At 43.7% G+C, this 144,179-nt stretch overlaps 2 protein-coding genes across 4 annotated transcripts in view; one reads left to right on the forward strand and one right to left on the reverse strand.

Annotated features, from left to right (window-relative positions):
* Positions 1-6,843: 6,843 nt before the first annotated feature.
* On the reverse strand, positions 6,844-120,984 carry septin12 (septin 12). Of its 3 annotated transcripts, XM_061711871.1 has the most exons (11): positions 120,767-120,984; positions 80,620-82,062; positions 53,731-54,123; positions 46,677-46,805; positions 43,052-43,133; positions 39,380-39,517; positions 20,979-21,096; positions 17,083-17,178; positions 16,336-16,432; positions 15,067-15,118; positions 6,844-8,161 (listed from the first exon to the last, which is right to left on the reverse strand). In XM_061711871.1, the coding sequence occupies exons 1-11, from the start codon at positions 120,819-120,821 to the stop codon at positions 7,999-8,001; spliced, it is 2,766 nt and encodes a 921-aa protein (XP_061567855.1). In that variant the 5' UTR covers positions 120,822-120,984; the 3' UTR covers positions 6,844-7,998. The 3 variants fall into 3 exon arrangements, with proteins under 3 accessions (XP_061567855.1, XP_061567857.1, XP_061567856.1); XM_061711873.1 differs by lacking the exons at positions 80,620-82,062; positions 120,767-120,984 and adding an exon at positions 68,129-68,234 and having other exon boundaries at positions 6,848-8,161; XM_061711872.1 differs by lacking the exons at positions 80,620-82,062; positions 120,767-120,984 and adding an exon at positions 64,975-65,206 and having other exon boundaries at positions 6,848-8,161.
* Positions 120,985-135,020: 14,036 nt separating this feature from the next.
* The window catches only part of pdxdc1 (pyridoxal-dependent decarboxylase domain containing 1), a 68,959-nt gene continuing 59,800 nt past the window's right edge, over positions 135,021-144,179 (forward strand). The window contains exons 1-5 of the mRNA XM_061711876.1: positions 135,021-135,240; positions 139,751-139,845; positions 140,110-140,178; positions 140,490-140,570; positions 141,005-141,154. Coding sequence (XP_061567860.1) covers positions 139,772-139,845; positions 140,110-140,178; positions 140,490-140,570; positions 141,005-141,154 — 374 coding nt within the window. The 5' untranslated portion in view covers positions 135,021-135,240; positions 139,751-139,771. The remainder of the gene's footprint in view (positions 135,241-139,750; positions 139,846-140,109; positions 140,179-140,489; positions 140,571-141,004; positions 141,155-144,179) is intronic.

The raw sequence follows: 144,179 nt of genomic DNA on the forward strand, positions 1-144,179 counted from the left end.
AATCCTCTGGTCCTCTGACCAATCTGTGCCATTCGGAGCGCAAAAAACAGATTGGTCAGAGTTTTTACAGGATTAAAGCTGTCAGAGAGGTCGGATTTTTTTCTTTCCTTTTTCTGAACACATTATTCACTGGCTACTCTCAGGATGGAAGGACCATTTCACCCAGTATAACAATAAATGTTCTTGAATACGATTACAGACTATACTTTTAAGCATAAACCTTAACATCAATTACTGTCCATTTTCTCTGAAACCTGTTTATATTTATTTTTAATGAGGATCTAACTGCAAAAGCATTACTGGCACATCTTCCCTTCAGACAGGGTGCAATGTCACTGTGGTGGTGGGGTGCGTCTCGGCTCGGCTGGGGAAGCTCTTATGAACAGCTGGTGCCACTCAGCTCATCATCATCTCACATGTGAGAAAAGTGACATTTGGGACCAGGGGGTGGATACTGATGAGAACTGCAGGAATGAAACGTCTTCTCTGTAGAGACCTCAGAACTCCTTCAAATCATAACAAATTAACATTTTTAGTGATATTTTACGCTCAGTCTTCCTGGGTTGATGCAGAACATGCAACTCTGGTGGATGATGTGACTTAAAATGACTTAAAACCTTTCTGTTTAGTAAAGCCTATAGTTAGTGTTTAGTAAACCTCTAGCTGGTGTTAGTAAACATCTAGTTAGTGTTTAGTAAATCTCTAGGTAGTGTAAACTCTAGTGTGTTAGAGTCAGTAGTCATATCTGCAGCTATAGAACAAGACTATAATAGTTAGTCTCCAATATAGCTTGGTGGTAGATATGCTGCTATAGGCCTACGCTGCAGGGGGGCACCGACATGATCCACTGGGCGGTGCCTCTCACCCTTCTTCTCCTCTCCTCTTCCCTTCCTCTCTTCTCCTTTTCCATTTTTATTATAAGTATCTCATAGCTATCATTTTTGTCCATCGTATTTGTAGTTTCTTGTGCTGGCCCCCTTTCTTGTGCATGTTTGCAGGCCGGAGCTTCAGGAGTTGCATGCTGGCCTGCGCCCCCCCCCCCCCCGGTCATCCCGCTGCTGCTTCCACCTGCCTGCCTCCTGCCCCCCCGGTCATCCCGCTGCTGCTTCCACCTGCCTGCCTCCTGCCCCCCCGGTCATCCCGCTGCTGCTTCCACCTGCCTGCTGTGTGCTGCTGATGTCCCCGACCCCCCAGTCTGGCCTTCGGCAGGAGGGTCCCCCCTTATGATCCAGGTCCTGGTCCAGGTTTCTTCCCCCCTTATGATCCAGGTCCTGGTCCAGGTTTCTTCCCTCCTAAAGGGGAGTTTTCTTGCCACTGTTTGGCTTAAGGCTTTTCTCCCACTAAGGGAGTTTTTACCTGCCATTGTTTATGTAATAATTGCTTGGGGGTTTATGTTCATGTTCTGGATCTCTGGAAAACGTCTACAGACAACATCTGTTGTATTAGACGCTACACAAAGAAAATTTAATTGAATTGAATTGATGATGTAAGAAGCACAGGCCATTATTATTGTGATCACGCTTGGATTGACATGTCCTCACCACTGCTGTTAAGTCATTGACTTTACAAGTTGAATTATGTTGGAGTTTAGTCCAGTTTGGCCACGTCGGCAGACTTTAACAATGTTTTGGAAAGATGTCTTTGAATCACGTTAATATGAACACACAATTGAATCTAACACAAAAAAATGACTATTTGGTGATTAAATTCCTCTCAGTGCACCAAAATACTTACATTTAGATGTTTTTGCATGCCGCTGTGGACAATGTTTAGACAAAGCCCTCCATCTGCAGTAAGGTCCCAGATCTTCTTCTGAAGGGCTCTGTGGACTTGGCTCCTACCTTACTTCTCCATCCAACCCTACACTTACACATGACTGTGCAAAACAGAGGGTAAGGGGTATACGAGGAGGGTAAAGGGCAGAACTGGGATGGCGCCTAACCAGTAGCGGAGCAGGCGGGGGGGCAGGGGGGGCGGCCGCCCCGGGCCCACTCCGAAGGGGGGGCCCACTCCGAAGGGGAAAAAAAAAAAAAAGAAGAAAAAAAAAAAGTGTGCTGAATAAAATAAGGAACACTTTCATTCATAAAGATACAGTTGTTTAAAAAATAAAAATGAAATAAATAGCCCCTTCTCCCCTTGTGTGTCTGCCTGTCATGCACGGGTACGTGCGTGCGCATGTTGCCTGTTTACTAGTCGACGTTGTCGCATCAGACGTGTAGCGTTAAAGCAGGTTTGCAAAAATGGGTAAGCACAAGTCGGGAGCGCAAAAAAGAAAAGATCAGGAGCAGAGGAAGAATGTGGTGGCCTCGTGTGTCCCCCTGACAAACTTCTTTCGATCCACACCAGTTCAACCATCCAACTCAACGACACTCAGCCAGTCTGCAGCGACCACCCACGCAGCTAGCTTAATTGATGAGAGGGGAGGGGAGGTAGCTGACAGCGGCGAGGATGAGCTTGAGGAGACAGCTCAACCCTCCACCTCCACAACCATTCTCACCTCCAGCCTGAATGAGAGAGAGGTGGAGGCTGGCAGTGGGGATGAAGTGTGGATGACGATGATGAAGCAACTGCAGCTGCAGATCTGACGGCGCAAACCCCCCTTCAGTCTAATCAGTCATATGTTGATTTAAAACTCCACACCGAAGAACAGTACCCGACTGATCCATTCCTTTAGGAGAAGCCTCTCACACCTGAGCTGATCAGAGCTCTGATGGAGCATGGCCCCTGCCAGCCAGGGCTTAAGGACAGCCACACATTCCCATTTGATGAAGATAAAAGACGCTTCAATCCAGTGTGGTATAAGCGCACCATTGGTCAGACATGCACAGTGGACAGGCAGTGGTTGATTTATTCACCAAAATGTAATCGCCTCTTTTGCTATTGTTGCTGGCTGTTTGGAGGTAAAAGCGACGGACCAGGAAGGCAGTGGTCAGACCCTAGACTCGGAATGTCCAATTTTAAAAAGGGGATAGAAAAAATTGAACAACATGAGAAATCGAGTGCTCATAGACAGGCAGAAAAAACCTATTTGATGACTAAATTTCGCATCAGTCAGGACAGCACAGTTGTTGGTGAATTACTCAAAGCTGAGAGGGAGCAGGTTGAGAGAAACCGGAAAATATTAATGAGACTAATTGACAGCACCCTGTTTTTAGCTCGCCAGGGTTTGGCATTTCGGGGCCACAGGAAGAACGCAGGACTAGGTGCTCCTTCTTCTAACGAGGGAAATTTCCTGGAGCTACTGAAGCTGCTGGCCCGGTATGATGCTCTCCTGGAAGAGCACATGAGAAGCCCAGCGGGCGGGCGTGTTTCATATCTGAGCCACCAGTCACAGAATGAGATAATTGCAGCGCTCGCCAGCGAGACCATCAGCCTTTATCAGAGGTTAAATCAGCAACATTTTATTCTGTTATTGTTGACTCCACCATCGACATAACACAAATCGATCAGTTCTCTCTGTCCCTCAGATACGTAAGTGAAGATGGCAAAAGTATCGAGCGCTTCATTCAGTTTGATGAACTTCCGAATAGCAACGCTGATACATTTTATGACCTACTCGTGAATCCACTGAGTGCATTAGGACTGGATGTAAAACTCATCAGGGGGCAGGCATATGATGGAGCAAGAACAATGTCTGGTCACTTATCAGGGCTGCAGGCAAGGGTCAAACAACAGTGCTCTCAAAAAGCATTTTATGTGCACTGCTGTGTGCACAATTTAAATCTCATCCTCTTGGATGCAGCATGTTCCTCGTGCAGCGCAAAACTGTTTTTCGGCACACTGAAATCCCTCTACTGTTTCCTCACTTCCAGCCTCCCACGATTTAAGATACTGGAGGAAGAACAGGCCAACATGCAACTAGAGGAAACAATACTAACATTAAAAAAATTATCTAATACAAGATGGGCATCCAGGAAGCAGGCCACCGAAGCGGTAATGCGCAGTTTACCTGCTATAATTGCGGCATTAGAACGGATTAAAGATCATAACCACACTTCACCAAAGACGGCCTCTGAAGCAGATGGACTCCTTCACAAAATAAGCACATTTGAATTCAATATTATGCTGTGCTTTTGGAACGCGATACTGGGGAAGACATATACATTGTCCAACTACCTCCAAAAGGAATCTCTGGACATTAACACCGCTGTTCAGCTGATTGACAGCTGCATGGGACAGATCAAGGAAATGCGCACAGATGTTTCGTTTGAAGAAGCACTTAAAACGGGGACTGACATGGCCATGAGGTGCAACTCTTCCACAGAGTTCAGAGACGTCAGAGGCCGCAGACGTAAACGCTTCCATGACGACATGACGGAATATGAGGTGATCCAGGATCCAAAAACGCGCTTCAAAGTGGAATTTTATTTCCATGTCCTAGACATTATTTTACAGCAGTTTGAGAAACGCTTCACAGATTTTCGCCAAATGGCTAAACTTTTTTTCATTTTAAATCCCAAAAACTTCAGCACAGAAGACGCAGCCATAAAAATCCAGGATCTAGCCAACTTCTATGCTGGAGACGTGTCCACAGCTGAGCGCGTCTTGGATGAATTCAACTCGTTCCATACTGTGTGCAGCGACATCGATATCAGGCTCAAGATGACAGATGCTGTTCTGCCATTCCTGATCAGCAGTGACATGGAAAGGGCTTTCCCCAACGTCAGCATTTTGTACAGGATTTACCAGACTTTACCAGTCACCAGCGCAAATGCCGAGCGGAGTTTCAGCAGGCTGAAGTTAATTAAAAACTATCTCAGGGCATGCATGGATGAGGCTAGACTATCAAACCTCACCTTGCTCTCCATCGAGAGGGACATCCCCATAGATAAGACCAAGGTGATTGAAAGATTTGCGGCGATGAAGAACCGGCTGATGGCGTTATGATAAGGCCACACACATAGGCTACTGTAAATAGTTTGTATTTGAAAACGTTTTAAAATGAAAGTTTTTGCATTTTGGATCGTTCAATGTGTACTTTTTTTATTTTTATCTCTATACTTATGTTCCTGTCAGAGCTCTCCGTTCTCAGAGTGCAGGTTTACTTGTAGTTCCTAGAGTATCTAAATGTAGATTTGGAGGGCGGGCGTTCTGCTATCAGGCACCATTACTATGGAACCAACTTCCAATCTGGGTTAAGGAGGCTGACACCACCTCCACCTTTAAAACTAAACTTAAAACATTTCTGTTTAGTAAAGCCTATAGTTAGTGTTTAGTAAACCTCTAGCTGGTGTTGGTAAATCTCTAGGTAGTGTAAACTTTAGTGTGTCAGAGTCGCTCCTGTGGTTTCTTGTGCTGGCCCCCCCTTCTCCTCCCTTTTCTCTCTTTTGTCCATGTTGCAGCATCCTTTGCTGGACACCGGAACCTGCAGGTGGTCGTGGGTGGCTTGTAGCTTGCATTACGGAGCACAAGTCTTTCCCCGACCCTGCACCCCAACCTGGGACTTGCTGATTGGGCCGGAGCTTCGGGAGCTGCGTGCTGGCCTGCGGTCCCCACCCCTGGTCATCCCGTTGCTGCCCCCCCCTTCTCCTCCCTTTTCTCTCTTTTGTCCTGCAGGTGGCCATGGGTGGCTTGTAGCTTGCATTACGGAGCACAAGTCTTTTCCGGACCCTGCACCCCAACCTGGGACTTGCTGATTGGGCCGGAGCTTCGGGAGCTGTGTGCTGGCCTGCGGTCCCCACCCCCGGTCATCCCGTTGCTGCTTCCACCTGCCTGCTGTGCTGTTGCCGTCCCTGACCCACCAGTCTGGCCCTCGGCAGGAGGGTCCCCCCTGATGAGCCTGGTCCTGCTCAAGGTTTCTTCCCTCCTAAAGGGGAGTTTTTCCTTGCCACTGTTTGGCTTAAGGTTTTTCACCCACTAGGGGAGTTTTTACCTGCCATTGTTTATGTAATAACTGCTCGGGGGTCAAGTTCTGGGTATGGGTCTCTGTAAAGCGTCTAGAGACAACTCTGTTGTATTAGACGCTATATAAATAAAATTGAATTGAATTGAATTGAATACTTATATCTTAAAGTTTAGGATATAGTCAAGAGAGACTGCTTTTCTCAGTGCAGTTTGAGGGACGAGAGAGAGAGAGAGAAAAATGCATATGCATAATTTCATTTTATTGCTGTATTTTATTTAATCTATTTGTAGGAAGTACTTGCCTTTTTTTTGTTTTTACTTTTCATTTGATGGAATGTTCATTAAGTTGAAAGATTACACTACACATTACACTAATTCAGGAGATGCTTTCCTTTTTCATTTCAAACAAAAAGAAGACTTGCTTTATTTTGTGTAGAAATATGCAGAAACATAAGTTAACAGAAGAAAGGTATGTTTTATTTTATTTTTATGTTGGAATTTGCAGAGGTCTACGTTAAAATTAATACTTGCTTTGTTTTATTATAATATGGTAGAATGTGAAGATAAATAGGTTTAAGTGTTCAACAATTTAGTTCAAGTCAGAGAGAGCTTTTTTATTAACTTTTGCCTGACGCAATGTGCATAAATTTAAGACTGAAAATAATAAAAGCAAGTTTAAAAATAGACTGTTTCATTTACTTATTGTCATTTCATTTTTTATGGTGGAATATGCACAAAGAATAGAATTAAGCTGAAAGGTCTATTGTTTTATATTGTTCCAGTAAAGTGTATTCAGGTTGTGCATCACGTTTTTGAAAAGTAACTAAGTAAAGTAACTAGTAATGTAACCAATTACTTCTGAAAATAAGTAATCAGTAAAGTAACAGAATTACTTTTTTGGTGAAGTAATCAGTAACTAATTACTTTTTCCAAGTAACTTGACCAACACTGTTGATAAATGATTGTTTTTGAACAGTGAAGTTTTATTTGTTCACAATTCCACAAGTTTGTTTTCATGTTCATGTAATTCCTTTACATTTCTTCTCGACTTGCTTGACAAAGTTTCTGTATGTTGATGTTTTTGAAGCCGTCTTGTTGTGGGTTTGTCCTTCTGTCCCGCTGTAGAATAATACCTATATGTTTGGCTTAAATCCTAACCAGCACCAAAATACCTGCTGGTTACCGGTGTTCACCCAGCAGAATCATGTCTCACTGAGTGGGGACCTGAAAAATACTTTAGCTTTCTTCTATAAATACTCAAATATTTCAAATGGAAATGGAGAAAATGAAGAGGGTTTTTTTCCGGCACTTTGTTTATTTTCAGTTTTTGAAAAAAGAATCTTTGACACTGTTTGTGGGTCAAACATCTTGAACACATCAACTGGATGAATTCTCATTTCTATCCAATGTGTACACGTGAGCTCCTGCAAATGTAATCAATGCTGACATGCAACAAAAAAATGTTGGCCCAAGAAATCCTACTATCAGACCTACAGTCAGTTACATCCATCCTTAGATTTAGATCTTATTAGGAAAATAATGGCAACCCAAGAATGCAAACTACAGTGCATCTGTGCATAATGCACACAACCAGATCTAACAGACATCATCCACTCACGTGTTGTAGGTTGAAGAAAGATTACCAGCTGAGACAGGTTGCACAGACAAAGAGTCAAATGTTCAGTAGTTGTGGTTGGCACAGGAGGAGCTTTACAGTTGCGCTGGTAGGTAATGCGCCTGCTTTTACATGCAGTAACATTCAACCCAGGTGTAATTAAGCCAACTTGTCTGTGGACATCGTATGCAGTCACTTAAACATTGAAATGGTATATGGTAAACAAGAGACTCCGTTATATTAGTCTCAATTTTCCACTGCACCCATTCATCAATGACCTCCAACAATGTATGTGGTCTTACTTTCAAATAAATCAATTTTCCAGTACATTTCTTTTATCATATGTATAAACTTGCATAAAATTTCTCAATGCCCCAAAATCCACTACTTGGTCACAGATAAAAAAAATGAAAATGTTTGATCAATTTCATTCTTTATTACAGAAAAGAAATCTATGGTTGCAGTCATCCGCCATCACAACTGCAGGGACGCATCAGCACATCCGTGGGGACGCGAGCCAGGTGGGGACAATGGAGAGATCAGAGCTGGCTCTCAGTCTCGCATTTGTCAGCTCCATTTTCTAGTTGCCAGGTGGACAGAACGAGTTCACTGAAGTTCATATTGCTCGCATTGAGTCGTTGCACTCGGTAGGTCTCGTAATGGATGTTGTGCGTCACATCTTTCAGGTCCTGCAAGTGAGACCTTTTGAAAAGAACACAAACAGAAAGATTCATAACTTTACATGCATTTCCTTACGCCTTCCAGAACAGGGGATTCAAGCAAATAAATCCTTCATAATTCCTCTCTGAGAGGATGCTGACACACACCAGGTGTACTTTATAAAGCGGTGGGTGAGTGTAGATTCCAGTCAAGTTACAAAGGCCATATACCTACAGTCAGTACTCGAGTTGTAAAAATAAATCAGTGGGGATGGTGGATTTTATCATATGGGGACAGATAATTCGTGCTGATTACAAATAATATAATATATTACAAATAATAGCAGTGACCAAAACACCTGCAGAAATACTGCAGGAATGACATAGCAGCAGTTAAATGCAGCCTTCTGTAAGCTTTAAATATCCACTGGGCTTACATCAAATACATCAAAACACAACAATAAAAAACACTTTTCTGAACTTATCAATATGACTCTGTCCTTCACAGGATAAGTAACATGGATCACTGCAAAAACTCACAATCTTAACAAGAATATTTGTCTTATTTCTAGTTAAAATGTCTCATTTTAGTAAGAAAATCTCATTACACTTAAAACAAGACTCATCACTGGGAAAAACAACAATTTTCACCTGTTTCAAGTAGATTTTCCCTTAAAATAAGTGGAAAAATCTGCCAGTGGAACAAGATTTTTTTGCTTGTAATGAGAACATAAATCTTGTCCCACTGGCAGATTTTACTACTTATTTCAAGTGAAAATTTACTTGAAACAGGTGAAAATTGTCAAATAAGTTATTTTTCTGGTGATGACTCTAAATGTTGAAATAGCAGTAAAACCACATTCATTGATGAAATGACATAAGGGATGGAAAGGAGGGATGGCAGTTTTACAGGAGGGATAATTTTGACCGTTTTTATTTCAGGGGGGTGATTTGGACCGTTTTTATTTCAGGGGGGGGGTGCCATCCCCCCTCGTCCCCCCTCAACTCCAGTATTGCCTACAGTATATGTGTGAGTGCATATAGAATGGGCTGTGGACTGCAACATCCAAGTGACCCTTGGTCAAGGCTGTTTGATTCTTCAAAAACATTTGACTGAAAAAACTGAGAAAACTGCATGAGTGAAACAACTAACAAGACAAGATATGACACTTAAAAGAGGGGAAAATAAGTTTGATGAAGGTGAGAATGAGGGAATCAAAATGCATCCCTACATGGGTGTGCACTCACTGGACAGGAGCTGAAAGCACAAAGGATTCACAACCGGTGCTTCAGAGTCTCCAGAGCTGCTCGTGGCAGTATTCTGTCCAGGTCCACTTCACGTCTCACTCGTGATCCCGGGCTGACGTCTTGACTTTCATGTTATGGCATATTGCAGCTTGAGGTTACTTAAGAATCTTTTGGCCCACGGAATACCATTGAGGCTACGTTCATACTAGCCCATGATTATTCCAAATTACCTTTTCAAAATGAAACCAATCACACAATGATGTTCCAGCTCTGGGTTGGAAAATATATCAATCCACATTACACTACTATTAACACACAGCCACCCATGTTGAGTGGGTATGCACATAGATGTGAAAAATAGCTAATAACTCAGCTGGAATAACCTTTGTTGTAGATTGCTCTGCTGATGGCTTCCTTTCCTGTTCAGTTGGCAACTGCAGTACTACAAGTACACACTGGGTGCATAACAGCTGATATATTTATGGAAACATAAGAAATGCATCCGGCTCCTCTGCACAACCTGCTCTAGGGTATGGGGGGTCACAATCTGGTCTTTCTCTCCTCCACCTCCTCCAAACCCATCATCCAGAGGAAACCACAGAGGAGGTGGTCACAGGAAGCTGGAGAAACCCTGCAGAGGTGCTTTGTGGTTACAGACTGGGATGTTCTCTGTGATCCTGGAGATGACATCAATGCCATGGCTGAGTTGATTGACTATATCTTCTATATAACTTCTGTGTGAACATCAACCTCCCAACAACAGTGACGAGCTTCCCCAATAATAAACCTTGGATCATCAGCGACATATAAGAGCCCCTCAACAAGAACTAAAGACCCTTTAGGGAGGGAGACGGAATTATTGAGGTCAGTACGAGAAGAACTGAAAGTCGAGATCAGAGATAACAAGGCAGTGTCCAGGAGGAAACTGGAGAACAAGCTCCAGCAGAACAACGCAAGAGACGTGTGGTCAGGGATGGAAATTAAAGGCTTCGGCAGAAGGAGGACATGGATGGAAGTCTGGACACAACCAATGACCTGAACACATTCTTCTACAGGTTCAGTTCAGAAACAATCCCAGCATGGGACTGACCTCCTCCCCTGACCCACGGCCTCCCTGTCACACCTCAGCTGTCCCGTCTTCCATCTCAGTCATGGATCTTGCTGCTGCGCCATCGTTGTCTCCAGCATCCTTCAACCTCAGCCTGAGCCAGGACAAGGTTCCAGTGGTGTGGAGGAAGTCCTGCCTTCTTCCAGCACCAAAAATATCTCATCCATCTAATGACCATACACCTTGAGCCCCTAACATCTCACATCATGAAGGTCCTGGAGAGACTTTTATTGGTCCATTTGTGTTAGGAAACAAGCACGTTCCAGGATCCACTGCAGTTTATCATCGTGGGGTTGGAGCTTCAACAAACACACCTGGACAAAGCAGCAGGACAGTGATGTTCTCTGATTTTACCATCCAGCCTGCAGTTCTACGTAAGAACCTCCAGAAGACACAGGTGGACGCCTGGATTACTGACTACCTGACAAACAGACTGGAGGGTTGTAGGTGTGACCAGGTGGTCAGCAGCACAGGAGCACCCCAGGGGACTGTACTCTCACCACTCCTCTTTACTGTACACCTCAGACCTCCAGTACAAGTGGGAGTCCTGTCATCTGCAGAAATACTCAGATTACTCTGCAGTCGTGGGTGTATCAGTGATGGACCAGAGACTGAGGACAGAACTGGTGTACCGTTTTGTGGCATGGTGTGGGAGCAATCATTTCATCTTGAATGTGAAGAGGACAAAGGAGATGATTGTGGATTTAAGGTAAGCCAGGACTAAGCTGAATAGTTTTTTCCATGATGGGAGAAGAAATAGAGGTGGTGGAGTACAAATACCTCAGTGTTCACCTCGGCCTCATGTACAAAGAGTGCATTGTGAATCCTTGTGTGGAAATATTGAGTATGCAAAAAGAATTCTGATGTTCAAAACTGTGCGCACGCGCAAATTCACTTGAAGTTTCATTTGAACAACACAACCAATGTGAAATTGAACATGGACGCGGGAGCACGACACTCCTCCCTGTCTTCTCCCTGTCTTCTCCCTGTCTTCTCCCTGTCTCCTCCCTGTCTCCTCCCTGTCTTCTCCCTGTCTTCTCCCTGTCTTCTCCCTGTCTCCTCCCTGTCTTCTCCCTGTCTTCTCCCCATCTCCTCCCTCAATCAGATTCATTTGTATATGAAGATGAGGATACATATCCATGAAAAACCGCTCATCTTAACAAGGAACTTACATTTAGGATCTTTTGGTCTCCTTCTCTTTGTCAGGCAGGTCGTATTTAAGTGATTTCTTGATTGAGAACAGATGAGGCAGGAATCAGGCCTGGGTGTGGCTGGAGAAATTAAACTCAGCTTTCCAAAGATGTGATGAACCAAAGTTAATTTATGTTTTAACAGGGGTGGGGGGGGCAAATCCTTTTTCACACAGGGCCATGTAGGTTTGGATTTTTCTTTCCCCTTAATAATAAAAACCTTCATTTAAAAACTGCATTTTGTGTTTACTTGTGTTATCTTTGTCTAATATTTAAATTTGTTTGATGATCTGAAACATTTAGGTGCGACAAACATACAAAAAATTAAGAAATCAGGAAGGGGGCAAACACTTTTTCATACAACTGTATATGCCTATGAATCCCAATAGCACTTCTTTAAGTGTTATGACAACATTAAGTCGTGATAATTGCAATTAAGTCAAAGGAATTGAATTCAGTTCAATTCAATTTGATAATATCATTCCATGAGGGAATGATATTTTATCAATCCCAAAAGAGAACTACCATATTTCAGTTACAGTCAGTTCATGGTATGGTCCCTTTGAAAGTCTTTTTCTCGTCCCTTAGTGGCCCATCCTGTAATTCAGGGGTGTCCAAGTCGGTCCTGGATCTATCCTCTATCCTGCACTGTTTCCACACACCTGATTCTAATTAATGCTCATCAGCTTGTCTTCAAGGTCTGCACAACTCAGTTAATGGCACAGCCATGTCTGTCAGGGTGAATTAAAGAAGGCAAACATCTAAAACCTGCTGGACACAGGCCCTCCAAGACCAACTTTGGACACCCCTGCTGTAAGTGGATATAAAGAGGCCTTTGACTGAAGACACTGACTACGTTTACATGCAGTCAAAATTGGGGTTATTGCTAATATTCCGGTTACTGAAACATTGGGAATATTCCGTTTACATGGTAATTAATCATTCAGGATATCTGGATCAAACCAGCGACGCACGGAGAACATCATGACGCAATTACCGTCATTTCCTCTTCTTCTTCCTGTATGCAGGATATGCGCAACTTTTCTCTCTCCTTCTTGTAAATCTTCTATCCCGGTACTTTCTACTGTCTACAAATGCAGAAATGTTCATATCCTTCATTCCATTTATGAAGTGATTAGTCTCCTCCTGGTCTTGTGTTTCTCCGTGTTTATAAGAACTTCCTGGACTCAAAAGACCAGGATTCCTTGTGAACAGAGCATGTGCAGAAAACAGATTCCTGTTCCGTTTGATGAGGATATTCTGTTTGGCGTTTCCATGACCCAATATTCAGGTTTTAAAAGGAGTAACCCAGGGCTCATATTGGGGTTTTTAAAAACTGGAATATGAGCAAATTCAGGTTATTCAAAGGGGTTATTGGTGTTTACATGGCCGTGCAAATTTGGGTTATTGCCAATATTTGGGTTTTAAAAGGGTTATTGATGCATGGAAACACAGTAACTGTTGCTGAGTCACTGTGTTGTGAAGAGGATGCTTAGAGCTGTCCATGATATTCATTTTGTGAAGTATCATATTTTTCTGATTAAAACGGGACAGAACCAAGAGAAAATAATCGCTATTTATTTATCTATTTATCTGTTTGAAATCTGCTTCTACCTACTTCTATCTACTAAAGAAGAAGTAGCGTGTTCTTCTTTGCATTTATTTTGTCTAAGTTTTGATTCTAATTCCGGTTTGCGCTCCCCCTAGCGGTGGAAGAAAAATCCACAGAATAGCTGCACCTTTGTATAAGCCGCATGGTTGAAAACCTATGAAAAAGTAGCGTCTTATAGTCTAGAAAATACGGTATTCTCCTCCACACAAATCAGCTCCAGATGCTCCAGAACAGAGCCAGCTTTCTTTCTCAGTTTTTTTCAGTTTCAAGTCCCTGACGCTGATGCTGCCTTCTTAAAGGGAAAGTTCGGTTTTTTACAACCTGGACCTTATTTCTGGCATTTTTTATGGTCGTATACTCACCCAGGCAAGTTTGGTGTCATTTGGAGTCCTTGGGAAGATATTAGGAGTTTTGTGCGAGCCTCTTCTCCATATAACGGTAGTGAACGGGGCACAGCGGGACACAGACGATGCAGCGTCTAAATAACACATGATTGCCGCGAAACTCTTCATTTCTTTTATGAATCACTAGATCTGCTTCCAGGACCTGTTGTCTACATCCGGGGCTGTGTGTGTAACAAATAAATCAGTTTTTAAACAAGACCTCTGAACTCATGGTGTCATCTCTCTGGAGAAGCGGCTGGCAAAAAACCCCCTAATATCTTCCGAAGGACTTCAAATGACACCAAACTTGCCTGGGTGAGTATATGACCATAAGAAATGCCAGAAATAAGGTCCAGGTTGTAAAAAACCGAACTTTCCCTTTAACAGAAATGATTTCACTCACTGCAAGATGTTCAACATCTTGCTGCAAAGGCTTGAAATGGTGTTAGACCTACAGTCTTAACAGATTCAGCTCTTTGCACGGTACATGTAGGCGGCCGCTAAGGGCGCCATCTGCTGGAGGGGCTTCACTGCAAGCTCTCAAAAAAACAAAAACCAGTAATCATTTCCCCCCATACTGGAACCCTTTTCCTGTGCTCTGTCTTAAAAATAAAAAATTAACAGATAAAATAAATGGAGGAGGAAGTGGACCAATAACCTGCTTCTTCCACCAAGCAGTAAAGGACAGTCATACAGGCACTTGGACTCTCCCCCACCCACCCCGTCCTGATGCAGCTCCGTTAACAGAGAGATGTGATGAGTTATCGGTGTTCATCTAAGGTAGCAGTTCCCACAAACACAATTCAACAAGTCACAGTATTCATATTGATATTGTCACCATGGGCCCTCGGGTTGGTGGGACAGTTGAAACATTGTAAGTGTAGAAGAACGGGAGGAGTGGTTAAAATCTAGGATATTGATACCAGTGCATTGGGCTGTTCATTGGGGTGTTGTGTCTGTACCTTAACAGCAGCTGAGTCAATAATCTAAGACGTACAATCAGTGCCAGCTGATGCCGGGATGCTACGACTGCTGCTAAGATAACACGAGTGAACCCCCTTGGTAGATACTTTCAGATAGCAGTTCCGCGTCCGGGCTGCAGAGACAAGCTTCCTCTTTCTCTCTATCCACTTTGCTCTTACTCTAAGTCAGAGCACATCAGGGTTTAGGGATGCAGTTTCTCAGTTTGAAAATAACTGCTGAATAAATGTTGATGTCATGTATCATTGTCATTCTAAGGTCGTATTTGGTACATTTTAAGACCTGTTATGAATGATAAGCCAATCATTATATCCCTGAAGACTGCCGAAGGGTTTACTTTAATGTCTACTTTAAAGTTTATGTTGATGTTCAAATGTATGTATTTCAAAAAGCACTGCACCAGAGTAATAGCACATTCAAACTCACCTTATAAGTAGATCTCTCAGGTTGGCAAACTCACAGTGCTCCACATTTTCAACTGTGGGGGGAAAAAAAACTATTTTTATTATTCATGTATATTTTTCACGTTGATATAGAGGACTAGTGAGGGCACAGACCCCTTTATTACATGAAGAAAGAAAGAAAGAAAGAAAGAAAGAAAGAAAGAAAGAAAGAAAGAAAGAAAGAAAGAAAGAAAGAAAGAAAGAAAGAAAGAAAGAAAGAAAGAAAGAAAGAAAGAAAGAACTACACAATTAAGAAACAAAAGCAACATTTGGTGCTGAAAAAAACTGGATTTAAAGAAAAAAAAAACAAAGGCAAAAGCCTGCATTAAAAGGGCAGACTGTATAAACTGCATTTTCAGAAAAACAAATAAAGTATGACATACATTGCACAAAACTGTTAACATTTTCGAAAGTATAAACTGTAAAAAAAGAAAAAAAAAGAAAAAAAAAGCATTGCTTAAAGACAGCATTTACACCACCTGGTGGCCGTAAACATGTACCGATTTCTCTATTAATGAGAAACATATTCATTAAAAACCAGAATGTTTTAGAAAGTATAAGGTTTGATGATGAAATAGCGCAAAGATGCGAGACACAGGATGACAACAGGCGTGAATGCTGACTTAGCATTCACAGGAACTGAACAAATGTATGTTTCTGTTCTGTATCCTCACATTCATAAAGAATTCAACGCCTCAACAGAGCACCTATAAGAAAGAAGATGGTAACTCTTACAGTAAGTGTGTAATTACCACATTAAGAGAGGTCGATGAGCAGTCTTAGTTCATGTCATTAAGAAGACATTCGTACAGACACGAGTACTTTGTCTCTTAAAGTGTTTAACATCAGCAACAAGCAACAGCGCTTAAACCAACCCTATCAAGAAGGAGTCAAAAATTAAATCATGAAAGTAAAAAAACGTAATTATATTCTACAATTTTTTTAACGCAAAGTTAGAAACAGGGGAATACCTAATGCACCCAAAGAAAGAAAGAAAAACCTTGGTTATTTTTTTCTCAAGTTTTTCAAAAAGCAAAAACAATTGGTTTGTTTTTTTCTGTTTTCCAAAAGGCTTGAGAAGAATATGACGGAGGATAATATGTCAGGAGAGTGACGAGGGTTTTGGGTATGTATCGGTGTAGCTATTGAGGTCTTTGCTGCACCTTTTCATCTCCTTTTAAAATCTAAACACACCAAGAAAGACCACTGCAAGAGCTGGCTACTAAACACAGACATGAAATTCAAACCGTACCTTCAATGATTCCCCACTTTGTTTTACGACCAAGCACACTGTTTCCATTCACTTGGTGCTCCCTGTTGGCCCCCACCACAGCAAAGGGAATACTTTCCTGGACACAAAATGAATGAATGAATGAATGAATGAATGAATGAATGAATGAATGAATTAATTAATGAATTAATTAATTAATTAATTAATTAATTAATTAATGAGACTTTGAATGAAACTTTGGGAAAAGACTTTGCTCACCACTGCAAAGTCAAAATGAACATGAACTCTGAAAGCAATGTTGATTTGAAAAATACTACTTCAATTTAATTAAGTCATTACATTTCCCCGGAGAGCCCTTCTGAGTAATTATGACATCTATAAGAGCTCCCCATTGTGTATTAATGTATGTAACTGGGTGTGATTGTATAGTATTGTACAGACACATCTGTTGACCACTTCTTAATGACTGCATTAGCCTATGCCTGAAAATATCCAGCTGATTACTAGGCTGGCATATGTAGACCAAGGCATGTGCTGTTAATGAAGGCACTTTTAACTACTGGTAACAATTGTTTCATATTTAAACTAATTTTCTATGTCTAAACTGTCGTATTAGTGTAGAGGAAAAAATAAAATCAGCCCGACATATTTCCCAAAGAAAAAGATTCCTAAAGATCTGCTGGTTAGAAGAATCCATATTAGTCAACATTTATGATGTACATTCACAAGACAACACATGGTCAAATGTTTCAGAAGTGGAGTCTCTACCCTGATGCGGTCATTGAGGATGCGCTCTTCGGGATCTTCGTCATACTCCCTCTGGGGGTAAACACAAATTCCATTGGCTAGCAAATCTTGTCTGATCTGTAAAAAGGGAAAAGTTAGACACAAGCCCAAAGGTGAGATGCACTGGTTCATACTGAATATGCTGATTATGTCATGAAAGGAAATTAATTAATTAATTAATTAATTAAGATGTCCCAGCACGCATTTTCCATCTGTGTGCCAGACATTTTTAAGATGGTTCACAGGCCTCGTCGATAAACGGAAAATACACATTATCTACAATTGTCAACCAGCTATATAGCAACTGGATTAGAGATGAGAAAAACAGTAAACAAATAACTTCTGCACAAAGCAACCACTCACAAAACCACTTAAGAAAAAACAGCCACGAATATACGTATGTAGGCCTGTATAGAGAAGTCACACCTAGCTCTTACTCATCAGGGTAAGACTTGGCTACGGGCCTCCAAAATGTAAAAATGTCGACATTATGTAAGGGCCAGTTTGTATCTATGCTGTTTCAAACTTTCGCCTTGAAAGTTTGAAACAGCATAGATACGCCCCCCTACGATAAGCCTAACGATGCCAATGGGGTATAGAATTGTATAAACTGAACAAGATTGGCCCTAGCACTGAACCCTGTGGGACACCGTAGCAGAACTGTGCAGAACAAACTGGAATCTGTCAGATTTAAACCAGCTGAGGGCTGTCCCTTTAATCCCAACAGCATGCTCAAACGCAGGGTTGTCCAAAGTCTGGTTTTAGATGTTTCTTTCATTCAATACACCCTGATACATTATCGGACTTGTGCAGTCTTGGATAAACTGATGAATAATGGTCACATCAGAGGCAACGCTAACAAATAGTCCGGTTCTATGTCGTAGGCGAGGACGAAATGGAGGGTGATATTCAAATCATACGTCGGTCCATTTACTTTTTGTGAGATGCCCATCAGTTCTAAAATAGAATTAAAAGCTACCTTTAGGCTATCACACTGTCAAAATCCATATGAGACAACATTTGTTGTATTAGACGCTATATAAATAAAATTGAATTGAATTGAATGAATGTTAAAGTCACCCTCTATGATGATTTTGTCAGTGCTGAAAAACCAAATAGTAAATCTAAAAAAAAACTCAGACAGAGGCTCCACATTAGCACCAGTAGGGCCCGGTACACTACCACTAACAAAACAGTTAGTTTAATCAAACTGTTGTTTTTCGTCAATAAAAACCAACAACTGAGACTGACTCCAGGTGAAATCATCATGTCCTTTGATGTTACTTTACTTTTCACTGGCATATCTAGACGTGAGGCAGTGGAGACTGTCAGGAAAAGACTGGAGCAAGATGGGACCTCAAAAGACAGGATCAGTTGTACTCGAGAGCAGATCAGTAGCCTGCTGGGCCTCTGCCTCTCCCCCATATGTTTCAAGTACAATGACCAGCTTTACAGACAGAAACACTGCCCTGGGTTCTTCAGTGTCACCAAACTTTTGCTAGTATCGACATGGAGGTTGTGGGAAGCATAGCAGTCGACTCTCAAAAGGGAACAACACCAAGACACTGGTTCAGACACCTAGATCACACCTGGGTCAAAATCCAAACACGAGAAGTAGTGGCCTTCACTGAACACATCAACTTAGTGAATAGTAACATCCATTTCACCAGGGAGGATACAGAAAACACCAATATATCAATTTTGGGCTGTGCTGTGCACGTTGAGGATGAAAGTGTGAACACTGAAACCACGCACAAAACCAAAACACTTCAAGTAGGCACCAACGCCCGTAGGAAGGACCATGACAGGCTGGTGAAATGTGGTCTGGGTAGCAGTCGTGGCGGGGCCTCGACGACCCAATCCCTGGACCAAAACCCTCACAGTGGGGACATGGAATGTCACCTCGCTGGGGGGGAAGGAGCCGGAGCTTGTGTGTGAGGTTGAGAGATACCGGCTAGAGATAGTCGGGCTCACCTCCACACATAACTTGGGCTCTGGAACCCAACTCCTTGAAAGGGGCTGGACCCTCCACTACTCGGCGGCGAGCTGGTGTGGGCTTGTTTATAGCCCCTCAGCTCAGCCGCAATGTGTTGGAGTTTACCCCAGTCAACAAGAGGGTCGTTTCCCTGCGCCTTCGGGTCAGGAAAAGGTCTCTCACTGTTGTTTGTGCCTATGGGCCGAACAGCAGTGCGGTGCGTAGTGATACCTGCAGGGGGGTGATTGGGAGGAACGGCCTCTCGATCTGAACCCGTGAGGTACTCTGTTATTAGACTTCTGTGCTGGTCACAGTTTGTCCATAATGCATACCATGTTCAAGCATAAGGTTGTTCAAGTCCATCAGTATACGTGGCACCAGGAGATCCTCGGCTGGAGGTCAATGATCGACTTTGTTGTCGTTTCATCTGATCTTCGGCTGTATCTCTTGGACACTCTGGTAAAGAGAGGGACGGAGGTGGGGATGTTCTGGATTTGACCAGGGACATTGTTGGACGGGGGAAGAAATATTTCCGAGGATCTCCTCAATCCGACTGACATGCCTTCCATTGAGGAAGCAGAGAGTGGGGACTCTGGGGCGTGCTCATCCATCACCCAAGCTGAGGTCACTGAGGTGGTTCATAAGCTCCTCAGTGGCACCGGGGGTGGATGAGATTCACCCTGAGTACCTCAAGTCTCTGGATGTCGTAGGGCTGTCTTGGTTGACACGCCTCTGCGACATTGCATGGAGGAGGGGGACAGTACCGCTGGAGTGGCAAACCGGGGTGGTGCTCCCTCTGTTTAAAAAGGGGGAACGGAGAGTGTGTTCTAACTATAGGGGGATCACACTTCTCAGCCTCCCCGGGAAAGTCTTCCCTCCTGCCATTCTGTGGGGGGTGCTATGGGTTCCGGGCCCTCTGCTAAGGGCTGTTCAGTCTCTGTATGATCGGAGCAGGAGTTTGGTTTGCATTGCCGACAGTAAGTCAGACTTGTGATTGACAGATGGACTAGTGCAGCGTCTGCAGTTATGCGGTCGGTGTGCCGGACCGTCGTGGCGAAGAAGGAGCTGAGTCGAAACGCAAGGCTCTCAATTTACCGGTCAATCTACGCTCCCATCTTCACCTATGGTCATGAACTTTGGGTAATGACCGAAAGGATAAGATCACGGATACAAGCGGCTGAGATGAGTTTCCTCCACAGAGTGACTGGACTTAAAGATAGGGTGAGAAGCCCGGTCAAGACTCCACACCACTCTATTCCAGCAGAGGAGGAAGGGACCATATTTGCTTAATTTTAGTGCGTTTTCTTGGTTCATTGTTGTGGCCAACAACTCGGCCGCTCAGCTCCCTCTTCCCTTCCCTCTAGAAGAGAACGACAAACATGACAAGATCGTATTTACTCTAGACTGAGGACTATCACAGCTCCAGATCTGACCCTGTAGCTAACCAGAAACCACACCCCATCACCACAATTGTAATATCCAGAATTAAATTTAAAAAAGATTCTACTCAAATATCATTCCACATAATTCCAACAAAGCACTTGGAGCTCAGACTGCAAACTTGCTTGTGGTTCTTGTAGTTTCAAAAAACAAACTGGGAGGCTGAGTTTTCTGGACTCCTTATTCATGGAACCCATGGTAGCTCATCTTTGTCTCAGAAATGTTGCATTTTAAATGTATCGTTCTCGTTATATCTAAAATTCCAGCAGCTAAACAGCAGAGGCAGATTTCATAGCATGCTGTCTCTCTGAAACAAGTACAGCGCAACCCTACAAAGGCAACACTGCTGCTTTGTGAAAGGGTTACAAACAGCAAGGTTAAAATAGATCAATGTAAAATCTTACAGAAAAACAAGAAAAAAAACCCACAAAAATGAGTGATATGTTGGTGTATGTTTCCTTACCTTTTCTTTGAACTCCTGTCTTTCCTCAACAGTTAGTGTGTCAGCTTTAGCAATGACAGGGACGATGCTCACAATCTTCCCCAACCTCTTCATGAACTCAACATCAATAGGGCGCAACCTTGGAAAAAAGACAGTTCCCCATCAGTTGGACAGCAGAAAAACCTATTCACATGTCTGAAATTGTTAAGAAGTGTGAATAAGAAGGTACCACTTCTCTATATAAATGTCTCTGTTGGGTATCTACTGACATCTTGACCTGTGGTCCCAACCTCTGAACACCTCAGTGTCTGCTGTCTACTCCTGTGTATTCATGGGCATCAGTCAGGTGACTTTGTTGTTGCGGGCGCCGTCTTTAAGACCGTCACATAGTCTGTCCTCGGTCAGAGTGCGTTTTGTGACACCCTACAAAGGCACACCTAACTGTTGATGTATTCCAAGAAGACTGATAGATCAGGATTTGATCCATATTTGCTGTCAGGCGAACTGCTGAGCCCTCTAAAGTTTAGTAAAACACTGCCTCATTTTACATTTGGGGGTATTTACTTTTACCTCATCCACAGTCTTTCTCCATACACCAGTGAAGCCCTCAAGATGTTCAAAAGCACCGAAGCCTACTGCTATTTTGCCTCAGGATGGGTTAATGATCCCAAAATGTATCATTATGAGGCAAAGAAGATGTTGTTGATCACAGGAAGATTGGGTAGCAGTCTGTCAAACAAGCGATATTAAAGTTAGATAATAGCGTTGGCCATATTTACATTGGCAACATCAGTTTGTGGGTTCCCATCAAACTGTGTTTTTCAAATCAGCGTAATTCTCGTAACTCTCCGAATCTCGTCCTGCGAGACTTCTCTTCAAAATACAAAAATATCTTTAGTCTTTGATAAATTATTGTGATTGCTGCTACCGCTGTCACCACATTCACATGAAAAAGATTATTCAGAGCTAAAGCCCTGATATAACGCAGTAATGCATAATGATTAGTAGTGTTTTAGCACAACTACATGGAATCAATGAGGCCAAAAACAGCTGGAAACTAGATTTAGATTACTTAAGATTGACCGGCTACATCACATGCAGCGCTGCCAGATACGTGCAAACGTGCAAAAAGTGTTTTCCATGATGCTTTCATGGGGTGGTTTTTAGGTAATTCAATAATTTAATTTAGTCACCTGAAAAACCACCTTATAAAAGCATAAAAAGGCTTTTGCAATATTTGGGTCAAGTGATTCCTCCTGATGGCAGCAATCCATTTCTGATTTCACCAGCCACCTATACTACACAGCAGCACTGATGTGTTGTGTATAGCACCATTAGCATCTGATAGCACATGCTACCCACTCCAGAACAGTGCTGGCGCTCTGCCCATGTGGATCACGACTGTGCATAGGACATCAAGTACATGAAATCATGAAAAATGACATATTTAAAATAAATAAATAAAGCATGTTAATAGATACAAGCAATAAAACAGTATCCTATTTTCTTGAGAAAAAGATGATAGCCTGTGTGGCCCTCTCTCTCATCTCCCAGTGGTCTGTTGTTGTGTTTGGACGTGGCCTCAAAAAGGCATCAAGAATTGTGTCGGGAAAGAGGAAAAACAAGAGACTGATGCTCTCACGTTGCTTGCAGGTAGGTGGATATTTGAGGTTAATTGTCAAACTTGGGGGACTTGGTAACATTTAGCCCTTTATAACGTGAGCCCCTACATGTTCAGACTTTAGTGCTATGTTGCAAATAATTGATGCTGGGTAGCTAGTTATTTGATGTTGTGAATATGGATTATTATGGACACAAGGATGATTTTATTTAGCAATTGATGCATAACACTAGCAATCCTTCAGTGTCGCCCAAAAAGCAACTAGCAACTTTATTAGGTCTCATTGGAGACTTTTAGTGGCTCTAATGTGGAGGAGGGTATCATTTTCACTCATTTCTCAGCGAGCAGTAGGTGCATCCGTGGGCCGCTCCCACGTACCGAAGCGCTCTCAAGGCGTCCCAGTTGTCACGCGCAGCGCCTGCCTGCTCCAGTCAGAGCCAAGAGCCAACCATGTCGCTTCCAGACTGAGTCTTATGCAGAACTAAGACTCGTTGCAGTTTCCTGACCGGTTGCTAGAGTCTGGCTTCAAAAGAGTCCATCTCCACTGACCTCCACGTTAAAATGTCCAAATTTAGAGTCACGTGCCAATCCTTTACTTTTAGGCTTACATAAATGATACATTTTTTTTAGCATGTTCGAAATAAAGTTTTTCATTCATTCATTCATTCATAAATCTACAATTAATGTATGCAATATTTGTTGCACAGTAGAATCCCTGAGTATTATGTTTTGTTTTCCTGAATCAACACAAGCCAGTGTAGAGATATGTACAAAGAGGGGCTCAAGGCCAACCATCCAGCAGCATTTCATGCACACATCAACACGGCTAAAGAAAGGCACGGCAATAGACCGACAAGAGTTAACGTTACTGAAGGGAGAATGTTTTCAAAGGCTTAATCTCAATCACCCTCGCACTGACTATTAGCACTTTTACACTAGTACACCTACACCTACTCAGCCCGACTCGACTCATCACGCCTCGCCTTGCCCTCGTTTGTTTTCTATACCCAGATCAGAAGTAGACGGGTTGGACAGAAGCTGCTGTGACGTATTTGATTGTGTATCTAAATGAAGAAGACAACAACACTAAAGATGTAGAACCTGGAGGAGATGATAGATGTGCTGCTGGGTCTGTGGCTTGTGTTTGATATCAAGTTAAAAAATGAGAGTGAGAGAAGCTTCAAGCGGTGACACTTATTTTTTTTGTTAGTTTGTCTCTGTGCTGCTGAAAAGTCAGCTGGAGCCGTGAGCAGCTATGAAGAGACAGAGCTCCTGGTAGATCTGGTCGTTCCTCATCTCTAGATCCTTTTTTAATTCTCTCCTCAGCACCAGGTTTATGAACATCTGCACCTCAGAGTTGGATCATGAAACAGATTTTTGCGCTGCACTGCCATGACGTCTGACGGCCTCGCCCCCAGACCAATCGGTGGCCTGTAATGTGATGATGTCAGATACAGCCGACTCAGCCGCTTAGAACCTCAGCAGAGTAGATACAGAAAAAGTATCAACTCTGCACGCCTCCACCCGCCTCCACCCGCCTCCACCCCTAGTGGAGAAGTGCAAAACCAGGGTGAGGCGAATCGGGCTAGGTAGGTGCTAGTGTGAAAACACCATATGAGTCAGACAATGGCAACTTCTTGAAGGACATGGAGCTTAAGGCAACTCTGTAATGGAGAATCACTTGGCAAAAATAGAAGATGAATGTTCCCAGACATACGACCTCAACCATGAGAGACAGCTAATACAGATCATGTCCTCAGAAACATTACGTACTATTGTGAGACAAATCTAAGAAATAAAATATTTGTCCCTCATTCTTGATTGTACTCCAAGATGTAAGTCACAAGGAACAGATGTCACAGTGCACATTGTCTGTTTCCAGCCACAACCTTACATCAAATAAAACTATTTGATTTACTGATGTGGAGCAAACTACTGGCCTTAATCTGTACAGTGTTTTCTGAGACAAGCTGAAGGAGCTTGGCATTGCATTTAATTATTATTATAATAATAATTACAACCTTCATTTCAACAGGTATGTCCCATTGAGATTATGAGGTCTCTTTTTCAAGGGAGCCCTGGCCAAGAGGACAGCAGTCCAAATTCCACTGCAGACAACAATAATCACAACCAATAAAACAACCACTCAAAAACATACAATATAAAACATACAGTATAAAAAAATATCATTCTAAAAGGGAAAAATAAAAGTTAATGCGATGCTAGCTGGACAAGCAGTTACAGGCACCTATTAGAGTCAGTCTCCAATTCTTTAACACACCTTTTAAAGCTCTAACCAGGACCAGCTCCTGCATTTTTAAATTAGTCTGTAATTAGTAATTAGCGCCTTACACATAAACGTACAGTATATTCCCTTGCCTAGCCAAAGTGCTACAGGTAAATCCAAGAGCATTGTTTGTTCCTTGTGGAGCCCACACCAGGAATCTTGTCATAGCTTTATTTAGGTTATTTTAATTGTTTTAGGATATACATCTTTATACCTTGTCTTACTTTTCATGTTTATTTGTATAAACCGTTGAGCGTGTGTGTGTTTTGCTGCCGCACAATTGTATTTCTCCTCTGGGAGATCAATAAAGTCTATTCTATTCTATTCTATTCTATTCTAGCCGATGCTGCCAACTCCATGCAAGATACCACCGGTTACTTTGGGTGTGTGCAGAAGCTAATCAGTTTCTTCTCAGCGATGGGGGATTCTGACAAAGCATGTCAAACTGACATTGGAGTGAAGTTAGGTGGGACAGCAGTCTTCAGAGTATATCAGCTGTCCGGAACAAACTAAAGAAGTGAGAGATGCTCTCCTGCAAGTGACCGATTGGTGGCAAACATGGAGGCTCAAGCTCTTGGCATAACAAACCATGAACAAGCTACTTAAATCCAGTTCTATGCAGTTTGACATTGCAGACAGGCCCATTGACCATGCCAAAATCAGCCTTTCCAAATACAAACAGTCTGAGTTAGATGAGCCAGCTGCTGAGGAACTCTTAGAGGACCTGAACATAATACTAGAGCTTCAATTCAATTTTATTTATATAGTGTCTATTACAACAGAAGTTGTCTCTAGGTGCTTTCCAGAGACCCAGAACATAAACCCCCAAGCAAATATTACATAAACAATGGCAGGTTAAAAACTCCCCTAGTGGGAGAAAAACCTTAAGCCAAACTTCAGGAGAAAAGGCTCAGGATCACAACAAGGCAGTTTGCATATGAAGCTGCTGATGAGCCCTTAAAAAGTTTAAGGTCACATCTTTCAATATTGTTATGCTTTAATGTCATTATAGATAGAGGTCTGAGACATGAATCAAGTCAAAGACAAATATGCAAAGTGCACAGAATGTCAAAGGAGGACTTAAAAAAACACTGCAATGAAGTACAGAAGTCATTACTGACTAAAGGGAACAGCTGACACTGACGGACCTCGGGTGACGCAGGGGATTGTCAACCTTCCTTAATTACCACCACCGACAACTGCCTTGGAAATCCTGACATTTCTGCATGACAATCAGCTACCAGAGGTATATCCTGTGGGTTGCCCTTTGAAATGCTCCGACTCTCCCTGTCACAGTTGCCTCCGTGAGCAAAGCTTTCAAAATGCAAACTCATTGAAACATACGTGCGTTCATCAGAGGGGCAGTAACGTTTAAATGGTCTGGTTGTCATCAGTATCAGTGCTCAGGTTGGTGCTCAGGTCAAACTGTCAAATGATGACTTTTGCTGCCAGGAAATGCAGACGTGCACACCACCCATCAGTGTTTGAACCAAATTGGACTAAGTGGGAGATAACTAAGTGAGACCCCACTTTTGAAAGCAAACCATTGAAAGAAGCAAGTCTGGAATTTGTCAAACTCCATATTGACAAGACAAAGCTTCTGGGAAAACACCCTTTGGACATATAAGACAAAAAACTTCAACTTTTTGACAGCTCATTTCAGCTCTATGTTCACATTCTGGGGGTGCTTTACTGGGCCTGGCACAGCGCAGTGAATCTGTGCAGGTACCAGAACGTATGAGGACCAGAACACCTGTCCACAGGTAGAGAGATGTATGAGGACCAGAACACCTGTCCACAGGTGGAGAGATGTATGAGGACCAGAACACCTGTCCACAGGTAGAGAGATGTATGAGGACCAGAACACCTGTCCACATGTGGAGAGATGTATGAGGACCAGAACACCTGTCCACATGTAGAGAGATGTATGAGGACCAGAACACCTGTCCACATGTAGAGATGTATGAGGACCAGAACACCTGTCCACATGTAGAGATGTATGAGGACCAGAACACCTGTCCACATGTAGAGAGATGTATGAGGACCAGAACACCTGTCCACAGGTAGAGAGATGTATGAGGACCAGAACACCTGTCCACAGGTAGAGAGATGTATGAGGACCAGAACACCTGTCCACAGGTAGAGATGTATGAGGACCAGAACACCTGTCCACAGGTAGAGATGTATGAGGACCAGAACACCTGTCCACATGTAGAGAGATGTATGAGGACTAGAACACCTGTCCACATGTGGAGAGATGTATGAGGACCAGAAAACCTGTCCACATGTGGAGAGATGTATGAGGACCAGAACACCTTTCCACATGTGGAGAGATGTATGAGGACCAGAACACCTGTCGACATGTAGAGAGATGTATGAGGAGCAAAACACCTGTCCACAGGTGGAGAGATGTATGAGGACCAGAACACCTGTCCACAGGTAGAGAGATGTATGAAGACCAGAACACCTGTCCACAGGTAGAGATGTATGAGGACCAGAACACCTGTACACAGGTAGAGAGATGTATGAGGACCAGAACACCTGTCCACAGGTAGAGATGTATGAGGACCAGAACACCTGTCCACAGGTAGATAGATGTATGAGGACCAGAGCACCTGTCCACAGGTGGAGAGATGTATGAGGACCAGAACACCTGTCCACAGGTGGAGAGATGTATGAGGACCAGAACACCTGTCCACAGGTAGAGATGTATGAGGACCAGAACACCTGTCCACAGGTAGAGATGTATGAGGACAATAACACCTGTCCACATGTAGAGAGATGTATGAGGACTAGAACACCTGTCCACATGTGGAGAGATGTATGAGGACCAGAAAACCTGTCCACATGTGGAGAGATGTATGAGGAGCAGAACACCTGTCCACAGGTAGAGATGTATGAGGACAATAACACCTGTCCACATGTAGAGAGATGTATGAAGACCAGAACACCTGTCCACATGTGGAGAGATGTATGAGGAGCAGAACACCTGTCCACAGGTGGAGAGATGTATGAGGACCAGAACACCTGTCCACAGGTAGAGAGATGTATGAGGACCAGAACACCTGTCCACAGGTAGAGATGTATGAGGACCAGAACACCTGTCGACATGTAGAGAGATGTATGAGGAGCAGAACACCTGTCCACAGGTGGAGAGATGTATGAGGACCAGAACACCTGTCCACAGGTGGAGAGATGTATGAGGACCAGAACACCTGTCCACATGTAGAGAGATGTATGAGGACCAGAACACCTGTCCACAGGTAGAGATGTATGAGGACCAGAACACCTGTCCACAGGTAGAGATGTATGAGGACAATAACACCTGTCCACATGTAGAGAGATGTATGAGGACTAGAACACCTGTCCACATGTGGAGAGATGTATGAGGACCAGAAAACCTGTCCACATGTGGAGAGATGTATGAAGACCAGAACACCTGTCCACATGTGGAGAGATGTATGAGGAGCAGAACACCTGTCCACAGGTGGAGAGATGTATGAGGACCAGAACACCTGTCCACAGGTAGAGAGATGTATGAGGACCAGAACACCTGTCCACAGGTAGAGATGTATGAGGACCAGAACACCTGTCGACATGTAGAGAGATGTATGAGGAGCAGAACACCTGTCCACAGGTGGAGAGATGTATGAGGACCAGAACACCTGTCCACAGGTGGAGAGATGTATGAGGACCAGAACACCTGTCCACATGTAGAGAGATGTATGAGGACCAGAACACCTGTCCACATGTAGAGATGTATGAGGACCAGAACACCTGTCCACATGTAGAGATGTATGAGGACCAGAACACCTGTCCACAGGTAGAGAGATGTATGAGGACCAGAACACCTGTCCACAGGTAGAGATGTATGAGGACCAGAACGCCTGTCCACAGGTAGAGATGTATGAGGACAAGAACACCTGTCCACAGGTAGAGATGTATGAGGACCAGAAAACCTGTCCACATGTGGAAAGATGTATGAAGACCAGAACACCTGTCCACATGTGGAGAGATGTATGAGGACCAGAACACCTGTCGACATGTAGAGAGATGTATGAGGACCAGAACACCTGTCCACAGGTGGAGAGATGTATGAGGACCAGAACACCGGTCCATATGTAGAGAGATATATGAGGACCAGAACACCTGTCCACAGGTAGAGAGATGTATGACGATCAGAACACCTGTCCATAGGGAGAGAGATGTGTGAGGATCAGAACACCTGTCCACATGTAGAGATGTATGAGGACCAGAACACCTGTCCACAGGTAGAGAGATGTATGAGGACCAGAACACCTGTCCACAGGTAGAGAGATGTATGAGGACCAGAACACCTGTCCACATGTAGAGAGATGTATGAGGACCAGAACACCTGTCCACATGTAGAGAGATGTATGAGGACCAGAACACCTGTCCACAGGTAGAGAGATGTATGAGGACCAGAACACCTGTCCACAGGTAGAGAGATGTATGAGGACCAGAACACCTGTCCACAGGTAGAGATGTATGAGGACCAGAACACCTGTCCACAGGTAGATAGATGTATGAGGACCAGAGCACCTGTCCACAGGTGGAGAGATGTATGAGGACCAGAACACCTGTCCACAGGTGGAGAGATGTATGAGGACCAGAACACCTGTCCACAGGTAGAGATGTATGAGGACCAGAACACCTGTCCACAGGTAGAGATGTATGAGGACAATAACACCTGTCCACATGTAGAGAGATGTATGAGGACTAGAACACCTGTCCACATGTGGAGAGATGTATGAGGACCAGAAAACCTGTCCACATGTGGAGAGATGTATGAAGACCAGAACACCTGTCCACATGTGGAGAGATGTATGAGGAGCAGAACACCTGTCCACAGGTGGAGAGATGTATGAGGACCAGAACACCTGTCCACAGGTAGAGAGATGTATGAGGACCAGAACACCTGTCCACAGGTAGAGATGTATGAGGACCAGAACACCTGTCGACATGTAGAGAGATGTATGAGGAGCAGAACACCTGTCCACAGGTGGAGAGATGTATGAGGACCAGAACACCTGTCCACAGGTGGAGAGATGTATGAGGACCAGAACACCTGTCCACATGTAGAGAGATGTATGAGGACCAGAACACCTGTCCACATGTAGAGATGTATGAGGACCAGAACACCTGTCCACATGTAGAGATGTATGAGGACCAGAACACCTGTCCACAGGTAGAGAGATGTATGAGGACCAGAACACCTGTCCACAGGTAGAGATGTATGAGGACCAGAACGCCTGTCCACAGGTAGAGATGTATGAGGACAAGAACACCTGTCCACAGGTAGAGATGTATGAGGACCAGAAAACCTGTCCACATGTGGAAAGATGTATGAAGACCAGAACACCTGTCCACATGTGGAGAGATGTATGAGGACCAGAACACCTGTCGACATGTAGAGAGATGTATGAGGACCAGAACACCTGTCCACAGGTGGAGAGATGTATGAGGACCAGAACACCGGTCCATATGTAGAGAGATATATGAGGACCAGAACACCTGTCCACAGGTAGAGAGATGTATGAGGATCAGAACACCTGTCCACAGGGAGAGAGATGTGTGAGGATCAGAACACCTGTCCACATGTAGAGATGTATGAGGACCAGAACACCTGTCCACAGGTAGAGAGATGTATGAGGACCAGAACACCTGTCCACAGGTAGAGAGATGTATGAGGACCAGAACACCTGTCCACATGTAGAGAGATGTATGAGGACCAGAACACCTGTCCACATGTAGAGAGATGTATGAGGACCAGAACACCTGTCCACAGGTAGAGAGATGTATGAGGACCAGAACACCTGTCCACAGGTAGAGAGATGTATGAGGACCAGAACACCTGTCCACATGTAGAGAGATGTGGGAGGATCAGAACACCTGTCCACAGGTGGAGAGATGTATGAGGACCAGAACACCTGTCCACAGGTAGAGAGATGTGGGAGGATCAGAACACCTGTCCACAGGTGGAGAGATGTATGAGGACCAGAACACCTGTCCACAGGTGGAGAGATGTATGAGGACCAGAACACCGGTCCATATGTAGAGAGATATATGAGGACCAGAACACCTGTCCACAGATAGAGAGATGTATGAGGATCAGAACAGCTGTCCACAGGGAGAGAGATGTGTGAGGATCAGAACACCTGTCCACATGTAGAGATGTATGAGGACCAGAACACCTGTCCACAGGTAGAGAGATGTATGAGGACCAGAACACCTGTCCACAGGTAGAGAGATGTATGAGGACCAGAACACCTGTCCACATGTAGAGAGATGTATGAGGACCAGAACACCTGTCCACATGTAGAGAGATGTATGAGGACCAGAACACCTGTCCACCTGTAGAGATGTATGAGGACCAGAACACCTGTCCACATGTAGAGAGATGTATGAGGACCAGAACACCTGTCCACAGGTAGAGAGATGTATGAGGACCAGAACACCTGTCCACAGGTAGAAATGTATGAGGACCAGAACACCTGTCCACATGTAGAGAGATGTATGAGGACCAGAACACCTGTCCACATGTAGAGATGTATGAGGACCAGAACACCTGTCCACAGGTAGAGAGATGTGTGAGGATCAGAACACCTGTCCACATGTACAGATGTATGAGGACCAGAACACCTGTCCACAGGTAGAGAGATGTACGAGGACCAGAACACCTGTCCACAGGTAGAGAGATGTATGAGGACCAGAACACTTGTCCACAGGTGGAGAGATGTATGAGGGCCAGAAGTGGGAGCAGCATCTTATACCAGTGGCTGCCACAATCGGAGCAAGTCCCTGATGACAACTACAGCGAAATAATGCAAAGTTATCCAGAGGAAACTGAAAAATCCAAGGGCAACAGAAAGTATAGCACAGACTATGCATACCCACATTGTTGGGTCTGGGACAACAAGAGACTGATACACAGCAGTTTTGTGACCTTAAAGGGGACCTATTATGAAAACAGGTTTTCTCTTGCTTTAACATATATAAAGTGGTCTCCCCTCAGCCTGCCAACTCAGAGAAGGAGGAAAGCAACCAAATTCTGCAGTGTCTGTACTGCCGCCCGGACGAGCCGTCCAGTGTCATGTGGATCTACGAGCCAATAAGATTCTGCTCCTGTCGTGACGTTGGCCTCCGATGCCTGAAACCATGCCCACAACTATAAAACCGTGTAACTGCATGCGAGCGTCCAACTATCACATAGCATTGCGTGACATTGGACGCTCTCTGTCCATCTCCCTCCAGCAGCTGCATCTTTATTGAGGTTTTTGTAGTGAAATGACGAGGAGTCATAGAGATAACTTCTCATTTCAATTAACTGGATCAGCCGTTCCCCATCCGTCACTGTTTCCTACAGCGCTTTGAACCGGCTTTCAACGCGAGCGACAGGAAGAAAATAGAAGCAGGGCGTCCGACAAATGTTCAGCACATAACGGCGCGCTGCGTCGCGCTGCGTCGCGCTGCGTCGCGCTGCGTCGCGCTGGGTCGCGCTGGGTCGCGCTGGGTCGCGCTGCGTCGCGCTGCGTCGCGCTGAGCTTCTCCCAGCTGAACGTTGTTCAGCTGGGAGAAGCTGAACAACGTATTTCGGACATGGAGGATATACAAGCAGGGATGGAGAAAAACATTGAGAAGTGTGATGAAAGACTGGAGACACTGTGGACACGTGTGGAGGACCTCGAAAATCGAAGCCAGAGGAACAATGTCAGGATGGTGGAACTGGCAGAAGGTAAAGAGGAGACGGGCAAAGTAGCGGAATATGTGGAAAAGATCTTCTCTGAGGGGCTCGGTCTCACGGGCGCTGGCTTCGAGATAAAACGCGCGCATCGGTCCCTCGCCCCCATGCCTGACCCAGACCGACCACCGCGGACCATCATGATGCGTTTCCTACGTTCATCGGCGTGGGACAAAGTGCTACAGGTGGCAAGGGAGAAACGTGGAATCGAATGGGAAAACTGCAAGCTGTCTTTCTTTGAAGACCTGACGAAGGAGCTCGCGGATAAAAGAAAAGCTTTCAATACGGTGAAGAAACGCCTGCGCGAATTAATGTGAGACACCTGCTGGTGTACCCTGCAACACTCATCTTTACATGGAAGGGAGAGAAAAAGGCGTTCCGAGACAGCAAGGAAGCAGAGAGGTTTATGCGGAACCCAAAATAGAGGACCACGACACTTTAATGAGAGCACGAGGGGTGTGTGTGAATTCATGGAAATAAGGTAACTTTTTTTTTGATGATGGTTTGTCGGGGCTGAGTCGGGTTGCCTAGGAAACCGCGCCCCACGGACCAAGTCAGGTTTTTTTTTTGTTTTTTTTTGTTTTGTTTTTGTTTTCCCCCCTTGAGTTCAGTTTGGTTCAGTCCATGCTCAGCCAGGACGGGAGGGGGCTGCTTAGCAACCGTGAGTTCCGAGTTGCTTTGTGTGAGGGTTTGTTGTTGTTTGTGTTTGTTTTATGGGCTAAGACAGTGTGTTGCCCTAGTAATGCTCAAATCAGTTTAAAGATGTGTTTTGTGAAAACCACAACCAAGATAGATAAATGGCAGTCACAGTCCTACTATTACAAACCTAAAAATGACTACTAACAGGTATATTAATATCATATCATGGAATATAAATGGCGGTGGGAGTTACATTAAAAGAAAAAAGGTTCTGACATATTTAAAATCCAAAAATACAGATATAGCGTTTATTCAAGAGTCGTATATAATGAAAGAGGAGGAAGCAGTGAAATTTAAAAGAGACTGGGTGGGAAGATTTATCATAGCTCCTACTCAACCAAAAGGAATGGTGTGATGATTCTCATTAATAAAAACCTGAGCTTTGTCATGTTAAAGCAACACAATGACGTGGAAGGGCGACTTATCTGTATTGAAGCTTTGATTAATGGGATTAAGACAATATTATGTAATATTTATGCTCCAAACAAGGAGGAACCCGATTTTTTCCATGAAGTGAATACAGTGATAGGACAAATGGAGGGTCAGGTTATAATGGCAGGTGATTTCAATCAGGTAATGGATGGTATGATTGACAGGAGCAGACCAAGTGGTAAATCTACACCAAAAGACAGAGCTGCAATTAAGATGTTGGCAGAGGATCTTAATTTAGTAGATATATGGAGGCTAGTGAACCCACGTGAGAGAGAATACACCTTTTACTCTCACTGCCACAAATCACATTCGAGGATTGATTTTTTTCTGGTGTCAAACACGTTAGTAGACTCAGTTGTGAATTGTGAGATAGGTACCATTGCCCTCAGTGATCATGGTGCAGTGGAGTTGCATGTTGACCTAAATACAGATAAAATAAGAAGAGGTCGTTGGAGACTTAATACCATGTTACTGAAAGACAAATCTTTCAGTGACACATTATCAGAAACCTCAAATTTTTCTTCGAAACAAATATTGGGTCCACTGGAAAAATATCTACTGTTTGGGAAGCATCTAAAGCATTTATAAGAGGGAAATTAATCGCCCACTCTTCAAAACTGAAAAAAGAAAATAGAAAGAAAGAGGAAAAATTAGACCAAGGGATACGTAATTTGGAGAAAGATCTGGTGAGACATTATTCTGATCAACTATACCAGAACATATGTAATTTGAAATATCAGCTGCATGACATATATAATAAAAAAGCTGAATACGCCTTATTCAGACTTAAGTCCAATTTTTATGAAGGGGGCGAAAAGAATGGTAAACTGTTAGCACGGCAATTGAAACAACAGGACAATTCCAATAACATCCCAATGATTAAAAAGGTCAATGGGATAGTGACTTCATCCAAAGACATTAATGAGACCTTTGAAATGTTTTATAAAGATCTCTATACATCTACCTGCACACCTGATGCAGAAGAAATGGAGGAATTCTTCACAGGCCTCGCCATGCCCACCATCTCAAATGAACAAAAAAAACAATTGGATGCTCCCATAACAGAGGAAGAGATTAGAGCTACTATGCGGTCCATGAAAACTGGGAAGTCACCAGGAATTAGGGATGGGAATTGATAAGATTTTTTCGATTCCGATTCCATTTTCGATTCTGCTTAACGATTCGATTCTTTATCGATTCTCTTATCGATTCTCATTTGGAAAAAAGGAGAAGAAACAATTTTAGTATCAACTTTGTTTTGATAAAACAAAGTTGATACTAAAATTGTTTCTTTGTTTCAATTTCTTTGTTTCTCTAATCTTTTTTGTTCAAAGATATAAAACTTGTATATATTTGAACAAAAAAAATATAAGTGAGGTCTTAAGATGCCCCCAGCCTTGGGCTCCTCGATGGTGCCAGGGGGTCCCCACGAAATTATTTGTAATATACAGTAAAATATGTATTTAATATAAAATAATAATAATAAAATAAATATTCTTCTGTAGAAATTAACTAAAAACAACAAATTATTTTGTAGCAATTGCACAAGAATGTCCAGTAACATGTTCAACACCACAAACTTAGTCACTGCTGGTAACATGCATCTATTCTGGCCTGATACTCTTCCCTGCCTTGATGAAAGGAGAAGCAAGCGGTAGATGCTCTTTAACTTCTCCATAGATGAGCTGACGAGCTGCAGCTGTAAGGAGCTCCGCTGTCCGCCGGAGCGCCTGGCACGTCCGCGTGGCCGAGAGCGCAGCTCTTCTAAAGCATGAATTATGGTTCTGCGTTAAATCGATGCAGAGCCTACGGCGTAAGGTACGCAGCGACGCGCGCCGTACGGTGCGTGTAGCCGCGAATCCTACGCCGTAGGCTCTGCGTTGGTGTAACGCGGAACCATAAATCAGCCTTACCACACGCCGGCTGACTTCGCGCTCCCAGCGCATCAGCCGGCCGAGTCCTAACAGTTTCCCCCCTTTGTTGAAATGTCCACATTGCAAGAATTGTCGCCCTGTTGTCATGCTTTTTGGTAAAATGTAACCAAACTTTCGAGTGTTTGTGCCGCTTTGTCCCCGTGTTTTCCTGCTGGGCGCAAATGCGCACGTTGCGCAACGTGCTTGGTGACGTCATTTGCGCCCACTGGATAAGGGAATCGTTTGCGAAAAAGGCAAATGATTCCAAGGAATTGAAACACTGGGAACCGGTTCTCAACAAGACCCTGTTCTCGATTCCCATCCCTACCAGGAATGGATGGCTTCCCAGTTGAATCCTATACGAAGTATGCTGATATTTTAGCCCCTGTCTTACTTGAAGTGTATCGGGAAGCATTTGAGACAGGCAGTCTACCCGATTCATTTAATGATGCATTAATTACTCTAATACCTAAAAAGGACAGAGATACATCAGAACCATCTAATTTCAGACCCGTAAGCCTTCTCGGTGTTGATTTTTAAATTCTGACAAAGACACTGGCATCACGTGTAGAGAAGGTACTGCCAGACATTATGAATGGTGATCAAGTGGGATTTATTAAAAATAGGTCCTCCGCTGATAATATGCGAAGACTTATACATCTCATGCATATGAACCGCTCTAGTCCGATACCGGTCGCAGCCCTCTCACTCGACGCCGCAAAGGCTTTCGACCGCGTGGAGTGGAGGTTTCTTATGTTAGCTCTCTCCAAGTTTGGATGCGGGACTGATTTCTGTAAATGGGTGAAAACACTTTACTCCAACCCGAGAGCAGCTGTCATCACGAATGGGTTGATTTCAAATTTGTTCTGTCTTTCTAGAGGGACCAGACAGGGATGTGCTCTCTCCCCGCTACTTTTCACAATAGTATTGGAACCGTTGGCCTTAGCAATCAGAACTAATATGAGAATTAAAGGTGTGTATGCGGGGGGAAGAGAACATAAGCTTTTTATGTATGCGGACGATATCTTAGCAGTGATAGCAGACCCTGCTAGTTCTCTACCGGTATTATTGGAATGTATCAACAAATACTCCAAATTATCAGGCTATAAAATAAATTGGCACAAATAAGAGGCTATGCCTCTATCAAACACATGTCATTCTAGTAGTGTTAAATCATCAATTTCAAATGGATGCCTTCAGGTATGAAATACTTGGGCATCCGATTAAATCCAATCTAGATGAAATAATGATGTCCAATATGGAACCACTACTTCAAAAGATAAAAGTGAATCTGGACAAATGGGAAAAACTGAAACTTAGTTTATGGGGAAAAATAAATGTGATCAAAATGGTGGTTGCACCACAATTTAATTATGTTTCTATGATGTTACCTGTTTGTATAGCACCTCAACTCTATAAGCAATATGACAAAATTATCAAAGACTTTTTATGGGACAAAAAGAGACCAAGGATTAACATAAAGAAGATGTGGTCACCAAGGAGCATAGGAGGAATTGCTCTACCCAATGTCAGATTATATAACCTATCGTTTGAAATGTCCAGACTGGCAAAGCATTGGGGGAGAACTGACTCTGAGCTGAGCTGGATCAAAATTGAGCAGGAACTGACAAACCCCTACAAGCCTTTAGATGTTTTCTCACATGGACCAACTTCTGATGGACAGGACTACTTCTCAAACCCGGTGCTAGCACATTCTAGAACTGTATGGAGAGAAGTGCATAGAATGTGTGGCACATCACATCTAAGACAATCATATGCATCTATATGGCACAACACTGCAATACGGGTTGGGAAAAAGACTGTTCACTGGAATCAATGGCTGATGAAAGGAATATGTAATGTGGGTGACTTGTACTCTGGTAGAGTGTTTATCTCTTTTTCCGAACTTAAGCAAAAATACAACTTGGAAGATAAAGGAAATTTTTGGAAGTTTTTACAAGTCAGAGACAGTATAACTAAGGGTCAATTCCCACAAGACAAGAATCCGGTGGTGACATTTTTGGAACTACCTGACACAACTCACAGGGCAGCTGTGTTTTACAGAATCTTTAATGGGTTAAAGGGAAATATATGTCAAAGTCTGAGATGTATCTGGCAGAAAGACATAGGGTGTGAACTGAATGATGAAACCTGGCTGAGAATATTAGCAAATTCAGGAAAACATATAAAGGAAGCCAGAGGGAAATTTACCCAGTAAAAATTAATACATAGGTATTATTTCACCCCATCTAAACTCTACAGAATGGGGTTGTTGGCTAATAATTTATGTTGGAAATGTCAAGAAGAGACCGGAACATACCTACATGCTATTTGGGAGTGTAAACACATTAAACCATTCTGGGAAAAAGTAGCTGAACACATAGGGAAGTGGATAGGGTCAATAATACCAGTATCACCAAGAATGTGCCTACTGGGAGACCAAACAGAGCTGCCTAACATACCAAAATGTCACCTTGTAGTGATAAAGTTAGGGGCTGTTACAGCTGCTCGAATAATTCTCAGAGTGTGGAAAAGCTCAGCCTCGCCGGAGATCAAGAAATGGATCGAAGTGATGTTAGAGGTTGTATCATACGAACGCATGTTGGCCAGAATCAATGATGATGTTGATAATTTCAAGAGGTCGTGGGACCGTTTTCTCATATGTAATGGTGTTACGACAGGGTGATGACTGCACTGATATGAAGGTAATTGAATGTCTGGTTGGTTGTTTCAAACATGAGCATTTGTTATGGGCTATTTTATGTTGACAAAATACTGTCCGTTTATGTTTACATCTAAAAAATATAAATAAAAACTTGAATGACAAAAAAAAGAAAGTACACACCCATACACACAAGATAAAACCATTGCATGAGCTATGGAACTGCTTACTTGAAAACCAGTGTAAATATCCCGAGCCAGTGAAAGGTGCACTGAATAAAGGGGGTCGGCAATTTGTATGCTGAACCAACATTTGGAAACTATTTCAGGAACCCTGAACACCGCCCCATTCAGCACCTCATTCAGTCAGAAGCAGTGACTGTTCACCTCGCCATCAGTGCACATGTATGGGTTCCTGCAGAACTACAGAGAAGGTTTGGAGCCGTATACGTCACAAAGACAACATTGTAAAAGACACTGTGTTTGGATTAAAACACCACCACTAATCTTACTTCCGGCGCCGGAGAGGATGGCGGCCGCGGTGATTTGGTGTACTTTAAAAACCCCATATTGTACATTTCTGTCTATATTGTTCATTTCTGTTTATACATTTTATCTGTCATCCTACGTCACTTTTTGTAAAGATTCATATTCGGCACTTTTTAATCCTCATATTGTACATTTCTGTTTATTCTGTTTATACATTTTACTTTATTCTATCTCTTATTTTATCTCCATATACTTGTTTGCTTTTATATTTTTATTTTTATTTGTATTTCTACTTTTACCGTATTGCACCAATCACCACAAGAAATTCCTTGTGTGTGTCAACAAACTTGGCAATAAACCCCCTTTCTGATTCTGATTCTGATTCTGATTCACTGCTTTGTAGTAGCATGATCGAACAATCAATTAGCCACCATTTGAACCATTATGAGACAGTAAAAGACAAGCAGCACTATGTTCAGCTCAGTGACTGAGAAGATATCCTCCATGAGGAGCTGTGGGATCTTGTGACTTTTGAACCCAGCGTGAGTGAATACTCACCTATGTCCAGTAGCAGGGAGGAAATGGATGCAACAGTGGACTCTGCTGTCAGGTATTCTCTTCTTGCGATGGACGTTCAGCTCTTCTATCAGGTACTTCTCATACTGGTCGTTGACGTACTTCACTATAGGATCCCAACTGAAGAGAGCAGCAGCAGAAAACATCTTTGGGTTAGTGGATACACAGTGCAGAGAAGCAACATCAGTATCAGTAACGATATTATTATAATCATATAATGTAAAAGTTCTGATGTTGGTTGGGAGTTTTAATATTAAATCTTTTCCAGCAGCTCAGACACCATTTTTGCGCATTTTCAGCCATTTGTGCCCTGGTAATCTTAAATGCTTCAGACGAAGCCAACTGAAGTTTTTTGGTGACTCAACTTGAGGCTTGCAGTTCATCGCAGTGAAAAGTATGTGCATCCTTACACAGGCGAGATCAAACAATCACTCAACATGCACAGAGCTAACACCGAAGAGCCTGACCCAGTTCAACCCAGTGGTCCACATTGCCCCTGCCACACATATGGCGCTTTTCCACTACTTTACCTACTCAGCGCGACTCGACTCGCCACGGTTTTGCACTTCTCCACTAGGTGGAGGTGGGTGGAGGCGTGCTGAGTTGATACTTTTTCTGTATCTACTCTGCCGAGGTTCTAAGCGGCTGAGTCGGCTGTATCTGACATCATCACACAACAGGCCACCGATTGGTCGGGGGGTTGGAGTCAGACGTCTGAGTCAGGAGGAGGAAATCAGAGAAAGAGTGACGTGCGGCTTCTTCATTTTATTCAACCAGCAATGGCAGCAAAAGTCTGTTTGGTGATCCAACTCTGAGGTGCAGATGTTCATAAACCTGGTGCTGAGGAGAGAATTAAAAAGATCTAGACGGGCGATTCAATTCATTTTATTTGTATAGCGTCTAATACAACAGATGTTGTCTCTACACGCTTTCCAGAGACCCAGAACATGAACATGAACCCCCGAGCAATTATTTCATAAACAATGGCAGGTAAAAACTCCCCTAGTGGGTGAAAAGCCTTAAGCCAAACAGTTGCAAGGGAAAAACTCCCCTTAAGGAGGGAAGAAACCTGGACCAGGACCTGGATCATAAGGGGGGACCCTCCTGCCGGTATCCGGTCAGGGACGATAAGGAACGACAAGATCTACCAGGCACTCGGTCACTTCTCAGCTGATCCCAGCCAGCTGACTTTTTAGCAGCGCCGATACAAACTACATTTTTAAAAAAGCGTTCACTCTCATTTTTTAACTTAAAGCAGCACAATGTAACTTTCAGCTTTTGTTGAGTTTGGCGGCTCCTTTGGACAAAAGTGGTAGTGCTTTACCAGAAAGAACACTACATTTCCCATGAGCACCAGCGCGTACTGCCGGAAAGATCCTGTCCCCGTCGCTGCATTTGTTTTGATAGTGAATGAAGACGGGACGGACTTTCAAAACTACTTTTCTGTTTCACCAAGTGAACAGACGGAACGCAAAAAAAAAGATGCTAAACTGCTGGAAAGGAACTGGAATTTACCGGGATACCTTAAACAAGGAAGCCAGGGAGCGGTATATGGAGAAAATAATGATTATTAACGGTTAGGGTTCATATGAAATCCCTATCAAAGAGTGGAGCTCCGATGAGGATTTACTGCTGCAGTTCTGCACAACCCACGTCTCTGGCTACCTTGTTTAGGAGTGTTTGGCAGCTGCTTTGGTAAATGTTTGACTCGCCATGTGTTTCAATAAATTAGTATAATAGTACAACATACAGTACATGTTTTGTATCACTCTTACTTCTCTTTTTTTTAACTGCTATATTAAGCTGAAGAGGCTCCGAGGCGTGAGCAATATTTTTGTTTTCCTCGTGAGATTATTTTTTTCTTCTGCAGCTACAAATAGAGTTAATATTTTTTCCTCAACAAACTAGTTTTATCTGAAGATTGGGGTTAATCGCACCGCAGAGAGCTGGCGTTTAGCTGGAGAAGTGGGGAATAAAACCCGATCCGATCCCGGTCTGTGTGAGTGTTTGTTTGTGATACTGTGTGGAAGTTTATGTTTGGTCGTTACAGCCGCGATCCAACCGAGCCGACGACTCTTTTACTCTGTTATCTCCGATACTCGGCCTCCGTGGTTCTTCCTCCAAGCAGGAAAGCGGTGGAAAGTTAAACCATTAGCGATCTTTTCCCCACGTCTATTGTATGGAGCTGCTGCAGCCACAACGCAGCAACGGGTTACCAGCTTCTGCGGAGCTGCGCTACAAGCCCCGCCCATTTTTGTCTCCACTACGAATCGGGAAGGAGGGGGAAGTGACGTATGCCGTAAAGCAGTCAAAGCCGTAAAAATGTGTAGTTTTTTAGTGTGGAAGGGTTCCTACCATGCACCTCAAAGTTACATAGTGCCAGTGAAGGCGATACAGACCCCTCAGACCATAACAGAGGTTCATTAAACCTGTTGGAAGTTGATGTACCATCACAATGATGATGATGAAATATTAGATTAAGCTGGAAAAGTTACATAGTGCTGCTTTAATACTTGATTTGATACTTGAACTTGATTTTTAACACAAGTCACAGACCCAGCAGCACATCTATCATCTCCTCCAGGTTCTACATCTTTAGTGTTGTTGTCTTCTCCGTTTAGATCACACAATCAAATATGTCACAGCAGCTTCGCCCCAACCCGCCTACTCATCTGGGTGTCTAAAAAGAAACGGGGGCAAGGGTGGAGGCGAGTCGAGTCACGCTGAGTAGGTACTAGTATAAAAGCGCCAATAGTGACAGCCCCAAACCTGGATGAATAGGGAGAGTTGCATCAGGAGGGGTATCAGACAGAAAATATGCCAAATCAACATTCAGAAATATTGATTTGGCATATTGTCTGTTGTTGTAACTACGAAGGTAACTTTACAAAAAGAAAACTTGAAATAATATGCATGCCTTTAGACTGAATACAGTATGCCTTTTACCAGTTTGGTTAACACAGCGCCCCAAACCCACAGATACATCTCTAGTTTAGCTGGCAGCTAAACCCCCCCACACTCCCCGCCCTCAAGGGCCACCACAGGCCCGCACCCCAGCCCCCCCAGCCAGCCTCCAACCCCAAGGGCTACGGAATCACCACCCCCCCGCCCCCACTAGGTAATGAAGCCGATAATCGGGGACCAGAGAGAGTGCAATTCAGCCGAATGTTGTTCAGTGGAGGCAGACATTATCTCACTACTGATATGATCTGATAAAAGATTCCTCAAGTGGTTAATACATAAACTGGACTTTTGTTTCCAATTCACTAGAATAGTTTTCTTTGCGATACATAAGGCAGTGAGGACCAAGTGAGCCAGGTTAGATTCCATGTGGATGTCTCCCAAGTGACCTAGTATGCATAGTGTGGGGCACACTGGGATTCTGTAATTGAGCCATGTGGATAAATCCTCCCATATCTCCGTCCAGAACCTCCGTACCGGTGCACAAAACCATAAAGCATGCATATAATTATCAGGGGTGTTCGCTGTGCGCTGTAAGCAGATATTAGAGGTGGTAAAACCCATCTGGAACATCCTTTGTCCTGTATAATGTATTCTATGAAGAACTGAATTATTAAGAAACTGATTTTTTCCAATGACATTTGAAGGCCCGCCCGGAAAGATCCTTTCTGGTTCCAGCACCCTGCTACTCACCAGTTTACATTGTTGATCTGGTCTCCAAATCCTGGAGTGTCAATGACTGTCAGCTTCATCTTCACCCCTTTTTCTTCAATCACTAAATCCAACAACAGACAGAGAACAGTGTAGCAGTAACCATAGCAGACAAGATTCAATAACATTGAAAAAAAATGTGAGCGCTGCTTTTTCATGATGGCAGCCAGGTTTGTCAAATAAAGTCACCACAGGAAAATGATCTTAATAAAAACTATTTGACTTAAATCACAGCTTGATTATTTTACTCCTTACATCCATCACAGGTGATGAAGAGGGCATCTATGGTAACATGGCAATAACATAAATAATGACAGTAACCTATGGTCAAACACAAGCGAGACACTACTTTACAAACAGCAACTATCCAACATTTCTGAAGCATAAGTACGAGGTGGAACAGATACGTTTAGGATACAGTTTGCTGTAAAATTACACTTTGATGGGATTCAAATTTAGCCTTAGTGCCGCCTTGATGTGGTTTCAGGTTGAATTTTGAATGACTACTTTGAATTACAGGCATTTTATTCCTTGACAAGATCGTTGTGTTGCTTCACAAAGGTATGTTAGATGAGCACATAAGCCCCTTTTCCATGGACTCAACTCAGCTGTTTTCCATTACAGTTCAGTGCCACTTTAATCTGGGAGGGGGCTCGTACTTGTCCTGTGATGGTCGTGAGGTTGAACCCAAGAATAGCATTGATCGAGGCCGGGGGAAAAGTTTGATTTATTAGCCAATGCTGAACGTGGTAGTCCACAATCTGAACAGACTAAACATCCATCCTTCTTTGACGCAGAAACCTTCGGGCAACCAGGAACCAGACAAGCGACGAGCAGGCAGAATAGTCAGGAACAGTCAGGGTCTAAAACCGGCAAGATAATCCAGAGAAAACTGCTAAAAGGCTTTGCATGAATGTAAGACAATCAGGCAAAGACTGAATGGAAGGAGTGGGTATGTATCTGGGGAAGGAGCACAGGTGAAGCCGGTTGCACTGATGAGGTGGTAGTGGCAGGCAGGGTTAGGGTTAGGTTAGGGTTAGGGTTAGGGTTAGGTTAGGGTTAGGGTTGGCCACGAGGCACAGAAACATTTGGACCTCATCGCTGCACCAGGGAGCTTGCTATTTTTGGCTGTGCTAAAGTTTAGTGGAACATCGATAAACATGGTTGCTGTTGCTAGCTTTTAAATATGGCAGGTGTGAAGGAGTTGCAGTTTTCTGGCCAATCAGTGGTCTGGAGCCTGGTGATGTTGTATTTTCAGTCTGACTCAGTTCAGTTGGAACCCCGGCCAAGTAGGTGGAAGAAAGGAGGTACTAAACCAGTATTATCACCAAGTGGAAACCCCTTAAAACAGACTAGAGCCGAGCTGAGTAAGTGCTAGTGGAAAAGCCCCATTAGATTGCAACACACAATGTTTATTGAAGGCTACGCATTCAATTATTAAGATCTAAAATCACATTTTGTAAGCATAAATAAATATCTTTCCTTGTCGGAAGAAAAGAATGAAACACGTAAACACTGGGCTAGAAACAAACCTGAGGAAGTAAATATAAGTATATATTTAAAGTAACCTTTTTATGCCTTCAAGAGGCATTTTTTCAGGCAATAATCCACCTTATCACAAGAGAGTAATGAAAGCTTTTCGTGCACTTCCACGTCTCTGGTAGCGCTGGATGTGACATAGCCAGTAGATCTAAACGTCGTGGTGTAGGGTTATCATGGTTGGGTTTTCAGTTTGTATACTTTTGTACTTGGTTTTTTAGTTTTGCTGTTCTGTTAGTATCTGGGTTCAGTTTAATATTGGTATTCTTGTTTTCTTGCCTCTGTCCTCTTTTAGTTTCTGTTTAACTTCACTGTTTTACTTTGAAAGTCTCTCTTTGTAGTTTTTTCTTGTTTCCTCGGCCTCGTCTCCCAAAGCCGCAGCCCTTTGAGTATCTTGTCTTTCCAGATCTGGTCTGTCAGTGTTTCTACCAGTCTGTTTTTCAACTGGTCAGTTTGGCTTTCTACCCGATTTGGTGTTTACTTTTTTTTTTCCGGTGATCCCTTTTTTGTGTTTTCCTGCTTAGCAGCACTTTTTATTAAATAAATTATTTTTTGTTTTGAAGCTACTGCCACCTTATCTCCTGCACTTGGGTCCTCTCTGCTCAAACTCCTAACACTAAAGTGATCAAAATCTAGTTTCCAGCTGTTTTTGGCCTCACTGATACAATGTAGTTGTGCTAAAACGCTACTAATCATTATGCATTACTGCATTATGCCAGGGCTTTACCTGTGAATAATCATGTGAATAATCATCCAAAGCTTACAAACTGATGTTGCTAATGTAAATATGGCCGACGCTATTATCTAACGTTAATATCGCTTGTTTGACAGACTGCTACCCACTCTTCCTGTGATCAACCACGTCTTCTTTGCCGCATGATGATCCACTTTGGGATCATTATATTCATAAATATTCATGTTGACATAAGTTGTTTTTATAGGTGACATTTGAGCAGCAACTTCTTCTTAGAGGCGTCTGGGTGGGATGCTGGACATCTGGGGGGGTTGGGGTCTGGATCTGGTTTTTGTGAGGTTCTAGTTTATTGTTGTGTTTGTCTTGCTTCCTCTGGTTAAGTCTTGTGTTCATGACTTATTTCCCATTTGGTTTTGAAAGTCTGTGTCCTTGTGTATTATTTCTTGCTTGACTCACCTGTGTCTCATCAGCTCCGTGTCTATACATTGTTTCATCCTTCCCTTCCTCCCTAATCACGTGACTATGTTTTTTCCCAGCATTGTGTTTCTTTCTGGTCAGTACTTTTTCTCTTGTGCTCTTAAATTGGAGGTATTTAGTTATCATTTTTTATTCCTGCGTGTGCAGCATTTTGGCAAATTAAAGTTAAATTGTTAAATAAACGGACACTTCCTTGAAGTAATGCTGCCTCAGTCCCACCCGCCCAGTGGGGGAATATGATGTGGCAAAGGTGTGGTGTTTGTGTGGATGTGAAATCAGTTTGCATTCATCAAATAACGGATATGCCTTCGCAGAGTGGAAGCAAGTTGAGCCAATTCCCGTTGATGAGTCAAGCAGTTAAAGGACATGTGATATGACATGTGATATGAAAGTAGGATGTGAGCGCTATATCTGAAAACATCAACGTCCTTTTCTGCTCGGACGATTGTAGCCCTAACTTACCCTAACTTACACAGCAAGAAGCGTAAAACAACCAGTCAGAAGACAGATATTGTGGTCTTGGAAAAGATTTCAGAGGAGCCAGATTATCATCCATCAAAAATAACAACGAAGGAGGAAATTGAAGCCTCATAAAACATAATTAATAACAATTCAATGCACATAAATCTAAAGTGATAGTGGAGGACCAGGAACGTCCAAGGAGAAACGTGGTGATCTGAGATAACTTAATCAACTGTGACTCACTGCAATGATTATTAGCAAAAGTAAAAGTATTTCCACCTGATGCCAGGGAAACTGAAGAACCAGCGTGTGTGTGTGTGTGTGTGTGTGTGTGTGTGTGTGTGTGTGTGTGTGTGTGTGTGTGTGTGTGTGTGTGTGTGTGTGTGTGTGTGTGTGTGTGTGTGTGTGTGTGTGTGTGTGTGTGTACGGTCTCACCATGACTCACTGCATGCAGTTTGACTGTCTTGGATATCTTCTCTTCATAATTGGGTGTGCAGGACTTTCGGCTGACTCTGGATTTGAACAACGTGTTGATCAGTGTGGATTTCCCCAAACCACTCTGACCTGTAGACAAAATGCATTTACTCACTTTACTCAAGCATGTGTTGCTGTAATGTGTCCTTGTTAAAAAAAAAAGAAGATGACATTAGGTTTAAAATTACAAGGTTGGACAATCATGTGCGTTCCCTGTAAATGACTGTGTGAAGTCATGCAAAATGATACAACTGTTGCAGCTTTGGCAGAACTGGGGGTGGGGGGGGTCGTCTTCAGGGACCATGTTGACCTGCTGGTCCATGATGCATTAAAATGCAATTTGCAGCAAAGAACCAGTTCCTGTTGTCTTTTCGATATAAATCTAAAATGTTACTACAAGTTTGGTTGTTACTCATTTATGTGACTATGCAACTTCTGAATGCTTTTATATAATGTACTTTTTGATAATATCCAATTCTTCCTCATGTCCCCCAATTCCCCCAACGATAGAGGTTGCAACCTCCTTATGTGAGGTTAACCCCAGCATCCTGGACCTTCTACTACTACTACTACTACTACTAGGTGGTTCATCATGGTTGCCATTCTGGAGCTTGAACCTGGGACCTCCAGACCCAAGCCCTCCTCTGTAGCCACTAGACTACCACCCCCCTGTGACCTCCTCGTGTGGGGTTAAGTCCAGCATCCTGGACCTCCTCGTGTGGGGTTAAGTCCAGCATCCTGGACCTCCTCATGTGGGGTTAAGTCCAGCATCCTGGACCTCCTCATGTGGGGTTAAGTCCAGCATCCTGGACCTCCTCATGTGGGGTTAAGTCCAGCATCCTGGACCTCCTCATGTGGGGTTAAGTCCAGCATCCTGGACCTCCTCATGTGGGGTTAAGTCCAGCATCCTGGACCTCCTCGTGTGGGGTTAAGTCCAGCATCCTGGACCTCCTCATGTGGGGTTAAGTCCAGCATCCTGGACCTCCTCATGTGGGGTTAAGTCCAGCATCCTGGACCTCCTTATGTGAGGTTAACCCCAGCATCCTGGACCTTCTACTACTACTACTACTACTACTACTACTACTACTACTACTACTAGGTGGTTCATCATGGTTGCCATTCTGGAGCTTGAACCTGGGACCTCCAGACCCAAGCCCTCCTCTGTAGCCACTAGACTACCACCCCCCTGTGACCTCCTCGTGTGGGGTTAAGTCCAGCATCCTGGACCTCCTCGTGTGGGGTTAAGTCCAGCATCCTGGACCTCCTCATGTGGGGTTAAGTCCAGCATCCTGGACCTCCTCATGTGGGGTTAAGTCCAGCATCCTGGACCTCCTCGTGTGGGGTTAAGTCCAGCATCCTGGACCTCCTCATGTGGGGTTAAGTCCAGCATCCTGGACCTCTGACAGGAGTGTTTCAAGCAGCAAAGTTTTATGTTTTCATGCTTGCTTTCACCATTTTCTTTATTTAAATTGGTTTTCCAAGAACATTTATACTTATGATATTCAAGTGAATCAGCCATAGGGAGGAAACAGAGCGGAGTGTTGTGCTCATGAATGTGCATTCAAATCCACATTGACTGGGATGTCCATGGATTCACATGTGCAGTTTTTTCTTACAGATTTCCATGCAAAAATTTGGAATGAAATCCACAAGTCTTTGTACATGAGGTACATGAGTATCGTGTCAGTTTAGATGTGGCACTCAATAAAGATTTAAGACACAAACCTGGGGTCCGTTTCACAAAGCAGGTTTAGTGAAAACTCGGAGTCTGTTAACCCTGAAATGAGGGAAACTCTGAGTTTTCCGTTTCACAAAGGGAGGTAACTCAAACCAGAGAAAGAGGAGTAACTCTAGCCTGTTTCACAAAGAGAGGTAACTTAAGCTCTCGGTCAGTTACCGTAGTAACAGACGCTCTGAACCTATCCTGGTCGGGACCAGGTTTATATCGTGAAACCTGGAGTTTTTCTGCGTCTCCGCCTCTTTCAGAGCCACACGCACATTTGATTTCCTCATTCATTCAGTCAGCAGGCGAGTTTTGGTGAAGTTCTGCCGTCTGTCATTAAAAACAGAGTCAGTATATATATTAGAAGTCCATTGTCACGAACATGGCATGTCCTTTTGATGAAGACACAATTGATGAAGGTGCAGAATTAATGCGCAGAGAATTAAATATTCGTCGGGAGATGGTTATCAGACCGCGTAATACATGTACATTACATAATCTCATTACAGGCAAAGCAATATATGTTAATCCTTTATTTGTTATAATTTTGATGATTGCATTGTTTAATGATTTCATAATATATTCAAATTTTTTGAGATTTTTTATTTGGGGTTTTCATAAACTGTGAGCCATAATCATCAAAATTATAACAAATAAAGGCTTGAAATATCTCACTTTGCATGTACTGGGAAATAATATTTGTTTCACCTTAAGTTGAATTTACTACGAATGAAGTTTTGCAATATATTCACATTTTCCAACCTCCACCTGTATATTATTACATAAATAAATAAGAGCATAATACAGGGGTCTCCAACTCCGGTCCTGGATCCACCTATCCAGCATGTTTTAGGTGTCTCCCTGCATGAACACACCTGATTCTAATCAAGGGTCGTCATTAACTTGTCATCAAGGTCCGGACAGTTCTGTTGCTGACACAGCTCCTTGTATCATGGTGTTCTGAAGCAGGGAAAGATCTAAAACATGCAGGATAGGTGCTCTCCCGCAGGACCGGATTTGGAGAACCCTGGCATAATATGTGTCTGTATTGGTTCAATACGGAACGCAACTTTTAATTCCCAATTACGGAACAATTCCGTATTTCAAGGGACGGGTGGCAGGATTGCAGGTGAATGATGTAGAGATCTGTTAAATTAATTTTATATTATTCTGTGCTGCGGTGTTACTCTTTTTTCGAAAAACATGTTCAAATTCGCCGTATGCGCGCATTAAAATCTCTAATTCCATTCGGGTGAAAAAGGACACGGCGTGAAGTATGTGGATCTTCAGATGCAAACTAACGTTTCCTCAAAGGGATTTTGTAAATTGAAATGATAAATAAAGTTTAAAATAAAAAAAAGAAAAAGTATGTCGCTCTTTTGTTGTCGCCGGTTGCCATGGTGAATCCTTGTATCAGCGCTCTACTCATGATGGCTTTTTATTTCCCTCACGCTCGCGCTTAACTCCAGGTGAAACTACTTAGAGTTGAGTAAATTACCTCAAATCCGCTGTTCTGGAACCGAAAACTCAGAGTTTCCGATCTCAGAGTAGATCAACTAAGAGTTCAGGATTAGACTCAGAGTTTGTTGAACCTGCTTTGTGAAACGGACCCCAGGTGTATGTTATTGTCTCAGTCTTGCACCCTGAAAGACTTAATTCTGTCAGCCTATCAGACATGACAGAGACCAGAGGGGTATTCCAGGAAGCAGGTTCAACAAATTCAGAGTTTAAACCTGAACTCGGAATTGACTTAACCTGAGAAGGGAAAGTCAGAGTTTTCGGTTCCAGAACAGCTGATATGAGTTAGTTCAATCAACTCTGAGTTTGTTAAGCTCAATCTAAAAAGCCCTCATTAGTAGAGCCCTGATACAAGGATTCACCATGGCAACCGGCGACAACAAAAGAGCGACATACTTTTTCTTTTTTTCTTTTTAAACTTAATTTAACATTTCAATTTACAAAATCCCTTTGAGGAAACATCAGTTTGCATCTAATGAAGATCCACATACTTCACGCCATGTCCTTTTTCACCCGAATGGAATTAGAGATTTTAATGCGCGCATGTTTATGTAGCCTTGACACGCGTCCCTTGAAATACGGAATTGTTCCGTAATTGGGAATTAAAAGTTGCGTTACGTATTGCAGTGTTTCCCAACCCTGGTCCTCGAGGCCCACTGTCCTGCATGTTTTAGATGTTTCCCTTCTTTGGCACACCGTGATACAAGTACCTGTGTCATCAACAGAAGTGTCAAGACCTTGATGACAAGCTAATTAGGACCATTAATTAGAATCAGGTGTGATGATGAAGGGAAACATCTAAAACATGCAGGACAGTGGCCTTGAGGACCAGGGTTGGGAAACACTGCTGTATTGAACCAATACAGACACATATTATGTTCTTATTTCTATATGTAATATACAGGTGGAGGTCAGAAAATTTGAATATATTGCAAAACTTTATTTGTTATAATTGTGATGATTAGCCTATGGCTCACAGTTTATGAAAACCCCAAATAAAAAAATCTAAAAAAATTAGAATATATTATGAAATCATTAAACAATTCAATCATCAAAATTATAACAAATAAAGGATTAACAAATATTGCTTTTGCCTGTAATGAGACTATACATGTACATGTACTTCACGCCACTGGAGTTAGAAGTGTTACGTGCGTATGGTGAGTATGAGTAGGGGTGGGCAAAAATATCGATATGGCAATATATCGCGATACTTTTCCAGCCGATTCAATATCGATATTCAAAATTTGAATATCGATTTTATTTTTTATTTTTTTTATTTTTTATTTTTTTTTTTTATCCCCGATCTTTTTCCCATTATATCACCCAGTGCTCCTACCTAAGTGACAGTCCTGGGCATTGCCACTCTCTACCAACCCTGGGAGGGCCCTGCACTGAGCTCAGGTTTTATTTCACGTTTTATTTCATTTTATAATTAATTTTTTATACAACTCAATTGCCTGTCCTTAAAAAATGAAAAATAATGGACAGAGGTTTATTTATTTATGGATTTATATCTATACTGACTGATCACTGTGCCTGCCCTTGGTTTTAGTTCCATCTTTCTTGTGTTTATTATCATTTGCCACATAATTAAAGCAACCTCATACTAAATTTAATGTTAATTTCATATGATGTAAATAATATGAAAAACATATACAAATATGTTGTAACTTTAGCTTGTATAGTTATAATAAAACATTGTTTTGACTCAGTTTGTCCCATGAATTGTCACTATAATCTGATGAACGTGCAACTCGGATTTTAAGATCCATCACTATCATCTGATGTACATTTATACAACTTGGATTTTAAGATGTGTAATGCATTTTTAAATTTTTCGGTGAACTATGTAGAATATCATAATCGGGATATCGCATAATCGGGATATCGCAATGTGTATCGTATCGTGGCTCAAGTATCGTGATGCGTATCGTATCGTGAGGTCCTTCCCAATACCCACCCCTAAGTATGAGAGCATATTTCGGAAAAAAACACGAAACACGAGGAGAGAATTGGCGTGGGAGAAAGTTGCTGCAGTCAATGTGTAAGTTTGAATGCAGTATTCATTTAACATTTACTGTAAGCACACTGTCTTATATAATATTACAGATGAAAACGGAATGGTATTGAATTAAATTTTATTGTCATTTAGATCAGGGGCAACCGCACACCTCGGCTTCAGGGGAAAATGTAAATGTGTTTTTTATTTATTTTAATGCATTTATGGAATTACTCTGTGTGTATTTGTATTGATTTATTCTATTACTTAATACATATAAAATAACTACAAAGCCATATCAGAACAACATGATGGATTTCACTAGGTATTATCTTTCCCAACAATTGTACCCCCCCCCCTCATATCGCAGTGTTACTAACTTACAAAAATGAAAAGGAAGCAGACAACCACGCAATTTAAAAAAAAAAAGAAAGAAGGCAAGTGATGAGTCCAATGTTTCCCCAGCAGCAGAAGATATTGACGAGGCCGTAGCCACTGATGGATTAATTAATATGCAAGTTCATTTTAAGGTAAAAATATCAAATCACCCTACCCTCTTATAAATCTGTTTAAGGGAAATATTTGACTTTTTTTTTTTTACTCTCTCTCTCTCTTTCTCTCTTCTGCTCCCTCCCTCTCCTTTTTGCATTTGGACTTTAACTGTTTGAAGTTAAACTGGGATGTCCCTGTGATATTGTTGCACTGACATAGTGAATAAAATACGTTGCGTTTGTTAGATACACTTTTTCTGCTCTCTAACTCTGCCGCTTGCCCCATTGGCTGAATTGACACCACTGAGGAAGGAGACAGAGAGAAACTCAGGCTTTATTGAAGTAAACCTGCTACCGAGCAGGTTAGGTTCAGAGGCTCAGTTGCCATAGTAACCGACTCAGATTTTGAGTTAACTCGCTTTCTGGAACTGAAAACTGCGGATTTCCTTCATCTCAGGCTTAACAAACTCAGGATTTTCACTAAACCCGCTTCCTGGAATACCCCTCTGGGCATTGTCAGCACCTTTGTATCAAAATAAACGTATGAAAATGTCCACACAGATGGACTTAATCAGTTAGATAAACTGAACAACATTAACATTTTCAGTTAAAGAACAGAGGAAATGTGAACTCTCGAGCATGAGCAGCAGGGAAGAGCACACAGATTCAATTCTCAGAGCCACTTCCTCACACAATCATACTTCCTCTTTCAGTCTTAAACGCAAATGTACACATACTCAGTGCTGCTCGTCAATCGTTTCTCATATGCTAAACGAAAGGGTATCAAAATATGTACTTCGTACTTTTCTGACAGAGTTAAACAATCTCTTCTCTGTGTTTGAAAATTAAAGTATGTGACGCATCACTCTAAGAACCTTGTGATACCCAGAACGTTTCCAATAACTGCTGGACATCAGCTTGGAGGACTTTTAAGTCCATTTCTTCCAACAGAACTTCCCTTCTGAGACACTGATCACTTCACTCTCATGAAGTGCTCACTTCAGGTCTCCCAGCGATATGTTGATTGAATTAGGCTCATTCCAAAACAGGACATTTATCCTATTTACTGGCACAAAAGTGTGTTAAGGTTTAGTTACTGGATAATCCACTTTCTGTTTCATTTACTGGTATGCTGACCTGCAGTCCAACATGTGGGGATGGACTGAAAGAGGTTAGCTCAGAGTCATGCACCACTATGCTGATGGATGCACTCACACAAACAATAATAATAATAATAATAACAGTTATGTCTGAATGTCTGTTCATGTGCATTTAACTCACCAACCACCATGATATTGAACTCAAAGCCAGCCTTCATGGTCTTGCACTTCATCTGATCCAGTACTGCCTCAATCCCCACGTAGCCGAACAGGTCCGGGCTCTGGATGAAGCTGGTCTGCAGACCTGGACCAGACCGGCTAAGCCCTGGCTTCCCCTCTTCCTCCAGCTCCGTCTCTTTCTTTATCTCCCCAGCTTCCATTCCCTTCTCCCTGCCATTCTCCTCCTCTGGGGGAACCATTGCACATTTTTCTTTTTCAGCCATGGAAGTCTGAATATTTTGCTGTTCTTTGTTCTTGTCTTCATCTTCCTGCTTTTCTTGCGTGATCGTGTTTTCCCTCTCCTCTCTCTCCTCCATTAGGGTGAATGGGTCCCTCTGCAACTCTCCAGCAATTTCTGTAGGGGCACAGACACGGATTAAAGTTTGGTAGATCTCAAAAGAAACGTTATAGCGTTGCTTGATTTAAAGATAAATAAGGTGTTAAGTGAATATCAGGGTCATTGGTTAGGCTAGAGATGTCACACTGCTAATGCTGCCGCTGTGGCAGAAAGGTTGCTTCCTTCCAAAATCATGTAAAGTTCTTTACGTGAAAAGACTACAACATCATTTTAGTTTGGGGGTGGGGGTGATATCTGGTTGGCGGGGCTTCAGCACACCGCTCTGCCCTGCCTGCACCCGAGGGTGGGGTTAGACCCTGTGTGGTTCCCAGGACCCCCCCCCCACACACACACACACACACACACACACACACACACACACACACACACACACACACACACACACACACACACACGCACACAAATGAGCTTTTTAAGGTTATTCATTGAATCCCATCCATCCATCCATCCATCCATCCATCCATCCATCCATCCATCCATCCATCCATCCATCTTCCTCTGCTCAACTGGAGCGGGGTCGCGGGGGCAGCAGTCTTAGCAGAGATGCCCAGACTTCCCTCACCCCCCATGCTTCCTCCAGCTCTCAGAGGGGAGTCTGAGACGCTCCCAGGCCAGTCCAGAGACTTAGGCCCAATCTCAATTCTCCCCCTACTTTTCTTCACTCGCCCTTCTTTTCTTCACTCGCCCTTCTTTTCTTCCCTACCCCCTAAAAAAGAAGGGGGAGATTTTAGGGCACTTGAAATCTAGGGCACTTGGCCCAGGTGCCTGTCCCAATTCTCACCTGCGTGAAGCTGGCCCCCACCCCACGCAAAATTCAGTGAAAATATTCTCAATCGTTTGTGAAAAGCATTCTGGGAAATTTTTATAGACCCTCGCTCGCAAAGTCAGCATCTGAAATCCCTCGCTGTGAAGGGGCTATTTTTGCCCCTAGCCCTCGTTATGCCCACTCCCTCTAGGTGAAAAGAGGAATTGGGACACCACTACCCTCACGGGAACGCGCAAGATTTAGGGGTAGTGAAGAAAACGAGGGCGAGGGGGAGAATTGGGACGGGGCCATAGTCTCTTCAGCGTGTCCTGGACAGGCTATTTGCGCTTTACACTAGTACCTACTCAGCACGACTCGCCTCGCCCCCATTTTGCACTTCTCCAATAGGGGTGGAGGCGGGTGGAGGCGTGCAGAGTAGATACTTTTTCTGTAACTATTCTACCGAGGTTCTGAGCGTGCTGAGTCGGCCCTGTATCTGACATCATCACACTACAGGCCACTGATTGGTCGGGGGGCGGGGCCGTCAGACGTTTGAATCAGGAAGCGGGAATCAGGGCAAGAGCGGCTCGCGGCTCTTCATTTTATTCAACAGGCAATGGCAGCGGAAACGTCTGTTTGGTGATCCAACTCTGAGGTGCAGATGTTCATAAACCTGGTGGCTGAGGAGAGAATTAAAAAGGGAAGTAGACGGGCGATACGACCAAATCTACCAGGAGCTCTGTCACTTCATAGCTGCTCACGGCTCCAGCTGATTTTTCAGCAGCGCCAACACAGACAAAATTTTAAAAAAAGCGTCGCCGCTTGAAGCTTCTCTCACTCTCATTTTTTAACTTGATATTGAACACAAGCCCCAGATCCAGCAGCACATCTATCATCTCCTCCAGGTTCTACATCTTTAGTGTTGTTGTCTTCTTCCTTTAGATCACACAATCAAATATGTCACAGCAGCTTCCTCCAACGTCCTACTTCTCATCTGGGTGTCTAGATACAAACGAGGATAAGGCGAGTGGAGGCGAGACGAGGAGTGACGAGTTGAGTAGGTACTAGTATAAAAGCGCCATAAGAGTCCTCCTGGTGGGACACATGACTCTAGGGAGGCATCCAGGAGAGATCTGACAGAGAGGCCCAATCCACCTCAGCTGACTCCTCTCAATGTGAAGGAGCAGCAGCTTGACTCCGAGCTCTTCAGTCATTACCCAAAGTTCATGACCATAGGTCAAGCTGGGAGCGTAGAGTGACCGGTAAATCAAGAGTTTCGACTTTCGACTCAGCTCCTTATTCACGATGACCCTCCGTATACCGACCGCATCACTGTGGACGCTACACCGATCCGTCTGTCAATCTTACGCTCCATCTTTCCCTCACTCGTTAACAAGACCCCAAGATATTTGAACCTCTCCACCCACCTGCAGTGGGTACGCCACCCTTTTGCGGTGGAGAACCATGGCCTCGGATTTGGAGGTGCTGATTCTCATCCCCGCTGCTTAGCACTCGGCTCCAAACCATGCTGAAGGTCCCGGTTCGATGAAGCCAACAGGACAACATCACCTTCAAAATGCGAGAGATAAAATCCTTTGGTTCCCAACTGCTTCAACAGAGATCGAACAGCCCTTAATAGAGGGCCGCGGACCCCATACTCGCTGAGCGCCCTCCACAGAATGGCACGAGGGACAAGGTGAAATGCCTTCTCCAGATCCACTAAGCACATGTAGACTGGTTGGGCAAATTCCCACGAACCCTCAAGCACCCTGCAGAGGGTGTAGAGCTGGTCTAGTGTTCCACGACCGGGACAAAAACCGCATTGTTCCTCCTAAATCCGAGGTTCGACTATCAGCCGTTGCGAAAAGGCTGATCCTCTCCCTTTTCATTAAGCCCTGTTCTCCACATCAGGGAGAGCAGGTTTGCATCATTAGGTCTTCTTAGCAGTGAGGACCTAGGCATGGTTAGGTGGTGGAGAGACTAGGTGGCAGCTTGCTCTGAGGCTGCAGATTTTATTTTAACTTTTCCCAGGATTAATTTTTGCCTTCATTTTTGCCTTTGTTTCATGAATATTTTTGTTAATAAACATCACTTTTTGAGCACATACTCCAGCCTGCCGACCTGCTTTTTGGCAACATCCCTGTAATGGTTTCCGGTTCCGAATATCACCTTTAGCCCTGTGTATGGGGTGGCGGTGCTACAGCCGTATTCTCCTCTCCAGTACCCTGGCGTAGACTTTCCCGGGGAGGCTGAGAAGTGTGATCCCCCTATAGTTGGAACACACTCTCCGGTCCCCCTTTTTAAAGAGAGGGACCACCACCCCGGTTTTCCACTCCAGCGGTACTGTCCCCTTCTTCCATGCAATGTCGCAGAGGCGTGTCAACCAAGACAGCCCTACGACATCCAGAGACTTGAGGTACTCAGGGTGAATCTCATCCACCCCCGGTGCCACTGAGGAGCTTACGAACTACCTTAGTGACATCGACTTGGGTGATGGACGAGCCCGTCCCAGAATCCACAGTCTCTGCTTCCTCAATGGAAGGCATGTCAGTTGGATTGAGAAGATCCTCGAAGTATTCCTTCCACCGTCCGACCATGTCCCCAGTCGAGGTCAACTGAGTACTGCTTCCTCTTTCTGAGGCACCAGAAGGTTTGCCAGAATTTCTTTGAGGCCGACCGAAAGTCTTCCTCCATGGCTTCACCGAACTCCTCCCAAACCCGAGTTTTTGCCTCCAGGACTGCCCGAGCTGCGGCTTGCTTGGCCTGCTGATACTTATCTACTGCGTTAGTCTCACAGGCTAACATGGCCTGGTAAAACTCCTTCTTCAGTCTGACTTACTTCTGGTGTCCACCATCGGTGGTTGCCGCCACAGGTACCACAGACTTTGCATCCACAACTTCGAGCTGCTGTGTCAGCAATGGAGGCAGAGAACATGGTCCACTCGGACTCAATGTTCTCTCAGAGATGAGAGTTGAAGACTTCCCTGACAGAAGGCTTGGCCAGATGTTCCCAACAGAGCCTCACAATATGTTTGGGTCTGCCCGGTCTGTCTGTGAACTTCCTCCTCCACCAGCGTATCCAACTCACCACCAGGTGGTGATCAGTTGACAGCTCAGCCCCTCTCTTCACCTGAGTGTCCAAGACATAAGGTCGTAAATCAGATGAAACAAAAACAAAGTCAATCATTGACCTCCGGCCGAGGGTGTCCTGGTGCCACGTGCACTGATGGACACCCTTATGCTTGAACATGGTGTTCCTTATGGACAAAATGTGACTGGCACAGAAGTCCGATAACAGAGCATTGCAGCTGGGCTGGGGTGCTATAAACAAGCCCACACCAGCCCGCCGCCTCTCACCCTGAGAAACTCCAGAGTAGTGGAGGGTCCAGCCCCTTTCAAGGAGCTGGGTTCCAGAGCCCAAGCTATGTGTGGAGGTGAGCCCGACTATCTCTAGCCGGTACTTCTCAAACCTCCCGCACAAGCTCCGCCCCCTCTTTATCATAATTATAATAATATTATAAATCTCTTTCTTTCTCTATGCAAAATAACTTCAAAGGTCACATTTCAGTTTTAAAGAATCATGCTCTTAAATGGTGGAAAATAAATAACTTATCTCTTGTAAATGAAGGTTTCCAACGTTGCCATGTACGAAACATTAAATATCTTTATACCTCCAACAAACAAAATGTAATTTCAATAGTGTCAGGACTGAAATCATCGACATGAGCATGATTACGTCAGCTATAGCTTTTAAATGTCGGTTAATTGCCCAGCCATAACATACACATGCCAAAATAAACACAAACAAACTTAAAATGGAGAAAATGGAGGATGTGTGGCCAATTGATAGGTGGGGGGTTTGTACCCCTATGCTGCTAGCATGGGCCTTGGGGGGCCCGCGTGGTTGGTGTGTGTGTGTTGTCAGGACCTCCACTGTGGTGGGGACCTTCTGGGGGCTTATACAGGGCTGGGACACCCCTCCGGCTGTGGAATGGGTGCTTGGTAGCCCTGGGGGAGTGTTTGGATGGGGCCATGAATTGACTTGCTGCTAGTTGGTGCATCCTAGTGTGTGGGAGGGATGCCACTTGCGTGCGTGCGTGCGTGCGTGCGTGCGTGCGTGCGTGCGTGCGTGCGTGCGTGCGTGCGTGCGTGCGTGCGTGCGTGCGTGCGTGCGTGCGTGCGTGCGTGCGTGCGTGCGTGCGTGCGTGCGTGCGTGCGTTCTTGCATGCTCTCATTATTGTATTTGGATGCATGTAACACAGATATCCAAAATACTTACAGAACTCTGTGCATCTGACACACACGGACCGTATAAAACTAACGTCTGCTGCAAGATCAAAATGCACATATATCTCCTGGATAAAAGGTTTTACCAGATCATGGTACTGATTCATATAAAAGCCGACAGTTGTAAGAAAAATAAATTAGTTTATGTCTGGCTTTCATGCTAAGAGCAAAGCTGAGTAGCTAAGCTGGATTTATGGAGGAACCAGTATTGTCAGTAATGAGCACCAGTTCATTCTCGATGGCCGTAACTCACTTCCATGTCAACCATTATCTAACCCCAGCAAAAGACAAACAGGCCGATATTATGTTATAATGTGGTAATATATTGTTTTTTTTTTGTTTTTTTTTACCTTGTCTGCACACATATTAATGATTGATACCATGACGGTAGAAACCAAAGGCATATATATGTGCATTATTACTATATTTAATATATATACATATATATATGCATACATATGCATACACATACAAACCCAGTGATTTTTTTTTTTTTTCAAAACACGAAACCGGCACGGAGCCGACCAAAGCACGAACAGCAATCGAACCCAAATCTTGAGATCTGATCGCAGTCTGAGCTAAGCTACCGCTACCGCTACCTAACCCCAAAAACTACAGAGCAAGCATGCAGGTGAACAAGCCAGTGTGTATGTCTATGTGTGTGTATGCGTGTATGTATATGATCATGCGTGTGTGTGTATATGTGTGTGTATATGTCTGTGACTGAGTGGTAATATATTGTTCAAACAAAATATTTTTACAAGCTTAAACTATTTATTCATACATAAGTCCATCCATCCATTATCTATACCCGCTTTATCCTTTGCAGGGTCACGGGGGTCTGCTGGAGCCTATCCCAGCTCATTTCAGGTGAGAGGCAGGGTCACCAGTCCATCGCAGGGCCACATATAAACACACAAACCATGCACACTCACACTCACGGGCAATTTAGAATCACCAATTTACCTACTATGCATGTTTTTGGACTGTGGGAGGAAGCCGGAGTACCCGGAGAAAACCCACGCAAGCACGGGGAGAACATACAACAGTGCTAACCACTAAGCCACCGTGCTTCCTTATACATAAGTGATTAAATATATAATGTTTTCATGCTACAGACTGATGGGCTTCATGGTTAGAGAGTAAAACCTGTGTTATAAATGCTGATCCCTGGTAGAGGACGGCAGCTCTCTTTTTTTTTTATTTTTATCACGGTTTTTTCCCCATTTTTATCACCCAGTGCTCCTACCTAACAGTCCTGTGCATTGCCATCCTCTACCAACCCCGGGAGGGCCCTACACTGAGCTCAGGTCTCCTCCTTAACCTGAGGAGTGAGCAGGCCGCATCTTTTCACTAGACAGGGTGGGATTTCTCCGGCCGGACGTAGCGCGTGGAAGGATCACGTTATTCCGGATCCTCCCCACCCCATCTGGCGCCCCGGTTGGCCAGAGGGGGCATGTATAGCCCAGGACTGTGTGCATGTTTTTGTGAGGGTAGCTCCCATTAGCTACCCAAGGGAACATGGGGAGAACATGCAAACTCCTCACAGAAAGATCCTTTCGCCAACCCCACGCAGCTCTCACTCTTGAGCTGCTTAAACAGAACTTAGGACCTGTGGACGAGACATTTTCTCAACTGCTCGACGCTTGTGTGATTTTCTGTCTTGTTACAAATGTTGTTTACCAGAGCTAAAAAACACTAAACAAAACAAAAAAACTTGAAGACTTCAAGACTTGAACCTTATATAAATGTGACACATAAACAGACACACAGTTAACAAAGAAGTATATTTGGTTCCCGGACCTGAAAGCATGATCACACATCCAGCGTATGCTCCTTTTCAGGACTTGGACAAATGAAGTCTATCCCTACTTGTCTGTCTGTGAGTGCCTAAGTATAGTCTAGTCTGCGCTATAAGAGGATTGGTTGGCTCTGGCTACCCCCCCTTGCCCTTAAGCTCCGTCCGTTTCTCATAATACTCTCAAGTACAATGACACAGTCATTTACCATGACTGACACGTGTGTCTGACTCAACATGCCACAGAAAATTGGCCTTACTCTGTCCGCCTGTCTCACACACACACACACACACACACACACACACACACACACACACACACACACACACACACACACACACACACACACAGCAGGGCAGGTCAAGGTGAGTCAAACAGGATAAGGACAGACGGGGACAGAACAGAGACGTGGACAATAACTGGTCCTTACACTGAGACCTGAGACGGCATGTCCTCTGTACTGGAGGGATTTCACATGCAGATGTTCCCCTTATTGTGCAGCGTTGGGGCATGTACTTCAGAATTTAAGCCACATTCAGGCTTTCACCTTTGCTACTTTGATGTAAAACAAAAATTTTTATTAAACTAGATAGCCGGAAAAACTTTTAATCTCTATGAAATATGAGACCTGGATAAAGCCAACATAGAGAGAAGTGGCATATATACCGTGATTGCAACCACCCATTTTACCACTTGGATTTATAGTTTTTGGAGGGAGAACGGCAACTTCCTCTTACCCGGTAGGAAACTTCCTGAATGCAAAGACGCAGACAGCATTGTCGACTTTGATTGCATGACGGCGTCTCGCTGGATGCCCTCATTTGCATAAATTTGAGCAACGCTCAATTTTCGACGCTCTACCAAGATCCTTTGCACAGGCAATAAACACCCCTCCTTGGTTTCCATACAATTGAAAAGGCTGTGCCATGCGAGCAATTGTTTGTGTTACCTACACCCAACGTTAGTCAGAATATACAATATACAGCGACGGAGTTGGAGCCGCATGCCCTGACCGTACCTAGCAGTATTTCTTGTGTCAGCAACAGGAATTAGCTTATTTATTTTGATTATCAATCTGATCGGTGCTCCTGAGTGATCTGATTGTAAGTGCGGGTGTAAATGTGCCCGTAGGTGGTCTGAGGTAGGTAAACAAACAACATGTGGAATTGATCTGTGTACATACCTGTCTAACTGCATAAACTAAAGGGGATTATCATCAGTGTTTACAGTCAACCATGTTGTTAATCTGTTTGGGTCCTTCTATAACCACACTGCTCTGGGATGAAAGCAACTGAGCCAGGGTTGATTATCAGGGATATTTATGGAAGAAAAAAAACATAATCACAAGTATTTTCAACATTTTATTTTCAACAATAAAACTAACAAATGTTTAAAGACTAAAGAGTCCCAGGCCAGGACTCCAAGCTGATGCAAGCATGGTGCAGATGGGTTTGAACTGCAGGGAGAACCATGGTGTTCAGATATGCACTAAAAGTAGTTTGACCAGTTCTGGCAAAAATAATTAAAAACTTTTCTGAAAAGAATACAGATAAAGCAATTTGTTCTTTCAAACCCTGCCAAACAATCCCTGAGGGATGTTAGCTTCTGAACTATGCACTGATGGCAACGCTGCAGAATGAGTGATTCCTTTTCTAATTCATCACCTCATTTCCCTTCTGGGACTAATTAATAACTATTGAATGGCAGTAAAATGAATTGAACTGAATCCATGATTTCCAAATAGGAGGATAGGAGGGGCCGTTTGGCGCAGTATGGCAGCCACGCTTCCATCAGTCTGCAGGGCAGCTGTGGCTACAAACGTAGCAGCCGTGGCTAGAAACGTAGCAGCTGTGGCTACAAACGTAGCAGCCGTGGCTACAAACGTAGCAGCCGTGGCTACAAACGTAGCAGCTGTGGCTAGAAACGTAGCAGCTGTGGCTACAAACGTAGCAGCTGTGGCTACAAACGTAGCAGCCGTGGCTACAAACGTAGCAGCCGTGGCTACAAACGTAGCAGCTGTGGCTAGAAACGTAGCAGCCGTGGCTACAAACGTAGCAGCCGTGGCTACAAACGTAGCAGCCGTGGCTACAAACGTAGCAGCCGTGGCTACAAACGTAGCTGCCGTGGCTACAAACGTAGCAGCTGTGGCTACAAACGTAGCAGCTGTGGCTACAAACGTAGCTACCACTACCGATGAGAATGTGTATGAATGAATAATAATCTCTGTAAAGCTCTCTGGGTGCCTTAAGAAAAGATAAGATAAGATAAGACAATCCTTTAATAGTCCCACAGAGGGGAAATTTGCAGTTTACAGCAGCAAAGGGGATAGTGCAAAAACAAGAGGCATCAATAGAAATAGTAATAACAACACACTATAAACAGTAAACTGGTATATACAATAATTATAATAATAAGAAAAATAAATAATAAGAAATACTGGTATATAAAAAATAACAGATGGATATTTACAGATGGGTATTTACATATTGCACGTTGGAGTGAATGATATTGCACATTATTTTCCAGTAAGGGCGCTATATAAAACCAAGCCATTATTATTATTATTATTATTATTATTATTATTATTATTATTATTATTATTATTATCATTATGTTCCACATCTCCTCGGTCTGTTTTACATACGCCCGAGACCAGAGAAGATGGTTCATGACCGAGAAAAAATAAAGACTTGACGAAGAATCTAAACATGTGCTAAGAAGGATCACATGAAGTTTGGAGCAGCTTTGAACTGCATACAGGTGTTGCCCTAAAGACAGGGGTCTTGTGCCCTCTGGTACAGGGTTCAAGTGTGGCAATATAAGTGCTGATGTAAAAAAATAATACATTAGTACTTATAGATAAGAAATGCAGTCTAACTCTTTAGCAAATCTTTCTATGGGCAGTTTTCCATTTTATTCTTGCATACCTGTCGTCTGGGAAGCTTGTAAGAGTATGTTTTGACTGATTAGTGTTTTTGGGCTCTCTTCTGTTAATTGTGAATATTATGGAAAACACGAAGACTGACAGCAGGGCCGGGACCGTTGTAACTTTGACCCAAACGGTTGCAGCAGGCCTGCTAAGCACGGCTACCCCTGGCTGTGAAGCTGTAGCCAAACACACAACTCAAAGCTCGGCCTTGAAAACATGAGAAGTTAGAGTGTCCCGGACAGACAGAGGAACATCTCAAGCTTAACAAAGTCAAGGTGTCAAATGATGACCTATGAAACAAACCAACAACCTTTCAATTACTAACAAGGACTTTAATCTGGCCTCCAGTCTGAAAAACCTTCAGTTGAAAGGCTAACGTTTTATCATGCACATGCTCATGCACGCCTGTTTCTATGGCGTCTACAGCCGGTCACAATTAAAGAAGTAAGAGATTCATTTGTAGTGTTTAGTCTCATTTCCATTTTCCAATATCTTTGAAAGATTCAAGTCATTTCAGCTGTTTTACTAATGTCTTCAAGTAAGTTTGGAAGCTCAGCAGCCACAACTTGACAACTCATGGATGTTTAGTTTCAGGGTGAGTGTTAAAGTATCTATAAACTGAAAGTCTTCAACCGCTGATAGCAGACAGTGACACATTCTGGCTCAGTGAAAGTACACTGATCTATTCTGAGGATTAAGAGTATATAAGGATAAAACACAAATGAGCTTTTTATAAGATGCAAAGGTATCAGCAGTTCTAAATTACAAATGGGATTAAATACAGTGATAAAGACATAGAAGATCAATATTCAATAAAAAAAAAAAAATCTGTTCATGCGTGCCACAGCGAGCCTTTCTATCAAGCAAGTGTACTCCCATTTACCCTCTGAAGATGTGGTTCATTTAAAAGTTTGTAAGAAACGGAGGCCTAATGGCTCCCCACCCCCATTCTGATTGAAAAAGTGGACCCGTCCCCTCTGTCTTCATTGTTAGCCCCCACCTCCCCACCCCCCACCCAAGGGAAGAAACAAAACCACAAGAACAAACTTAGATTAAATACATCCACATTTAATTCAATGATTACCTACCTCCGCTCGTTCACAAAGGTAGTTATGTTACTCCCTAGACGGCCGAGAGCGCCTCTACAGACGACCTTCTGATGCCGATTCTGCAGAGTTTAGCTTCTGTTGCAGTGATGCACTCTTTTCCCTCCGTGCATTTCTAGCTGTCCCTCTTTCAGGTTCTCCCTGATGCCAGGGGCCGAGTGAGGAAGGCTGGGAGACAGAGAAATACACTGAGGGAGAGAGAGGGGGAGCTCTGTTGGATTGGAGCCCCGGGATCTATTCACATGCAAATTGCAAAAGGAGCTTCCACTAATCCCAGAGAGGAGAATGACTACGCCCTCCTCCCCTGTCAAACTCAGTTACCGAGGACTGACTGAGCTGACACCCAGTGTGGTACGGAGGTGCAGGGCTGGACTACCGCTGGACTACAGCTGGACTACCGCTGGACTACCGCTGGACTACTGCTGGACTACCGCTGGACTACCGCTGGACTACCGCTGGACTACCGCTGGACTACCGCTGGACTACCGCTGGACTACCGCTGGGCTACTGCTGGACTACCGCTGGACTACCGCTGGACTACCGCTGGACTACCGCTGGACTACCGCTGGGCTACTGCTGGACTACCGCTGGACTACCGCTGGACTACCGCTGGACTACCGCTGGACTACCGCTGGACTACCACGTTCTGGTCCAGGTCTTTTCCCTCCTAAAGGGGAGTTTTTTACCTGCCATTGTTCATGTTATGTTTATGTAATGATTGCCCGGGGGCATGTTCTGGGTCCCTGGAAAGATCCTAGACACAACTTGTGTCGCAAAAGACACGATCTAAACAAAATTGAAATTGAAAACTGAATTTAATTTAAAGAGAAAGATCCAAGCTTTTACTACAGAAGTAGTGAGAACGCAAACAAGGTTTCCATAGTAACAGTAGTAGTGAGTAGTTACCTTGACAACTTAAGAAACTTGCAAAACCAAAGTGTGGGTTGGTGTGTTACCCACAAATACTTTGACACATAGTGGGGGGTTGGAGATGAAACAAACCTGCCCCAGCTGAGACAGACGCTACGGTCAGGTCATGTCTGGCTTCAGAAACAGCTGTGTGGTTTCTGCTATTACTCTTTCTGATGTTTGCTGTGGGCATCTCTGAAAGACTATTTTCAGTTTGTGTGAATTCAACAACAGCAATCCAAACTGAGATCAAGGCGTATATAAGGCACATAAAGATCTTGTCTGATGGAAGTAAACCTAAACCGTGTTTTGTAAGACTTCATGGCTGCCCATCGCTGGTGCGAGAGCAGGGATAGGCAAAGACAAGCACGGAAAAAGTGGGAAGTGACAAGACAAATATAGAAGTGTCTATAAAATAATTACATATCAAATCTAATCTGATTTGCAATAACTATAAAATAAGATCATTTGTATTTGTCACATACACAGTACATTGCGCAGGGAAATGTTTTTTCTATACCAGATTCCATTTCAAGAAAAAAAAAGCAATCAAAATTAAATAAATGAAATAAGCAAACCAACTGTAAATCAGTTTGATTCAACACAGTCCAGTTCTGCTGGAGAGAAATAAGATGGAGATTCTTAACTTATCCCTATAACATAAGTGTATGAAACTAGAATAGTCTCAAAATTCACAAATGCTTCTCTCTTCTCCCTTCTCTCTACTTATATTATTATACTTACTCATTATATTGAATTCAGATTAGATTTTAGATTGTATAAAAATAATTACACCAAGATAATTGTGCAAATTGGCGCGATAATTGCGATTAATTAATTACAGGCATATTTAGCACGTTATGTTTTTTTAATTGCTTAATCTATTTTTTAATCTCTAACTTAACTTTTTCTGTTTGCTAGTTGCCTTTATGAAATCTGTGTTTGTGCGGTCCTTCTTTTGCTTGAGTTGTGGGTACAAAAGTACAAAATCATCTTCTTCTGGCAAATTAAATCAATAAAATAAATTAAAATTAGTAAAAAATAGCTTAAATTAAAATAATCTTAAAGAAAATTCAAGTAATTTAATAAATAAAATAATAACAGAATAAAAAAATAAATTAAGCACAAGTAGCACAAAATTTCAAGCCTTTGTACTTTTCTTTTTTAACCAGAACTAGAACAAACATGAACTCATAGAAACTCTGTGTGTGTTTGAGTCTGTGTAAATGTGACAAAACATGCAAACACAAACATTTTTCCCAAAGAATCACTCAGTGATGTCATGAGATTGACGCGTACGCGGATAAAAGGGATAAAAGAAAAGTAACAGCTCAACGTAGCCTAATGTAGCGGAGTAAGAGGAACAGTTTCTTCTTCACTAATCTACTCAAGTAAAAGTAAAAAGTATAGTGATTCAAAACTACTCCTAAAAGTACAACATTTCCCCAAACTTACTCAAGTAAATGTAACAGAGTAAATGTAACTCGTTACTACCCACCTCTGATTATCTTTTTATTCTTATTTTTCCAACAATCCCCAAAACTATCATCTATCTCTGTAGAGGGTCAGGGTGTTTATCAGGGGGACCAGACCCCACAAACCCCAAACCGTTATTTCAACCATGCAATCGGCTCCCAATTTGTTCATCTACCCATCTACTTTTTTTTTTCATACCCGGTTACCCTTGACAGCATTTCCTTTAATATTTACTTATTCTGCTTTAAAAAAGTTACATTTCCTGGTTAATGATGGCTTAAACTAGGTTATATTTCTATATTATTTTATGTCTAAAATTTGACAAGTGGATATGTGCTTCTTATATTACTAAAGGTATTTGTGCAATGCAGGATACACAAGATTTAACAAATACAGCTAAAAGCTCCATTTTGGATAAAATGATTAAATGATGATAAACTATTCAATTAATATCAGACAATTATTTGCAATCAAATAATAGCTACAGCACTCATTATAAAATTATGAATGCAATTCAACAATTAAACCATAATTTTTCTTTTTGTTCATGAAGTTGTGTCTTCTGCGGGCCTAAAGCTACAGTATACACTCACATGTAAACTCGTCTCAACATGTGCTGTACATGTTTACTGTAACATGCAAAGAAGCGCATGGAAAGATCCCAACTCACACACCAACTACGCACTGGTCAAATACGCTAAAAATGCTTTAAATGGGGATGAAAACAGGAAGGACAAAGAGCCGATGTTACCTGAGGTGGAGACACAGCTTTCTGCAGTAACATGTACGCACACAACTGGGCAGGAAGTCCTCCCTCTTTCTGCGCATGGAGGAGCTTGGCACTCTGTGTAACTCTGTTTGTGTCAAAAAAAATGTGTACTTCCTACTCTGTAGAGGAAATGATTTCTCAGTCAGATCCCCTAACCGCCTCAGCAACATGCTGTTGATAACAACAAAAACATATTTTCTATTGTACACAGTTTAGGCTGTTGTAATTCAAAGTTAAATTCAACTGTTGCGCAAAATTTGACCTTAATTTGACCTTCATCAAAATAAAAAATAATACCCTGAAACAATGTCTCTTCATTTTTCGTGCTATTGATTATGGATTTCAATGCTACAGTAACTGATAAAGGGCAAGGCTGCACTGATAACATCTATTATATCTGGGTCGAGAATACTCTCAGAAACATGCACATAAACATCAGAAACCTGCACAATTAGGTCTGCATCAAGGATATAGGTTTATTTGGGTTATTTGGGTTGTAGGGTTTGGTCATCAAAACTACAGATAAAGTCTTGTGTGGATGTACCAATGAGGAACGGAAAGCAGGTGTTAGTCACAGAAAGGAAGTGAGACCCACAGTACGCGAAGGGAAGCAAAGTAAGCCAAAGAACAGAGCAAAGAGCAAAAAAATTTAAAAATAAGGAACTATTAAAAGGGATAATTTTAGAATAAACATAGAGATGAAGCTTTCAGAAAAATAAAAAATAAAGCAATGAGCATCAGTAAACAACATAAAACTAAGCTGAAATGCAGATGAAGTGTGGGAAAAACTAAGCACATCCCATTTTTATAGTATTTAGAGCCATTGTTTGCAGCAGTAAGCTGTAGTTATTGTTTTCTACATGAGATCACCAGCTTCTCCCGTCACTGTAAAGCTATTTGGGCTGATTATCCTTTTATTGCTTTAGTTCGTTGTGTTAAATGTATGTTTGGGAACATACATTTATCTCAAAACTTTTTAGTGTTGCACAACAGCATTTAAGGTCGGCAGAGATCATGACTTTGAGTTATTGCAATGTCTTAATCTTTTTTTCATTTAACTGAGGACTTTAGAGTCTGCATTGTTTTAATACGAAGTCTCTGATGTAAACCTTGGGAGTGAAGCACAGATGAAGCATGGTGTACACTTCCGTAGTTGACCAACAGACAAGAAAAAATAAATAAAATAAGACTAAAAGACTGACTTTAAAACTAACTTTGATACTGATTTTAAAAGTAGAAGATTAAGTAAAAGCTGCGTAGCTCTGCCGGAGAAGCGGCAAACAATCAGTGCCAGTGTCCTCTCCAGCCAATCTCTAGCACATGCCGGGTGTTTCTTATCAATATAATATATAAATATATATATATATATATATATATATATACAGTATATATATATAGTTATTATATCATAGCTGCTATAAATCAATGACTGACTTAGAGTTGAGGCATGTTTTGTTTTCATGCTTCCTCGTCCAACTCTTCTGTACTGTCCACTGTTATCAGTAAAATGCTGCCAGTATGTTTTTGGTGTTCATAATTAGGAGGACAAGTGACCTAATCCTATCTGGTAGAGGAAACATATTTGAAGACCTTGAACCAAACAACTGGACAGGAAATACGTTTTCTAATCTGAGCAAATGGGAAGGAAAAGCGAGTGGCCTTTAAAAGACACAAAGTAGATTCAGTTTAGGTGTCTTTAACCCTACGGCGTAAGCGCTGCGTCGATTTAACGCAGAACCATAATTCAGGCTTCACCCGTTGCCACAAATCTTCACACTCTCCTCAGCAGAAATTTTTCTACAAAACGGCAAGATATAAATCTACACTTTTTACACAGAATGGAGAAAACACAATAGGTTTCGAAATATCTAGCTCCCATTGGTCGTTTATATCGTTGAAAGAAAATAGAGGTTATAGTAGGCTGCGTGAAAAGTAGTTCTTTGTATCTGCACTCGATTGCTCTTCCTCCGGGAGACCCGGATGTCTGACACAGTAAAATTGAAATTGAATTGCAAGAACTGAATTTGAATTGTGAGACCTGAATGTAGATTCAGTTTTTCAATGCAATGATTCAAATTAAACAATACAAATTCAAATTATGTGATTCAGATTCGGTTTTTTAATGCAATTAAGTTAAGTTAATTAATCAAGTTGAGCAATTCAAATTCAAATATAAATTATTCAAATTCAGTTTCTAGTGGCACATATTTCTGCCCATACACAAGTACCCGTTGGTTCACATCCGGCCCCCTTCAGGGCGGCAGAGTACTGTCTGCCTCACCCTGGGCCTTTTCACTGTCGTTTTATGTCCCGTCAGCGAAACTAAATATGTCACTTACAAACATCAAACTTTAATGGTTAAAGACATTAGCAAGACTGTGGAAAATCCGGATATATAAATCTATCTGCAAACATTATATTGGCGAGATGCAGAGATACGGCAACCAGCACGGGCCAATTGCACGTATCAACCCAGTTTGTGATGATTGTCCAATCAGAGCTCGGCTCGCTGCTGCCTCACCTCACGTTTCAGCCCCGTATTTGAACAGGAAATAGGCAAATTCAGCGATTTTTTTTTGTTATATATTTTTATCCCAGTTTTTTCCCCATTTTATCACCCAGGGCTCCTACCTAGACAGTCCTGGGCATTGCCATCCTCTACCAACCCCGGGAGGGCCCTGCACTGAGCTCAGGTCTCCTCCTTAACCTGAGGAGTGAGCAGGCCGCATCTTTTCACCAGACAGGGTGGGGTTTCTCCGGCCGGACGTAGCGCGTGGAAGGATCACGTTATTCCGGCCGGATCCTCCCCACCCCATCTGGCGCCCTGGTTGGCCAGAGGGGGCATGTGTAGCCCAGGACTGTGTGCATGTTTTTGTGAGGGTAACTCCCATTAGCTACCCAGGGGAACACGGGGAGAACATGCAAACTCCACACAGAAAGATCCTTTCGCCAACCCCACCTTGGGTGTGGGCACTACCTGCTGCGCCACCACGCCCCCGAAAAAAAAATTCAGCGATTTTGACTATAAAAAAATTTCGAAATTAGTCATACATAAAGATCAGTGGACAATTATTAATATAAATTTGATGTTATTATTATTCTTTTTACTTGTCATGATGGCAGGTGAAGCTCTGCCTCACCTACCTCCCCTGACCGCACGTCCTTGATACAGACAGGCAAGTAGCCCGCTCAGACAGGCAAGTAGCCTGCACAGACAGGCAAGTAGCCCGCACAGACAGGCAAGTAGCCCGCACAGACAGGCAAGTAGCCCGCACAGACAGGCAAGTAGCCCACACACGCTCCATGGTGCAGTGGTGGCCTCTGGGGAAGGTTAGGTCTCCTGAGTCTCTTTAAGAAGAAGAGGTGCTGATGAGCTTCTCTGATGACCCTGGTGTTGTTGGCAAAGCTTAAGTCTTCTGTAACTTATGATGAAGCATTGTAGCACGTGGCCCCCTGCAGGGCTTTGAACTGGACTCAAGACCTTTGAGGTAGCTCCAGATTCCTACCCCCCGTGCAGATCCCGACACCTGGAAGTTGGTTCAAACTGACTTGAATCGTGGGAGCACCCTATGGGGTGATTTGGAAGTCTGTGACAGTCATGCCAAATGTCTGATATTGACATTTGGCCACATATTACACCCGACTGTGAATTGCTTTTGTCTCTCGCTTGATTTGTTTATCCCTGTCATTGTCGATTGAACTTTTGTATAAAAAGCCTGTGGCCAAATCAATCTGGGTCAGCATTTCAACCAGACCCCTGGTCTGTGTCAACGTGCTCACCGCCGGCTTAATAAAACCTCAAAACCACAAAGCGGACTTCTGAACTGGTTTGATAAATTCCTCAACACTTACATACCCTCTCCACAGCTTCTCAGTTCATACAGAGAGGTGTGTGGATCCATTGTCTCAACCTGCGAAAGTCAACGATCGCCTCCTTTCTCTAAAACTCATCCTCACCTTACCGGCTCAAATGCACTGGCTTATACAGTATTTGACTTGGCCTGCGGTTCTGTCGTATTCAAGCCTGGCCAAGCCTTCCAGCTCTACTGTATGACTGACAGCCAATCAGTTTACAGCAGTTGGTAGCAATGTTTGGATTCCTGCCAAGCATCATTCATTAAAAGGACCTTATGAATGTATGTATTTTGTATGTATTTTGCTCTAAACAGAGAACAGTAAAGAGATTTTGTGCCCCTGCAGTTTATAAAACAGGTTTCCATTATCCAGGTATCCTTTATTTACACGTTGACACACACTGGCGGCAGCTTTTATACTTTGGCATGTATACACGAGTCAGGAAATGGATCCTTGATGGTCCAATTAATGGGAAAGCCTTTGTGACTTGTGGCCACAGCTGGGCAGTTAATTGACAGATGGCCCAGAGTGCATATCAAATTAAACAAACTGAATCACTATATTCAAGGCACATGTATGTAAGTTTTGAATTTGAACATTTTTATCTGACACCAAATGCGTCCTTCACAGTGTGAAAGACTGCGCTATATTTTTAAAACTTGAAAACATTTTTTATCTGTTACCAAGAAAATGGCCCAAAATTGCCCACAGCTCAAAAGAGTAAGTGAGACCTTGCAACTTGTTCATTTTGGGAAGAACAAGTTACAAAGCATACAAAGTAAGGCTTGCATTTGTTAAGTTGATACACATCATGTGAGCCTTTAGCAATCAGATTTTAGAAATATAGTTGAAGTCACTGTTATGAGGCTGAAGAGTTGAGGGAAATCCCCAGTTTTTTCATACGGATGGTTTCAGCTATAAAAGCGTGATCGTTTAAGCATAATTCTGGTCCTGTGGACCTACACAGGACCAGGAACCTACACTTTTATTTTCATATTTCCTGCTAATGTAGATAATGGACAAATGTAAATTTGTATAGAAGTTAATCTGTATCATCGGATTTTTAAAGAAAAAAGGGATTGAATTTCTAGCACTGATTATTAATACATTGAAATTATGTATCTGAATAACTGCAAAACTGCAAAAACTTCAACCATAAATAATTCAACGTTAAAATATTCAACCGCAAATAATTAAACCGCAAAAAATGTAACCTCAAATAATTCAACTGCAAAACATTCTACTGCAGAAATTCAACCGCAACATCCGGGAACCCAAGGAAGACCAATCGATCCTAGATTCAAGATCAGGAGCGTGCGTCAAGTAAAAGGAGCGAGCAAGAGTCACTCCAGCACCACTTCGGCTTGTTGGCTAGCATGGTGACCGGATTTTAGCCATGTCCAATTATCATAGGGCTTCAGTGAGTGTTTTAACTCTTCTTTATGCCATCAGTGTGCCTGTACAATTCTGTAATAAACAATCTCCTTTTGCTTGATGCACGCTCCCACTCACTTTTTTCTTTCAAAGTCTGATGACACAGATTTACTTCAATAAATTTGCCTTTTGAGGGAGCAGGATACAAATAATCGCTTACAGAAGGAGAAAGGAAACCAGTTACAGTTTGTCTCATTTTATATCTGCTAGTCAGTGATTATATAATGCTTATTCACATTTAAGTAAGTCATAATTAAATGTTGCCATTTGCTTTAAATTCAGAGGCAAATATATATGATGACTAACATTTTTAAATCATTATTAATGAACACCAACAAACCAGTCAAATCTTAATTCTTGTGTCATAGTATTGTGACAAGAGCTGTAAAGGAAGACTCAACTGAACAATGGAAGAAGGAAAAGAAGAACCTAATTTCACAGATAAACAGTCCAAGACCATCCAGCAAAGGATCATTTCAAGGGTTTGGTATAAAGAAATTTAGGTAAACATTGACAACCAGTGTCAGCGTAGAAAAAGGGCCGTTCAGATCACCATCATTTTACAAGCTCATACAATTCAACTTCTCCAGGATCTTGCACGAATTGGTGGAAACCGATGCAGAGAGAGTTATGGACTCTGCTTCTAAAACCTGCATATTTTTTCAATAAATATATAAGTACGGATCCAGTTCTAAGAAAGCGGAGGCCATAATTTTCCTACTTTTGCATCTGTTAACACTTTAACACAACATCGCTAATTGACTTTACGAAGATGATAATGACTGGATGGAGATGCCTGCACAAAACATTATATATGTATATATATATATATATATATATTAGTGTCACGGTACACACAAGTCACGGTTCGGTACGTACCTCGGTTTAGGGGTCACGGTTCGGTACGGGTTCGGTACGGGTTCGGTACAACGGAAAAAAAATACAAAAAGTCCCAAATGTATAAGACGAGTTTTTTTCTTCCTTTATTTTGATCATAGCATTTGAAAGTTAAAGTTTGTTCAATTGGCTACAAAACTAAAAAGCATCTCTTATTAAAGTGTAAAATAAATAGAATAAAACATTTAACTTGTGCATAAGTGTTTTTACCCATCAAACTACATTTATTCTCACTTTTATTGAACCAAGCCTATAGGTCTATGCTGCAGAAAGCAGAGTAAAGTCACAAACTTGTTCAGAACACACACACACACACACACACACACACACACACACACACACACACACACACACACACACACACACACACACACACACACACACACACACACACACACACACACACACACACACACACACACACACACACACACACACACACACGCAGCTGTCAATCACGTGGCGCTGAAAACTCAGATAGTCACGGACTGACTCAGTTCCATCTTTGATACAATTTAAATTAAAAAAAAAAAACATAACTGGTCTAAAATTACACAATCTAGATAGACACAGCGGTCTATAACATAATTTCTGAGCTCTATAATAGAGAATAGACTCGGCGGTCTCGTTGACAACAACACAAGCTCATTAAAATAGGCAGCTGGTCAAAAATAGCACAACATTATAAAGAAATTATTTAAGAAGGTTACACTGACTCACCAACGGTAGTTGACTCTTCCATAACCCAAAATAATCCAGGTAACGTGGAAAACAGGGTAACATTCAAAACTTTGTACAAATTTAGTCCTCTTTTAAACTTTAGCGCTAATCTCCTTCACTGTGACTGTTAAGGCTGATTTATGGTACCGCGTTACACCAACGCAGCGCCTACGGCGAAGGTTGCGCGTATGCGCGTAACCTCGCCGTAGACTGCACCGTACCCTATGGCGTATGCTCTGCGTCGATTTAACGCAGAACCATAAATCAGGCTTTACACCCAATCCGCCCTGGCTCACGGCCCTGATGCGTTCAGGACAGTTGTAAATTAAGAATTAGAACATTTTATCGTTATTATAGCCTACAATTTATGATGATATATGAATTGCACATATATTTATTGATATGCACAGACTAGCACACATTTAGGTCTGTAATGGAATGTGACTGTTGATATTTATAAGGGGAAAAAAACGATGATTGATTTTTTATATATATAAAAAATATATATATATATATTTTTATATATATATATTTATATATATATATATATATATATATATATATATATATATATATATATATATATATATATATACAAATCTTAGGGCTGGGCGATATATCGAGTATACTCGATGTATATATATATATATATATATATATATATATATATATATATATATATATATATATATATATATATTCGAGTACACATGGGGAATTAAATTACAGGTTTTTCTCACTCTCTCGTCTCGTCTCTCCTTCTCAGAGACATAAAACAAGCGGACCCAGTTACATACGTCAGTCACGTGCTATAGAGCGTGCATCGTCATACGCCCAGCAGAAAGGTAGCGGCAACTGGTGTCGGCGCTGCTGTCCGGTCCGCCGGTGACTTCCACCTAACTTTCCCAAACTCGGCCTGTTTGCGCCGTGAGTTCATCCGCGCGGTTTCTACGCGCGACGGACTATTTTCAAAGCAAACTGGGACGGTTTAGTAAAGATGGGAGGGGATCGTTTTCTCCTCACTGGGACGGTTTAGTAAAGACGGGAGGGGATGTTTTCTCCTTGCACGCCGCGCTGATGCAGCTCCAACTATCCACTCAGCGCGACACCCGCGCGCAGCCGAGCCTTTCTCTTCCAGAGCTGAGAAACGTCACCTCGTGTTGCTTAAATGTGGCCACATGAAATCAATCACTATCACCGAAACAAAGTCAAACAAGACTATATGACGTCATATTTCTAAAAGTAAGTGAAAGTGATGCAAAGTAAAGGAGGAGAGGATGAAACATTGCAGTCCCTACACCTACAATTAGTCTTAATATAAAGGTGCTCTAAGGGCCCTCCTGCTCAGAGCAGCTCATCCTGGTAAAACCAGGTAAAACCAGGTAAAACCAGCTCATCCTGGTAAAACCAGGTAAAACCAGGTCAAACCTGGTCAAACCAGCTCATCCTTGTAAAACCAGGTAAAACCAGCTCATCCTGGTAAAACCAGGTTGAATCAGGTAAAACCAGGTAAAACCAGCTCATCCTGGTAAAACCAGGTCGAACCAGGTAAAACCAGGTAAAACCAGCTCATCCTGGTAAAACCACGTAAAAAAAGGTCAAACCAGCTCATCCTGGTAAAACCAGGTAAAAAAAGGTCAAACCAGCTCATCCTGGTAAAACCAGATAAAACCAGGTAAAACCAGCTCATCCTGGTAAAACTAGATCAAACCAGGTCAAACCTGGTCAAACCAGCTCATCCTTGTAAAACCTGGTAAAACCAGGTAAAACCAGGTAAAATAAGCTCATCCTGGTAAAACCAGGTAAAACCAGGTCAAACCTGGTCAAACCAGCTCATCCTGGTGAAACCAGGTAAAACCAGGTAAAACCAGCTCATCCTGGTAAAACTAGATCAAACCAGGTCAAACCTGGTCAAACCAGCTCATCCTTGTAAAACCTGGTAAAACCAGGTAAAACCAGGTAAAACCGGGACCAGAAAAATGTTCTTAGCAGATGTTCTTCAGACGGGGAGTCAGAGAGATGCAACATGGACTTTCTGTTTTGAAATAACCCTTTTATGTTTGTGCCACTCACTGCTTAGTAACTGTTTAATAAATACAGTTTTGGTAAATTTGACTTATTCCCCCTTTTTGCATGAAAGTTTAAAATTAGCATATATTAATGCAGGTGCCATTTGGGCTGGGTAGCAGTCGTGGTGGGGTGGCTCGACGACCCAATCCCTGGACCAATAACCTCGCAGTGGGGACATGGAATGTCACCTCGCTGGGGGGGAAGGAGCCGGAGCTTGTGCGTGAGGTTGAGAGATACCGGCTAGAGATAGTCGGGCTCACCTCCACACATAGCTTGGGCTCTGGAACCCAGCTCCTTGAAAGGGGCTGGACCCTCCACTACTCTGAAGTTGCCCAGGGTGAGAGGCGGCGGGCTGGTGTGGGCTTGGTTATAGCCCCTCAGCTCAGCCACCATGTGTTGGAGTTCACCCCGGTGAACGAGGGGGTCGCTTCCCTGCGCCTTCCGGTCAGGAAAAGGTCTCTCACTGTTGTTTGTACCTACGGGCCGAACAGCAGTGCGGAGTACCCAGCCTTCTTGGGGTCCCTGGGAGGGGTACTTGATGGTGCTCCAACTGGGGACTCCATTGTTCTACTGGGGGACTTCAACGCTCAGGTGGGCAATGACAGTGATACCTGGAGAGGCGTGATTGGTAGGAACAGCCTCCCCGATCTGAACCCGAACGGTGCTTTGTTGTTGGACTTCTGTGCTAGTCACAGTTTGTCCATAACGAACACCATGTTCAAGCATAAGGGTGTCCATCAGTGCACGTGGCACCAGGACACACTAGGCCAGGTTTGTTGTCGTTTCATCGGACCTTCGCATGTCTTGGACACTCGGGTGAAGAGAGGGGCTGAGCTGTCAACTGATCACCACCTGGTGGTGAGTTGGATGCGTTTGCGGAGGAGGAAGTTGGACAGACCCAAACGGATTGTGAGGGTCTGTTGGGAACGTCTGGCTGAGCCCTCTGTCAGGGAAGTCTTCAACTTTCACCTCCGAGAGAACTTCTCTTGGATCCCGGGGGAGGCAGGGGACATTGAGTCCGAGTGGACCATGTTCTCTGCCTCCATTGTCGACGCGGCGGCTCAAAGTTTTGGACGCATGGTCTCCGGTGCCTGTCGTGGCGGTAATCCTAGAACCCGGTGGTGGACACCGGAAGTACAGGATGCCGCCAGACTGAAGAAGGAGTCCTACCGGGCTATGTTGGCCTGTGGGACTCCTGACGCAGTAGATAGGTACCGGCAGACCAAGCAAGCCGCAGCTTGGCCGGTCCTGGAGGCAAAAACTCGGGTCTGGGAGGAGTTCGGGGAGGCCATGGAGGAAGACTTTCGGTCAGCCTCGAGGAAATTCTGGCGGACCGTTCGCCGCCTCAGAAAAGGGAAGCAGTACTCTGCTGGCACCATCTACGGTGCGGGTGGGGAGCTCTTGACCTCGACTGGGGACATCGTCGGACGGTGAAAGGAATACTTCGAGGATCTCCTCAACCCGACTGACATGCCTTCCACTGAGGAAGCAGAGAGTGGGGACTCTGGGGCGTGCTCATCCATCACCACTGAGGTCACTGAGGTGGTTCATAAGCTCCTCAGTGGCACCGGGGGTGGATGAGATTCGCCCTGAGTACCTCAAGTCTCTGGATGTCGTAGGGCTGTCTTGGTTGACACGCCTCTGCAACATTGCATGGAGGAAGGGGACAGTGCCACTGGAGTGGCAAACCGGGGTGGTGGTCCCTCTTTTTAAAAAGGGGGACCAGAGAGTGTGTTCCAACTATAGGGGGATCACACTTCTCAGCCTCCCAGGGAAAGTCTACGCCAGGGTACTGGAGAGGAGAATACGGTTGATAGTTGAACCTTGGATTCAGGAGGAACAATGCGTTTTTCGTCCCGGTCGTGGAACACTGGACCAGCTCTATACCCTCCGCAGGGTGCTTGCCGGGGCCGATGACGGCCCCCTGAACTGTCTCGCCGGTCTGCCCGGCCCCCGAGGACGGCCCGATGAAATGTCTCGCCGGTCTGCCCGGCCGCGAAGACAGCCCCCTGAACTTTCTCGCTAGTCTGTCGGGCCTAGTGCCCAGGCTCCCTGAGCTCTGACTATTGCATCTCTCATGCATCTGGTCCTACTCCAACCGCACCGTGACACAAAACAAAGCCAGAAAGAGGGAGGACTTCTCATCAGAGACGAGTTGGCGGCCTATAGTGCATCCCTTCGTATACCTCACTTCACAAAAGGAAAGAAGCAGCTTCCTCCACAGGAAGGGGACACATCTAAACAACTTAAAGTGATTTTACATTTATAAAACATGTATTTAGGCCTACTGTTCTTAAGACTTAATGCATTTTAATAAAGCTTTCCACACAAACATGCTCTGTATGTTTTAAACGGTAAATAATAATTTTAGGTTGCAGTCTATCCGTATGGATACATAGATAACTTTACAGAATCTCTGATCTCAAAACACAAAACTCTGTGTGGAGGAGTCTGTGTCATGTTATTTGATGTTCTGTTCGTGACCACAGAGAACATGTTCATAAGCATCCAAGGACATCCAGGCTTGTGGTGTACACGCTCAGTTTCTTGGTTAAATAGGTATATATATCTGGCCACAATGTCTTCAACCCACTCATAAATAGAAAATGGATCTAGAAGTCAGACACCGTTTGTTAAAAGTCAACTAGTTATGGTAATGTTCGTGATCTTTATTTGTTAATCCCCTTGCATAGCTTGACAAGTTGTTTATCTCCACCATACTTCTGTTGCCTAAATGCACGCACTTACGGTTTACATCATCATTCTTTACAAACACAAAAGGGTCTATAGTCGGGGGAAGCAACAGTGAGATGGCCTCTGTGGGTTAAGGGCAAGAACACATTGCTTTTACAAATGACGACTTTATCGCTAAGATGATTCCACAATGCCACCATGCTGTGTATATACACACCCCCTGATGTGGCCTTGCATCGCCCCTGTTATGTCTGTGTAAATTACCATAAACGAAAAGCAGCACCAGCAATTTACAATATTCTGACTGCAACCTTTGTGTAAAAAGGGGTTTTGTCACTTGCTATTGTTCTTTTGGAAAGTGCAAGTTTAGTACCTTGCCCCATCACAACAGCAGTGGACACTGCGAAACTACTTGGGAAGTGCTTAAACAACACAGCAGGACTTTTCACCTCCACAGACAGCAATCTGATTGCACCTGTGGACAGTCACATCCCAGAATCCCACCCAAACCAACAGGACCATACGGACCTAATGCTCCAATACCAGAGGCACAGCATCTTTATCAGGCATGGTTCACTCTGCCTTCCAAACATTACATTAGTAAAGTTCTTAATTACAATAACTACCAAGACTGATCATTTCCTTATCCCATTTCACAAAAGTGAAAGTGAAATTATTTGTCCAAACCTGAAAAAAACATCAAATCCTTTGAGATTGTTTCCTGAATCAGAGATGCAGCACTCGTGGTTGTAAACTATGCTAAAGTGTCTAAATTTTCACAGTGTTACAAAAAAACATCTTACCTCCAAGTTTCCCCTTTTCTTCTTGCCATGTAGTCTTGGGTGTAGTCTCTAAGGGAAACCCAAATGTCGATGACAACCCATTTGTTCTTTGGAAAGGTTTGGGAGGTTGGGCCATATAGCCCATGCGAGTGTCACTCATGACAGGTAAAGAGAAAGAGGCGATTCTCTGTAGGATCAAGTCCATGCTATCTCCTGCATCACATCTGCAATCTTCCAAAGTATAAACGGGTCCAGAGCTTGAGGAGCTGCGAGAACTATGCACACTGGGAACCACCTTGACAACTTGGGAGTCTGTCAAAGTGTCCAGCTGAAGACCCTCAGTTGGAGAAGGGTGAATTGGGGACAAAGAGCCCTGTGAGGGATCTGGAGAATATGGGGGGAATGGTGAAATGGGATAGCTAAAGATGGGGCATGGTGTGTCAGAAGAATTACTTAAGCTGCTGAGAGAGGCAGAGGGCCTAGCTCCTGTTAATGAAAGGCTGTAGATTTGATCATGAAGTCCACCTGAGCTCTGTGGTTTATGACTGGGGGCATTTGAGATGTTGCTCACCAAGCTGTCTAGGTCCAGTGGAAACTTGTTAAGACGTGGAATTTCTTTGGCCTTGGTCTGTCGAGTTTTGAAAACCTGGGGTCCTTTTTGGCAAACCTTATTGGAGTCACTTTTCCCAAAGGAACTGACACTATGAAAACGACCATTTTGCTTTCCATTTGCATCAACGTCGGTCATCCCAGGCCAGATCCTACATCCACTGATCCCTCTTTTCACTTCCATCATTCCTGCTTCTTCATTTGCGATTTGAAAATCCATGATTGATATGAAGCCATGGTTCATCTTCTGAGGCTCTCTACTACCAAGCATCACCCCTGGCTCTTGTTTAATCTCAGACTTGAAAACACATTTCTTCATATTTGCTTTAAGGTGTTGTTGTTGCTGGAGCTGATTTCCATGGCACTCTCTCGGGGGATGAGGGCTGTGATAGGATGCCATGGTATAACCTCTCCCACTAGAGTACTCCAGGCTGGATGTTGAGCTATGAAGGCTGTCGTTGTCACTCCCTGGACCAGATGGTGGGGAGCAAATATTTGGGGAGCCAGAGTTTAACCGGCTTTGAAATGACGCAGCTCTGACCACAGATGAGCCTTTGTTGTAGATGCCTGGTTTGTTCTCAGTTACTCGGCTAAAGGACAAGCTGCTGCTTAGAGTATGAGTCTTGAGTGCACGGCTAGGACTGGAACTCATGTGGATGCTTGAGTGGGATGCTGAGCCCATGCTGTTGTTAAAGACAAAAGAAGAAGATTGACCATCCCCTCCTTGCTCCTCAGTGGCTTCATCATAATTGGGGAAGCGATGGAAGGAAGGGAGCGGAATGGGGGAGGAGACAGGTGATGCTGAGGAGGCCGGTATGTCATCCATATCTTCAATGTCGAAAGATTTCTTCAGGGCTGCATATAAGAAAGAACATGCATGTAATTAATAAAATGCCTTACTTGGGGATGTTGTAATGCAAATATGAACCGAGACTATGTAAGTACAGGTTAGGGTAATACCCTTCTGTCTCTTATATTCTGTCTCTCAATAAAATTTTCCAAATAAAGTGGCCCTCAAGGCCTTGAGGGACTCCAAGGGACCCCTTGAGTTATGCTGTTGTTGGGGATGATGCAATGAGCCATTTCCTCACACGCTCTATATGAGCCTAAGGTATGGATCATAATTTATGTCAATATCTTTGTGTTTCTGATTTTTTTCCCCTTTTTCTTATTGTAAGTATCAGTTGGCTAATCTATTTACTTTTATTTGCATCACTGTCTTGTCTTCTAATCTTTTAAATGTAAAAAAGAGAATAGCCTTTCCTGAGCTTGGCTCTGATTGAAGTGTCCTCCTTTGAAAAGAGAATATTTCAGTTCCTATGACACTCCTTTATTTTGCTACATATGCAGTATACATTATATAGTTCTAAAAAAATGTGTTCTCTCTCAAACTATGTTCATCTGCATCAGTGCTGAATAGACTTGCATGTGAAGATGTATTTAAAGTGCAACTTTGTTATATGCCATTGAAAATTTTGTGGGTTGCCGTTTCCAGCTCTGCACATAAAGGGCATCATATTCTCACTTAAGTGGTGGTTTGTACAAAGTTATAGATTTACTGCTTCAATAATTATTTTATTTCTTGCATTTCCCTAAAAAATACAAGCAAACACACCCTTATTATATAGTAATATTTATAATGTACAGTAATGTTTAATGTCCTTCAACCTCACACGACCATTGTGTTACGATTTTGCACCATGTGAGATCTTTGTCTGCCCTCATTTTAATCTGGACATCTGCTGGACATAAGCATTACCAATACCAAGTGCAATGTGGCACATCCTGAAAGAGAGTGTGTTAAGCCTGATTTAGGGTTCTGCGTTAAACCAACGCAGAGCCTAGGCCGTCACCGTGCCGCCGTCGTGAACCCTTCGGACTTCTCTGTCACTCCATTTCTCCGCAGTGCAATACCCCCCAGAGCACTAGTTGATACTTTGTTTAGCTTCCGGCTTTTCCGGTCACAGTGAATCAAAGAGATAAGGACAACTATTGTGCAAAAAACCAAAACAACCCCAAAAAAAAAAAAATGACACACACACGAAGAAAAGAGCGCTGAAAGTTCACTACTGCTTCACGAACCGGAACTGGAAAAGCGTTGCTACCAAGCGAACCAATCACAGTCCTCTCGGTCTGCGTTGGGTCAGCATCGCCTCGACACATAGTTACATTTTTTGGAAGTGCAGGTCAGGCTACGGCGTAGGCCAAGGAGACACTCCTGTGTAGCCGCGTAGGCTCTGCGTTGATTTAACGCAGAACCATAATTCAGCCTTAACTATGGGAGACGTAGTGGGAGACTGCAGGTTTAAATGGGAGATGGGCATACTACTTTTACTTTGTATAAGCATCAGTGGCCAAAGCACAAAACTGCCCGCCAAATTTGAAATTCAATATATCAAAATGTGTATGTTGGCATATAAAAAATAAATCAAATGCATCAAAAATTTATAATTTCCTAAAAACTAAAAAACATTGAACTAATAAGGACTTTCAAAAGAAGCCAGATCAGTCATGGTCTCAGAGAAGAAAATTATTTCTAGATCACCTCACAGGTGGAAACACAAGATGAAATATATGGGCTGGACTATTCTGATTCCTATTTTCTTTGCCATTGCAGATGTCATTAGACAATTCCAGTATTATGGTTAAGTCAAAAATATTCCTAAATATTTAAGACTGCACGTGGATTCTTTATTTCCTTTTTTCTTTTTTTTTGTGTGTGTATGTGTGTGTGTTTCCTTCACCAGTCCTGGTGACCGCCATATTTTATTGATACCAAGCAAAAAAAAAAGAAAAGAAAAATAATTAAAAATCTGCCAAAGAGGACTAGGATCACTGACAGTGGGACATGAATGTCCAGGAAAGAAAAGACAAGACAGTGATGGGTGCAGTATGGTGACTGTGTGATTTGTTGTAGTGTGTGTGAAAGAGTGTGTAACGTATTGCCTTGGAATAGAAGGACACCTCTAAACATAGGACAACCAGGTATTTACAAGCTTAAGAGGACAGAGATAAGGGGACACACACACATGTATATACATACACATGTAAATACACACACACATACAGTACACACATACAGTACATTACACACGTGCACAAAAAGAGTCATTAAAATAATAGTAATTTTGATAGTAATTGCAATAACAATGGCGGTTATATATATTGGTTACTGCCACCAACATCCTCATTATATCAGACTGTCCAAGGTCCTCCGGGCCAACGGCTATGACTGTAGCCCCCTTCCAACCAGAGACCCAGCAGGACCCAAAGAAACACTATCCCCAGGCTCCCCGGCCCCATTGTGCCCCCATCAAAAGCAACGGTGCCACGAGGGTTACCAACCCAGTTGACCCCGGCCGATAGAGCTGGGCACCCCGAGGTGACAGCCCCACCAGGACCCAGCAGCAGCATCAGCACATACAAGGGCCCAACAGTCAGGATGACCAGGGAGGAGGCGGCCACCTGCAACTAGGCCTCCAGCAGGAGAAAAGACAACTTTTGTTGTATTAGACGCTATACAAATAAAATTTAATTGAACTAAAACCCCAAAGGTACAACCAGACCTACAAGGAGAGCAGGGGGCGGACAAATGGATGGAAACATCTCAATCTAAGGCGCGGGGGGAAATGTATCAGCATGATATCAATGATGATTACAACAGTTGCAAAGGTTTCTGTTTCGGTTATTGTCGAGCCATCATTCAAACATACACAGAGCCGGGATACTTTGCATTACAACATATTATAGTCTCATTATGCTGGCTATATGGTTTTTGAGATTTTTAACAATTCTAATCTTAATGCTAATGGATGACGTACTGATTTTGGAGGCTTGTTGCTCAGCAACATGTTATCGTAGACATCAATCATTGACCACCGTTAACCACCCTGAACATAACCAGAACCACCTCCGACAGAACCATAAGCACCTCAAACACACCCTGAACTGCCCTGAACACAACTAAAACCGCCCCAAACTTAAGCCCTAGCAAGCAAGACGTACATTAAGCAGAGCCAAGAGGCAACAAAAGGGCAGTTGGACATGCACATATCAAAATTAGATAGAAGGTAATATTGATGATATTTGGATACTTTATTTTAAGAGACCAACAGAATAGAATCACTGTTGAAAGTTTTGACTATTTTGATACGATGAATAATAATTGTAGCAGATGAAAACAAGAGCAAACAAAGCAGCGTGGCAACACAGGAAGCTATTCAACACCACCAGATCATGCTGGGTTAACATGTGTTATCCTGTTTACACAGTGTGTGCAGTTCTCAGACTTCAGTATGGACAAATATTTCTGTCCAGTGAGGAATAGAAACACAGAGGTTCAGTGAATTCTGAACATTCAGGACATAATTACATCTATCACATGTTCCATCTCAAAAGACCAATTGATCATTCGTGATGAGCATTGGCTTCCTTATTAAATCACCACCAACGAAAAAAAACAATGGTCATCCTCTCATCCTGTTCTTCTTTCATTTTGAGGCCAGAGTTTTAATTCCTGCACATTTTACACATGTAGAGCATGTTTCGTTTCCATGCAATTGTGAAATAGGTTTTAAAATCAAATGAACACTGTTACGTGTGGCCAGGAGGAGGCAGTGTAGACTAAGTTGCACAAGACTGTAATTGAGAGCTGTAGTTGTGAACTGGAACAAACCCTTAAAAAAGAAAAAAAATTGCCTTTTATAAGAAAAAATAATGGAGTTTTGGAAATTGTTATTAGTAATTGTTGTTTCCTTTGTGATTATTCTTTCATATCAGCAAATATTGGCCATATTTGTTCTGAAAAGACAGGAAAAAAGATTTGGACCTCAATTAACGTTCATTATTTAAAAGAACTGATTGCATTTCTATTACCAACTCTTGAAATTACTTAATAAACTAAACCAAGCAATCAAAACTGAAAATTTATTTTCAGAAATTTCTCATTGATTGTGCTTTTGTTAAAGCATTTAGTTAAGTCTTAGAGCCCAACTTAACTACATGCATGTGGATGCACAACTACTTCATAAATATCCCTAAATCAGATTTTTTTTCGGATTTTCCTTCTTTCCACGGAAAAGTTTGTTTCATATTTACTATGCTTGATTAGAAAACTTGATCACCTGAGTTCTCAGACGGACTACTGTGGAATCAACACTTGTTGCAAATTATGGTTAAAATTGCAATATTCAAAATGTGTCTTTTTTTTAAGACTACTTGTTGTCATCAGAACTACTAAGGTTACTGATGAGGCACTACTGTAAATTAATACATAAATATTTGCTCAACAGAAATAAAATGGTTGCAGGCATAGAAGAATGTTTTCATTTACCCTAGAATTCATCAAAAATGGGATTTTATTTCCGTTTAACATTTTGTTTTCTCTTAAGAAATGCTAGATTTGGCCGCAGGATGGTTCAGGGCCCACCTCCAGTTCTTGGGCCCTATATTAGCCACGTTGTGTACTATACACATCCGGTCACCTTCAGACCGCACAACTGTCCCACACTGATTTCCATCACAATCAGAATACACAACTTGTTGTCTTGTAATATATGATCTTTAAGCCTATGTCAAATAGTCACACTATTTCATTGATCCTAAATGATCTGACAACAAATAAGTCCTGCAACTGGAGCTCAGTTAGTCAACAAAACATGCACAAGAAATGAGGCATTACACAAAACAAAAAACTAAGAATATGGGTAAGAAGGAGGGATTTAGCGCTCACAGGCAACTGTCACGGTTTTTGTATTTACATCCTGTTTTATTTTGAAACCCCATGTCCTTGTGTTTAAGTTCTCTCTTGACTTCCCTTCCCATGTGCCCTGATCGTGTGCACCTGGGTCTCGTCAAGCTCTCTGTGTATATCTTGTCTTGTCTTGCCCTTGCTCCCTGTTGGTCTGTACTGTTCTCTTCACCATGTTTTACGGCATGTTTTTGTCAAGTTGAGCCTCTTGTTTTGTTTTGTTTTGGAATCCTGCTCAGCAGTGCTTTTTGTTTAAGTTTAAGAAATCATGTTTTTTTTTTCTGGTAACTCTTGCCCCTCCGTCTCGTGCATCTGGGTCCTACTATTCCAAACCCCGACGACAGCAACAGGGATTTTCCCTGTAAATTGTAATTTTCCAGTAAAAAAGTGGTTGGGTACTCCATCTGTGGTATGGTGTGTTGTGTCTTGTAGGAAGCTCAGTGTCCACCCCTTGCTACGCAGTTTTCCCTTCCTTGCAGTAATGTACTAAGGTGGTCTCTGAATGTGTCCAACATGCCACGGTGAGTATAGCCTCTGTCACATCGGCCACCTACAATGATTAGCAGTAATGACTTTAAACGTGTCTGGTCTTGAACCACAGCAGAGCATGAATGGCGTGTTGTAATTGAATAGTTAAATGAAATGAATAGAAGCCATGGTAACGCGCAAATAATCCCTACAATCCATTTAAGTCCTCTTTCAGGAATACAACACGGAAAAAAGATGAAAATAAACTAACAGGAGCAATGGACTGCTGGCTGTTTGTGCCAAGAAAGACATTTCTTCTAATATAATTTATGCTGACGTCGTCTGATATAAAACTGTCGACAGAAGCAAGTCCATCCGTTATCCGTAGCTGCTTTTTCCTATTGAGGATCATGGGAATCTGCTATAGGCTTCACCAGCTCTCCTCACACAAAAGGCAAGGGTAACCCTGGGCGGAAGCAGATCACACGTGATTAATAAACAGAAGAAAGAAAACATGACGTCAGTGATCGGAATCGCGTAAGTAGCAGTAGAAACATAATGTTCCGCCATTGGCAAAGCAATAGTAGGGAGACTTTTAATATATGAACTTCCATATCAGTCTGTTGTACTTTAAGAAGTGTTTCATTTATTATCAAAGGTCTAATATGTTTTTTTTTTTTTTAACAATCTGTTTATTGTGGTTTTTCATATAAAAAAAAAAAAAATACACTGGTTCACAAGATCAAATCAACAGTTGTAAAAAATAACCGAGCCGTAAAACAAGACTCAACCTCTCCATCCCTCCCCCCACCCCCCCTGGCACCTACCCTATTCAAGCACAAGAAAAAATAAAATATGAAGAGTTACTTATCAAAAATAGAATACATAAATAATAGTATGCGCATCTTGCAAAATAAAATGTTGACAGTCCCCTTTCAGTCTAAAGAGATCTTACATTCCGTGCTGTTCACATAAGACACAAAGGAGTTCCAAGTCACATCAAATGAATCAGATCTATTAGAGAGGGTCAGTCTGATCTTCTCCAGTTTAAGAAAGTAAAGCACCTCCTTAATCCAGCTCGTGTGGGTGGGTGGGGCTGTTGATTTCCATCTCAGCAGGATCAGCCTCCTGGCCAGCAGGGTTGTAAATGCAGTCAAGTCTTTGTTAGCAGGAGAAAGACCAGATTGCGAAGGCCACACACCAAACAGGGCGGTTAGAGCGTTAGGGGCGACATCTTTACCCATTACCTTAGACAATGTAAAAAAAATATCAGACCAAAATCTTTTCAACGAGGGGCAGCTCCAAAACATGTGTATGTAGCTTGCGGTGGCCTGGTGACATCGGTCACACAGAGGAGACACTGTGTCAAACATTTTTGCGAGCCGCGCTTTGGTATAGTGAGCCCGATGTATGATCCGGCATTGCATAAAACTATGTCTAGCACAAATTGAAGACTTATGTACTCTTCTCAAAACTTCCACCCACTCCTCATCGAGGATTTTCGCACCTAAATCTGCTTCCCAGGCTGTTTTAAGCGTAGTTGAGGAGCTCAGATGAAGGTCATAAATATTTGAATAAATTACCGAGATTGCCCCCCTCAGTGAGGTTAGAGGTCTCAGGAACATCTCAAAATTAGTTAGGTAGAGCTGGGAATTCTGGGAATGCAGTACGGGCCCAATGCCGCACTTGCAGGTATCTAAAAAATTGTCCCTTAGGGAGTGAGAATTTATCGACAAGTTGTTGAAACGATGCAAAAATTGAGTCAACATACATGTCTCTTACGGTTTCTATGCCCAGCCTAGCCCATAAAGCAAAGGAATTGTCCAGTAAAGACGGCGGGAATGCGTGATTCGCTGACAACGGGGCCCCGACAGAGAATCTATGCAGGCCAAAATGGCGTCTAAATTGAGCCCAGGTCTTAAGACAAGAGGCCACAATTACATTTTTGGCAAAACCAGAGGTAGAGGAGTGAGGGGGTGAGTATAACAAGGCCTTCAAGGACACCGGATGAGCTGAGTTCGCCTCCATGACCAACCACGACGGGGGGACCCCAATGTTTTTGTACTGAATCCAGTAGTTTAAATTCCTAACAGTGGTCGCCCAGTGGTAGTATAAAAAGTTAGGTAACGCCATTCCACCTGCGACTTTGGGTCTTTGTAATACTTGGCGGCTCAACCTAGGAGTCTTTTTATTCCAAACAAAATCCAGGATAAGGCTGTCTAACTTACGAAAAAAAGAGAGAGGAAGAAAAATTGGGATGCACTGAAATAAGTAAAGAAAACGTGGAAAAATATTCATTTTAACTGTATTGATCCTAGCCGCAACAGAGAGATTTAGGAGGGACCACCGCTCAAAGTCATCTTTAATTCGAAAGGTGTAATATGTTTTACAACAATTTATTAAACAGCTGAAAATCTGAAACTAAAATTACCCTCAGTTTCAAAAGTAGCTGTTGTCCCATGCTCTAATCGGGTGTGATACGGCAGCTCCCCAAAGGGGGACTGAGCACGTGCACAGACCTTTGCAACAAGCTAAGGTCACAAACTCGCAAAATAACCACAAAAAAATTCTCCACTCAAATGTTAAAGATGTACAATCAACAATACTTGGAATAAAATCTGATATCTAAAATACACGTGAACAACTAAAACCTCACGTAAGTTCATGTAAATGCCTGTCCGAGGATGTGTGTGTAAAAAAAATAGCTACCAGAAAATGTGGTGTAAATTAGGAGATAGTGGACAAGGTCACATAGTGATCCAGTAACAGGAAGAACAACGGGCACGAGACGCCCACATGTGTGCAGGCTGGCGAAAGAAACAAAGATGAACCTCGTCCTCCCCCTCCCTGTTATAACAGCATTAGTCACACCCACACACACTCATCACCAGGGGCAGGACTGAGGTCTTCCTCCACCCATGTTTCCCGCATTCGGCCTGGGGAGGGGGGACCATGGAAGGGACTGATGGCCGGACCCGGGTATGGGCTCGCCGTGTTGCCTGGGGGGGGCTGCTGGGCTGTGCCGGGCCTCCAGGGGGGGGAAGGGAGTGGTGAGAGAATGATTGTCCACGTCTTTGTCACTGGGTGTATGTTGGTGTATCTGTGTGAATGGGTGTAAATGGCTCACACTTATATAGCGCTTTCCAGCTGTACTCCCACAGCCCCAAAGCGCTTTACACTGCAAACATTCACCCACACTAGAGTTGTCCCGATCCGATCACGTGATCGGAAATCGGGGCCGATCACGTGATTGCAGACTCGATCCGGACTCGGACGTTATGAGCCGATCAGGAATCGGATATATATATATATATATATCAGGGTTTCCGTTGTACGGTAATTGCCGGACTTTGTCCGGTAAAATATGCCGAAGTCCGGTATTTTATAATCTCTCTGGTCAAAATGTCCGGTGAAAACACTCACTGGCGCCGACATCCGCGTGTGCGTTGATTTATGGTTCTGCGTCACACCGACGCAGAGTCTACAGCGTAGGGTTCGCGGCGACGCGCACCCTACGCCAGACCCTACGTTGAAGGCTCTGCGTTGGTGTGACGCGGGACCATAAATCAACGCACACGTGGAGTAGCGGGCTCGGAGCGGCAGCCATACGCTGCATGCGCGGAGAGCACGCCTGTTTGTTTTGAAGCTGAAGCAGCCCTATGCTATCATGTCTGTTGTGTGGAATTACTTCAGAGTGAACGAGGAGAACAATGCTGTCGCAAACTGTAAGATTTGTCAAATGGGGATTTCGAGGGGTGGCAAGGACAAAGCTTATGTTATCTCTTAATTATCTCTAAGCTTATCTCTAATGTTTGATTGTTCTAATGTTGCACTAGTAGTTGTTCTACTTCTAATGTGAAGAAAATGTTTTTATACTGACTTAAGAATGTTCAAGCTGCCTACCTCCTATGTGCTCAGTTTACAGTACACATGTTAAAATAAATAAATAAATGATAATTATTATTATATATAATAATGCCTGTCGTGGCGGCAATCCTAGAACCCGGTGGTGGACACCGGAAGTACAGGATGCCGTCAGACTGAAGAAGGAGTCCTACCGGGCTATGTTGGCCGGTGGGACTCCTGACGCAGTAGATAGGTACCGGCAGGCCAAGCGGGCCGCGGCTCGGGCAGTCTTGGAGGCAAAAACTCGGGTCTGGGAGGAGTTCGGGGAGGCCATGGAGGAGGACTTTCGGTCGGCCTCGAGGAAATTCTGGAGGACCGTTCGGCGCCTCAGAAGGGGGAAGCAGTACTCTGCCGGCACCATTTATGGTGCTGGTGGGGAGCTGTTGACCTCGACTGGGGACATTGTCGGACGGTGGAAGGAATACTTTGAGGATCTCCTTAACCCGACTGACATGCCTTCCACTGAGGAAGCAGAGGGTTGGGGCCCGGAGGCGTGCTCATCCATCACCCAAGCCGAGGTCACCGAGGTGGTTCGTAAGCTCCTCGGTGGCCGGGCACCGGGGGTGGATGAGATTCGCCCTGAGTACCTCAAGTCTCTGGATGTCGTAGGGCTGTCTTGGCTGACACGCCTGTGCGACATTGCATGGAGGAAGGGGACAGTACCGCTGGGGTGGCAAACCGGGGTGGTGGTCCCTCTGTTCAAAAAGGGGGACCGGAGAGTGTGTTCCAACTACAGGGGGATCACACTTCTCAGCCTCCCGGGGAAAGTCTACGCCAGGGTACTGGAGAGGAGATTACGGCCGATAGTCGAACCTCGGATTCAGGAGGAACAATGCGGTTTTCGTCCCGGTCGTGGAACACTGGACCAGCTCTATACCCTCCGCAGGGTGCTCGAGGGTTCATGGGAATTTGCCCAACCAGTCTACATGTGTTTTGTGGATCTGGAGAAGGCATTTGACCGTGTCCCTCGTGCCATTCTGTGGGGGGTGCTGAGTGAGTATGGAGTCCGGGGCCCTCTACTAAGGGCTGTCCGGTCTCTGTATGATCGAAGCAGGAGTCTGGTTCGCATTGCCGGCAGTAAGTCAGACTTGTTCCCGGTGCATGTTGGACTCCGGCAGGGCTGCCCTTTGTCACCGGTCCTGTTCATAATTTTTATGGACAGGATTTCTAGGCGCAGCCAGGGGCCGGAGGGGATCCGGTTTGGGAACCTCAGGATTTCATCTCTGCTTTTTGCAGATGATGTTGTCCTGTTGGCTTCATCAGACCGGGACCTCCAGCATGTGCTGGGGCGGTTTGCGGCCGAGTGCGACGCGGCAGGGATGAGAATCAGCACCTCCAAGACCGAGGCCATGGTTCTCGACCGGAAAAGGGTGGCATGCCTTCTCCGGGTGGGTGGAGAAGTCCTGCCTCAGGTGGAGGAGTTCAAGTATCTCGGGATCTTGTTCACGAGTGAGGGAACAATGGAGCGTGAGATTGACAGGCGGATCGGTGCAGCGTCCGCAGTAATGCGGTCGATGTACTGGACCGTCGTGGTGAAGAGGGAGCTGAGTCGAAAGGCGAAGCTCTCGATTTACCGGTCAATCTACGCCCCTACCCTCACCTATGGTCATGAACTTTGGGTAGTGACCGAAAGGACAAGATCGCGGATACAAGCGGCCGAGATGAGTTTCCTCCGCAGGGTGGCTGGACGCTCCCTTAGAGATAGGGTGAGGAGTTCGGTCACCCGGGAGGAGCTCGGAGTCGAGCCGCTACTCCTCCACATTGAGAGGAGTCAGCTGAGGTGGCTTGGGCATCTGTACCGGATGCCTCCTGGACGCCTCCCTAGGGAGGTGTTCCAGGCATGTCCCACCGGGAGGAGACCCCGGGGAAGACCCAGGACACGCTGGAGAGACTATGTCTCTCGGCTGGCCTGGGAACGCCTCGGACTCCCCCCGGAAGAGCTGGAGGAGGTGTCTGGGGTGAGGGAAGTCTGGGCATCCCTGCTGAGGCTGCTGCCCCCGCGACCCGGTAACGGAAAAGCGGGAGAAGATGAGTGAGATGAGTGAGTATATATAATTAGTATAATTTATAATAATAAATAAAAGGGTCATCCTGCATAATTTTCTTTTCTCTTCTTCATTTTTTATTGTTTTATAAAAGTATCGGATCGGGACTCGGTATCGGCAAGTCCTCAAAATCAAAAGGACTCGGACTCGGGGGCAAAAAAACCTGATCGGGACATCCCTAACCCACACACTCACACATTCACACACCGGTTGTCGGCGGAGCTGCCATACACAACGGCGCTGGCCTGACAACCGGGAGCAACCGGGGGATTCAGTGTCTTGCCCAAGGACACTTCGGTGGACACAGGCGGAACTAGGGTTCGAACCTGAACTGACCTTCAGGTTCATGGGCGAACGCTCTACCAACTGAGCCACCTTCCCCCGTGTCCGTTGTCCAGCCTGGGTTTGGGACTCCTTGCTGTTTGACTGGTCTGGGTGGCTCCGTGTTGGTGGGTTCTCGCGCCCGTGCCCGTCTCCGCTTCTCCCTGCTGCCCTTGCAGCGAGGCACGCCTTTGGCTCTGGGGTTTCGACGATCGAAGTGGCCCCGTCTCTCCGGGCAGGTTGGCCTCTTGCCGGGTGAGGGTTGTGGGCCTGGGGGGCGTGGACCTCTTGGCCACGTGATCGGCCCATGCTGGGTGGTTGGTGTTCGGCTGGGTCCTGGTCCATCACCGTGGGTTTCCTGGCTGCCTCCTCTCGTGGTTATGGGTGCTCTGCCCGGGGGCCCGGGGTTTCCCTCTGTCGCCTGGGGGGGGATGGGGCTTGCTGGCAGGGGGTTTCCTCCCGCCCTCTTCTGGTCCTCCGTGCGGCAGCTGGTGGCCTGGGTTCGGGTTTCTTCCTTGTCGGCTTCTGAGCTCTCGGGTGGCGTGGTTGTGCCCTCCCTCCTCCGGTTGCAGTTCAGGTAAAACCTTGTTTTCACTTTGCACACACACAGTTACACAGACATACACACCTGCTCAACTCACCTACATACTCACCCCACAGTTTTGGGGGACAGATAATCGCAGTATCCTAGTCCTGATTTAGTTTTAGAGACCAAGGGCCTCATTTATCAACCGTGCGTACGCACAGATGTGTGCGTAAGAACATTCCCACGCCAAGTATGGAATTTATGAACCTGTACTTGTGCGTAGGAACGTGTGTAAATTTAAGCACAGCTCTGACCGATCTGAGCGATCTCAAACTTCACACATGTTCCCCGTTTCCTCTAATTAATAAAAATTCTCTATTAGTAATTTAGCAGACATTTTGAATAATTGGCGTGACAGCTAGAAAAGACAGCTGTGGCAGGACGACCTGAAAAGAAAATACAAGTACCATGGCTTATCTTATCTTATCACTGTTGGAGGATTTGGAGAAGCGTGCGCTCCGAGGGAGCGCGTTTTCAAAGAGCTGATCTGTTCAGTGAGAGACAGAGCGGTTTCTCAGCACGTACCGCTTCCCCAAAAATATTCTGATGGATCTATGCCGTGATTTGCAACCTATGTTGGAGCGAGAGACAAAACGCACCAACTCCATCCCAGTCACATCCAGCTCCGTCCACCCTGGGATGTTTGTCCACCGGAACATTTCAGAGAGAGATTGGAGACATGCGGCATTTTGCAGCCGACACTAAGCAGAATCATGCCGGCAGTGTTGGATGCAATAATTTCTCTGGCCCCAATTTACATCCAGTTCCCATACACACATCACCAACAAGTCGAAATTAGAGAAATTAGAGAAATTAGAGAAATTATTGGAGAAACGCACGACTCATTTATTCTGCAGAACAGCTCTGTTGGTGTTTGCACCTCCAAGCAGGAGCTTTTGACTCCAACCAAATCTTAATTTATATGGATAATCTTCCAAGAAATATATAATTATTTTACTAGGTAAATATCACATACATAAATGCAAATGGAATAACAGCAAACCCTCCATTATACATCTGAAAAATGAATGTAAACTGTACTTAGCGTCTCTTAAACTGATGCGTGAAAAAAACGATATTGCCAAAAGCTTATATGAAACGATGTCTTTGTTTCTTAATTTTTATTAATACACTTCCCATAGCTTGTCAGTATCTTTTTTTTTTGCCCTCAACCCCCCCAAATGTTGAATATCTGTAGATAATTGATTGTTTCGTTTCATGTGCCATTTATTGTATACCCTACAGAATTTTGTTCAATAAAGTTTGAAAAAAAACCCTGTTGTTACTGCCATATATGGTCAATTGGAGGCGTTTCTGAATGCAAATGACGCTAACCGTGCACGAGCACGGCAGTTAAGAACAGGTGGGATTTATCATCACTGATGTGCGTACGACCGGTGTCCGCACATTTGATAAATTCAGATTTTTTTGTACTTGCACACATTCTAAATTTCATTCCTATGACAGAATTTAGAACCTTTTCTACGCACGGTTGATAAATGAGGCCCCAGGGGCCTCTGTACAAACAGTGCGGGGCACAAAAAGCGTGCGTACGCCACTTTCTATCACTCACGTCGGATGTTCAAAAAGTGATTTGAACGTGAAAAGTTGTAGTCTTTCACGCACAAATCAAGTCTGCCGTACGCACATTTCTGAGGTTTTGTCTGTTGGCGACACTCACTGGTGATGCAGGGAAGTCCAGAATATGAGGAAACATGATGTCAACAATAAGTTCACGACCACGTGAAGAACACCACAGTCCCCACATCACCAGATAAGTTACACACCAGTGGAACTGCAAAAATCTCACAATAAACCACAGTTTCTGAACATAAAACTAAAGGTAGGAGCACAACGATGGAACCTGTCAATCAAAACGGGAGCCTTGTCTCCATTAGAGGAACCTGCTGATGCAGGATCAGGAGGGAGTCTTCAGGGACCACGTAGACCTGCTGGTCCAGGATGAAGACTGGATCATCAGCTGGTTTAGATGACCAAGAGGATCCTTCTGGATCACTGCCCTGAACTGGACCAGCTGCTCCGGTTTGGACCAACATGATGCTTTCAGCTGGAGCTGCTACGGGTCGGACATCTCTCAATCGCCATGACGCACGTATGGGACGACTACTCGAGATAAAAGCCAGCATCTTAAAATATCCCAAAACTGTGTCTGAACAGACAAATGTTAAAACACAATTAGACTTAGACTAGGTCTCTCCTCCTGGTGATGGAGGCCGGGACCTAGACCGGTCTCTCCTCCTGGTGATGGAGGCCGGGACCTAGACCGGTCTCTCCTCCTGGTGATGGAGGCCGGGACTTAGACCGGTCTCTCCTCCTGGTGATGGAGGCCGGGACCTAGACCGGTCTCTCCTCCTGGTGATGGAGGCCGGGACCTAGACCGGTCTCTCCTCCCGGGACCTAGACCGGTCTCTCCTCCTGGTGATGGAGGCCGGGAACTAGACCGGTCTCTCCTCCCGGGACCTAGACCGGTCTCTCCTCCTGGTGATGGAGGCCGGGACCTAGACCGGTCTCTCCTCCTGGTGATGGAGGCCGGGACCTAGACCGGTCTCTCCTCCCGGGACTTAGACCGGTCTCTCCTCCTGGTGATGGAGGCCGGGACCTAGACCGGTCTCTCCTCCTGGTGATGGAGGCCGGGACCTAGACCGGTCTCTCCTCCCGGGACTTAGACCGGTCTCTCCTCCTGGTGATGGAGGCCGGGACCTGGACCGGTCTCTCCTCCTGGTGATGGAGGCCGGGACCTGGACCGGTCTCTCCTCCTGGTGATGGAGGCCGGGACCTGGACCGGTCTCTCCTCCTGGTGATGGAGGCCGGGACCTAGACCGGTCTCTCCTCCTGGTGATGGAGGCCGGGACCTAGACCGGTCTCTCCTCCAGGTGATGGAGGCCGGGACCTAGACCGGTCTCTCCTCCCGGGACCTAGACCGGTCTCTCCTCCTGGTGATGGAGGCCGGGACCTAGACCGGTCTCTCCTCCCGGGACCTAGACCGGTCTCTCCTCCTTCGGTTGCAACACTCAAGAGTTACAGTGACTTTGTTGTTTATTTCTCACGTTTGCACCTCGATAATCACGTTGGCACAACTTGTCTTTATTTCTGCAGCAGAGGAATCAGATCGTGATGCTTCATGTTTTAAATATAAGTTTATGTTGTTCACATTGTTATGCTTATGAGAGCGGTGATTGCGAACATCCACAATGCCAACTTTACACATGTACATTGGGCTTAATCCGTTAGTAGTCTATATCCGTGATTCCCAACCCCCTGGTACCGGTCCATAGAGCCGTTACTACCGGGCCGTGGAATGGCTTGTGTTCCGATCATAATTAGGGCTGCAACGATTCGTCGACGTTGTCGACAAAAAAGCGATAATCAAAATTGGCGGCAATTCTCACCAGACGTTTTTTTCCCCAATGGAGTGAGGCATCTTACTTCACTTCACCTCATACAATCTCTGCCGAGCCGCGCTGCCTTGAACTTTTGGGGGAAAAAGCAGCTGGCAAAGTGTTGCAGCGTCTGGCAATTGAAATAGGCTGTTATTTTCGTAAAATGAGTCGCCACCTGTTGGTGGATAAATATATGCACCTGAAACCATTGTAAAGTTAGTAAAACAATGATAGCCTGCATTTTAAAATGCATTGTTTTTTTCTAAAATGTTTATTAAAATTGACATAAATTGTCAACCGGTCTCTGAGCTTTTTGTTTATACTTCTGCTGGTCCTCGGCACAAAAAAGGTTGGGAACCCCTGGTCTATATCATACATGTGAAAATAAAGCAGAACGAGGAGCCGTTTTTGGTCCCAACTCAAATTCTGGTGTCGGTTCTTACAATACAAACGAGAAAAAAAACGCTGAATATTAACATTCACAAAGCCATAAGAACATAATAAACCCGCAACTCTTCAGGGAACGCAACACAAAGCAAAGAACTATGATATCCATGATGCAATCCGGTCAACACAACTACAGCGCATTAGAGCCCAGATATACTCGTCCATTCTCCTGCACCACCAACAGCAACGTCGCTCGCAAAGTAACATTGCTTTGGTTGCGATCTCGGCAAAGGAAACGGCGCCAGCGACACCAGCTGGTATCAGACCGGGACCAGCTGGTACCAGACCGGGATCAGCTGGTACCAGACCGGGACCAGCTGGTATCAGACCAGCCGGTATCAGACCGGGACCAGCTGGTATCAGACCAGCCGGTATCAGACCGGGACCAGCTGGTATCAGACCGGGACCAGCTGGTATCAGACCGGGACCAGCTGGTATCAGACCAGCTGGTATCAGACCGGGACCAGCTGGTATCAGACCAGCCGGTATCAGACCGGGACCAGCTGGTATCAGACCAGCTGGTCTGATACCAGCTGGTATCAGCCCAGCTGGTATCTGACCGGGACCAGCCGGTATCAGACCGGGACCAGCTGGTATCAGACCGGGACCAGCCGGTATCAGACCAGCTGGTATCAGACCGGGACCAGCTGGTATCAGACCTGGACCAGCTGGTATCAGACCGGGACCAGCTGGTATCAGACCGGGACCAGCTGGTATCAGACCGGGACCAGCTGGTATCAGACCGGGACCAGCCGGTATCAGACCAGCTGGTATCAGACCGGGACCAGCTGGTATCAGACCTGGACCAGCTGGTATCAGACCTGGACCAGCTGGTATCAGACCGGGACCAGCTGGTATCAGACCGGGACCAGCTGGTATCAGATCGGGACCAGCCGGTATCAGACCGGGACCAGCTGGTACCAGACCGGGATCAGCTGGTACCAGACCGGGACCAGCTGGTATCAGACCAGCCGGTATCAGACCGGGACCAGCTGGTATCAGATCGGGACCAGCCGGTATCAGACCGGGACCAGCTGGTATCAGACCAGCTAGTATCAGACCGGGACCAACCGGTATCAGACCGGGACCAGCTGGTATCAGACCAGCCGGTATCAGACCGGGACCAGCTGGTATCAGACCGGGACCAGCTGGTATCAGACCGGGACCAGCTGGTATCAGACCTGGACCAGCTGGTATCAGACCTGGACCAGCTGGTATCAGACCGGGACCAGCTGGTACCAGACCGGGACCAGCTGGTATCAGACCTGGACCAGCTGGTATCAGACCGGGACCAGCTGGTATCAGACCGGGACCAGCTGGTATCAGACCGGGACCAGCTGGTATCAGACCGGGACCAGCTGGTATCAGACCGGGACCAGCTGGTACCAGACCGGGATCAGCTGGTACCAGACCGGGACCAGCTGGTATCAGACCAGCCGGTATCAGACCAGCCGGTATCAGACCGGGACCAGCTGGTATCAGACCGGGACCAGCTGGTATCAGACCGGGACCAGCTGGTATCAGACCGGGACCAGCTGGTATCAGACCGGGACCAGCTGGTATCAGACCGGGACCAGCCGGTATCAGACCGGGACCAGCTGGTATCAGACCAGCCGGTATCAGACCAGCCGGTATCAGACCGGGACCAGCTGGTATCAGACCGGGACCAGCTGGTATCAGACCGGGACCAGCTGGTATCAGACCGGGACCAGCTGGTATCAGACCGGGACCAGCTGGTATCAGATCGGGACCAGCCGGTATCAGACCGGGACCAGCTGGTATCAGACCAGCCGGTATCAGACCGGGACCAGCTGGTATCAGACCGGGACCAGCTGGTATCAGATCGGGACCAGCCGGTATCAGACCGGGACCAGCCGGTATCAGACCAGCCGGTATCAGACCGGGACCAGCCGGTATCAGACCGGGACCAGCCGGTATCAGACCGGGACCAGCTGGTATCAGACCAGCCGGTATCAGACCGGGACCAGCTGGTATCAGACCAGCTGGTATCAGACCGGGACCAGCCAGAGCAACACCACCCTTAAGCTGTATTCAGACCACGGGCTGCCATCACTTCTTTTCTCCACTCGCTCTTCTTTTCTTCCCTAACCCCTAAAAAAGAAGGTGGAGATTTTAGGGCACTTGAGATCTAGGGCACTTGGCCACTTTCTCTCTGCATATGGCCTGCTCTCTCTCTCCTACCTCTGCTCGCCGTTTGCCCACAACAAGTCAGGGCTTGTCCGCTCTCTGCGCTGCCTTTGCTGGATTTCAGGAGAAGCAGCAGACGGACTGAAACAGTTAGACAGTTAGGGCCAATCCCAATACACCCCCTACTTTCTACCACTAGCCCTCCCTCACTACCACTACCCCTAAAAAAGAAGGGCCAGATTTTAGGGCACTTGAAATCTTCCCAGGGGCTTGTCCCAATACTCCCACTACCCCTACTTTCAGCACCACCCCTAAAATCAGGAAGCTGAGAGCCAAAAGCTGTTTTAATTTCCGCTTTAGCGCTGTTAATATGCCACTTTACTAAGTTTCAATATTTTTTCAGGCGTAAAAGTAACCGTTAAGATCCCCAACCTGGGCTCAGTTCATCCAAATAACACCTGTTAAGAAATTTGATCTGATGTTTTCAGCGATGATAAGAGCCACCGGCTCGGAGCTGCAGCAGCAGCTCACGTACAGATGTGATCGCCAGGTCAACCTGCACCGTCGTCCCGGGGAGAAACCTGCAGCTCTCAAAATATTGATTTTATTCACTAAAAAATAAGAAATGTCCGCCATGTTTTTTTTATTCAGTCCACAAATGACGACGATCAGCATTCTGGGAAATTTTTCTGGCCCTAGATCAACTAGTGTGCATCAGAAAACCCTCGATCCGTAAGGAGAGATTCATAGCCACTACACTAATTTTCTCCACTACCCCTAGGTGAAAAGAGGAATTGGGACACCACTACCCTCACGGGAACGTGCAAAATTTAGGGGTAGGGCTGAAAACTAGGGGTAGTGGGAGTATTGGGACAGGGCCTTAATCATATAGTTTAATTGGTTTTCTCATTTTGTGTCTGCGTCCATGACCACAAGTAAGGGTGCATCCCAACACTCCCCCTCGCCCTCGTTTTGATCCCTCCCCCTAAATTTTGCGCATTCCCGTGAAGGTAGTGGTGTCCCAATTCCTCTTTTCACCTAGGGGGAGTGGGCATAACGAGGGCTAGGGGCTGAAAATAGCCCCTTCAAATCGAGGGATGTGACATGCTGACTTCGCGAGCGAGGGGGTATAAAAATTTCCCAGAATGCTTTTCGTCGTCATTTGCGGACTGAATAAAAAAAAAACCATGGCGGACATTTCTTAGTGAATAAATCAATATTTTGAGTTAGTTTCTGCATAAAAATGCGTTTTGATTACATTTCTAGCGACAAATATATATTTTACTTTCATAATATTCACTCAGTCAATGTACATGATCCCTTTTTTGTCCGTTGTTCGCGAAAATCGCGCCGGAGTAAAGGCTGTTAGGTTACGCCGTAGGCTACGTAGGTTACGCCGTAGGCTACGTAAGCTACGCCGTAGGCTACGTAACCTACGCCGTAGACTACGTGACCTACGCCGTAGGCTACGTAACCAACGCCGTAGGCTACGTAACCTACGCCGTAGGCTACGTAACCTACGCCGTAGGCTCTGCGTCAATTTGACTCGCCGACCGAGGGCAAACAGGCAGACATTTTTTTCTGGGAAATAGAGAGAAATAATCCTGTGACTCGTCAGATTTGTTTTGGATGTTTCTGATATAATAGTTTTCAGAAACCACAAAGCTGTTATCTGGGTAATTTACACACTTTCAGATAAAGCTGAAGTGAAGATAGCGGAGCTGTTTTATGGTTCCGCGTTAAATCGACGCAGAGCCTACGGCGTAGGTTACGCGGCGACGCGTGCCGTACGCCGTACCCTACGCCGTACCCTACGCCGTACCCTACGCCGTACCCTACGCCGTAGGCTCTGCATCGATTTAACGCGGAACCATAAATCAGCTCTCGAGCCGGCAGGCAGCTTTGATTACGAAACTTTCTGAGCAAATTTCTTAACAGGCGTTATTTGGATAAACTGAGCCCAGGTTGTGGATCTTAAAGGTTACTTTTACGCCTGAAAAAATATTAAAACTTAATAAAGTGGCATATTAACAGCGCTACAGCTGAAATTAAAACAGCTTTTGGCTCTCAGATTCCTGATCAGGGTAGGGATGAAAACGAGGGGTAGGGGGAGAATTGGGACAGGCACCTGGGCCAAGTGCCCTAGATTTCAAGTGCCCTAAAATCTCCCCCTTCTTTTTTAGGGGGTAGGGAAGAAAAGAAGGGCGAGTGAAGAAAAAAAGGGCGAGTGAAGAAAAGTAGGGGGAGAATTGAGATTGGGCCTAAGGCTGCGTCCCAATACTCCCCCTCGCCCTTGTTTTCTTCACTAACCCTAACTTTTGCGCGTTCCCGTGAAGGTAGTGGTGTCCCAATTCCTCTTTTCACCAAGGGGGAGTGGGCATAACGAGGGCTAGGGGCTGAGAATAGCCCCTTCAAATCGAAGGATTTCAGATGCTCACTTGGCGAGCGAGGGGGTATGAAAATTTCCCAGAATGCTTTTGCCGCAGGCTCAGTGTCGATTTGACTCGCCGACCGAAGGCAAACAGGCAGACTCGTCTCAGAGAAATAGAGAGAAATAATCCTGTGACTCGTCAGATTTGTTTTGGATGTTTCTGATATAATAGTCTTCAGAAACCACAAAGTAATCCAGCTGTTATCTGGGTAATTTACACACTTTCAGATAAAGTTGCCGAAGATCACGCCAGAATAAAGGGATTTATGGTTCCGCGTTACACCAACGCAGAGCCTACGGCGTAAGGTCTGCGTCGATGTACGCGGCGACGCGCGCCGTACGCCGTACCCTACGCCGTAGGTGGTATGGGTGGTATTAGAGTACCACCTATGGGATGTTCAGCGCAACTGCACTTTATGTCATGCACCTGCTTTGCACTGGCGTCTCGTTGATTGTACTGTGATCTGAGCCGACGCAGTAAACTGTCACAGATTAACAAACTACGAGTGTGCAGTTTCATCTTTGATACACCATACACTCAAACATGGTGTCAGAAGTGGGCGTGCTTCGGTGTTAACGGCTGCGTGAAGCCGGCAAGTGAGTTTAGTCAGCGTGTTTGACTGAGAATGTCTGATACACCGGAGCAGCACCAGGAAATAGCCATGGCCGCGAACATACCACCGCCAGCTCCGATGAAACTCAGTGGTAATCTGAGTGCGAATTGGGACATTTTCCGAGCTGAATATGAGGATTATGCTTTAGCAACGGGGCTGGTGAGTAAGCCCAAAGAGGTCCAGGCTGCGACATTGAGGAGTATTATGGGAGCAGAGTGTCGGCATGTTTACAAACACAACCTGATGCTGACTGACGCGCAGCGGGCGGATGCGTCCGTCATCCTGAACTCGCTGGAGCAGTACTTTACACCGGCAAAGAATGTGATCTATGAACGCTACATATTCGGCTGCTGTAAACAAGAGGAAGGTGAGGCAATAGACTGTTTTGTGACTCGACTCAGAGAGAAAGCTGCTACCTGTGATTACGGTGCCTTAAGAGATGAGTTGATCAGAGACAAAATAGTGATCGGCATTTCTAATGAGAGCACACGCAGACGGCTGCTGAGGGAGAAGGATTTGACGCTCTCCAGCGCTATTGAAGCATGTCGAGCAGCTGAGCTGAGCGATTTGCAGCTGAGATCTATGGAGCAGGAGAGGTCTCACATGGACAGTGTCAACGCCATAGGAAAACCTCCGTTTAAAAGACAATCCAGCACTGCAGAGAGAATGAGCGCCCAGCCCAGATCACAGGCTCAGAGTTTCTCCACATGTAAGTACTGTGGCACATCACATGGGTGGGGAAAGGAACACTGCCCGGCGTATGGCAAAAATTGTAATGCGTGTGGCATAGCTAATCACTTCGCCAGAGTTTGCAACAAAACCAAGAGAAAGGAAGGAAAACTACACATAGCTGAGGAACTGAACTTTGACAAAGAAAGCACAGTGATGGAAACAAACGATGTGTATGCTGCAGAGAGTATTGGAGCTGTGAGGACAAGAGGCAAAAAATGGTTTGTCAATCTTCGGCTAAATGGAACATTACAGAAATGCCAGATTGATTCGGGAGCCACGTGCAACGTCATGAGTCTCAGAGATAAAAAGAGACTGGCTCCAAGAGAAAAGCTGAAGCAGAGCAACACCACCCTTAAGCTGTATTCAGACCACGGGCTGCCATCACTTCTTTTCTCCACTCGCTCTTCTTTTCTTCCCTAACCCCTAAAAAAGAAGGGGGAGATTTTAGGGCACTTGAGATCTAGGGCACTTGGCCCAGGTGCCTGTCCCATTTCTCCTACTCCCCCTCGTTTTCATCCCTAACCTGATCAGGAAGCAGAGAGAGATGTTTTAATATTTTTTCAGGTATAAAGGTAACCTTAAGATCCGCAATCGGGGCTCAGTTTATCCAAATAACGCCTGTTAAGAAATTTGACCCGATGTTTTCAGAGATGAGAAGAGCCGCCGCCCCCGGGGAGCAGCCTCAGCTCACAGCCCGAGAAGAGACGTATCCGCCGGGTCAAGCTGCTCCGTCAGCCCCGGGAGAGAAACTCTCTCCAGGGACGCAGCTCTGTTGAGAATTACGCTGGCTGAAATAAATCATTTAGGAAGATGTTGGTTTAATAGATGAAATCTAACAGTTGTAGCTACGCCTGTTAAGAAATTTGCTCCGAAATTTAGAGATTTCTGTCTGCCGGCTCCGGAGTTTAGGTCCGCGTTAAATCGACGCAGAGCCTACGGCGTAGGGTACGTAACCTACGCCGTAGGCTCTGCGTTGGTGTAACGCGGAACCATAAATCCCTTTATTCTGGCGTGATCTTCCGCAACTTTATCTGAAAGTGTGTAAATTACCCAGATAACAGCTGGATTACTTTGTGGTTTCTGAAGACTATTATATCAGAAACATCCAAAACAAATCTGACGAGTCACAGGATTATTTCTCTCTATTTCTCTGAGACGAGTCTGCCTGTTTGCCTTCGGTCGGTGAGTCAAATCGACACAGAGCCTGCGGCAAAAGCATTCTGGGAAATTTTCATACCCCCTCGCTCGCCAAGTCAGCATCTGCAAACCCTCGATCCGTAGGGGCTATTCTGAGCCCCTAGCCCTCGTTATGCCCCCTCCCCCTAGGTGAAAAGAGGAATTGGGACACCACTACCTTCACGGGAACGCGCAAAAGTTAGGGTTAGGGAAGAAAAGGAGGGCGAGGGGGAGTATTGGGACGCAGCCTTCGTGATTATTTCCTTTATATGTCCCTTTTATTTTCCCTTTAATCATTATTCCTGTCATAAATTATTGTAAGCAATTATTTGAACTATTAAAATTGTGTAACGGTAGAGATAGTCTACTAAGTACTATAATTGGGGATGGGAATTGATAAGATTTTTCCGATTCCTTTATCGATTCTCTTATCGATTCTCATTTGGAAAAAAGGAGAACAAACAGGTCGATTAGCATCAACTTTGTTTTATATCTTGAACAAAAAAATACAAGTGAAGTCTTAAGTGTGCCAGGGGGTCCCCACAAAATTATTTGTAATATAAAATATGTATTTAATATAAAATAATAATAATAAAATAAATATTCGTCTGTAGAAATTAACTAAATACAACAAATGATTCTGTGGCAATCACACAAGAATGTCCAGTAACATGTTCAACACCACAAACTTAGTCACTGCTGGTGACATTCATCTATTCTGGCCTGATACTCTTCCCTGCCTTGATGAAAGGAGAAGCTAGCGGTGACTGCTCTTTAACTTCTACCATAGATGAGCTGATGCACTGCAGCTGTCCACTCGATCGGCGCAGCTCTTCTGGCAACAGCTGTGCCGACTCCCCGCTCCCAGCGCGACCGGGTTGCAGAGGAAAGCACAAGCCGGCCGAGCCCTAACAGCAGGGGTGTCCAAAGTTGGTCCTCGAGGGCCGGTGTCCTGCATGTTTTAGATGTGTCCCTTTTTTTTATCAAACCGTGATACAAGGAGCTTGGTCATTACCAGAACTATCCAGACTTTGATGACGAGGTGGTGACGATGATTAATTAGAATCAGGTGTGTTGATGCAGGGAAACAACTAAAACATGCAGGACACCGGCCCTCAAGAACTGACTTTGGACACCCCTGCCTAACAGTTTCCTCCCTTTGTTGAAATGTCCACATTGCAAGTATTGTCTCTGTTGTCATCCTTTTTGGTAAAATGTAACCAAACTTTCGAGCGTTTATGAATAAATCAACATTATATATAATGTTGATTTCCTTTATTCTTTCATTTAGAACCACACACACACACACAGAGTGAAGTTGCCTGTGCATCTGTTCTATTCCATAAAGATGCAATAAACCGTTTAAAGGTTATTCATGCCTCCTGTGTTCTGACTAGACACCCCATATCGTTGACAACTTTTCCTGAACTACCAAGAGCTTCATTACAACTGCACTGCCCCTCTCACCCCCCCATAATTCTGTGTCAGAGTGGAAATTTCTGCTCTGATGCTTAAGCGTTAAATAAACAGGTTCTGAGTCTGAAAGCAGTATAAAACGATATAATGTCACTTTGTTTGGTGCAGTCACAGTTATACAACTTCTCATTCAGAGAGGCTTTAGGATCTGTTTATGGTGATGTCATAGACCCCAATGAGGTACACCACACAGGATTTTATCTCCTGGTTGCAACTAGAATGCTTACCAAACTTTTTAAATACTCTGTAAACATTCACTGTATCGTTAGGTAAATAAGGCTTTGCGGATTTTAGTGATGTAGTAAATAAATAAACAGAAAACTGTTGATAATTTAATTAAACAATCAAAAATGCAAATGTAATGCTTCTTCTTATGTAAGAAACAGCCACATTCTTTATAGTACAAAACTATGAAATAAGAAACCTTGGTGTATGAGATAGTTAGTTAGTTTATCTGAGTTTGGAAAGATATGCAAAAATAATGACTAGTGTTAGTTAAGCCTTAAATTACACACCTGCCTGAGAAGCGATTGGCCAAAGCCCTGTGCAGGCTCCGTGCAGTCTGAAGACGTGTATTTGTGTTTATACGAGAACTTCACTAAGTTCACCAGGACTACAGTACAAGCCTAAACTTGCCCTCCCTGTGAAAAAGTGTCCTGGTACTTGCTGGCACTCACTGGAGAAATGATTACCGTGACAGAGCTGCGCTTCTTCCCAGGTCTGCTCTACGTGTGTGTGCCTGTGATTGTGTTTGCATTTGCAGACCCCAATCCTTCCCATTCCACAATGTGTTATCTGATAAGGTGATTTGCCTTAACTTTCTGTCTCTGTCACGCACACATCCAAGCAAGCTAAATTAAAGGGCAGTTATATCTAACTGCATTTTTGCACGCTCATGTTTGAGCATCCTGATGGATACAGCTCACTGAGTCCCATTTAAAATGTAGATAAGGACTTGTCCTGGGGGGTCCAATCACATGTGGACAGTAAAGGCATGCATGCAACCAGGACAGAAAGTATTTGGAGACACAATGAGATGATGGTTATGCTTGAATTATTTATGTAAACACAAAAAGTCCTAGAGTCCATTGAAGGACCGCCAACATACAGATGGAAGGACTCATTCACAGAACGAAGCCGTCATGAAATTATTCAAGTAGAGAAACAACAACTGGGAACCTTAACAACCGTTAACAATATACGATCCGTCTTAAGCCTGATGTTGTCTAGGTTTATTCTAGCCACTTGTGTTTTTATTGACAAAAGGAGTCTGATGCCATTGCCTTTGCACAGACTTAATGTGAAGCTATGACCCAATAATAATATTATTAGCATGACAGAATTATCTAGTCACCAATTTTACACAAAACATGTTTATGGACTGTAGGAGAAAGCCGGAGTACCTGGAGGACTCCAACCCAAGCAAACGCCACATAGAGACCTACTGTCAAAGAGTCTTACCAGGATCCTGTTGATGTGAGCCAAGGGTGGCATGTGCGTTCAGGTCACCGTGTGATTCAGCTGTACAGGCATGACTATATATATATATATATATATACATACATACTTACACATATACACACACTATATATATATATATATATATATATATATATATATATATATATATATATATATATATATACATATATATATATATATATACATATATATTATATATATTAGGGCTGCACAATTCTGGACAAAATGAGAATCACGATTTTTTTGCTTAGAATTGAGATCACGATTCTCTCACGATTTTTTTCCAATATAAAATTTATTGCACTTATTACTTTAACTTTGCAACAGCTGAACAAAAATATAATAACAATAAACATATCTTGTCTTCTTTACACAAACCTTTGAATAATTTAAACAATAATAACAATTTTGAACAATATTTGTTCCTCCCTGAGTTGAACACCCTTTCAGAAAGGGGACTTGTAACAGATCCTGTAGTTCTGAGGCAACAAATGATTCCTCTGGCTGGGATGAACCCCCCATTTCCTTTTGCTGCTATTAAGAAGCTGCAGATACAAAAGGTAAACGTTACAAAAAATATGATGGTGCCTGATAAAGGACTGGCATCAACTTTGTAACAGCTGACATTGAACATAAAAACAATAAACATCTCTCTTGTCTTTAAATAATTTAAACAATAATAACAATTTAACAATATTTGTTCCTCCCTGAGTTGAACACCCTTTCAGAAAGGGGACTTGTAACAGATCCTGTAGTTCTGAGGCAACAAATTATTCCTCTGGCTGCTTTTTGCTGTAACAGCTGACATTAAACATAAAAACAATAAACATCTCTCTTGTCCTTAAATAATTTTAACAATAACAATTTTAACAATATTTATGTGCAATATGTGTCAGGTGATGAGAAAGGTAGATGTTTCTCCAAATGTAATCCACAATCATTAAAAAAATATAACAAACATGACAACATGATAGTTGACCATGACAGGACTACAACAACCTAGAACATAGGCCTAGTCCTTTTTTTATGCAGCCATCTTTAAAAAAAAAAAAAAATTTTTTTTTTTTTTTTTTTTTTTTTTTTTAAATCGTCGTCATTTGGAAATGAGATCGCGTTCAAGCATGAATCGAGATCGCGATTTTTTAACGATTAATCGTGCAGCCCTAATATATATATATATATATATATCAGAGTCTTATATGGAGTCACCTGCAGATGCTGCAGTACTCCAGAAAGTGTTTCTCTGGAAAGTGTTAGACTGGTCTCTCCTCCTGGTGATGGAGGCCGGGACCTAGACCAGTCGTTCCTCCCGATGATGGAGGCCGGGACCTAGACCTCGACAATAAGTTCACAATCACAGTCTACGCCAGGGTACTGGAGAGGAGAATACGGCCGATAGTTGAACCTCGGATTCAGTAGGAACAATGCGGTTTTCGTCCCGGTCGTAGAACACTGGACCAGCTCTATGCCCTCCGCAGGGTGCTTGAGGGTTCGTGAGAATGTGCCCAACCAGTGCACATGTGTTTTGACTGGCTTGCTGATTGGGTAACGTATTGCGTCACGCATCGCGTCACTTCCTGGTGTTGCGGTCTGTTGCCGTTGCACGACATTTGCAGGCTGATGTTTCCAGACATTTTGTCTAAACTTAGATTGTTTTCTGGTCAAATAATACTATATCTGGTAAATTTCTGTCTTTATTTCAACACTCTACATACACACACTACATTTTCTGTCTGGTAGCCTCTGTTAGCATCTTAGCATGGCCTCCTCTTCTCCCACCGTTTCACCTCCTTGCTGCTCAGTGTATGAAATGTTTAGCTATTCCTCTGCCTCCTTTAGCGAAGACGGTAAGTGCTTGAAGTGTAGTTTATTTGCTGGACTGGAGGCGAGGCTCACTCAGTTAGAGGTCCGGTTCCGCCAACTTGACCATAGTCCGATAGACTCGTCAGTTAGCCAGGCTAAGTTAGCGGCAGACCGGCCTGTAGCAGCTGCTGTTAGCCGTTCCCCTGCAGCTCCCGAGCAGCCGGCCAGGCAGGGCCGGTGGGTGACGGTTCGGAGGAAGCGTAGTCCTAAAGGGCGCACGGAACACCACCACCCGGTTCATGTCTCTAACCGATTTTCCCCACTCAGCGACACACCCGTTGAGAAGCCGACCCTGGTGATTGGCGACTCCATAGTCAGGCATGTGAGGCCGACTCCAGCGACCATAGTTAGGTGCATCCCGGGGGCCAGAGCGGGCGACATTGAAGCAAATTTGAAGCTGCTGGCAAAGAGTAATCGTAAATTTGGTAAAGTTATCATACATGTCGGAGCTAATGACTCCCGTCTTCGCCAGTCGGAAGTCACTAAAGTTAATATTGTGTTGGTGTGTAACTATACGAAAACCATGTCAGACTCCGTAGGTTTGTCTGGTCCCCTCCCCAATCTGACCAGCGATGACATGTTTAGTCGCATGCTCTCGCTCCGCCGCTGGCTGTCGCGGTGGTGTTCAGAAAACGACGTCGCCTTTATTGACAATTGGGAGACGTTTTGGGGAAAGCCCGGTCTGATTAGAAGAGACGGCATTCATCCCACCCGGGTTGGTGCTGCTCTTGTCTCTAGTAATTTGGCCAGTTTTATTAGATACTCCCCCTGACAATGCAGGGTCCAGGCCAGGATGCAGAGCTGCAGTTTTACACACTTCTCTGCTGCTTCCCGACAACCAACGGCTGCCAATAAAACTATCGTATTTTCGCGACCATAAGGCGCAACTTTTTTTTTTTTTTTTTTTTTTAAATGTGCCGGGCGCCTTAAGAAACGGTGCGCCGTGTCTATTACCTGAATTACGGTAATGTAAGGCCGGCCACCATGTGAATGGTAAAAAGAGAAGGGGGCGGGTGAAGCCCCCGTGAGCTGCGACGTGAATGAGACCATCCACTGAGCTGTTTAATGCGAAACAGATGATGAAAACTTTTAAGGATTTGCTTGATGTGTAAAGTGAAACAAAATACAATCAAACTAAGTTTTGCTCCCGCTCTATTTAAATAAGCACACTTGTTCAGCAGCGCGCGTGTGTTTTGCATGTCGGGAACCGAGGATGCACCTGCCGTGGGTTTGCGGGTCCAATCGCCGGTTCCCCGGGGCAGATCCGGCTGAAATGCCGGTGCTCTTTCCCCGGGAGCCAGTCCATGTGGGCTCCTCCGGTCCCGGCCGGTCGGAACCGTCCACATTCCCCGGTTAAAGCCGCGGTGATGGGCGCTGCTGCAGCCCGACTTCCTGGTTCCCAAAGCGGTCCGATGACCTGGTTCCTGCCCGCTTTGCGAGAAGGGATTTCTGGGGTACGTCTCAGGTCGGATCAGCTTCACCCTCCGAGATTTGCAGCCAAATCTGTCGGTTACAAACCCGGTACCGGACCCCGACATGCGCGTGTGTGTTTTTCGCGGCGCAACACACACACATTCCCATTTATGTGGTGCTTGCCTGGCGCAGCTGATGGACAGAAACTATGGTGATTTTTAAAAGAAAAACTTTGCATAAGACGATTCCAGCCGGAGTCATTATAAGGACGAATGAAAAGGGGGGGCTGGATGAAGGGATGATGATGATCAAGAAGCTGAGACAGGTCTGGAAATTCGGACTGGCGCAGCTGAATTAACGAGCGGAGCTCCTGCCGGATACAAACCCCGGTACCGGCTCCCCGACAGCGCGTGTGTGTGAGCGGGACCAGCGCGGGGGGCGGAGGAGGACCAGCGCGGGGGGGCGGACCAGGACCCGGGACCCGGTCCAGCGCGGGGGAGCAGACGGGGAGCGGACCCGGTCCAGCGCGGGGGGGCGGAGCGGGACCCGGGACCGCCGCGGTCGGGATCCGCAGCACAACGGGGTATGAAAAGTTTATTTACTCTTGTGCTTGCCTGCCACACTGATGGACAGAAACTGCCGGCTATGGTGTTTTTTAAAAGAAAAGCGTTGCCTAAACAGACTTTTCCAGCCAGAGTGAAATGAAAAGGGCTGGTGGCTGAGACAGGTTTATGTGCAGCGCCCCGGTGGTTTTTTTTTAAATTCTTTAATGCAGAAACAGAATATGAACCTTTGAAGGGTTTGATTGATGTGAAAAGTGAAATAAAATATCAAACTAAGTTTTGCTTCCGCTCTATTTTTAGCGCGTGTGTTTTGCAACGCCTGTGTGTGCAGCTCCGTCTCCGTAGACGGCGCCTTTTGGGTCGGTGCGCCGTATGTGTGTTTTAAAACCAAAAATGACACACAAAACTGAGGGTGCGCCTTTCCACACAGTGCGCCATATGGTCGTGAAAATACGGTAATTGGCGACTCTAAAACTATAGGATTACATGATATTGGCGACTCTAACCAGGTGCCTAGCAAAATAGAAGTGGTTGCAGTTCCCCGCCCTCCAAAAGTTCACCAGGTGCAGCGTTATAGAGGCATTAACCAAAATAACCTTGTAAAAATTAAAACCAATGCACATTTGGGACCAATAAGAGACCAAAAAATTAGATGCAGACTACTAAATATACGATCGTTAAGCTCCAAGTCTCTGTTAGTAAACTATATAATTACAGAGAGCAGGAGTGATATTTTCTGTTTAACAGAAACATGGTTACAGGAGGAAGAGTATGTTAGTTTGAATGAATCAACTCCGCCCGGCTATTTTAATCATCACATTCCTAGAACCACGGGCCGAGGCGGAGGAGTCGCAGCAATTTATAACTCCAGTCCCCAAACAAAAACTGAACTTAAGTGCAATTATAATACATTTGAAAGCCTCACGCTTAGTCTGAAACTTCCGAGCTGGAAATCAGAGAAGCCAGTTGTGTTAGTGGTAGTGTACCGGCCCCCTGCTGGTGCTTATCTAGAGTTTCTGTCTGAATTTTCAGATTTCCTATCTGGATTATTGATCAGTACAGATAAATTCATCATAGTGGGTGACTTTAATATTCATATGGATGTTGAAAGCGCTAATCTTAAATTAGCTTTCAATTCTCTTCTAGAATCAATGGGTATCTCACAAAAAGTGGACAAACCGACGCACTGTTTTAACCATACTCTCGATCTCGTTCTTACCTACGGTGATGAAACTGATGATCTGTTGGTGTCACCTGTAAACTCCCTTTTATCCGACCATTATTTAATAACGTTTGAATTTAATATTGTCGATGTTGAAATGCAAAACAGGAGGTATTATTTTAGCAGATGTTTGTCTGATGAAGATATTGTTAAATTTAGGGAGGCCATTGCTCATCTCACGACAGTGGAAAATAGTGATTAAGTCGAGGCCAGTGACCTGGGTTCTACCTCTGATGTTGATTTTCTTGTTAGTAACACTGCTGATTTCTTGCATTCAGCTTTAGATGAAGTTGCTCCCTTGAAAAGGAGGGTTTCTAGCCACAGGAGCTTAACTCCCTGGTATAATTCAGATATCCGCATGTTGAAACAAAACGTGCGTAAAAAGAAGTGGTACTCTTGTAAGTCTGTAGACTCCTAACGTGGGCGTTTCTTCAGCTTTAGCGACTTCCAGACTTTAGGCTCTGACTTGTCTCTAGACTGTTTTAATCTTATAGACCTCAGTGAGCTGACCTCACTCGTCAATAGAGCTAAGTCAACCACATGTATGTTAGACCAGGGGTTCTTAACCTTTCTGACCTTGGGGCCCAATTTTTTCAGTACAGAGTGGCCCGGGGCCCATTAAATATTAACACTTTATAGCAGGGGTATTCAACTAAAACTTTAAGAGGTCCATTTAGAGAAAATTTACTCAAGGGAAGGTCCAGAACATCATAATATATATATATATATATATATATATATATATATATATATATATATATATATATATATATATATATATGTATGTATGTATGTATGTATGTATATATTCAAGTAGCCTCATAGTTGTATATACATCTGCATCTGACTGGTATATTAAAAAAAGTACATATTTGCCACTTAACATGTGTAACTTGAATTACACACATTTTTTTCTCTTAAAAATAAAATACATTTTATTTTATTTTTCAAATGCTATCTTATTTTATTTCTCTACCAGCAGTTTGAATTTCCCCTTTTCTTTTTAATTGTCTCAACACATTTTTATAATAAATTAATATAAACATTGGTGAGCCTGGAACCATATTTAGTTTTACAAAGCTTTACTTACTTAGTTTGATTGTACTTTATTTAAGATATTACATTAATATTACATTAATCAGTTGTCAGAGGACTCAGCGCGTCAGGTTTCATCCGAGCCTGATCAGCTGAGACGGGCACAGCCCGCAGCTCTCGGGATGCGGAGCACCTGAGTCTTTCCGATGCTTTTGAGAAAGCCCGAACAGCCCAGTCCAGCAGAAACGTCAGCCCACGCATCTACATGTACAATCCTTCAGCAGTAACGACGGAGCCCGCAAGCCCGAGCGGCACCGACCTCCCCGGCCGCGGGGACGCGTCGGGATCATGGATGTATTATATAACGGTCGGGATAAATGATCAGACCGCGCTCGCTCGCTCTGGGCGCAGACCCAAGTAATCGATCCCTGATACTGGCGGATCTAAACCTACTCTGTGCAAAATGAAGGATTTACTCTGTAAATACACACCATTTCTCTTACTATTACACGTACAGCTAGCTGAGTGTCTTCTCCTCATTTGGTCGGGAGTTGCTATGCAGTCCCGCGGCCCCCGCGGCCCAAACGTACAAAACAGATTTATTTTTTGGGGCCCACTAGATGGCGCTCGCGGCCCAAGTGTGGGCCGCGGCCCTATGGTTAAGAATCACTGTGTTAGACCCCATCCCGACTCCACTATTCAAAAATGTTTTTTCTCTTATTGGTGCGACAATACTGGACCAAATCAACCTATCCCTAAATTTAGGATATGTACCACAGGTTTTCAAAGTTGCAGTAATTAAACCTTTACTTAAAAAACCTTCTCTTGACCCAGACACCTTAGCTAATTATAGACCAATTTCCAACCTTCCATTTGTATCTAAAATTCTGTAAAAGCCAGTTTCAAGCCAGTTATGTGACTATTTGTATAGAAATTATCTGTTTGAAGTCTTTCAGTCAGGGTTCAGAATGCATTATAGCACAGAGACAGCACTGGTTCGAGTCACGAATAAGGGATTGGTGTCCATACTGGTTCTACTGGAACCCCCCCCCCCAGGTCATCCCTCCTAAAGGGGAGCTTTTCCTTGCCACTGTTTGGCTTAAGGTTTTTCTCCCACTTTTTACCTGCCATTGTTTATGTAATAATTGCTCAGGGGTTTATGTTCTGGGTCTCTGGAAAGCGTCTAGAGACAACTTTTGTTGTATTAGACGCTATACAAATAAAATTGAATTGAATTGAATTGAATTGAATTTGTGGATCTGGAGAAGGCATTTGACCGTGTCCCTCAGGCCATTCGAGCTGTTCGAGCTGTTCGGTCTCTGTATGATCGGAGCAGGAGTCTGGTCCACATTGTAAGTAAGTCAGACTTGTTCCCAGTGCATGTTGGACTTCGGCAGGGCTGCCCTTTGTCACCGGTTCTGTTCATAATTTTTATGGACATGATTTCTAAGCGTAGCCAGGGGCCGGAGGGGATCCGGTTTGGGAACCACAGGATTTTATCTCTGCTTTTGGCAGATGATGTTGTCCTGTTAGCTTCGTCAAGCCGGGACCTTCAGCATGTGCTGGGGCTGGGGTACAATGCGGCAGGGATAAGAATCAGCACCTCCAAAACCGAGGCCATGGTTCTTCCCCGGGAAAGGGTGGCGTGCCCTCTCCGGGTGGGTGGAGAAGTCCTGCCTCAGGTGGAGGAGTTCAAGTATCTCGGGGTCTTGTTCACGAGTGAGGGAACGATGGAGCATGAGATTGACAGACGGATCGGTGCAGCGTCCGCAGTTATGCGGTCGATGTACCGGACCGTCGTGGTGAAGAAGGAGCTGAGTCGAAAGGCGAAGCTCTCGATTTACCGGTCAATCTACGCACCTACCCTCACCTATGGTCATGAACTTTGGGTAGTGACCGAAAGGACAAGATCGCGGATACAAGCGGCCGAGATGAGTTTCCTCCGCAGGGCGGCTGGACGCTCCCTTAGAGATGAGTTTCCTCTGCAGGGTGGCTGGACGCTCCCTTAGAGATGAGTTTCCTCCGCAGGGTGGCTGGACGCTCCCTTAGAGATGAGTTTCCTCCGCAGGGTGGCTGGACGCTCCCTTAGAGATAGGGTGAGGAGTTCGGTCACCCGGGAGGAGCTCGGAGTCGAGCTGCTGCTCCTTCACATTGAGAGGAGTCAGCTGAGGTGGATTGGGCATCTGTACCAGATCCTCCTGGACGCCTCCCTAGGGATGTGTTCCAGGCATGTCCCTCCTCCCTAGGGAGGTGTTCCAGGCATGTCCCTCCTCCCTAGGGAGGTGTTCCAGGCATGTCCCTCCTCCCTAGGGAGGTGTACCAGGCATGTCCCTCCTCCCTAGGGAGGTGTACCAGGCATGTCCCTCCTCCCTAGGGAGGTGTACCAGGCATGTCCCTCCTCCCTAGGGAGGTGTACCAAGCATGTCCCTCCTCCCTAGGGAGGTGTTCCAGGCATGTCCCTCCTCCCTAGGGAGGTGTACAAGGCATGTCCCTCCGGGAGGAGACCCCGGGGAAGACCCAGGACATACTGGAGAGACTAGAGAGTCTCTCGGCTGGCCTGGGAGCATCTCCTCTCGGAATAGCTGGAGGAGGAGCCGGAGGAAGAGCTGGAGGAAGAGCCGGAGGAAAAGCCGGAGGAAGAGCCGGAGGAAGAGCCGGAGGAAGAGCCGGAGGAAGAGCCGGAGGAAGAGCCGGAGGAAGAGCCAGAGGAAGAGCCAGAGGAAGTGTCTGGGGTGAGGGAAGTCTGAGCATCTTTGTTAAGACTGCTGCCCCCACGACCCGGTAATGGATAAATGGTAGAAAATGGATGGATGGATGAATCCATCATCACTGTGGCATTCATAAGCTGTACAGAATGTAGGAGCTCGTCTGCTATATAAAAACCGACATGATCATATCACTTTTGTTCTGGCCTGCTAACACTGGCTCCTGTCTGTTTCAGGATCCAGTTCAAACTTCTCTTACCTGTATTTATTAGGGCTGTCAGCGTTAACGCGTTAATCGCGATTAGATTAATGCAATCCATAATGCGTTATTTTTTTTTAATCGCATTTTAATCGCAAACCTTTTTGTCCCTTCTACTCACCCGTAGTCGACTCTTCTGTAATGATCCAGAAGAGGGCGGTAATGCACCGGAAAAAACTGGATGCCAACCGCCAATAAACCTCAAGAAGAAGAAGACTGCTCTGTAGCGCCATGTTTGCTGTTTCCTAAAGTAAACTTCCACCACCACCAACTACAAAGAGACGCCAAACTGAACCACTACCCGTGGATAGAAACAGAAAACGTGTGTTCGCCGAGAAGTGGCTGCATGATGTAACGCGGCGACGCGCACCGTACGTTCGCGCTCCCGCGTATCCTACCCCGTAAGCTCTGCGTTGGTGCAACGCGGAACCATAAATCAGCCAGTGTCCGTCACTGCGTGCAGCAGTTACCTGCAAGACGCTGCTCTGATTATGGCTCAAAGTTTATGAAAACCCCAAATAAAAAATAAATTAGAGAATATTTTATGAAATCAATAAACAATTCCATCATCAAAATTATAACAAATAAAGGTTCAACATATCTTGCTTTGAATGTAATAAGACTAGGTAATATATTAGTTTCACCTTTTAAGTTGAATTATTGAAATAGATGAACTTTTACACCATATTCTAGTTGAATTATTGAAATAAATTAACTTTTACACCATATTCTAGTTGAATTATTGAAATAAATTAACTTTTACACCATATTCTAGTTGAATTATTGAAATAGATTAACTTTTACACCATATTCTAGTTGAATTATTGAAATAAATTAACTTTGTAAAGGACCATATTGAGCCATTCATCTTTATAAGTGAATAAATATCGTTTTGCCTATAACTTATTCCTGCATCCCTCTTTTATCGATCCGGCGAGACGGGTCACCGCGTTTTTGGAGGCCCAAGTCACATATCCAGGGGCTCCTCTGAGCACCAGACCAAAATAATTATGTGCAGCCCTGTCTATATGGCACTTTGTTTAATTTGAAAAACTGTATTTGAAGTAGACAGTGTTTTAAGTTGGTCTACATGGCACTTTTTTGAAAGAAAATACAAAAGGTCAAAAAGGAAATTCTTTCTTTGTGTTCATTTGATTCCCAATTAAGACACAATGGTAAGAAATGATTTACATTATGGGCTTAAAACTGCCTTGAAATGCGAAATAACAGAATTTTAAACATGCAATTCAAAATGCGATTAATCGCGATTAACTTTTGAAATTCTGCGATTAATCGCGATTAAAAAAAATAATCGTTTGACAGCCCTAGTATTTATATATCTCACATGCTCCACCCTTTTTGTGTGAACTGGTAAAGCCTCATACTCCAGCGAGAGCTCAGAGGTCTACTAACCAGCTGCTCCTGGATGTTCCCAGATCAAGATTAAAAAGCTGAATAGACAGGTATTTTGGTAGCCCTAACACTCTGGAACAGTTCACCTTTTGGTTTTAGGAATCCTAGCACGCCTGATCATTTTAAAGTCCTCCTGAAAACTTCGGATTTTCATTGGCTCTTAATCCCATTTGAGCAGATGGTCAGGGTTTGTATCATACAAACACTGTTTTACTTTATGTTGTTGTTTGTTTCATCCTTTATAACATCAGATGTATTGTTCTTAGTTAATATTTGTTGTTGAAATTGTTTGTTTTATCTGTCCAATTCGTTTTATCCATTTAAAGGGGACCTATTATGAAAAACGGGTTTTCTCTTGCTTTAACATATATAAAGTGGTCTCCCCTCAGCCTGCCAACTCATAGAAGGAGGAAAGAAACCAGATTCTGCAGTGTCTGTACAGCCGCCCGGATGAGTCGTCCAGTGTCATGTGACTTCTACGAGCCGTTCAGATTCGGTGCATTTTCTTAACGTAACCAAAATGCAAACCACGCCCACAACTATAAAACTGCGTCGATTTAACGCAGAACCATAATTCAGGCTTAACTCCGCCGGCCGGAGCTTCTTATTATATTCTTACCCTATTAACCACATTTTTTTCCTTTTCTCTTTTGCCATATGTTCGCTCACGATGAGGGATGAGTTTCAAATTAGAATTGTGATGAACTATATTGTAAATTGGAATGCTTCAAATATAATACAGTGGAATATCATTTGGATTGAATACTTAACTTAGTAAACATATACATATACATATACATACAGGACTGTCTCAGAAAATTAGAATATTGTGATAAAGTTCTTTATTTTCTGTAATGCAATTAAAAAAACAAAAATGTCATACATTCTGGATTCATTACAAATCAACTGAAATATTGCAAGCCTTTTATTATTTTAATATTGCTGATTATGGCTTACAGTTTAAGATTAAGATTCCCAGAGTTTTCTTAAGCTGTAAGCCAAGATCAGCAATATTAAAATAATAAAAGGCTTGCAATATTTCAGTTGATTTGTAATAAATCCAGAATGTATGACATTTTCGCATTACAAAAAATAAAGGACTTTATTACAATATTCTAATTTTCTGAGACAGTCCTCTATACACGCAGCTGTTTCGCACTCATCACTTCACCAGGTGTACCAATTAAAGTGATGAGGGGGTATAGAGTATAGAGGAACATTTTTGGCAGTCGATTTGTGGGCAACTAAAGCACATGATTGCTAATTAAAAGGCATATCGATTTTTATATGAATATCACAAGTGTGCTATATCACACGGGCCAGGAAGGCGCTGTAAAAATTGAGGAGGGCGAAGAAGTTACAGAGGTGGAGCATGGTCAGATGGAGGAAAGGTGAGAGAGGAACAACTTGGTTTACAAAATATGTAATATATATTATTTACAGTCTGTGTGATAATTCCATCAGCTAAAAAAATGTGGTTGTTTTTTTCTATTTATTTATTTAGTTATTCTTTTTTTTAAACTGGAACTGGTTTTACTTTTAATGCTCTAAAATAAACAGAAAGCCTTCAGTATGTAAACATACTGTATTTAGATATTGCCACTAAATATGAGTGACTTTTTTTTTTAATTGTTCAAATTTCATGAAATGTCCCAAATAACATAATGGGTGTAAAGATCACATTTCCACATTTACTGACAAACTATTGCTCAAACTAAATCTTACTAGGTTTTTCCTAAGTTGATCATGTTTACACAGAGCAAAAAATGATAATTTCTCCCAAAAATACGTTAAAAAAAACCTCAAAACTGGAATTACTAATATGACATCTTTTATTTTATTATTATTTATTTATTATTTATTTTTTTACTAATAATACTATCTCTTAGTTTTTTTCTTAGCTATATGGTATACCTTATTTGTTACCTACTTTGAGAAACAAACGCTTTAAAATGCTTTGTATTGCCTTTAGTAGAAAACAGGAAACTTGATTCATTTTTTATTTAAAACAGACTAAATAAGTGCTTTCAGTTGCAGCCCCACACTTAGTTGTATAACCTGTCAACCCATAGCCTCAAGTAATTCAATATTACAGCCCACATACCTTCAAAATCTGATAAAATCCCAGCGAGGTGGTCTTGCGCTGGAAGGTCCGACATCCTGTCCTGCTTCCAGAGCCTTCAGGGGAGAAAAGAGAACTCTGCAAAGCTTGGAAGTGTTTGCCTTTCATACAAGTAACTTGTCCGAGGTTAAGAGCGGTGTCCGGTGAGTGCGGCCCCTGAGTGCGGCCCCTGAGTGCGGCTCAGTGCTCGGTCCCTGCTCGGTCCCTGCTCCGGAGGTGCAGCTCGGCTCTGGCCCATCCCCCTCCAACCCCCTCCATCCCCCTCCAACCCCCTCCATCCCCCTCCGCTCAGGCTGAAGCCGCGAGGGACGACAGAGGAGAAGATTGGGCGGAGCCCTGTGCAACACCTGGAAAAAAACCAACAAGACCTTTCCTTCTCCCCCCACATCCCCGACGGTTTTAGTTTTTTATTCCCCCCACCGCACCCACGCCCCAAGAAACGTATTCCCAGTAGTCCAACAATTCTAGTCTGAGGTTATTGACATTTTAAAAGCTATTTTGAATATTCATATTCCTCAATGTCCTGTTGTATGTTTATTGGGGAGTGCAGTGGAAAACATACATGTAAAAATTATGCAACGTATCATTGCTCTCGCCTGTCTGTCTGTGAAGAGGACAATACTTATGAACTGGAAGATTCGCAAACCAAACTGCTTTCATAAATACAATTGGGTGAAGGACTTTTTGGAATTATTGTCAATGGAAAAGGCAACCACAATCCTCAAAGACAATGAAAATGACCAATTTGCCCCATGGACTGTCATTAGACAACACTTGAGAATAATGGAATAATAATATGACCTGTTGTGTTGGTCACATGCTTCTTATTTTATTTTACTTATTCTTCTTTTAGAGCTGGACCCGAACTGACGCTAGAGGCTCCATCATTCCTAAAGTTTATCTGTACCACCAACCCTTCCCCCCACCCCCTTGTCTTTTTTTTGTGTGTGTTATTGTAATGTTTCTCTTTTTGATTATGTGAAATGTGGTGTTGTTAACTTTTTTTTTTATTTATTGTTCCTGTCTTCATTTTGAAAAATAAAAATTATTAAAAAAAAAGAAGAAACGTATTCCCGAGTGACAACAGGCGTAGAGATGCTGCTGCGTTGCCTGTTGTCACTATTGCAACTCCCAATGTCATAGAGATGGTGTCATCCTCACATACACACTTGTTGGTTAAGTACTACTCTAAAATTTGACATTTAAAAAAATAAACAAAATAAAAGATTAACAGATAAACAATTGTGGGTTTGTAGTTCACGTGTGCAAATTAGTTTGTCTCGAAGAAGCTTCTGAATGTTTTTTCTCAATCAGTCCCATCCCCTCCAACCCTTTCTTCCTTATTCCTTCCTTTTACAGGTTATGATTTTATCTGTCCGGCTTACCGGCCCACATATATATAATCACACAAACCGACTTCAGTGCAGATCAAGAAAAGCTCTTATGACATTAATCCCCTGCGGTTCAGGGCCACTGGGCTAATGAGAGCCCCCTGACCTGAGTTCCAGGAGGGTGTGCGTACAAGAGTTGAACAAACTTTGTAAATTACATTCTAAGAACAGTGATCAACATAATTGGAAGAAAGGAGTCCACATTTCCCCTCTGTCTTTGTTGAGGTTGCTTAAGTAACCACTTTTTTTAATAAGCGTAATAGTTCTTTTAGTTTAGACACATTGTGACCGAGACAATAAGTGAGCAGGGAGAAGGAGTGCATGCAAGTGCTTTTACTCGTGCTCTGACTCGCCCAAAAATAATCTTCTCACATGGTGTTTGATGCCTATGGTAAATTGTCGGGGCACAAGAATTCCAGTACCACATTCCTCAGTAATTTACAACCAAATACAAAGACACAATGCCTCATAAATGCTCCAAAAGTAAATCTCTCTTCACTATTTTTTGTATTATTTTTTGGGTTTCTTAAAAAATGTCCATTTAATCTGATAACACTACCAACCTCTTTCTTAATTTGAAGATAAAGCCAGTGAGTGATTAAGTTTGTCCAGAACCCACTGAAGATGAGCTGTGCACACGCAGCCCCTTTATGGCCGGCTGCTCCAAAACATTCAATTCAATTTTTCAATTCAATTTTATTTATATAGCGTCTAATACAACAAAAGTTGTCTCCAGACGCTTTCCAGAGACCCAGAACTTGAACATAAACCCCTGAGCAATTATTACATAAACAATGGCAGGTAAAAACTCCCGTAGTGGGAGAAAAGCCTTAAGCCAAACCATCATGAAAGTTGATTGGCAGTAAAGGAAGAGATACTTTAGAGGCTGTTTTAAGAGATCAGTTAATATTGAGCATTCTCAGCACAACACACACAAAACACGACTACTGAGCTTGTGACTTTTGGAAATTGTATGAAAATGAATGTATTGTATGAAAAGGGGTATTGTTTAGTTTTCAACCAGCAGAAGGACAGATCCTGCATACAAGAATTAGATAACAAGAGATGTGAAAAGGCATCCAACAAGGCTTGCTGTGAGCGGACAAAAGCTGTTGCTCCTGCGAAGGGTCGACAGAAAACCTAACTCTTCCAATACACAATATGGCCTGTAAATCTTCCCCTGGCAAGGAATAATTAACAAAAAGGGATGGATTATTAAAAGAAATTATATACATTTATTAACCATTAATTGGACAATAACATTATTATATAAAATCGTTGAGTGTATAAAGTTTTGCTGCTACGAGGAAGGTTGGTCCGCCCATGTCCCAGATGAGACAAGGAAACGAGGCCGCGTACTCCAAACACCACAGTCAGAAATGTGAAAAAAACCGTTTGGTTCCCTAAAGAGAGCAGAGTACCAGTGCTGACCCTGTCTCACACAGAGGCAACCTATGACCAAAGAAGAGAGTCATTCACCACCAGTAACCCTATAAAAATGAATAAATCAGAACATCAAATAAAGGTCCGACTGCCCTGGTTCCTTTAACAAGACAAACGGATCCATGCGCTGGCAGCAGTGTAAAGGTCCGACTTATCCAGCACTTAACCAAACACAGGCAGTGCAGTAGATACTCTTCCAACAGCACTTAAATATACAAAGAGGAAGGTCCCCGTTCTAAGGGCCTGATTTACTAAAGGTTTGCGTGCGTAAAAACGTGTGCAAACTTGACATCACCCGCAAACCAATGTGCAAGCTGATCTACTAACAGCGTGCAAAGAGGACTGCGCCTCTCAAATGAGCAAAATAGCACACGCTGTTCATTTAGTACCTTTGCCCTGATGAATAATCAATATGGGGCGTACCCGCCAGAATCGCTAAATACTGGGAGGGGAAAATGCAAATAGGTTCATTTACCACACGCAATGAGATTTACCAAGCCTGAAAGTTTTTGCAGGGATTGTGATTGCGTCTGTATTTAATACGTTCGAAAGGAAGGTGCTAATCTGCCCAGCATTACACAGGGATGCTTGTTGGTGCCTGATTTGAGGACTGGGGTGGGGATGGCTCAACTTGTGGTGAGGATTCTCCACATGCAAAAGGAGAAATATTTTATTTGAATGTTAAATCGAGTATTATTCAGCAAAAGGTTGCCACAGGAGGCACATTCATTTTTTTATTTGTGATAATAAATAAATCACGTGTTTTCATGGAGAAAAAAGTGTTTCTTATTGTGCGCCTATACATGTTCTGCAGTTGTCATACCCCGGTGTTGTGCCGTATTCAGCACCCCTGCCGTGAAAAGCACCCGCTCGTTTGACAAAAATTATATTCTCATTCCGTGTCACGTTCTGTTTAGCGTCCAGTTTTGTGTTAATGATTCATGTTTAAATGCGCTCATGGATTCCACAATAGTCATACTTTCCCACAATCACAGTCACAGATAACAAAAATCGGGTAAATGGTTATTGATGTCATTAATTAATAGCCTGCTTACTGTGTTGTCTTCCATAATATTTGTAAATATATATAATATAAACTCCTAAGTATGTGTTTGTGTGAGTGTGTATATATAAATATATTGAAGTGTCAGTGTGTTGTTTTTTTTCTTGGTCTACTTATCATTGAATATACGAGGGGGTGCTTTTCACGGCAGGGGTGCTGAATACTGCACAACAATTTGCCTCTTCCACTAATATCTCTAACTCCAAATCGTCAAATTTCATTTTGCGCTTGCAACTATCCTGCTTTCCATCCAGACTCTCCATGGCGCAAACAAGTAAGACAAATAAGACACGCAACACCTCATTTAAATACTGCGGTTTGCACCTGTTATCAATTGCGCAAGCATTTTTAGTTGATCACCCGCAAAACACACAACAACAGCACGTGCAAACTTTTTCAGTGCACACGCAATTTAGTACTCTTTATTTAGGATCTTAGTAAATCAGGCCCTAAGAGTATAAAAAGATCATTAAAAGAAAAACACAAAATCCACAATTAAAAACATGACAAAATGAATGAAAGGAAAAATACATGGAACTCAGCCAGATACCTCCATGGAGTAATTGAAATCAGAGCGCTTCAAAATACTGGTGACCTCTGTGAGATAAAACACTAATCTGGAAAATCATCCCAACGGAATCTAAAACCAATGAAATCAACCTCAATATCCCATGTACACATGTAAACAAATATTACACCAAGTAATATTTTCACATTGCAACAAAGCACAGCGCTCGTACCTGCACTGACGAGTTCCCCTTCACAGTATTCTGTCCAAACCATGCAAATTGCATTTTGGTTACGTAACGACAGGAGCAGAATCGTATTGGCTCGTAGATCCACATCACTGGACGGCTCATCCGGGCGGCTGTACAGACACTGCAGAATCCAAGGACGGAATATCATGACCACGGGCCCTGGACACAAACTCGCTATGGGCCCCTACCTACAATAATATCTTACGTGCACGGTGCATGCCCTCCCCAATCACTCAGTTTGGTCACACAATGGCGCAGAGAATCCACAATCACACAGTGTGATTGTGGATGGCGGACTGGCGGAGCGTGGGTCTCAGTCCAGAGGGGGCGGAGCATTCTCCATGGGCCCTTATGATAGTCATTTTAACGTTCAAAAACACCTCATCCTGCCCATCAAACAACATTTATTCTCACTTTTATTGAGCTAAGCCTATAGGACTATGCTGCAGAAAGCAGAGTAAAGTCACAAACTTGTTCAGAAGCACACACACACACACACACACACACACACACACACACACACACACACACACACACACACACACACACACATCGGCCTGACAGCTGTCAATCACGTGGCGCTGAAAACTCAGTCACGGACTGACTCAGTTCCATCTTTGATACAGCTTAAATACAAAAAAAAAACATTACACAATCTATTTAGATAGATATAGACACAGCGGTCTATAACATCATTTCTGAGCTCTATAACAGAGAATAGACTCTGCGGTCTAGTTGACAACAACACAAAGCTCATTCAAATAGGCAGGTGGTCAAAGCTACCACAACATTCTGATAAAGAAATTATTTATGAAGGTTACACTGACTCACCAATGGTAGTTGACTCTTCCATAAAACTTTGTACATGCTTAGTCCTCTTTTAAAGTTTAGCGCTCATCTCCTTCATGGCCGCAAATTTGCCGAGTCGGCAAATTGGCTCCAACTGTTACAGTTTTTTTCGATTGCTTACACACTAAAATTAAAAGTAGTACACTATTAGCAAAACCTTACACTCAAGAAGCAAAACATCAGCCCATATTTGCACAACTATAAGCACATTGTCAACCTCACACTTGTTGCAAAACTCTACACACAGTGATTTTCAAAACACTAAACACACTAAACGTACATTAGACACAAAAATCTATCATAAAGTCACTTCTTTGCAATACCAAAGCACTGACTGTCAAATTAGCACACCGTCCAACCAGTTGGTTCAACACAGTCATCAGGTGTGCAAACACTTGTTTGCTTAAATGTAGACACACCAATCAGGTGTATCTACACTATAGAAAGCAGCAGGTGAGCTCATTGGTCTCCAAGCACAAGAGTCAGAGAAAGACTACAGTTTTTCTCGATTGCTTTGACACATTTTGCACATCATGGGTCAACTTTATCTAATGCTCACACCTTCTTTGCACAGCAAGAGTCCTCTCTGGCGAATCGGTTAACTATTTCTCATTGCTTTCACACAATTTTCTTTGACTTTTACTGTAATACACTTTTCAAAACAGTTAACACACTTCTCACAAAGAGACACCAAACATAACTGATTGACCATGGCAACACATTGCAGACACTTTGTAGCAGCCAATTGGAACTGCTCTCTCAATTCTAAAAATGATCAGCACCTGTGTGAACTCTCTTTGCAAAACAAAGCAAGTAGTCCTCAACCTATCAAAGAAGTCAATAGCTTGAAGTTGACACCAAGCATGGATCGAGGAGGACGTGGACATATGGCCTGATCGTCAGGCCCGTGTCGACAATGCGTAATTTTCCTGTATTTTTATTTTTTTCATATTTACAGGGTTTCATTTGATTGTGTTTCATTTACAGTACTTTCTTTGAGAATTGGCCTTTGTTGTACTGCATATTGAACCCTGTCATTTTGATTGCTTACAGTATGTGCATGTGACAAGTACTGCAATAAATATTTTTCTGTCAGAATCTTGCCATTTTGTACACAGTAGAACAAATGTAAATCAATGGTGTTGACAGGAACTTCAGCAATACAAAAACAGATCTACAATATTTTACTGTATACACATTTTCTGATTTTACTGTAAATACTCTGTGACAGTATATTTCTAAGTTTTATAACTAAGTTAGAGTGCTCAATACAAAACCCAAATTGTAGTATGTTGTCAGTTGTAAAATAGTCAATACTATGAGGGTGTTGAACAAAAGTTGATATTGATTGCTGTGGTTTCAATTTTGTTATCCATCATTACAGTAAATAAATGAGAAAACACACATGTTCAATTGAGAAAAAAAGTGTTTTAGGTTTATCACAGCAGAGTGTAACTCGTGCAAACAGAGTATAGTAATGTGAAACGTGTTTGTTTCATATGGTAACAAAGTGTGGTTTTTAAAAAGAAGTGTATAGTTTTTACAAGCGTGTTTAATTTTGCAAAGGATCTGTAGTGTTTTGCTAATTTGGTGTGTTGTTGTGCTAATTGTGTGTAGTGTTTTGAAACCACGGGCCCTGTTTTGAAAATCATGCTTAGGCAATCAAGAAAAACTGTAAGGCTGATTTATGGTTCCGCGTTAAACCAACGCGGCGCTTACGGCGTAGGGTACGCGGCGATGCGCGGAGGCTCTGCGTCGATTTAACGCGGAACCATAAATCAGGCTTTCCAGCCAATCAGCGTTGGCTCACGGCCCTGATGCGTTCAGGACAGTTGTAAAGTAAGAATTAGTCTACACTGGCCGCACAATGCACATTTTATCGTAATTATAGCCTACAATTTACGATTATATATGAACATATCACACAAAACAGGGCCCTATCATTGGGCCCTATGAGCTTCTAAATTTATTTTAATTTACACGTAAAAAAAAAAAAAAATGTTTGAAAGCCGAGGGCCCCCATTGGCTCCAGGGCCCAAGGCACACGCCCACTTTGCCCATGCGGTAATCCATCTATGGCAGAATCTGGTTGTTTTCCTCCTTCTCTGAGTTGGCAGGCTGAGGGGAGACCACTTTATGTATGTGGTGACATCCGCTGCTAATCCAGGACTTGAGAACACACATGGAGGTGCACATCGAGCACTGGAAATCTGCAAAAAAACAAAACAGACATGAAACAGGCACGGAACCGGCAGAAACACGAGCAGCAACTGTCCCAGGTCCCCGAGACCCAATCACAACGAAACTAAGCTACCGCGATTAACTAACTCCCAAAACTACAGAGCAAGCATGCAGGCAGCTCCGCCACCCGAGAGACCAGAGGCCGAAGAGGAAGAACCCGGAAACCAGGCCACTGGCAACCCCACAGTGGGCGGGAGGCAACCCACCGCCAGGGAGGCCCCCCCAGTGGCAGCCGAGGGGGCTACCCAGGCGAACCCGGCCACCCGGCCCGGGCCAGACATGTGGCCTCACCCCCCCAGGCCAACGACCCTCACCCCCCTCACCCCCCCAGGCCAACGATCCCCACCCGGCGAGGGGCCAGCCTGCCCGGAGAGACAGAGCCGCCCCGGCCGCCGACGCGGGCAGGTGCACCCGCCCCCACGAAAGTGGCCCCCCAGGACCAGAGGGGCGCCCCGCCGCGGAGGCAGCGGGGGGGGCCGGAGACGGGCCCGGAGAGAGGGAACCCCCCAACAGGGAGGGGGGGGGGGACCGGAGAGAGGGAACCTTCCAACAGGGCGACACCCATGCGGGCCCGACAACGGAGGGCCCCAGACCCAGACCCAGGCATCCCATTCATCCATCCAATTTCTATAATAATAATGATATAGTATACTAACAATAATAATGGTGTCTCATTCTCAAACGGCACGGTGATCAGGCTTTGGGGTGGAAGCACCAAGACTCTCTACCACCTTCTCTCCATTGTAACGTCTCAGAGGACACCTTTAAACACAGCTGAAACATTTGAATCAGATCATTTCTATTGTTTTACGCTATGGTGTCTTTTTTTCCATTGATTTCATTGATTGCTGTCATGTATTTGTTATTAGGTTTAGATTCTTAGGCCTCTACAATGACTCTCTGAAGAGACTTAAATGACTACTGCAACAGTTAATTCAACCTTTGCGATTAATAAGATATTTTTGAATTTGAATTTGAATCTGGTGCTTGAATGACAACAAGTCGCTGTTTGTGTTTTTAACGTTTACCGAGACACTACTTTGTACCACCACTGTCAAGAAGGTCATTGTACTTTGAATGAAAATAAGTGTTTAAAAAATGTGTAATAAGGCAAATTGCAATAAAGGATTTTCATTTCTTAGCATAGATTTCATAGGCTGCGTATAGGCTTTATGTCACTATGCAGTAGTATGAAAAGGCAGGCTCTTATTTTCGTAAAGGTCACAGTGACTTTTCCTTAGCTATTTGTGCCACCTTGTGAAACTTCTCAGTCATGGCGCTGTGCTCCGGAAGCACTTCATATTACAGCAGGGGTCTGGGACTCCAGTCCTCCAGGGCCACATTCCTGCATGTTTTAGATGTTTCCCTGCTTCAGCACACCTTGATACAAGGAGCTGTGTCAACAACAGAGTTCTCCAGACCTTGATGACAAGCTGGGGACGAGCGATGTCCTAGAAACAGGTGAAAAACCGCCAGATGTAAATTTCAAGTGCCAGACTCTCATCAGTGAACTTTGTGAGTTGGATTGTACGGACAGATAGCCGACAGATTTCTTCAAAGAATTCTCAGACCAACTTGCCCCTTTACTATTGTCAACCCTCTAGTGTAATTCATTCCGCCCAATTTCTCTCCTTAACACGGATGCACAAAATCCTTGCCAAGGTTCTGGCACGCCGACTAGAAGGGGTTCTTCCTTCCATTATATCACCTGACCAAACAGGCTTTATTAAGAACCGTTACTCTTTTTTCAACGTCCGACGCCTTTTTAACATCCTTTATAGCAGATAAACATAAAGATCTTTATGCTGTTAACTATCAGACCCTGTTATCAAACTTAAATCAGGATATCGAACAGTGGGATCCTCTGCCTCTGGGTGGAAGAATGAATACAGTAAAAATGAATATACTGCCCAAATTTTGCAGCCTAACCAGCGTTGAACTCGTAGGCAAATATAACCCACAGGGGCAAATATAATCTTCAGCCGCTTTGGCATATTTATTTGAGACAAAGTACAACACACTTTCTTTTTTTTTCCCGTGAACTTAAACTAACGGAATTACATATTAACAACTGAGTACACACATAAAAGAATGTTTCTTAACACAGCCTATTTCTAACTTTACCTCCAACCCCATCGTTTTGCACTCAATCAAGATCCGGAACCAATTCAGAAGATCCTTTGCACTTACAGATCTTTCTCAGGCTGCCCCAGTTACACTGAATCATACGTTTGTCCCACGGTTAATAGACGGGGTCTTTGATTTGTGGTCCAGAAGAGGTCTGGTATCACTGTCTCATCTACGGCAGCTTTGCCTCCTTTGAACAGTTTAAACACAAAGATATCACATTCCCAAATCACATTTTTATTGATATCTGCAACTTCAAAATGTTGTACTCTCAAACTTTATATGTTCTCCCTTACGTCCTCCAACTGGCCTATTGCATTTAATTTTTGATTGAAAACTAGTCAGAAAATGAACTATTAGCACAATATACGAAATACTATATTTTTGATGTCCTTGGATCTCCTCAAAAATAAATGGGAGACAGATTTAAATGAGCAAATTACAGACGACACTTGGCACAAAATAATACAGGGAATTTTTTCATCTTCCATCCGTCTTAGACATGCTGTCATTCAGTTTAAAATTGTACATCGTCTGCACTGGTCTAAAGTAAAGCTCTCTAGGATCAGTGCTGATATCGACCCCACCTGTGATAGGGGCGGGCGAGATCCAGCCACTCTCCTGCACATGTTCTGGACATGTCCAAAGCTTTGTGCTTTCTGGCAGCCCATCTTTGAGACCTTTTCTAAGATCTTTGCGAAAAGGCTTGCACCGTCTCCATTCATTGCACTTTTTGGTGTAACTCAGAAAGACTCCCAGCTAGAGATTTTGGCTTTCTGCTCTCTCCTAGCTAGGAGACTGATATTACTGAAATGGAAAGACCCAGCACCTCCAACATACAGTCATTGGGTTCAGGAAATCATGTACCATATCAAGCTGGAGAAGATCAGATACACAATAAGGGGGTCTACTAGAACATTTTTTAACATATGGCAGCCTTTCTTAATGTTTGTTGAACATATGGAGGCAGACAATACAGGACTGTCTCAGAAAATTAGAATATTGTGATAAAGTCCTTTATTTTCTGTAATGCAAAAATGTCATACATTCTGGATTCATTACAAATCAACTGAAATATTGCAAGCCTTTTATCATTTTAATATTGCTGATCATGGCTTACAGCTTAAGAAAACTCAAATATCCTATCTCAAAAAATTACAATATTCTGTGAATGTTAATCTGTAAGCCATAATCAGCAATATTAAAATAATAAAAGGCTTGCAATATTTCAGTTGATTTGTAATGAATCCAGAATGTAGTCCTGTATTACTGTAGACCTCTGTTGTTGTCCTCAGTCATCTTTACTATTGTATCTCTTTTTTGTTGTTGTTGTTGTTGTTTGTTTTTTGTTATCTGGCTATATGAGTTCTGAATATTGAACTATGTATTTCATACTGTGAACTCTGTATGTCTGGTATTTGTGGGGGGTCGATGGGATTTACGATTTGTTTGTTTTCATCTTGTATGTTCTGTTGAACTTATGTTAAATTGTAAACTATAACTTGTAAAACGAAATAAAAATACCTTCATAAAAAAAAAATAAAATCAATAAGCAAAGTATGTTCAAATCAAACTTCCAAACAGGAAGTAATCCTGGTTTCCTGGTTGGTGAATGAACCATGAGCAGCGTTGGCAGGCCGGTCTGACCACAATCTCCCTGGCTGGTAACAAGACACTCTGCTCCCACCCTTCCTACAAACACACACACACACACACACACACGCGCACACGCACACGCACACGCACACGCACACGCACACACACACACACACACACACACACACACACACACACACACACACACACACACACACACACACAATAATAAACACACTTCTCCCATTATTGAAAGGGTTCCAGAATATAAATATCTTGGTATTTGGCTGGATCAAAAACTCACTTTCAAGCATCATATCACCATACTAGTTACAAAGCTGCGTCAGAAAATTGGGTATTTTTATAAACACAGAGAAAATGTTCCTCTGTCCTGCAGAAAGTGGGTTATTGAGGCAGATCTTCCTGTCAGTTCTGGATTATGGTGATGTTATTTATCAACTCGCATCTGCTTCCACCCTTAAATCACTTGATGCTGTTTATCACTCAGCTCCAAGACTCATCACTGGTGACAGTTATTCTACTCATCACTGCATCTTATATGAAAAACTTGGTGGACTCTCCTTTCTGTCAGATGTGACAGCATTGGTTTCTCTTTGTTTCTAAAGCCCTAATTGGAAGCTTCCTCATTACCTTAGCTCTTACTGAGGTGATGATGGCAGATACTCAACCCGCTCCTCTGATTTTCTCATGCTGGAAGTGTCATGTCCACGGACTGAATTGGGAAACACTGAATTTAGCTACTGGTCACAGTTGGACATTTTGTAACATGCATTTGTTGGAAAAGTTTGTGCAGCTTGGTCAATTCAAATCCTTAATTGCTGACCATTTTACTCATGTTTGTAATTGTTTTTAATTTTTATTTTTTATTTTTATTGTATTATTCTTTTTATATGGTTGTTGTACATTCGGCATCATTGTAAATGAGGGCTTGCTCTCAATGATTTCTCCCAATTCAAATAAAGGTTGATTTCACGCCTTCCCTGGCTCTCTCCGTATCAGCCCTCCTAACACAGCAAACCAGGAGGAAATGCTGCGCCGAGAGGCCGTCTACCACGGAGACCCAGGCACCTGTCTGCTTGTGTCTTATTTTTGTTTCTCTTGGATGGGCCGTACTGGAATGTCGGGACGCTGACTCAATGACATATAAATGAATCTGAATCTGAATGTGAACTCATGCTACTGGCAGATCCCGTTTCTACATCGTTTCTACATGGTCACGTTAGTGTTGAGGTGTGTGTCTACAGGGAGAGGCTTCTGATAGACTGTATCCTGGACAGGTTTTTATTGCACTGAGTACACACATGATCTGCTCCTGAAAAGTACACATACGACGTGTCACAAAGTCATTGAATGAATATGCTACTCAAGTAAAAGTATCATATGCATTAATAATGAGAAAAAAAGCTCTCATTATGACCTGAACTGATTGCTGTATTTGGTCAGTTAATGCATCCTGCTCTCTTAATTCAGCGAAGGAAATTAAGAGAGCACTTTGAGAAACACTTAACAGGAGACAACTGACTCAGTCAGAACTCACAGACATTCAGACACGCATACACAAATTACATACATCTAGGACAGTTCAACTTGTTCAAACTTTCTGTTTGGCTTTTTTTAAAGACAAGGACCCACCAATTTATTTTACCACAACGCAAAAATAAATAAAATAGTTATAATAATAACAGTAATTTGTTTAGACCCTCTACTGATATTTATTTTACAGCTGAGAATAGCTGAAGTTATTATAGGTTTTGTTCAGAAAAAACAACATATCTTTAAGCCAAAGATCTGAGAAGTTAACGCTCACATGGGCATTTAAATGACAGAATAACCAGTATTGGAGTTGAGGGGGGATGAGGGGGGGTGGCATCCCCCCTGAAATAAAAATCACCCCCCTGTAAAACTGCCATCCCCCTTTCCATCCCTTTTTAATTTCATCAATGAATATGGTTTTACTGCTATTTCAACATTTAGAGTCATCACCAGAAAAATAACACCAGTAAAATAACTTATTTGACAATTTTCACTTGAAATAAGTAAAATCGGAAAATCTACCAGTGGGACAAGATTTATCTTCTCATTACAAGCAAAAAAATCTTGTTCCACTGGCAGATTTTTCTACTTATTTTAAGTGAAAATCTACTTGAAACAGGTGAAAATTGTTGTTTTAAGTGTAATGAGATTTTTTTTACTAAAATGAGACATTTTAACTAGAAATAAGACAAATATTCTTGTTAAGATTTTAAGTTTTTGCAGTGGTCCATTTGACTTATCCTGTGAAGGACAGAGTCATATTGATAAGTTCAGAAAAGGGTTTTTTATTGTTGTGTTTTGATATATTTGATGTAAGCCCAGTGGATATTTAAAGCTTACAGAAGGCTGCATTTAACTGCTGCTATGTCATTCCTGCAGTATTTCTGCAGCTGTTTTGGTCACTGCTATTATTTGTAATATATTATATTATTTGTAATCAGCACAAATTATCTGTCCCCATATGATAAAATCCACCACCCCCCTGATTGTGTTTTACAACTCGAGTACTGAGAAAGTAAATTATAAAAGGAAAAAAATTCTGCTATACAAACACCAGCAGGCCCAATGATCAGTATGAACGACAGCTCTGTGATCGATCCATCAGGTCTGCCGGGCAGGCCCAATCAATATGAACGGACGCTCTGTGATCGATCCATCAGGTCTGCCGGGCAGCGCTGTGGCCCGATGACGTCACTGATGTCGACGTGGAGCGCGTCGCTCAGCAACCAGGAAGTAAAGTGTCCGGGTCAGCGAGCGTGCGAGAGAGGCAGGAAATATCTGTTAAATTACCCCCAAAAAATCAAAAACAAATCTACATTTCAGCAGGCTTTCCAGGAACCTGGCGAAGGTTTATACCTGCCTTACTTCGTCACATTTAATTTCTCTTCGCGTCCCTGTCAACGGAGCACTGCCCCCAACGGTCACCTGTTACAGGTAACAAACATGGAGCTGAAGCAGCTGTCACTTGTTAAAGGTAGAGTCTAGTTAAAGGGAACTAAAGCAGCTGTCACTTGTTAAAGGTAGAGTCTAGTTAAAGGGAACTAAAGCAGCTGTCACTTGTTAAAGGGAACTAAAGCAGCTGTCACTTGTTAAAGGTAGAGTCTAGTTAAAGGGAACTAAAGCAGCTGTCACTTGTTAAAGGGAACTAAAGCAGCTGTCACTTGTTAAAGGTAGAGTCTAGTTAAAGGGAACTAAAGCAGCTGTCACTTGTTAAAGGGAACTAAAGCAGCTGTCACTTGTTAAAGGTAGAGTCTAGTTAAAGGGAACTAAAGCAGCTGTCACTTGTTAAAGGGAACTAAAGCAGCTGTCACTTGTTAAAGGTAGAGTCTGGTTAAAGGGAACTAAAGCAGACTGGCTCTTGTTAAAGGGAACTAAATCAGCCGTCACTTGTTAAAGGTAGAGTCTGGTTAAAGGGAACTAAAGCAAGCTGTCACTGGTTAAAGGGAACTAAAGCAAGCTGTCACTTGTTAAAGGGAACTAAAGCAGCTGTCACTGGTTAAAGGGAACTAAAGCAAGCTGTCACTGGTTAAAGGGAACTAAAGCAGCTGTCACTGGTTAAAGGGAACTAAAGCAAGCTGTCACTGGTTAAAGGGAACTAAAGCAGTTGTCACTTTTAACCAGGGACTACAGGCGGAAATTAGCAATTGTTGCTATAACCTGGCTCAAAGCATCTCTTCTTGTTTTACAAGATTAATGTTTTTTTGTGCATTGTCCCTGTTTTAAATAAATAAATTCAATCAATCAATCAATCAATCAAACTTGTTAAAGGGAACTAAAGCAAGCTGTCACTTGTTAAAGGGAACTAAAGCAGTTGTCACTTGTTAAAGGTAGAGTCTAGTTAAAAGGAACTAAAGCAGTTGTCACTTGTTAAAGGGAACTAAAGCAAGCTGTCACTTGTTAAAGGGAACTAAAGCAAGCTGTCACTTGTTAAAGGGAACTAAAGCAGCTGTCACTTGTTAAAGGGAACTAAAGCAGCTGTCACTTGTTAAAGGGAACTAAAAGAGCTGTCACTTGTTAAAGGGAACTAAAAGAGCTGTCACTTGTTAAAGGGAACTAAAGCAGCTGTCACTTGTTAAAGGGAACTAAAGCAAGCTGTCACTGGTTAAAGGGAACTAAAGCAAGCTGTCACTTGTTAAAGGGAACTAAAGCAGCTGTCACTTGTTAAAGGGAACTAAAGCAAGCTGTCACTTGTTAAAGGGAACTAAAGCAGCTGTCACTTGTTAAAGGGAACTAAAGCAGCTGTCACTTGTTAAAGGTAGAGTCTAGTTAAAGGGAACTAAATCAGCTGTCACCAGGGGCCAGGGTTGCCGACTATCTGTAAAATAAATAAGGGACACCTCATCGATTGCCTTCACCTTTCCTGTCGTGGTGAATTTTTTTTAGCCCCTTTTTTGTGAGTGAAACAATTTTTTAACTATTTGACTTGAACCTGAATTGAATTAGATGCATATTTTTGAATGTTGAGCACATGGACAACAAATTAGTTATCCAGCAATTCACTTTAATACAAAATAAAAATATCACCTGAATAAATAAGTATGTTTCTTAAACAGAAACCTGTCCTGCTTAACTTAAAATTGTATACAGTAATATAAAACAATAGAAAGAAAGCAGAACATCCATCCTGTAATAGTGAACATTTTTAGTGCAAAACAAAAGTGTAAACAGAAAGTCTGTAGAAAACTTGTAAACATATTTGTGCCTCAAAGGCCATGACTGTAGCTACAGTTGTGGTAAAACAGAACAAAATAACTTATGAACTCAACAGCTCAATGTCATTTTCCATTGGCATTTTATGACTACCGGTATTTTTCGACTCTCACAGTAAAACGGGACAAAGTGCGTCCCTTTTCAGCTCAATACGGGACATACTTTAGTTTATAAATACGGGACGATTCCGTTTTTCAAGGGACGTTTGGCAACCCTAAGGTCGGCCGGGGGGGTCGTGCCCGCGGGCGAGAAATCCAGAAATACACATATAGAAATACACATATAGCGTACACATCTTCAGTTTCCTATTTCACCATAGATCACACTTTGGGATGCCTTCTTTATATTTTAGCGTTATTTCCGCGTAGATAAGAGTGAGTTTGATGCTCCTTAACAAGTTTGGTCCTGGATCAACATCAACTGTCAGGGAGCACTTGCTCCGGGTGGCTGATTTATGGTTCCGCGTCACACCAACGCAGAACCGACGGCGTAGGGTTCGCGGCGACGCACACCGCACCGCGTCCGTACGCCGTCGATTTAACGCGGAACCATAATTCAGGCGAAGCTTCAGTCTGTCTTAGCTGATCACTGACACACCGGGTCGGAGCGGATGTGGTCTGATGTTTAACCTGTGTTTTGTGATTAATAAGCACGGGTTTTAATTATTTTTTGTTGGATCAATGTAGCAAATAAAATGGTTGGGACCATCCAGCTCCTCAACCATCAGATACGTGTTTCACGTGATCAGTTCAGGTAAAAACGGCAGTTAAATCAGCAAAAATGTCATTTTGCTGGATGAAATATATTAATTCCTGATAAAATAAGTTTTAGTCCACAGCTCTGCTCCTGTACGCATGTGAATGAGTGTACGTTTGTGTCTACATGAAAGTACAATCTGCATTGAGAGTTCTCTCTTCTTCTTCTTCTTCTTCTTCTTCTTCTTCTTCTTCTTCTTCTTCTTCTTCTTCTTCTTCTTCTTCTTCTTCTTCTTCTTCTTCTTCTTCTTCTTCTTCTTCTTCTTCTTCTTCTTCTTCTTCTTCTTCTTCTTCTTCTTCTTCTTCTTCTTCTTCTTCTTCTTCTTCTTCTTCTTCTTCTTCTTCTTCTTCTTCTTCTTCTTCTTCTTCTTCTTCTTCTTCTTCTTCTTCTTCTTCACACGCCACTGATTGGTCGACGTTCGAATCAGGAAGCCGGAGTCAGCGCGAGAGCGACTCGCAGCGATTTTATTATACAGCGCAAACGTCTGTTTGGTGATCCAACTCTGAGGTGCAGATGTTCATAAACTTGGGGGCTGACGAGAGAATTAAAAAAGGGATGTAGACGGGTGATAAGGAACGATCAGATCCACCAGGAGCTCTGTTTTACTCTCAGCCTTTCGCGGCTCCAGTTGATTCCTCATCTGTGCCGACACAAACAAAGTGGTTGCGCAATCGAGTACGTCACAGCAGCTTCACCCCAACCTGCCCACTTCTCACCTGGGGGGGGGGGGGGGAACAAACGGGGACAAAGCGGGTGGAGCCGTGATGAGGGACGAGCCATCCCGAGCCGGGGCGTGCTGAATAGGTACTAGTGGAGAAGCGCCAAACGAGGCACGGAACTGGCCTTGTCTTTAGGCATCCTGTGATGAGGCGGCAGGTAACTAAAATGTAACTAAAGCAAACTAGCAGCTGTTACAGGTAAATCAAGGAAGTGTTCCCCTGTTAAAGGTAACTAAAGGAACAACAGGTTGCTTGTGAGTTTTCTGAAGCTGAGAGTTGCTAGTAATCACCCCGGTTTGATGCTCTGCTTCACATACCCCTTTTACACCAAGCTGGTTCCAGGGCTGGTTCTGGGCTAGAGCCAGTTCTTTGGTTTTACACAGCCTAAGGACCGGCTCCTGGCTCTCAAAACTGGTGCTACACCAGCCCCTTTGAGCTTAAACAACGGAGCGTTGAAGACGGCGGTTAAGTTAGCAGACTCTTTTATTATTACATCCATTTATTTAATAATGGATGTAAAACAGAAGCAGCAGTGGTCTACGGTACAATCCATCAACAGTAACGTCGGCGGGCTCCGTGCCCGCCGATGGAGCGGCAGCCTCATCCGAGCCCACTCCCAGCCCGTCCCCGCGGGCCGGGAATTTTTATTAAATAAATGGATGTCATAATAAAAGAGTCTGCTAACTTAACCGCCGTCTTCAACGCTCGATCCATTTATTTAATAAAAATTCCCGGCCCACGGGGCTGCCGGCTCTCGAGTCAAATTTCTTAACAGCCGTTATTTGGATAAACTGAGCCCAGGTTGGGGATCTTAAAGGTTACTTTACATGAAAAAATATTAAAACTTAATAAAGTGCCATATTAACAGCGCTACAGCTGAAATGAAAACAGCTTTTGGCTCTCAGCTTCCTGATCAGGGTAGGGATGAAAACGAGGGGGCGTGGTGGTGACGTATACAGTAACGTGATGACGTAGCTCTCTGGCCAGCTGCTGGTTTGTGTAAAAGCAAACGGTTCTTACTTAGAACCAACCGCGAACCGGCTCTAGCACCAGCACTAGCACCAGCCCTGGAACCAGCTTGGTGTAAAAGGGGTAACAGGGCCCATATTCCTGAGTGGGACGGTGCATCTGTTCCTGCAGATGTGTCCTCTGAGAGAAAGACATCCATCTCCGTCTGACTTCATCATGAATTCGTCTGAATGTTTTTTATTTGTATTCTCATGTGCTGTTGCTATTTGGTCTTCTTAATTCTCCCCCAGTGACACCACACGTCTTCGATTATGGTGGATGTCACGCTGGCTGAAGTGGGAAATAATCTGAGTGAAGCCATAAAAATCCTCGGAGATGGACAGAGGTAAGGTTGGAGGGTAAATGGTCCGTGCTCATATAGTTGTTTTATACTTTGTTTAAGGGTCTACAATATCCTTTACAATGTGTTCAGAATCCACACAAAAGTGTGCTTTAGCTGAGACCTCTGTTTCAACAGTTTGACCGCCTGCATCTGTTCTTTTTTATAATGGGAGTTCCAGGTCCGGTCCCGCCTCCATCAGTTCTGATGTTACCAGGCAGTGCAGTGAGAGTTAAGGTTAAGGACGTATTTGTGTGTTTATCTGTTTAGGGAGCTGGAGGCTGGAGCAGAGATGCAGCATATCAGTAGAAACTGTATCCCTGGACCCCTGCAGGGAGAGTAAGACACACACACACACACACACACACACACACACACACACACACACACACACACACACACACACACACACACACACACACACACACACACACCTCACAAGTGTGTATGTCTGTGTGAAATGATAGCATCCTAGACATACCATTAAGTATATGGAACTATTTTCATTGGTTTATATTCTGTTAAATTCTTTATTGGTATGTGAAATCGACTAGAAAAGGTTCTGTTCACTTGCTGGAGTGTGAAATGGGTTGAAGTGTGACAGTAGGAGGAGATTTCTTTCTGACGTTGACCCTGTGACCCCTGTGCAGGGGTCAGGAAGTTGCCTCTATTCTTCATCTTGTTCACAACCTGATACATGACGAGGAGGAAGAAGACAAGCCCAGCCAGCTGTGAGTACACGTCACATGTGCCCTTTGAGTGTCGCAATTGTATCATTTGTTTCAAACTAAACTCATTGTAATTCTGATTTGTTAAAGATCTTTGTAATTGTCAGTCGATATGATTTCTAATTGTAAAACCTTAGGGTTGTGAAAGCGTTGGCTTCAGGTGTGTTGGACCAGCATAGCATTACTCAGGTTCCATCACAAGCAGAAGGTTGGGGCCCTTCTGTGTGCTCTGGATTCTTCTCTTCGTCCTAAGACCTGCATGTTAACTTAAATGTGGATTATTGCTACGATTCTCTACAGGACTGTCAAGCCTGTTACACATTTTCTGTTTGTTTAATGGGGAGTTGAAGAGAACCCACTTTTAGACTGATCGAGAAGGAGAAATGAAACATTCCCAGTATGAAGTGTGTTATGAAACTGCTGTTTGTTGTCTCCAGTCGGATGCAGAATGTGGGTGAACAAGGTCAAATGGCACTGCTGGGTCCCAGCCTTGCGGCCTACATCTCAGTGCTGGATAGACAGCGACTCCGTAAACTAACCACTCGGATTCTCTCAGACACCATGCTGTGGCTCTGCCGACTCTTCAGGTACGCCCTGATGTGCATCTGCCGTGTCCTACTGGGATCTACATGATTACATCATAAAACACACATAAAAGCATGGAAGCACATTTCTCATTACAGTCTCCATGACATTAACATGTGCTCATTTTTGCAGCCATAAACAGAATATGTCAAAATATAGCTTTAGAGCTCAAATTGCTTTGCCTGAGACGGTGAAGAACTTCCTTGCGTGTTACACGTGTTACTCCTTGATCCCCACAAAACGACAAAAACTGCTCAAAACGTGCAGCTTTTTGACAGGGGGTTTTGAGGGTCAATGAGACCAGATAGCATGTTGAATCATTATGATAACCAGTTAAAGAGAATTTTAGTTTAGATTGTAAAATGCTAAGTAAATTAGAATGAACTTGTGAGGCTGAACGACGTTCACGTCCACACTCAGTTATCCTGCCCTTTCTATTCACTTGTCTTCCTCACAGGTATGAGAATGGATCGGCCCTACTTCCACGAGTATGACAGCGAAGGCCTGGTGAAGGTCTGTCGCCTGGTCATCAACGGCCGCTACGAAGATTACGCTACTGAAGGCTACACAGTTCTGAGCTCCAAACAGCCAGTCATCTACCAGAGCGCTTCCTGCAGGTCCTGTCTGGGTCAGCACCTCTGCAGCCAGGTAGGAAGGTTAAAACACACACACACACACACACACACACACACACACACACAAACACAAACACACACACACACACACACACACACACACACCAGACTGTAAACTGGAAAGATTAAAGCTGTCAACACAGAAAGATCCTTTCCAACCCCACCCAGGGTGCTGAAGTCATGGGGGAACTAACTTCAGCGCCCACCAGCGTCCCCGGCAGGAATTGAACCCAGGACCTTCTTGCTGTGAGACGGCTGCACTACCAGCTGCGCCACCGTGTCCCTTGGGAAGGGTATTTTTGTCATATTTGGTGAGGGTCGCCATGTTTTCTGATAATATTATATAAACTAGATCATTTGAAAAACAAATCTGCTCCTTTGGATCCACCTGTAGCATGGGGGTGTGTTTACAGACTGTCAATCACACACAACCCCGGTCAGAGCCACGCTCCTCCAGCGCTACGCCTCCAGTAAACACCCTTACGCCACTGCTTAGCAAAGATTAGATGTGAAGCAATTCTACAAGGTTTATCATTTAAGACACTCGTCTACCTCCATTGGTTATACCATTGATTTATTCTCAGGTGTCGGTTCTCTGATTCCTTGGGTTTCTGTAGTAACTTAACTTAGTTGTGCTCACACACTCCAGCTCAGGTGCATGTCCTCTCCTGGATGGGAGGGGAGAGGGAGACCGTTCTGTAGTTCAGCAGAGAGGTTGGGAGGGGTATGAATGTCATATTCCTTCACATTTTCTGGCTAGTTACTGGATTTTTGGGAAGTTCCCGAATGCATCTTTAAAGTCAGCTGTTGCTGTATTATTTGCTCACAGTACATGTTTTGGGTTGCACAACAAAGAGTTACTGAAGAAACTGCAACGATTAAGTGTTGGAATGGACCAGTCCGGAAACGGTTGTAGAAGACTGCAAGAAACTGCAAGGCCGAACCAATTCCACACTATTGACTTTCTTTTCTTGCCCTTTTTTTATCAACAACATTTTCACTTTCTTTTGCAAACGCTGACATGCTTACAAAAGGGCGGGCAGCGCTCCAGCGTGCTCACAGCTTCTCGGGAGGGGAGGGGGGAGGAGGACTACGGTAGCCGAGAGACGCACAGCCCAGCAGCATGCGAGAGGAAAATCGATTTTCCGATTTTCCTTTTTTTAACATCGTCTTTATTAATAAACCCGATTTAGATTTAAAATCGATTAATCGCACAGCCCTACACTGAACATACCATGAACCACTGTCAAAGCCATCGTCAATAAGCAGAGAAAATGGGACATTCTAGAGGAATGACCATGGTGTGGATAAACCTCCCAAAATGGACGAGAAAATGAGGAGACACGGTCCAGGGTAGGCTGCAGGGTACTGTGCAGGGGAGGCTGCAGGTCAGGCTGCAGGTCAGGCTGCAGGTCAGGCTGCAGGTCAGGCTGCAGGTCAGGCTGCAGGGGAGGCTGCAGGTCAGGCTGCAGGTCAGGCTGCAGGGGAGGCTGCAGGTGAGGCTGCAGGGTAGGGCTGCAGGGTAGGGCTGCAGAGTAGGCTGCGGGGTAGGGCTGCAGGGTAGGCTGCAGGGTACGGTGCAGGGCAGGCTGCAGGGCAGACTGCAGGGTAGGCTGCAGGGTAGGCTGCAGGGTAGGCTGCAGGGTAGGCTGCAGGGCAGGCTGCAGGTCAGGCTGCAGGGTACGGTGCAGGGTAGGGCTGCAGGGCAGGCTGCAGGGTACGGTGGTACGGTGCAGGGTAGGGCTGCAGGGTAGGCTGCAGGGCAGGCTGCAGGTTAGGCTGCAGGTTAGGCTGCAGGGCAGGCTGCAGGGTAGGCTGCAGGTTAGGCTGCAGGTTAAGCTGCAGGGTAGGCTGCAGGGTACGCTGCAGGGTAGGGCTGCAGGGTAGGCTGCAGGGCAGGCTGCAGGTTAGGCTGCAGGTTAGGCTGCAGGGTAGGGTGCAGGTTAGGCTGCAGGGTAGGGTAAAAAAAAAAAATCACTGGGTTTGTATGTGTATATTTATGTATGCATATGTATGCATATATATATGTATATATATTAAATATAGTAATAATGCACATATATATGCCTTTGGTTTCTACCGTCATGGTATCAATCATTAATATGTGTGCAGACAAGGTAAAAAAAAAAGTAGTTTAAGAAGAACTGCCTACGGGGAAACAGTGATTAAAACTAGTGTTTACTATATCCATGAACTTCTTGTATGCTGAATCAGCATTATTTGTATAAATATCATCCCATGACATGTTGGCAAGCATATGTTCAAATTTAGAGATGTTTGACTTGCTCATGATTCTTTTATACTTTGGTTTCTTAGTGTAATTAATCCCATCAGCCTGTATTAGAGAACACTGAAAAATAGGAAAATGGTCAGATAAATCTGAAAACAAAAT

The sequence above is a fragment of the Cololabis saira genome, chromosome 21 (genome assembly GCF_033807715.1).
Source record: "Cololabis saira isolate AMF1-May2022 chromosome 21, fColSai1.1, whole genome shotgun sequence".
Taxonomy (NCBI): Eukaryota; Metazoa; Chordata; class Actinopteri; order Beloniformes; family Belonidae; genus Cololabis; species Cololabis saira.

Bases quoted from the DNA above. Each gene is read 5' to 3' on its own strand.
- septin12 (XM_061711871.1), bottom strand. From the start codon at position 120,821: ATGTCGGACCTTCCAGCGCAAGACCACCTCGCTGGGATTTTATCAGAT. The intron at 21,097-39,379 runs GTGAGTATTCAC...CTTTTTTCCAAG, and splicing joins CTCCCTGCTACTGGACATAG to GTTGCGCCCTATTGATGTTG. The intron at 15,119-16,335 runs GTACGGTTTGAA...TTCCCCCCACAG, and splicing joins AAAGTGGGGAATCATTGAAG to TTGAAAATGTGGAGCACTGT.